Source organism: Chironomus tepperi, unplaced genomic scaffold (genome assembly GCF_022539635.2).
Source record: "Chironomus tepperi strain 1889 unplaced genomic scaffold, CSIRO-AGI_Ctep_v1 contig_401, whole genome shotgun sequence".
Lineage (NCBI taxonomy): Eukaryota > Metazoa > Arthropoda > Insecta > Diptera > Chironomidae > Chironomus > Chironomus tepperi.
Window position 1 is genome coordinate 187772 of NW_027226523.1, and position 139895 is coordinate 327666.

The window sequence follows — 139895 nt, forward strand, 5'->3', positions numbered from 1 at the left end:
ATTAATAGTTTTGAGGTTTAATTCAATTAAAATTACGGAAAAGTAGCTTTAAAGTACTAAAAAGTTGATTAAAACTACGGACAAGTCCACAATTTAAAGCACAGACAACAAAGCAAGTCAATTTTCATATTATTCATCAATCAAAATCATCAAAATTCGATACTCCAACAAGATCCAGCTAACAAAAAACACATCAATGAGTAAACAAATGAGGAAATAAGGATGTCAAATGAAGAGCTTATGAAAATTGATGCATAAAATGCCACTGCTTAGTGCGAAAAATTGTGAACTCTTGATGAAAATTTGAAAAGACATTAAGTGTACACACGACTTAATGGATTGGAAAAAAGACAACAAAAGCTTAACGTCATAAAATTTCTTCAACCATTAAAGCATACTTTTTTGTGCTGGTTGTATTTTTTTCAACCACGAACATCAGAACGACTGCTGCATCATGTGAAGCCAATCATTCATAAATAAACGATTTGGACTTGAATTTTGATTGTCGACATTGTGAAGTGAAAAGCTGACGCAACCACACAATAAAGCTCAACGTCAATCATCAAGTTTTATAAAAAAATTGTATGAAACTGTTTACATATGACGACAAACCGCAATGCTTTTAATTTAATATGCATGAACTGTACTCACTTGTGATATTTTCCATTTCATTTTTTTTAGCGCAATTTTGGAACTTGATTCAAAATGGGAGCTTAATAATGCACAATGTTCGTTTGACTGACGCTAAATCCAGAGCTCAAAGTCCATTCAATTATTATATGCAGCCGATTCGACTCAAGTCCACTCCAGCTGACATTCCAATACAAAATTTGAGTCTAATTCGAGTTCTGGTTCAAAATCAATAACTTGACATCGTAAAGAGCTCTAGTTTACTTTAACTGCTCAGTTCCATAGGGTTATTGTTTCGCCGACCATTTAAAAGTCTCAAATTTACGCATAAATACTATAGTTAACAATTTTAATATTTTTAAACAAGAACAACATTGTTTTGAAAACATTACAATGTTTTTGCAGTGTTTTTCAGTGGATTTATAGTGTTTTCAATATATTTACAGTGTTTTCAGTGTTTTTCAATGTTTCTACAGTGTGTTTTATTTTTATATCCGGACAGTGAATTAGACCTTACTAGATCTTGTTTTACATCATTTATTAATCAATTACTGATCTCTGTGTCAAAACTGCGCTAAAATTACTCAATAAAGTCTTGTACTTTAGTAATTTTTTGTTCGTGAACTGTCTTTCATACACAATGTTTCATTGCACGCACATAAATTTATGGTGAGTAAAGGAATAAATTTTCATGCAATATAAAGTAAAAAAAATTTTTGTTCACGATGAAAAAAGGGACAATTTTTTTTTTATTTTAATTAATTCCACTTAATTTTCCTTCCTGTTTGCCAAGGCTGCAGACTGTACATCATAATTTTCATGATGAACGGCTGATAAAAAAAAACATTGAGTTGAGTTAAGAAAAAGGAGCACGAAATTAAAATAATCCATTCAATCTCATTCATTCCTTTACCTCACTAATTCGCATTTAATTATGCAAAAGAAGGAACTAAAAGAGTCATTCATTAAAATAAATTAAATTTGTGAGCACGGTAATTAGTGCATAAGAGCTTAAGGAATTTTCATCATCTAACACAATTTTTTTTCTGTTCTTTAATTCATGCATGAATCTTAAAGTAATTACTTCATGAATTATTGCTTCAAAATAGTACCAGGCAAGGTTGCCATTAATTTTTCATGTTCTCATCTTAAGTGTGTACGATGAGTCGTTTGGCATGAATTTCCTTTCTTCTTCTTGTAGATGAGTAGGAACTCAATGAACGAAGAAAATTTAATTTGTTTGAAATATTTCATGAGAAATTTGCCAGAAATTTGCATACAATGATATTTTAGGATGATTTAGAGGAGGTAGAAATTAGGTATAAATTAGAGATTGTTAAGGAACGATAAGGAGCTTTTAAAAAACATCTCTGAAAGTGTATTAGGAACTCTATTTGTGATTCGTTCATCAGGACATTAGCAAGAGTCAGCGTCTTAACGACCGCGTTGTGGTGTTCGGGGTTATTCTGAAAATTTTACGTTATGAGCCTTGGGTGAATCCTTGTCATGTCGACACCACTTTAAGTAGGGATTGCGAAATCGGGAATCAAACCCAAATTTTCGAATTGAATATTGATTTCCGATGTGATGAACAAATGAAGATGGAGATGATTTGTCGTGACGACGGTTTTTGTCGTGATGACTGTTTTTGTCCGTATGGACGTTTTGCTTTCCCCAACTCTGCACGATGCATGACCCAGGGTATATCAATGCAACGTATCTAGCCACAATTTGTGTGTCGCGAATCCCACAAACCGAGTTGGTGTGACTAGAACAGCGAAAAAGCATCCAATTTGACTTTCCCGGAGGTGCCTGTTCAATTTTTTAATCATTTGGCCACAGACATCTTTCTATCGCCTTAGAAAATTTACCTACATATTTAGTAGAGGTCGAACTAATGAATCTAGATCTAAATATAATGATGTTACAATGTTTCATATCCTAGATTCCACTTGACTCTGATTTCACTTTAACCCCACGCTAAATATTCCGTTCATTAACAGAATCAATCGTCCTACTCGAAAAAAATGTCTAGCTATGCATCTGCATACTATATTCATTAACTAGTTTACGAATAAATTGTGATCAATTAAAAATGATTTTTCAGTTGAATCACAAGAGGAGTTGTACGTAAATGACATCACTCAAGATGATTTGAATAAAGCTCTAGCATTTATTGGGTTTATTATAAGTTACACTCAAAACAGTCAAAGTGGCTCTGTGGCGGAATGGTTCAGTACTTCGGTTCACAATTATTGCAACAATCGATCCAGCGATCATGGGTTCGAGACTCGGTATGGTAAATTGTTCACGTGTCCTTTTTCGAATCATATGTAGTGGAAACGCAGCCCACAGCCTCCCTTTGAAGGCTACAGGCAGTAATGTCATCAAAGAAGTGGTTCGGATCCCACTATAAACTGTAGCTTTAGGTTTGTAGCCATGAAACGCAAATAAATGTGCAGCTATGGACCTTAAGGTCTAAACAGCTAATGTTTATTTTATTTTTACACTCTATACCAGATAGTTTGAAGATTTCGATACACAATTCCAATATCCAATAAACATCATTAAAGAATATCCCTAAAATAATCAGATTTTTAATACATAGCATACAATAATTGAAAATCAGCTGACTTTTGCATTTATTTTAATATTTTAATCATCAATTAATATTTTATATAAATCTGTGCCAATTATTTTTTGAACTTGATAATCTGCAATTTTGTTGCGTTGGCTTTAAATCAAAAGTTAAATAAATTTTAAAGTGTGTGCTTATCTGGAAATATTTAATTGCGGTGTAATTTGTAGCATATGCAGATTTAGAGTTAAATTGCAGCTGTGGCGGAGTGGTTAGAGTGTTGGCTAATTGACGATAGCAATCTGGTGTTATTCCTAGGAAATTTCCAATCGGTTTCGAGTGATTTTCACTGTGTGAAGTCAGGAACCATTCGTAAATCACTACTTGCTTACTTCCCTGGCCATTCAGATCAACGGTCATCAATTGATTTGTCTTAGTTGACATCTGAAGCTTGTTATCCCGCTGGCTGCCCTGTTCCAATAACCAATACCAAATGAAGCACTGTCTCTATCAATAGGCTCTTTCCAAGGGTTCTTTGTTCAAGAATCATATTCTGTTGTATCTACAAAAATGGCGGATTAGCAAACGTTGTAATACGCAGCAAAATTGTAAATCCAGTGCAAACTTGTCATGTTTATTCGCGACATACAAAGTGTGGTTAGGTATATTACATTGTAGGGTTCGTCCCAAACTGTAAGCCTGCAGACAAAAAACACAAGCCTGCAACCTTGGACGAATTATTAGGTACAGCCAAAATATGCATGAAATATGCATGACTAGGAATCTAAAATGCAGGAAATGCAGACCTACGGTCGAACATCGTTACTAAATTACAGCAAAATCAGTTCTTCCCCACTCTATATCAATGTCACATAGATTTCTTGATTTCTGATCCAAATGAATTATTTACAAAACATTCTCAAATGTCAATATTGTCCACAATATGACTGACAAGAACAATTTAACCTTTAAAAACATCAACGAGACATTTAAAAAAGGAACTTCCAAATAACAGCCATTCATAGAATTATCCATTAAATTTCCATAAACTTCCCATGAATAAGAGTAGCATTTTGATCGATACGACACCGAGGACATTAAAATTTGATAATTACAAATCGATTGAGATTCATTTGAATGTGTCCGACCACTCAACAATCGCCTAAATGATGCAAAACTTACACTAATAGCACATTCAATTAACTGTCCATAGCATATAATTTTTGTTTTTTTGTTTCTTCCTGTTCATTTCACATATAATGTCAATGTATGTATGCTGTTCACATTAATGATCATTAATAATAATGAGTTTCAGTTGGTTAGCTTTTATCGATACTAAAAAATTGCTCTATTTGTAATTGCCACAACAATACTATTCGCGTATCAGTCAAAAATAGCACAGGAAGTCGAGCCGATACCGCGATGAGTAGCAACGAGGTAGAATGAGTGAAAATTGTTAATAAATTGAATTTTTGCTGAGGACGGAAGTATTCATTATAGAGAAAACCAGTACAGCAAAAGGAAGTGGAGAAATAATTAAATCAAGTTCGGTTCGATCACGATGCTGAATGATAAATAAAAATCATATTGTATGGGACTGTACACTTGTTACGTAACGTGAAAAATTGACTTTTTGTTCCTAAGAGCGTTGACATCCCCTTCCATAGGCCCTAAGTGCATTTACTCCCCTCTGTAGAAATTGCCTCTAAGAGCGTTGACCTTCCTCCCATAGTCCCTAAGAGCGTGGACTCACCCCATTCGTAGCCCCTAAGAGCAGTTGACTCTACTTCCTTCTCCCTAAGAACGTTGAACTCCCTTCCGTAGCTCCTAAAAAAGTGCACTCCCTTCTGCAGCCCTTAAGAGAGTTGACCTCCTGTAGTCCCTAAGAGCGTGGACTTTTCATAGAGCGTGAGCGTGGACTTTCTCCATTCGGTAGCCCCTAGGAGCATTCGACATCCCCTTCTGTACCCATTAGCGTGGAATCATAGTTCTTAACTCCCTAAGAGGGAAATTTTTTGACATCCTTTCCGTAGACCTAAAAGCTTTGACTCTTCCTCCACAGCACCTAAAAGCATTGACTATCCCTTCCATACCCCCTAAGAGCATTGGCCCTCCTCCCTAACAGCATCACCTAATAACCAAACATCTCCTACACTATGCTCGATTTTTAAATATAGCAGCATCTCCTGCTATACACAGAAATGTGATACAAGGAGAAATGAAGAGATAAAAATGATAAATATGTCAATTCAACGTATATCCTTTTAATGAATTCAGCCTGACGAGCAATTCGATTTTTAATTTTGAAATCTTTCGAATCGTAGTCGCATTATGGATGACTTTTTGGTATTATGTTCATTTTGTAGGCGTAAATACGAGGCTGATTGTTGGAAATAAGATTTCTAAGTTAAGCTTCTGTTGAATTGATTGTAGGACTGTAGGTGGGAATGAATTGAATGAATTCTATTGTAGAAGGTTAAGAGACTTAATAAATTAATTTAAATGCAGACTATTTCTAAGAAGCTTCAATACATCCTTGAGCTGATTAAAGTGTGAATGAATCATCAAATGCTATAAGTTACTGCTAATCTTACTTCCTTTTAATTCAGAGTTCATCCAAAAATAGGAGCATTTAAATACCTAATTTTAGAACCAATAAGGACTTGCTGTTCTGGATTCGATAAATATCAGGTGATGGTAGGTGATCCTTTAGGACTGCATCCTTAAAAAACCAGATCCAGGAGGATCCAAGTCACTGGTCTCCAGACTGACGTAGCTCTGACTTTGGTGCCAATTCGTTTGAAACAAGATCCAGTAAGATCCAGCTCACTTCCAGGCGTAATAAACAAGATCCAGTAGGATTCATCCTTATTAGAACTGTGCAACATGTTCACTTGAGCTCTCCTACTTTGCCTTATTACCAGTAAGACGCGTTTATTTAGCAAAAATTCAAAATACTTCCTAATTTGACTCATTGCGGGAGTCAGGCCTCCTGCCTTTAACGCAATCACATAGCAGCCCTACAACGACTACATTGTGCTGCTCGGATAGCAATTTAATTTATATTAATTCTGTATTAATTGAAAAAAAAGGCACAAATTCCTCATCAGCATCCATCAAATCAAACTCAATTAATCAAATTGAATCAATGTATCAACCTGTTGTGACGCCTACGTCATAGAACCTGCCGGTGACTTTTTAACAATTTTTCTTTTCCTTCCTCACGCATATAGTATATATTTTCGATATCGGTGCCACATTTCTCCCTGCCAACAGTGAAACTATAAATGAGTTGTGTTATATTTATAAAATACAGATTATACAAGACCCCGACAGGCATACGACTGTTTTTGCCATTTAATTAATGTATTTTTGCGCAAAAACATTTGTAATTAACAAACATATTTCACAGTTAATAAAAGGCATGAGGAATTATTTTCCTTTTTTTCAATATAAATTTTACATTATTGATTCGGCATATAAAAAAAAAGTACAATTTCACATGACGACTGAATGCTGTCATGCTGATCGAACATCAAAGTTGAATTTTAATTAAATTTTCTATCGGAGAGAAAAGAAGAAAAAAATTATAAAAGTCCACGTGTTATTGATCGAGGGACTTAGGCGCATTTTTGTGTCAGTTCCCCAACCTACAAAACAAGGTCTGGTAGGATCAAGGTCACTTCTAGACCAACAAAACAAGATCCAGGACGATCTAAGTCACTTCCAGATTTACAAAACAAGATCCAGTAAGATCCAGTCAACTTTCAGACCTATAAAACAAGATCCAGAATGATCCAGCTCATTTCCAGGTCTAAAAAACAAGATCCAGAAAAATTCAGTAAACTTCCAGACCTATAAAACAGGATCTAGAATGATCCAGCTCATTTCCATGTCTAAAAAACAAGATCCAGTAAGTTCCAGGTCACTTTCAGATCTACAAAACAAGATCCAGTAATATTCAGGTCACTTCCCATAGTCAAGATCCAGTAGAATCCATATAACTTCTAGACCCACAAAAACAAGATCCAGTAGGAGCCAAATCACTTCCAAACCTACAAAAAAAGACTCAAGATTCAGTAAATTCAATGTCATCATACTAGAAATTTATGAACTACATCATTTAACGGATTTTTGTAATTCAAACCAAATAACGGTTGCGACAAATTCAAACTTTGTTCAGTAAACACTGTTAAAACATCAAAGAACATTGAAAAACACTGTAAAACAATGAAAAAACGTGTTGTTGTTTTTGTTGTTGTTGTTTATGAAAATGAAAATTTGTTAATTATAGTATGTATGCGTTGATTTGAAACTTCTAAATGCTCGATATCTCAATAACTCAATAGAACTTAGCTATTAAAACAAATCAGAGCTCTCTACGATGTCTAGTTATTGAGATATCGCGTTCCAGCCGAAAGACCGACCGAACGACCGAACAAAGTGCCTTATTAAGCTACCTTTTTGCAATCAAGTTCCAAAAATTTTGCTAAAAAATAAATAAAATAACTTTTTATTTTCTCCCTGGAAAGTTCAATCAAATGCGAATCAGTTGGAATTTTTGTCAGCTTCATTTTTCATTACATATAAAAATGGAAGTTACATAACATCGAATGCTGTATAAAATATATATATAAAAAAATATTGACTTAATTTAAATTTTTTATATGAAATTCATTTTAAAAATTATGCTCCCATTTCCTCGGCTTCGCATATTGTATCGGGTAGATCACATCCCAATGTTTCGGGTAGGATGAGTGACAAAAATCCAGCTACGAGTGCAAAAGATCCAAAAACTGTTAATGGCAGAAAACTATAGTAAGTTTTAAGAAGTGGAATAAATGGAGCAAGAAGAGATGTAAGACGTGCTACTGTTGATAATGTACCGACGGCACCACTTCTCATGTTTGTTGGCATCATTTCAGCTATTAGGGATGAACAGACAAAAGTTACATATAAGTTAGTCATTTTACAATTATAATGTTTTGGGATTCATTCATAAATGACGTTCATTAAAAATTAAGATGTTGGAATGACTCCTCAATTTGCCAAATTTTGAAATGTCAAAAAGCTGCACACCTTCTGCCAATGCTGGATATTTAAAGCTTTTAATTCTTCATGACGGTCCATAATTGTCTCAGTTTACTTTCTAAATCACCAAAAGTTTGAAACCAGGATGAGAAACAAGGCGGTATCGGCGGTATTTATATGAATACAGCGGTACTACCGCGGAGTTTCTCAGTCTGGGCTTGAAATTTCAATTGACAAATTTTTAAATTATCCCCAAACTAAGTCAAGGATAGATGCTCATAGCAATAACTATCAACTAGCTACCAATGCCAATGAACCTTTAACTAACATATCGCAAACATTTACTACAAGCAGATCGTTAATGTTAACAACACAGCACATCAAGGCCATTTGACATCTGACGATTTCGTTGTTAAAGCATTCATCAAGGTTAAGGTCTAGACCGAGACTTCGAAGAATTCACTTTTAGACTCGATCTCGAAAATTCATTGAAACCGAGATTATAGAAAACTCTAGTCACGACGTCTTGACACTGGTCTAATAACCGCCATATGATCGACTGACACATCATAACGAAGACTTGGTCATTGGACCGAGGTCAAGACGTTTTGACGAACGTTTTCACATCGTATCGTTTGGGAAGTATGTATTATGATTAAAACCAGAGTGTGGCCGTCTCAAATTCGAATTCTTCGACATTTAATTGTCGAAGAAATCGAACATTTCGAACTCAACTTATTTTAAAATAAAAATTTACGTTACGAAGAAAAGTATAAGAAACGGTCAAAAAAAATTTGAATTTTAGCGACAAAAATATTTTTTTTGAAAAAAATTAACAGTCGTTTTTGAGTAAGCTTCATTCTGATTAAAACCAAGTAACATCCGTCCGTGACCACTAAGTAGCTGCCAGTTTCAGCCTATCGGGTTTGTTTATGTTTATCCACAAGTCTTTGAATTCTGGTTAGAGATGAGTCGGAGTCGGATTCATATTTAATTCAATAATTGTCCAAGAAAAGCATGCTACGTTTAGTAGACCGTATGTCTATATGACAAACTTGACATTTCATGAATTCAATAAATTTTCAAGTTAATAACTCAGACATGCATTCGAATAATTGCAGCCTTTTCCACTTCTCAAGGTTTTATGCCATAACAAGGAGTTCCAATGAACGTAATTTATGAACAACCCCCATTTTTTTTATTAATCCTCACCGGTATAGACAGTTGTGATTGTAAAAGACGTTGAGATTGCCATTTTGCTGATTAAAAATGAAAGAGTTTCAAGCAATATTGCTTCATTATCACTAAAAGCACCCCATATGCATCCCACACCACAGATCAAAAATGAAAATACTAATGGATATCGACGTCCAATTTTGTTCATTGAAATCTATAAAAGAAAAAAATTGACGACGGTCGAGATTAATAATTAGTTGGACATAAAAATCAGAGTGTGGCCGTCTCAAATTTGAGTTTTTCGACATTAGATTCTCGAAAAATTCAAACTCAACTTATTTTGAAATTGAAATTTCCGTTACGAAGAAAAATAAAAGTAACGGTAAAAAAAAATTTGAAAAAATATTTTTTTTTTTTGAAAAAAAAATTAACGGTCGTTTTTGAGAAAGCCACACTCTGATAAAAATGTGTATGACAAATTACCCAAGCGATTGTTGTTCCTGGAATTTCAATCAAACTTCCAAATATAAAGTTGTAGTAAATGTTTCCACTTAAATTAACGGAATTAAGTGATAGACCATAGAACACAAGTGCGTTAGTTCCCCTATAAATAATAAATGTGATTATTAATTCAGTCATTAACATAAATTATAGAGTTTACCATAAGATACATAGTATAAGGATGCGTACCATAAGTATTTTGGATCTAAACATTGCAGCATATGTTGCATTTTCAGGCTTTTCAATCTTTTCTGATTCATCAATTGGAATTTTCCTCTCAATTATGAAATTTCCTTCAAATTGTGACGTCAAACTTATTGACAGTTCCTTATTATTGGCTTTTGCTGCCTTTTTGACTATTTTATATGCATTTGAGTGCAGCTTATTTGATATCAGCCAGCATACAGACTCGGGAATCAGTCGATAAAAGAATATAAATAAAATTGGCGGAAATGATAGCCAGCATATGAGATTCCGCCAATTTCGATCAAAATATGCAGTCAATCCAATAAGAACTCCGCCAAATGAATAAAAGTAATTAAGCAGCACTGCTGACATTTCTCGTTTATTTTTATCGATAATTTCAATTACCAATATAAATGCTGAAAAATAAATTCCAGCTGTTCCAGCAGCATTCAAAAATGTAAAAATTAAAAACATTAAGTACGAGCTCGATACAGCCTGGCCAATTCCACTTAATGACATGAACATTATTGATATAATAAAAATTTTCCGTCTTCCATAATAATCAGCTAGGAATCCAAATATTGCTGATCCAATCATCACGCCGGCAAAATTAGCTGTACCAGCGAAAGCAAGCTTCCATTGATTATCGGTGCATGTTAGTTCAGTAGGCCACTGTCTCGGGAGAGATAATGAATTATGAAATATGATTAATGGATTTTCAGTTCATATGAGCTGTGCGTGTTTGATTGACAATGAAAAATAAACAGAGATGATTCATAAGTTTTTGGCTGTTACTGGATAATAATTGAGTATTTTGAATTTCTAGGAACATTTAATTTTTTCTGCTTTGTATTGCCTAATGCTCAGACAAAAATATTGCCCGAGCAGCAAAACGACATTTTTGGCTTTAAATTGGGTCGGAATCAGCCTAACGTCGGTGTTGTCAGGGGAACTTTGCGTTTTACCGTTAATAGGACGATGTAACGGTGACCTAGAGTGCGAGTTGTGCTGTTCGGGAAGAATTTTGGTAAGAATTGAGGTTCATATGGGGTCAAAATGGACTCCAAACTCCATGTGGCTTCCAAATGGCTACCAATCAAGGAATACATATACATATGGCATCTATATAGCTGGTTAATAGGTCTTAAGGCAGAGCTGACAGTTAGAACTCTGTAATATTGGAATATTTACTCAAACAAGGAGCCTCCAGATGAGGAGTACGGCTGCCAAATAGGGACGATTCGGAAGAAAAATTCATTGTTGGGAATAAAACATCAAGTTTGTTACACTGTGTGATCGGAATCCACGGCAAAGGTGCAAGAGCTCAATAAGCTAGTTCCAAACATTAATTAAGAATGTCAGTTATTAAAGCGGATTGAATTTATAGAAATTATTGACAAGAAACCTGAGTAACAGAGAAAGCCTTTAAATGCAGAACTTACAGTTAGTAAGTGTATATTGGAATGGTATTCCTATTAAGGCCTGTTAACAGTATAACATTGGGAGTCCAGTAGTAAAAAGGATAGAGAAAATCTACAATTTTTAAATGGAATTTTGTTATACAGTCAAACAGCCGCCCATAACTCAATGGTAGGAGCATGCAAACGGATATGGTAAAACGTGGGTTCGAATCCCACACGAGATCCTAGATGTCTCGATTACGATAGATTTGACAATATTGGAGATAGGATAGAAATCTAGACAATTCAGAGTTATCTTAATATCAACCCCGTCTCGAGAATTCTTAGGATTAGCAAAGATCTTAATGTTCGTCATTCAAAATCACAAGGTCACAAAAATACATGTCTAGTGATTGTCTTGATAAATTCATCCACAATCACTTAGATACAGAAATCGAAGTTTTTGTCAAGTCTTAATCACATAATCCTTGGAAACCATCTCTGATTAAAAGTCGCGCGATATATCACGTGATTAGCGAAATTAATAAGGATTAAATCTTATCAGTATGTTTTGTATTAATTGTGAAATTTTTCAAGTCCCACTTAAACTTACTATGTTCTTATCACTTTTATCCACAACAAAAAAATAATCTCTTAATCTTATCAAAATTTATCATATAGCCGACGGTACTTCTACAATGTTTCCATCTGTTATTTTGTGGCGTGATGTTATTTATTTGTAGTCAACAACAAACTCGATAAATTATCGGAATCGACTCGAAAAATTTAAAAACAAACAAAAAAGTCTCTACAGAACATCCAATTCAATCTCATCAAATACACAGCACATATCTCATAAAAGTACGACATAAACTTCTCGTACCAAAACTTACATCATTGACAATCGTCACTTCATCACTAGAAAAAATCCAACTGTTGCACTTTTCTCGTTCTAAACCAAATAAATCAGCAAAGCAAGTGTTATTCCTTGTTAATTCCGTATCGTTGATGTTTTGTATGATATTGTATTTGTAACATCCTTCAGGTAAAAACTTTCCATTTGACAATGAACCTGGTAATGCATTTTGCATCCAATCTTGACTATATTTTGTACTTTCGAATTGTTCACATTCAGAAACAAAGCATCTATGGATGTAGATATAAATATTGTTATTGGTTTGTTATTCTTGGCACTGTTATAGTAATTGAATCAGTGGTTGGCAACAGAGTTGCAAAACAGGCACAGGTGACAGACAAAAACCGTACAAATTCTTGATAATTTGTATGGTTTTTCTTACAAAACGGCTTTTGCATTTCACAAATTATCAAGATTTTTGTACGGTTACAAATTATCAAGGTGTCAGTTTTTTTTTTTTTTACAAAACCATACAAATTATCAAAAATTTGTACAGTTTTTGCAAAACCATACAAATTATCAAGAATTTGTACAGTTTTTGTCTGATTTTTTTACAAATCATACAAATTATCTAGAATTTTTACAGATTTTGCCTGGTTTTTCTTACAAAACCATACAAATTATCAAGAAATTGTACAGTTTTTGCCTGTCACAAATGCCTGCTTTCCATCTCTATTTGACAACTTGTGTGTCGCAGCACACTAGAGTACCGCCAAAATTGTATAGAAATGCCGTTTGCAGCTTTGATCGATGCTTCCAATCAAAGTATGCCACGAAAAACTCAAAGTTGCCAACCACTGAACTAAATATTTGTATTTCCTTACCTGTAAGGTGGTTTTCGAGCTGTAAATATATATGAAAGTGAATTGGCTGCACCATATAGAACAGGAAGGCAGACAAGCATCAAAATTTTAATTTGAAACTTTCCAAATCCTCCAATTTCATCCAATATTGTGTCGTAATCCATGACTGAGTTTGTTTTTTGTGACTTTACTTTGTTTTGACACTTTTGTTGACTTACTGCATTAACACATAGTCTTTTAATGTGAAAACAATGATTAATGCTCTTATGATTGCTAATTTACTTAATTATTGATGAATTCTGTATGTTAAAATTGACAAAAAATCCTTGAGACTGTAGACCACTCAAACTTTAATACAAGACTTAATTTAAGGAATATTTTTAGTGCTTTATCACTTTGTGCTGACTATAAATTGTTATCACAGTTTGTTTCAATTGTTTGACTTTCCATAAAGAGTTATTACTGCTTCTTATGGATTTATTTACTTTCGGTACTTTATTAAGTTTTATGATTAACTACACTTTATTATTCAAATGAATTTTAATTCTAGTACTTTTAAACATTGCTTGATATGGTTTATAATTATTGATGCAGCTTATCATCTGTTTTTGCTTTATACTTCCGTAGATTTTTAATAAAAACTCAATTTTTTTCAAATTTAACCTTGAAACTTTGTTTTCATTCTTAATTTTCAAAATTTTCGACTTTTTCAATATTTTATCACTCAATTTTCACTAAATTCAGATTAATCCACTTCCATTCAGTTCTCGGAACTCAAAAATAATCAAAAACTGTCAACACTTCATTAAACTTTTCACGAAAATTTAAATTAAAAATCCTTTTTCAATCTTTTTGCTGAGTTGCGATAATTTTTTACTCATTCCACAACGTGATTCTTAGACAGCTATAGCACGACTACTCTTCGATGATTGATTAAACAAAAGAAGAAAAAAAAAATTCAAAACTGATTAATGACATCATTTAAAAGCTGATAAGATATGGGGTCGTTCGATTGTGATGTGAAGGGATATCAAAATAGTGGATTAAGGGGTTAGGGAAGGTAAGATCCATTATATCCTATGAAAGAGTTATGCAGGTACAAACATCCTCTACTGTAACCGGAAAGGACAACTTGGCATAACGTCTAGTTAATAATTAATCCCCACTGAACCTAAGGTCTATTAGTATTGGTTTTGGAAATTGGCAAGTGGAAGCCAGCGATAGAGGCAGTTTCAGGCGACAACTGTTTAAGTTCATGGAATACAATTGATCTGCACGACCAGCGAAGTATGTCAGTAAAATAAGGTCGAATAATGACAAATTTTTTATGGAACATTCTGGAAAAAATGTCATTAGTCGACCTTAAGTCTAGTTATTAACCAAGTTGTCCACTTGGGGAAGGGTTTTCGAGATCCAGACTTTCAAGTCTCGGTTTCGAGATTTGCCGAGACTAAGACTAACTTGTACACTCGGTCTTGATCTCAGTTTCAGTCTCGGTTTCGGTCTCGTTCTCGATCTCGGTCTCGGTCTCGGTCTCATTCTAAGTCTCAGTCCTGGTCACGAGACTTCGGGAAACCTTTATCTCATCCTTCTAATTAGAGTTTCTCGAAGTCTCTGTTTCGACGAATTTTCGAGACCAAAATCTAAGGACTGAGACTGAGACTGAGTCAACAAGGGAATTTTTCGAAGTTTTGGTCTCGATAAGTTTCGATACCGAGACTAGGCAGCCTTGGAATTCAGTCCCGATATCGAATCTTGGGATCCAGTTCCGGTATCGAGATTAACGACATCGACCAAGCCTTTTAAGTCTCGGCATTGAGATTTGTCAATACCGAGACGACTGTGAAGTCTTGGTCTCGTTCTCAATAACTCTTACTCTCAATGCTCGACATAACATTTGAATGCTCCACAATAAACACAACGTAATATTCAGCTGAGAGAAAATAAGTTCATTAGCCAAGCGTCGCTTTACATTGTAAAGATGATGAGAGCACTTGATTTTTCAATGTGCAACTCTTACTATATGCTTGATATAAAAAAAATTTTGTAAGCTACTTGAAACTGAATGAAATTCTTCAAATATTGTCATATGAATCAAGTGGCTTACTGTGGCTTATCTCTGAGTAAAAAAAAAAGTAAAGCAACAATTAAGATTGCGATAAATATTGAGCATGTTACTCATATTGAGTTAGTCTTAAAGATAATGCCATAAGCTATACAATTATTTGTTAAAAAATTTACTAATTAAGCTTGGTGATTATAAAGTTATTAGGATGATTGTGTTAAATTAAGTGCGTAGACGTGTTTTTTTGACAGTTTTTTGAAGTATCTTTGATGGCTGTTTTTGAAGATTTTTTTGGAAATATAAGAACTAGAAATTTAATTACTGTTAATTGATCAATAATTTTAAGAGGAACAAGATTTATGGGGGGCTAATAAGTATTAGAGGTCGTTCACTTATCAAATCTTAACACTTAGAAGTGATAAAGCAAAGAATTTTCATTATTTTTTGAGTGTCTAATTCATGGATCATCTGTTAAGGTCAGATTAAATATCGTGACGGGATAGCACGACAGGTGTTGAAGTGGTGTTAAAGTTAAAGGCTCTCAGTCGGCGTTAATTTTGGCTTAACCTCAGGTTTCATCGAATTTGACTTCAAGCTAGAATCATGCCGTCTGAGTAAAAAAAATAAAGCAACAATTAAGATTCGACCAAGGCGTCAACATAGCTTAAAGATAATGCCATAATTGCATGCAAACTAATGCGCTTACAGAATTGTGTTCAATAAAAGTGCGTGCTTGAATTTGCATGCATTTGATTTTTCGAAAACGAACTAGAAACTAAATTCTAAATTTTATGTGGAAAAAGACAATCTATCATCTTAACAATGAAGCATTAGCCAACGCTTTAGATTTTTTGATGTCTAATTCATGGATCCGGATTAAGGTCACTATTCACCGTTTACTTTCCGAAGTGTTTCTTTCGGATAGGTTTGTTGCTTAAATTTGGTTTATCCAATGGCAGCTCAAAATCTCTCCTATGGACTCCTCTTAAATTGTCAATTTGCTAAAAGATTTTCAATGCAAAGTATCTTCAAACTTCTTATTTTCAATTGAGTTCTATTCAAGTGCAATGATGTGTCACTAGAGTACCACTACGTTGCGAAGATTGACAACAAAACTTGATTCCGAATGCACCGATGGCTACATAACAGCTGATTTTGACTCATTTTTATGACAAAATTTGAAATTTTAATTCGCAATTTGCTGTTTTCTGGCATGATATCATGATATCCTCAATATTGACACTCGGCGTGAAATGTTGAAATTCGACAAAATGTTTCAAGCTATTACCTCAGATCACAGTCAAGTTGGGTTGTAGCCGTATTTGACAATTTCTACGCCGTGTGCTTTCCGGATTCATGTTTTGATTTCTGTTTGCATCTGTTAAGACAGTCAGTATCTAAATGCATGCTCAAAGTTGTTTTTGACACTGAATTAAGTATTATTTTTGATAAAATACCACCTAAGAATCCATTTTCAATGGACATCACTTACAAACAGCCCAAACTCAATTAACACCCCAAATATTGATGTCAAACGAATTTAAGTGCCTAACAGTCTCAACGAAAATATGTAGTTCAATAGAATATGAAGAATTTTGTTTTAAAATCCTATCAAAACATTTATAAATAATTTCATAATGCCACCTACTCAATGTAAAATACTTTTTGGGTGCTAAAAATAAAATTTTAATCACTGATAATAAAGTCTGTTTATTTATAAACATATAATTTCAAAACAAGGCTTCCTTTATCAAAGCAAAAACCGACACTAACTGTTTTTTTTCTTTGTGCTTAATGACGGAATCAAAACTGTTTTTTTATTTCTTTTATTGTTGGACAAATCAAAATGGAATTAAATTAATTGGTTCAATAAAGCCAATCAATGCGTACAAGAGACATCCAATTGATAAAAGTTTTAAATCAATTTATTTTCGTCAATAAAGATCGTATGATGCATTAGGGTGTGTGTTATTGTTGTGCGGGTATAAATACAGCTTAATAAATAAAAACTCAAGTAGTCATTAGAACAATAAATGATAAATCAATCAGCGTGACATCACGTCCCAATATTTTCAGCCTCTTGAACTGTATCAGGTAAATTTGATCCAAATGTCTCTGGAAGGAGCATTGACATCAGACCTGATGCTAATGAAAATGATCCAAAAACTGTTAACGGCAATGAGTTGTGGAAATTCTTTAACAATGGAATGAATGGTGCAAGAAGTGATGAAAGACGTGCAACTGTTGAAAATGTTCCAACGCAGCCGCTACGCATGTTTGTTGGCATCATTTCGGCTGAAAATACAAGAAAAATGGGAATTAATTGAATGGTTATTTATGAAGAAGCTTGCTTTCTTCAACTAAGCAAATCACAAATACAATGTCTAGAGCTAGATTTCTGCCCTCAACTCAATATCTGCCCATGAGCAGCAGCACATAATGATTGAGAGATCGTTCAATGGTGAGAATCGAACCCACATAATCATAAAAGAGTGATACAGATATCGAGCCTGTAGCCTAACAACACTGCCATTGAGCCCATAATCTCATATTGGCAGATTCTATGCTTTCTCGAAGTTCCGGTCTTTATAAATTTTCGGGATCGAGATCGGGATTGAAATTTTTGGGATTTCCCGGAAAATCCCAATCTCGATAGCGAGAAAGCATAGCATATTCGCCCATACATGACTCGACATCCCAGATTCCAATCTGCTCAGACACAGCGGCATAAATCAATAAGACTCCGTAATGATCGCTCGAAATTGCACAGTTTGATTACCGAATTGAGTTGCCTGTACCCAAACTTTACTTAGATGTAGACAATGTCATAAAATCTACCCGAAAACAATAAATCGGTGAATTGATCTAAAATCTGTCACCAGCTCAGTATGACTCTGACTTGGCACCTGATACGATTTAAATTTGGCTATAGCCAGCTTAGCTTGAAACCATATTTCAAATCAACTAGAGTTCGTAGTCGAATCGAATTTTGTATGAAGTCGAGTCGGTTTTTCCATATAAAATTCGAGTCGACTTCGAGCTCTGAAATCAACTAATCGACATGTGCTATTCGGAATGCTTAATCTCCTAATCAACTAATATTGAGTCAACTCATGAACAGTCTGAACGACAATGCATCAATCTCAACTTACCAGTATAAACAGAAGTGATCGTAAATGATGTTGAAATTGCCATTTTACTGACCAAGAATATTAAAATTTGAAGCCACACAAGATCCTCGCTGATAAATGCTCCAATTATACAGCAAGCTCCACATGATATAAATGACATTATTAATGGACTTTTACGTCCGATTCTGTTCATTGTCAACTGTAAATGAATTTTAAGGAAGTTAGTTAATTCAGCATTAAGGATAATGATTTACAGGAACCTACCCAAGCGATCGTTATTCCAGGAATCTCAGCCAAGCTTACATACATAAAGTTCAAATAAATATTTCCACTTAAGCTGACGGAATAAAGTGAAAGTCCATAAAACACGAGTGAATTAGTTCCCCTGTGAATTAATAAACAAAAAAATTCGTTATTTGCTAATTAAGTCATTGACTCATCAATTAAGACCTTACCATACAAAAAATAAGACAAGACATCGAAGCACTAATTTTCTTGACTTTAATATAGCGACATAATTATTTTTCGAACGGATTTCAGTCTGTGATGATTGGCTTAATGAATCAGATGATATATTGATGTCAATGTTTGTGCCTTTAAATTGGCTAACGATGCTTGCTGAAAGTTCCTTTTTATTGTCTTTGGCTGCTTTTTGAATTATTTTGAATGCTTTTGTATAGAATTTGTTAGCAATTAGCCAGCATGCTGATTCAGGAATGAGCCAATAATCGATTACGAAGATGATCGGTGGTGCTGCTATCCACAATGTCAGATTCCTCCAGTTCCTTTCAAAATAGGCAATAATTCCCACTAAAGCTCCACCAATGGCAAAGAAGTAATTAAGCAGCACTGACGACATCTCGCGCTTACTTTTATGCAGCATCTCGATGATCAGAACAAACACTGAAAAGTATATTCCAGCTGTTCCAGCAGCATTAAGAAGTGTAAATATAAGCAGCATCATGTAGGAACTCGAAACTGCTTGGCCAATACCAGTCAATGACATAAAGGCTAATGAAGCAATAAACATCATCCGTCGTCCATACAAATCAGCGAGAAATCCAAATATTGCGGATCCAATCATCACGCCAGCAAAATTTGCAGTTCCAATTAGCGCAAGCTTCCATTCATTTTCTGGACATGTCATTTCACTTGGCCACTGTAAATGAATAAGTATATTGAATTAATATGTTAAGTATGTAGATGTAGATATGATGGGGAGAGAGAAATTTTGATAGATTGGGGTCATTTCGCAACCCTCCTCCTACTCCTCATCTGACCCTCGTTACAAAATTGGTTATGTGTAGACTTCCCTCTCTTTCCCCTAAAAAGTGAACGTAAAGATTAAAAGAACCGTATACAGATTGATTGCTTTAAGCCAATGGTGGGCACCCTGTGTGCCACGGCACACTAGACATAAATTTTGGAAATGTCATGAACCGTTGATCTTGTGTTATTTCGGTCTATAATTACTAAGGCGTGCCGCGAAAAATAAAAGGCTGCTTTAAGCTTTCAAGTGATGGAGGCCGTAAATGAGTAACCTAATAAGCAAGTGCTGTCTAAACTGAGTGCAGAAATGTTTAAGATGCAATTAACCGCATAACGTGGACGGTTTCATTCGTGGCTTACCACCTCGGTGGGACATACCACAAAAAGCTTGAACAACACTGTAATAAGCATTTAACTGTTGGATAATGTCTTGCTTCAATACAACTTAAATAGCTCTGCAATGAACAGCACTAAGTAAAGAGGATGGTTTAAGTGCAATTTATGCTAAGCTTTTTAACACTCTTTCGAAAGCTCAGTAGGTAAGAGCACTTTGCATATAATCTAAAGGACGTGGATACAAGTCCCATTTTTCTGGAACCCGAACAGCACAATGCATAAAAATGGGTCGACATCATCCGTCACGGTTGCCGTCAAAGCAACTCTTAATGTGACGACGTATGGATGTCCTACCTGTGCTATTCGGGTAGCATTTTCTCTCTAGGAAATCAAGTTCAACATTTCAAAATACTCACATCATTAATCATCGTAACTTCATTTTCATCAAATATCCAGCTAGTGCACTTTTCCCTCTGTTTACCAAACAAATCAGCGACGCATGTATTATTCCCTGTTAATCCTGTACTATTAAAGCTGTATTTGTAACATGAATCAGGTACGAATTGACCACTTGATATAGATCCTGGCACCGCATACTGTAGCCAATCTTGATTATATTTTGCACTTTCAAACTGCTCACATTGATCAACAAAGCATCTAATTCACGTGAATGTGTACAGGATCATTATTCACTTGTTAAATTAACAGATTTATATTTCATTCCACTTACCTATAAGGCGGCGTTCGTGCTATAAAAACATACGATACAGCATTTGCTGCACCATAAAGTACTGGAAGGCATATCCATAATAAAATTTTAATTTGAAACTTTCCAAAACTACCAATTTCATCTAATACTGCATCGTAATCCATAACTTATAAATTTATAGCAATAAAAATTAATTTTGTTACACTCGAGGAATTTATAATCAGCATATAAGCTTTATGAACGAATTCTTTTGCTGTATTAAAAATTAAATGTAAATCACATCGATTTTTATATGCCTTAATAATTGTGCCTTCTTTTTGATCCGACTTTATTTAGTTTAAAAATTATGAGAATCTTGTTAATAAATCACTTAAGTTTCTCACTAAAAACAGCCTTTGTCACTTATAGTATTTCAGTTCAATTAGGCGCTAACAATAGACTAATAAAGTGTAAAATGAAATGAATATTGTTGGCAAAATACAGCAGTAATGCGTAGTGTCGTTTGAGTTTATAAACATTTATCACTTGCGTATCGCTTGCATCTGATTGTTGACAAAAAAAATGTCCGGTAAGTCAAGCTTGATTAAGGGTACTTGAGAAAAAAATTTAGAGCACATAAAGATACAGATTAATTAAAAATTAGTGATTATCATTTGACAGTACAAAGTAATCCGAGTGACACAATGTCGATTAGATAGGAAACCGTTGGAACTAGTTATTAACTGGATCAGTAGTGAGCAGCCTGTGTGCTCAGTAGGTAAGGTCATGTCATACAATTAAGAGTACTTGGGTTCGAATCCCACTTGGGCTATGCTATATGAAAGTGTACTTATTCTCTAGAACAGTGGTGGGCAACCTGTGTGTCACCAAAAATGTTTGGGAATGCCATGAACCGTATACCATGTGCTGTTTCGGACGAACCTAACAGGCAAAGAGACCACTTTTAGGTACCGTAGATGAAAACATACACTTTGCCTATTAGGGCCATCACTGAACTAGACATTAACTTGCCTTTGACTTGTTATATCGTATCATCCGGAAATGCGATCACTCGGGGATGCGACTATCTACTGATTCGGCGTAAAAAATTGGTTGATATTCACAGTTACGGTGCTGTTAAGACAACTTCGCGTCTTACCGTAGAAACAGCGATTAAGTGGTTCCAAAGCAAATCAAAGTGTGCTGTTCGGGTAAATTCTTGTGATAGAATACTTCAATGAATAGTTTATTAAATTGTAGCTTACTACATGATGGACAACTTGTGTGCCGCGGCACAATAATGTGTCATACAAAACGTTTGAAAATGCAATGAACCGTATATTTTGTATGGTTTTATTCAAGGCTAACAACCAAAGAGTGCCGTCAAAAATAAAAGGTTGCCCACCCCTGAACTAGACATCAAATTGTCTAGTTACAAAGTATATTTTGCCACCAGCGAATGCGGCGAGTTGCGTTTTTCCTTCTAAAAATAGAACTTTATTCGCCGTCACAATGTCAAGGCAACTTCACGACTTACCGTTAATACAACAATGTAGCAGAGACCTTACGAACACGATGTGCTGTTCGGGCAAATACTTGTAATAGAACTGAATTCATATTATACTGAATAGTTTATTAAGTTTCAGTTTACTACAGGTTTCACGGTCATATTCAGGGAATTATATCAAACTTCCTGACAATACAAAAATATTTGAGTACAGCACTTACATGCACACACATACTCGGTGTCAAATAGATTAAATATTACTCAATTTTATATTCCTGCTCACATTAAAAATTTATTGTGCATTTTTTGTGCAATTGTTGTGGTTACAAACCTGAATATGTCACACAAAAGCACGTGCTTTATTAAATGATTCATTCAGTAAAAGATGTGCGCTGCCAAGTTGGGGAATTTTCAAATTAAATTAACAAGCTTATTAAAAAAGAAGAAGGTTTGATGCTTATAATAAAATATTTAGACCATTCGTGACTCATTTTCCGATATTTTCAGCTTCACTAAGTGTATCAGGCAAGTTGCAACCTATAGTCTCGGGAAGTAAAAGTGATAGACATCCAGCTGCTAATGGAAACGATCCAAATACTAACAATGGAAGGAAGCTGTAATAATTCTTAAGTAGTGGAACAAACGGTGCAAGAAGAGACGAAAGACGTGATATTGTTGAGAATGCTCCGACGCATCCACTTCTTGTGTTTGTTGGCATCATTTCAGCTGGAAGGGATTTAAGTCAAATTAAATTTTATGTCTTGAATTCTAAATTCATACCAGTATAGACGCAAGTAATGGTAAAAGCTGTTGATATTGCCATTTTGCTGATTAGGAATAGTAATATTTGCAGCCACACGACTTCAGCATCAACAAAAGCTCCAAAAATGCTTCCAATTCCTGAGATTATAAATGATATCACTAACGGATATCGACGACCAATTTTGTTCATTGATATCTATAAATAAATGTGGATTATGCCTTAAAAGCCTTAATTTCAATGATTTAAAGTTACCCAAGCTATTGTTGTTCCTGGAATTTCTATCAGACTTACAAATATGAAGTTGAAGTAGATGTTTCCACTCAAACTGATGGAATAAAGGGAAAGTCCATAAAACACAAGTGTGTTTGTGCTCCTGTGAATATGTTTAGTAAGCTTTACATTTATCTATGAATCCATGGATATAACTTACCATATAAAGCACAATACAAGTATGCGGATCAGAAGCTTCTTAGATTTCAATAGTTCAATATAGCTTAACATTGAGCTCTTTTCAGATTTACTTGATTCTTGAACTTCTGGAGCTTTAGAGCTACTGTGATTTTCAAATTGACTAACAATTCCAGCTGATAGTTCCTTCTTGTTGTCTTTAGCTATTTTTTGAACAATTTTGTATGCTTTGGAATAAGATTTCTTTGAAATGAGCCAGCATAGAGATTCAGGAACAAACCAATATTCCAAAATGAAAATGATTGGTGGAGCTGCTATCCATAAAGTGAGATTTCTCCAGTTACTATCGTAATATACAATCACTCCTGCCATAACTCCACCAGTGGCAAACATGTAATTCAGAAGGACTGACGACAACTCGCGATTCCTTTTGTCCAGCATCTCGATGATCAAAACAAATACCGAATAATAGACTCCAGTTGTTCCAGCTGAATTTAAAAAGTAAATATCATCAACATTGTGTAGGAAGTTGAGAATGCTTGACCAATTCCAGTTAATGACATAAAAACTATTGAGAAAATGAACGTTGACTGTCTTCCGTACATATCTGCAATGAATCCAAATACAGCAGATCCAACCATAACTCCAGCAAAATTCGAGGTTCCAATGAGTGCAAGCTTCCATTCATTTTCAGTGCATGTCATCTCATCAGGCCACTATTGTAAAATAATCTACATAATCAGTAATATAAAGGAGATGAATGAACTTACGTCATTTATCATTGTGACTTCATTTTCATCAAATATCCAGCTATCGCACTTTATTATCTGTTGACCGAATAATTCAGCTACGCAAGTGTTATTGCCTGTTAACCCTGTGTCATTGAAGTTGTACTTGTAGCATGTATCAGGTACGAATTTACCATTTGATATTGATCCTGGCACTGCATTTTGTAGCCAATCTTGATCATATTTTGCACTTCCAAACTCTTCACATTGATCAACAAAACATCTGATTGACATTAAAAACTTACATTTTAGTTCCAATTTGAAGTTAAGTGAATAACCCGAATAGCATAAGTCGGCTAATTGATTCGAAATCTGGCACAAGACTAGCGTGACTCTGGCATGTTGCCAGATCCGATTTTTGATCCATTGACCGATTTATGCTATTCGAATTTGATTCATTTACCTGTAAGGAGGTGCTCGCGCTATGAAAATGTAAGCTACTGTATTGGCAGAAGAATAAATGACTGGAAATATCAAAAATAGCAAAATTTTCACTTGATATTTTCCAAAACCACCAACTTCTTCCAGAATTGCATCATGATCCATGACACTGACTAGTACAGACTATTAGTCTTCCTTAAAATTTCAGAATTTACAGTCACAGACACTTTTAAATTCTTTTTGATTATTACAGCTGAAAATACTTTGACTTTGATTGCGAAAAGTGATTTTGTCGACTGAGTAGATGAAAATTGTGTCGAGTCGTTCATTTATTACGTCCATTAAATTGTTTCAAACCGCAGGTAATTTCTCATTGTTGAAGTATTGCAAAACTCTGAGTTAAGAGCTTGTGCAGGTTGAGTTCGAGATTCATTTCCTTCAAGATTTGAATTTTTACAGGATCTTGCTTCAGACATCCGTCCCTCCTGCTTTCCCCTCCTCCTTACCAAATTTTGAACATCATAAATGCACGATGCACACTCTTACTTACTGCTTAACAATGTTTACAATCAAATAATGATTAAAGTACTTGAATTACTTACGTGATGTTTGTTGCCAAATTTTTATATGCCGAATAATTTTTATTGCTTTAGTTACTTAACAATTGTCTAAGATAATTTTAATTTCGTACTCTAGCCTTCAAATCACTTTGCTAAGAACTGCCTGTTTTAACGTTCATTTGTGATTCAAATTATATTTTTTTTACATACATAGTTGAAAGCCCTTTTTCTTATGAAATTTCAGTCTGTAATTGAACTCCGATGAATAAACAACAGTTTGAATTTATAAATAAGGAAGGAAGTCGTTTTAATTAAGCTTCAACTCTGATTGCAGCTATAGAATTCAATAATTCTGCTGCAAGAACGAAAACACGTGCATTTTTTAGTAGAAAAAATCATAAAATCATTAATTAAAGCATTAAAATATATTTATAAGCTGTTAAACCAATTGATAAACCAGTAACTTGATGATGCAAAGCTAATGCTTCAAATCCAAGCTCTCTAAGATGTCTGGTTACTGCGGAACATCAAATTGAACACTCTTGATTTACCTTTTATTTTATTAGTATAAAATTGCATACAACTAAGCTTTAAAGTAGTGTTATTGTTATTGTTACAAACTAGACAATGTCACAAACGTCACTAATAAGCACGTGCTTTATAAAATGATTCATTTTGCGAAGTTCAAATTGAATTCTCATCGTGATAAATATAGATGAATAAACAATTTGTATTGAGTGACTAATTATTTCCGATATTTTCAGCTTCACTAAGTGTATCAGGCAAGTTGCAACCTATTGTCTCGGGAAGTAAAAGTGATAGACATCCAGCTGCTAATGGAAATGATCCAAATACTAACAATGGAAGGAAGCTGTAATAATTCTTAAGTAGTGGAACAAACGGTGCAAGAAGAGACGAAAGACGTGATATTGTTGAGAATGCTCCGACGCATCCACTTCTTGTGTTTGTTGGCATCATTTCAGCTGGAAGGAATTTAAGTCAAATTAAATTTTATGTTTTGAATTCTAATTCATACCAGTATAGACGCAAGTAATGGTAAAAGCTGTTGATATTGCCATTTTGCTGATCAAGAATGATAAAACTTGTAGCCACACGATTTCAGCATCAACAAAAGCTCCAAAAATACTTCCAATTCCACAGATAATAAGTGATACCACTAATGGATTTCGACGACCAATTTTATTCATCGCTATCTATAAATAAATGCAGATGAAAGCTTATATTCATAAATAACCGCAATTTAATTATTACCCAAGCGATTGTTGTTCCTGGAATTTCTATCAAACATCCAAAAATAAAATTGAAGTAAATGTTTCCACTCAAGCTGACAGAATACAGCGAAAGTCCATAAAACACAAGTGTATTGTTACTCCTGCATATGAATATTCTCAGTAAGCTTTAAATGCATCCATGAATGTATCGATATAACTTACCATATAAAGCACAAAACAAGTATGCGGATCAGAAGTTTCTTAGATTTCAATAGTTCAATATAGCTTAACATTGAGCTCTTCTCAGAGTTTTTAGATTCTTGAACTTCTGGAGCATCTGGAGCTTTGCTATGATTTTCAAATTGGCTTACAATGCTAGCAGGTAGTTCCTTTTTGTTGTCTTTAGCTGCTCTTTGAACTATTTTGTATGCTTTGGCATATGATTTGATTGAGAATAGCCAGCATATGGACTCAGGAATGAACCAATAGTCAACGAAGAAAATGATCGGCGGAGCTGCTATCCATAATGTTAAATGCCTCCAGTGACTGTCAAAATATACAATAATTCCAGCCAAAACACCACCAATCGCCCAAAAGTAATTTAATAGAACTGATGACATTTCGCGTTTTCCTTTATCCAGCATCTCGATGATCAGCACAAACACTGAATAATAAATTCCGATTGATCCTGCTGCATTTAAAAGTGTAAATATCATTAACATTGTGTATGAATTCGAGACAGCCTGTCCAATTCCAGTTAATGACATAAATACGATTGATGATATGAAACTAGTTCGTCGTCCGTATGAATCTGCAATAAATCCAAATACAGCAGATCCAACCATAACTCCAGCAAAATTCGAGGTTCCAATGAGTGCAAGCTTCCATTCATTTTCAGTGCATGTCATCTCGCTAGGCCACTATAATACAATAATCTACATAATCAGCAATATAAAGGAGTTGATTAAACTTACGTCATTTATCATTGTGACTTCATTGTCATCAAATATCCAGCTATCGCACTTTATTATCTGTTGACCAAATAAATTACCGACGCAAGTGTTATTACCATTTAACCCTGTGTCATTGAAGTTGTACTTGTAGCATGGATCAGGTACGAATTTACCATTTGATATTGAGCCTGGCACTGCATGTTGCAGCCAATCTTGATCATAAGTCGCACTTCCAAACTCTTCACATTGATCAACAAAACATCTGATTGGCATTGAAAAGTAATATTTTAGTTCCAATTTAAAGTTATGTAGATAGCCCGAATAGTTGATTAATCGATCCAAAATCTGGCACTAGGCTATCGTGACTCTGGCATGGTGTCGGATTTAACACACAGTCAATGCAGCTTGAAACCGAATTCAAACCAAATTCACTAAATTCAAACCAAATCCACCAGCAAGTCAATGTCAACACAGACTGGAACCAGATTTTTGATCGATTAACCAATTTGAGCTATTCAGACAAGATTCACTCACCTATAAGGAGGTGCTCGAGCTATAAAAATATACGCAACCGTATTAGCTGCAGCAAATAGAACTGGAAAGAATATGAACAGCAAGATTTTCACTTGATATTTTCCAAAACCGAGCTCTTTTAAAACTGCATCATGATCCATTTATTTTTGGTGTCACTTAATGGATGCTATTAATTATTAACACAGATTTAATGATCAAACTTAGACGAGATATAAAATATTACTGAACTACTCTCACAAAATTTCTTCTAAACTGACAAAAATTCTCAAATTGAATGACAATAGAGCGGAAATTTATAAAGCTGAATACTTAAAATGTGACTGTACAAAATAAGTTCGTCGACTAAATAAGCGAAACATCTTTCGTGCTCATTCACTAATATCTCAATACATATTAATCAAATAATAATTAAAAATGTACTGAGTATGTCTACTTCGAGTGTCAATCGTTGCCAATTTTGCAAAATGATGATGATGATGGCTAAGTACAAATAAGGGACCGTTAGCTAGTTATGTGACGTTCTGAAGCAGTAGTGGGCAACCTGTGTGCCGCGGGACACATTGAAAGTTTGATGCAACCGAAACCTCATAGGACATACGGTTCATGGCATTTTCTAAAATATTAAATATCATATGTGCCGCGACACATATGTTGTCCACCACTGCTCTAAGGTGAGGGGAGGAGGGTCGAAACTTAACACAATGAAAATTTTCCTTATCCCCTTCGATTTTCAGCGTTACTTAATAACCGAACGAACCCATACTAATAATAATAAAGATAATAACTGTGAACAAGGTTCATTAACTGTAGATAAATGCAATACTTTTAAGATTTAGTCTACAAGTAGCACTCGTGTATTATTAAGTGTTCGTTTTTCGACTACATTGTTAGGTTTATTGCAAGCAGCCGGTAGAACTAAAATCAATTTTTTAGTAAAATAATGAAATCGCAAAGGATTTAAAGAACTTTACACCTTAATTCTAAGAGAGATAGCAAGTTGTTCAGGATACTTGGAACAGATTAAGAATTGGTAGAAATTTCCTGTCTCCTCGATGTCACGTATGTGAAAATTGTGTTTTATCTACCCATTCCAAGTATAATTTGGTATTGCTAAGGACATCTCTGCCAATAAACAAAATTGACGGCATATTCAGGAGGGATATGGGAGAAAAGAGTATGTTTTAGATCAACCACCTACCTTTTTTTCAAAATTATTCAATTTTCTAAGCTTTTTCAAAAATACAATCTTCAAAATCCTCAATAAATGTTTCAAAGGACTAATGGCCTTGATAAATGCAGTTCAAATTATAATTTCTATGGCATCATTTGTAACGACTTAAGCTTCTTAACGTGCCTGCTTCAATTACCAGAAATCGGCTGTCACCAGTATCATGCTAGCTTGATACTAAAAAATGTAAATTGATAGATTAATATTTTCCACGAAAACAAACAGCTTGTTAGGAGCCGAAAATCTAACTCCAGACTAAATTGTCTCTGATTACCGGATTTCATCGAATCTGGCCTAAAGCCAGAGTGCAGCTGTGCTGAAACTGGATTTTCTTCCTAGTTCTAGTAACTACAGAACCCTTCCATCGACATATTGATGAAAAAATGTGAAAAATCCAAGAAGCGGCCATGATGACACCATAACGACTCTTCCTGGTTCATTGAAACACCGAAAAATTAGATTCGCCCCAACATGCCACTCGAGTCACGAAGTACACATTCGACTCAAATTTCATATGAAGTTAATTTGACTTTAACCAACTTATTCATCCAAAATCTCAACCAGTAATGTGGTATCCTCTCTACTGTTGCATGCAACTGACAATTTTCCGAAATACAACTGCACAAAGACAGCAACATAAACCCAATGGAACTGAATTTACAAAAGGCTCAACTTAAAATAAATCCCAATTTCAATCGAAGCCAAAAATCTTCAAAGGAAATACAATGTTGAATCCCTCATCGACCTAAAAATTTTCATTTGAAGTTTTTCAATTTTCCAGTTAGAAAACTCTATAATCTCTTCGGTCAACTAGATATATAGAAATAGAGAAATCCCAAAAAAATGAATGCATAAGCCATAAAAGGAGAAATTGTAGAATTTTTCTATGTAATTCTTTACAGATTTTTTGAAAAAAGTCTATTGGCTTCCTTACTACCGTATAACATGATAGACATTTTCTATATTGAATTCATGAAAAATTGAATAGAAAATAATCGAAGGACTTTATCGGATTGAAGGGAAAAAGGGTATAAAATTGAAAACTTTTTATGTTCAATTTTTAGTGCATCTTTTGCAAGAATTTAGGTTGTAACTTCACTTTGATCGGGTGGCTTGGCTGACTGGCTGACTGGTTGACTGACTGACTAACTGGCTGGTTGGCTTACAGGCTAACTGACTGGCTTAAAACGACACTTTGATCAGCTGGCTTAATGACTGGGTGAGGCTCGAAATCTCAGCAACCAGACGTCGTAGAGAGCTCTGGTTTGAAGCATTAGCTCTGTATCACCGAGTTATTAGGTTATACATTAATTTGGTAGCATAGAATCAAGGTTATATGCTTTAATCAATGATTTTTCAATTTTTTTATGCAAAAAACACGTGTTTTTAGTCAATTGAAAATTTGAATTTTTTTCCACCGTTAATTTTCAAAATAATTTTAATCGTTATTTTTCGTACAATTTTTAGCTCATTTTCCAAAACGAGTGTACAAAGCTACGTAAGAACTAGTCATCAACTGGTCATTAACTTGCCATCAGCTAGTTGTAACGTATGTTTGTCCACTCGGGTAATGCTTGTCTACTTGTGCTTTCTATTAATCCAATTCTGACCACTGAGCAAAAATGCGCTTAAATCCCCTCCAACCAATACCACGAGGACTTTCAACATATATTTTTAAAACTGACAATCCTTTTTCGAATCTCGAGTCAGGGTAAAATGGAAACTTTCTTTCTCATACTAAATATTTCATTATACCATCACAAGCTATCCACTATCGTCTCACTCCAAATCGACATAAATTCTTTACTATCATCCTTCGTTTCCTTAATGAAAACTTGTCTGTCCAAATGCTTCTTCTTCTTCTTTTTTTTATCGACTTAAAGCATTTTCCATGACAATCCTGTCATCAAATCCCTAAAGTAATTACCAACGTCAATCACTATTAAGTGCTTTATTGGGAGGAAGAAATATTGAAAAATTATCTTTTTATTTTCTTTCTTTTTTTTATTTTCTTCTGATTCGATTCCTTGTTTATTTATTTTTAGCGTATTTCTCATGCAATGTGAGTTTTGGTTTGTGGTGGTTTGTCTGGAAATCATTGGATTTATTCTACATCTATCCAACACTCACGTTTGTTTCAAGTAAGCTTTCAGCCAATTAAGATTTCTAATATAAAGCTTGTTAAAGTGGCTCAGTGACATAATGGTTTAGGACTTCGTTACCTAATAATTACAACACCGACCCTGTTATCATGGGTTCAATACTCGACAGGAATAATATTTCAGTTGTCCTTTTACGAATTATATGTAACTGTCGTATTCAATCGATTTGCTTGAAACGTTTCATATCTAAGTAGTAGTAAGCTATAGTAGATGCTTCTATTGTACATGCTGGCTTACTTCACTGGCAATACAGATTGGTTTTCATTCGCTACTTCCCAAAGGTATCTCCTGATATTGCCGGTTTTCATTTGCTAACTTCCTATGCCACGAGCAACAATATTTCTCTCAACAGTTTCTTTCCTAGTGTTCTTAGGCGGCCTACGTGATTTTTGTCATCTTAAAATGATCAGATCTGACATCTGGAGACCTTACTTAATGGAGCTTTCACAGGTGTCTGACCTGGTATCTGACATAATAAAATGTCCAGTAAATCGAAGCTTTTTCAGTTTAATTCGCTTTGCAATCTCATCCCCAAAGAACTGATATATTTCCACAATGGTCCTGCACCTAAATTCATTCCTTTTTGGTTGTTTAGGAAGTAAAATCCGAACAAAGTAAAATAGATCTTTTGATACCAACTTTGTCTGTAAGATGATTTTTCATTGAGCCTATTGATTGTTGTCATTGATATCATGTCCTTTGATTTGCCTTTAATTCCTCTGTCACGAAAAAACTGCGCCATATTTATCCCCAACTAAGAGATAGTAATCCTCTTATTATTTTCATCATAATTGACGCGCAAATAAAATATAAAATAAAAAAATTGGAAACGAACGATTTCTCCTTATTGAAAGGAATTATTAATAATGAGATAGAAAATATTTTTTAATTAACACACAGTCGAGAAATTGCTGTCATAGAAATTTATACTTTACGTTCTTCATTAAATGAAATAATTGAAGTAGAGAGAGAGAGTGAGGAATGGATGGAAAAACTAATAAAAAGCAGTTCTTCTTATTATTTCGAGTTCTTGTTGTTTCTCAAACGATGAACAAGTGTTTCAACACTCACTGATTTATCACTTCCTTTAATCCTCTTAATCTTCCATTCATCCATTCATTGAGTTGAGCAAAGTAAGTAGCAAAAAAAAAGAAGTTTTCAAAGCGCCAACTATGAAAGAAAGGAAATTTCCACTTTCCGTTCCGAAACATAAGAATGAAAAGGAAGTGATATAAATTATATTTTTGTGTGTTGCTGGTTGGTGCTTATGATGAAAGCAATGTGAAATGAAATGAACAAAAGCAGCCAATAGGTAAAATCAATTTTTCATCAAGTGATGAGAAACTTTTTTTCTATTCAATCGTGTCTTTTGAATGCGACCGTACTGATGAAGTTTTACTTGAAGAGGAAACAAAAAATAATTTTTCTATAATTGTGATGTTGGAAGCAGTGTTGGTTTCAGTTGGTTTGGTCATGTTATGGCAAAATGCTCAAATAACCAGACAGAATTGAAACTTGATCGAAACTAATTCCTAAGTGGAACAGGCTGCGATTGCTCGACCCAATTTCAAACAACGAACTTGACTCTTAATGACAGATTCCTCCAATTAACTTGACTTTTCATGGCAAGCTCGTCAAATGTCAAGCTTTAACTAGACATAAGGTTGATTCATTGAAGCTTGTTCCACTTGTAATTGTGCTTGTACTTTATCTGAACAATTGGGCTATATATCGAATGCAAATTGTTGATTAATAAATTTTTATCAACAGTCATGTATCAAGGTTAAGAATGCGAAGTGTACCCTAACAGTCAAAAAGCATGCTCTCGAGAGCTTGCTCACCTCAAATGCACTAGATGATCATGCTCTTGAGCATTGCTTTTAGTCTCAGCTTATTCTGCTCTTGAGAGTAAGCTCTTTAACTGCTAGGGGTGTGACTGTGAGTTAATAACAAAAAAGGAAGTAAAATTCTATGTAGACATACACAAAATCGTCTAAGGTTCCCAAATTTTTGAATCAAATTCGGTAACAGCCTATCCTATAAGTCACACGGTTTTAAAAATTCGTAAAATTGTGTTTCCAATTTGGCGTAAATTTAACTAAGAGTCGTATTCGACTGACTTCGTACATGGGCATGCAAGAGCAGCGCTAACTTGACACTATTTTCTGTCTTTTTCACGACGTGTGCCTTTCGCAAAAATTTATCTGAACCCAGAGAAAGAGATTGCTTTAGCACCGGCTAAAAAATGTATTTAGTTCGAGTAATAGCGGTAAATAGCGGGGTCTGCTCTCGGCAATTAAATTTAATCAGAACAGTTAAAGACATTTGAGCAAACAACACTGGCTTAAAACATTATACAAAAGGTACCTAATGAACAACAAGGTGGATGAAAAATAAAACACCCTCAAGCAAAACATTTAAAAAATTCTCTTTTACAGTGCCTCAAATGAATGTATATACATCTCCCCTTCCCCATTCCATCCAATTTCACAAATAAAAGTACACAACGTGCGAAAAATATTTCAAATTTTTCCATTCTTTTTCTCTCATTTCGAAGCATTTACGGAAAAAGAAAGTACCTTTTATGTTCTACCCTCCTGCTCTTAATTTACCAACTCACACTCTTTCGTCTTTGTTACCTATCATATCCACAAAATTTTAACAGATCACGTGCCAAGAGTGCTATTGTCAAATTCAATCTGCTCGACGTTCTGATGAAAATTACAAAAAAAATTATGATATTTAGTGAACGTGAATGTAATTAAAGCTTTTTTTGTAGGAATAAACATTCAGTATTTCATTTCATACATCCATCTAGCTATCTCATTCCACTGCTATTTGTACTTCCCTTATTTTATTCATTCTGTTACTAATGTACAGGTATTTACTCAAAAATTGTGATTTATGTAGTAACTTTGACTTGAGGTAATTGATTCAGTCTTATTGTGTCATTTGATATTTCATCAATGTGGATAGGAATTGACAAGACAAAGGAGTATCTGTTTACTTAAAGACAAGTTTTTGAGGGTAGACTAGATTGAGGAATTAGATTTCAATCAATTGGCTTTGTTGGGCAATTTCAACGAACTTTTAAAATTTGAAATTTTGCATCTTTTTTGCTTTACTAAATTGCAGAAGATTTCAAGCTACTTCAGAGCAAATCCATGAGTGAAAAAATGCTATAAAAAGGAGTCCATATTAAAACAACGATTTTCAGAAATTCGAAACCTCATTTTTACGAAATCTTCATTTTACGACATGCTCATTTTTGCGAATGACTCATTTTTTCGAAAAATTTCTCTTCATACAAATTCAATATAAATTTCAAATTTAGAAAAACCGTTAGGTCCAAAACGCATTCTGATTGATAAAAAAAATATCAAAAATAAGTTTTTATTACATTTAATACATCTAGCTATTGTGAGAATTCATACTAGTTCATTTTTGAACTTTTTTACTGCGAAATTTATCAAAAAAATGTGTTGGTAAATTAACGGTTTTTCAAAATTTGAAATTTATTCAAAATTTAGATGAATGAAGAACAAAATTTTTCGTAAAAATGAGTCCAATATATATATATGTGGTCATACGGAAAAATGACGGTTATTTTTTTGAAAAGACACTAACACAATGACAAAATTTACAGTACGTAAAAAAATTGAATTTCAAATGAAGGTTATGAAATTTTTATTTTCGTACATTGATTGCGACGAATATCTTGAAGAATTCTGGGAGTTACGTTAAAGAAACGTCGACTGTTCTTTAAATCGACTTTGCAAAAACTTGTTTGTTAACATTTTTCGTAACCGTTATTTGAAATTCAAATTTATCTTTTGTCAATGTATTAGTTTTGTTTGGGGCGATTTTGGGGCGATTTTTTTCCGTATGACCACATATATATATATATATATTGAATGAGTCATTCGCAAAAATGAGTACTTCGTAAAAATGAGGTTTCGAATTTCTGAAAATCGTTATTTTAATATGGACTCTATAAAAAGATTTTGATTTGCAATATTTCTTTAAATACGTCCCAATTCTTAATTTTTTTAAACTAAAGATGTATAAAAAATCTTTCCTTTTAAAAAAGTGTAGAATAAATGGCTATTAAGAGAGAATTGTCAAAAAACATCCGTAACTTTACGAAATTTTTTTTTACAACATTTAAAATATTTCATTAATTGCTCAACTTTGCATTGCAAATATAGTCTAAAGTCTTTCTAATACTTGATGCATTCTTTTTTAAGATTTAAAACACTTAGTTAAGCTTAAAATTGCAAAAAATGCGTCACTCGGTTAACATTTTTACGTACGTAAAAACGTAAGAAAAAACGTAACATTTCAAATTTATTAATTTAATTAATTTTGGATTTTAAGAGCATCTAAATATAAATGCTTAAAGTTCGCGACAAGTTGAGAAATCGAAATTTTTCAGTTCCGTTTTCATTTTGCTTCATTGAAATTAAGCTCATTGCTAAGTTTTAAACAGCTTTAAAATTTTAAAAATTTGCATCTTCGTTTGCATCACTAATTTCATAAATTAAATCAATTTAATTCGTTGAATTATTTTAACGAACTTTTAAATTTTGAAATGTTGCATCTTTTTTTGCTTTACTAAAGTGATCATTTCAAAATTTAAAAAATCTGTGTAAATCTTATTTCAACTTGAGTACTTACCTTCTTCGTTGGCGAGGGTTCAGACTATGCTCCTGACTGGCTCTAGCTTCAAGCCACTCCTATCAGTGTCTAATGTTCATCATTGTGATATCGATGCTTAAACAGCTATTTCTTCAATTCAAAGCAGTGTTGTCAAAACTTTTTTGAGTCACAAGACATTTTGATTGAAGAAAATTTTCGCGACACACCTGAGCATTTTCTACAGCACACAGTTGGGATAGCACTGGTTCAAAAAGCCTAACTTCCCTCAAAAACATGCGTCCTATGACCCAAAACGTCATATCAACATGAAATAACTTGAAAAATTTTTAAAAACAATTTCTGTTTTTAATTCAAATCTTGAGTTGAGAGGACTTTTTTTATGGTTCACAAGACTTGACTGACTAAAAAGCAATTTTCATTTCCAAAATGATGAAAAAGGAAAAAGAAAAATAAAATAACATTCCAGACATACAAAATTTTTTTAGACAAAAAAGGTATGAGAATTGAATGAATGAATGAAAAGTTGTGGATGGACGATTCATTCGGTATTTAAGACATGAAATATTTATACATATACAGCATATGAACAGCATGAAAATCAAAATAGTTTGTATATTAACATTATTCCTTTCTTTAATTAATAGCAATCCCTTTGAGTTCATTAAAATACAGCCAATGCAACACAAAAAGGATGGAATTCATAGTGATGCAAAATTAATTAGTCGAATGTTTATTAAATTAAATTCATCACCTCCCCTAGACATATCCCCCTCCCGAAACCTCTTTGTTTATGTTCATCCCCAACTCACTTTTTTTATACTTTTGTGCTTATTTTGCCATTTTTAATTATCATAATAAATTCTCCCTCATTCATGATACTTTTAATATCCTGACGAGATCCTGACATAATAATGAAAAATCTAGAATAAAGAAAAATCTCTACCTTTTGTTTTTCCGGTTTTTCCGTCTCTTATTGTTTTCAATTTTCAAACGAAAGTTTTCAATTTTTATGTTTCTTCATGCTGTGTTGCTTAAATTAAATAAGTTGTTGGGTGCAAATTTCTTAGTGATAGACTACAAAGAAGCAGTTGATGAGGTTTTGATTTCGGTTAAAGTTGAAAAGTAGCATTTAACCTCAAAATTTTATAAACGAAGAAAAACTGAAAATTTTAATGATTCTCAACAACTTTTAAATTTTGCAAAGCTTGCTAATGATTTAAGAGTTAAAGATCATAAAGAAGCATGCAGAATAATTGGTTTGGATTAAGTAGAATTTGGAGAAAAACCAGGTTGAAGAAAATTTCAAGAACAAAAACAAGAAAACAACATAAAAAGATATAGAAGCTGACTAAAAATACAAAAACATTGAAAAAGTCAAACCAAAAGACAGAATTTGGTAAATTTCGAAACAAATTATCTAGAAAAACCAAAAATTTTCAAATTTTTTGACAAAAACTTAGTAATCTATGATATTTCACATCAGAAATAGCAATAAAAACAAAGTTAGAAGTTTAAATCGATTTCAAAAGAATTTTTTATTGCTGCTTTTGTCTAATTTGTGTCGTTCGCCCTAGAAGGCAAGGATTGTACTCTCAAGAGCAGAATAAGCCAGAGCAACGCTCACGAGCATGCTTATCTAGTATATTTAAGGTGAACAAGTTATCGAGAACATGCTCTTTGCCTGTTAGGATCGGCTAACATTCCTAAATTCCTCTCAACCTGTTTGAATTCAATAAAATTGCCTTAACAAACGAGTAACAAAAGTTTTTATGAACATATACTCGAAAATCAATCATCCGTAATATGTATTTACACATCCAGTACTTGTTTGCACTTCTACAATAGCTCTTAACTTCCTTACACTCAATTACTCACTTAGGTACTCTATTCGTTATCTAAGCAAATTAAAATTTCATATAACTTTATAGCAAATGCTTAAACTTTTCAATTTTTAATTAAAATTGTCATGTAGACATCAAGTCTACCTATTAAGTCAGAATGAAATCAAAAAGCAAAGCATAGCGATAAATTAAGCTAAAAAAGAGGAAAGAAAGAGAAAAACGAGATGAAATTGTTTTATTTCAAATTGACACACAGTGTCGTGGTTGATGCTGAAGTTCAAGTCTTATTGTTTAATACTCATTGAAAATTATTCTTCCATCTCCATGATAATCATCTGTTATGTAATTCTCGTGAAATGAACTACACAGCATCCATTATTAAGAATCAAGCAAAAATTCTCATTTGTGTCTATATTTTTTTGTTTTGTGTGGCATAAACTTGTTGTGTGCATTCAAGAAAGACCTTTATTGTTCTTTATACCATTAAAGAGATTGAAAATAATGAATCGCAAGAGACTAATGGGACTTGATAACAAATAATGTCTTTAAAAAAATTTATTGAGAAAGAATTGGGAGCTGGGTGACATTTATCATTGCAGTGACACTGAGACAGTGATATTAATACAGTACTAAACTCATTGTAATCATATAGCTTTTTCTGTAAAGCTTTATATGTGTAAATAAGTCATTTGACAATATAAAAGATGTTTATTGTTTGACGATTGAAAACAGACTAAATATTGCAAAAAGGGGTTTACAACAATGAAAGGGGAAATCAACCAACTGAAGTTGCTAACAAAAATTTCAAATATTAAACGACCGTTGATCAATTCTTGTCTAACACACAACTGGAGCAGTTTGAGAGCATTTTTCAACTGTCTTTTTTTTACACAGCCTGAAATAGCGTCAAATAAGTGATTTGAATACATGGTGTAGGACGTTAATGAAGGAATGTCAGTTAGATGTCAACACTGAGAATTTGTACAAGCTTTAGCCAGCAATACAGTCAGATAAAAAGCATTTTGTAGCAAGACAGGAACGAGAGCATCGTTCCTGTAAGTAAGTAAGCAAGTGATTTGAATCCCATTTTTGACTAGTGTTCTAGGTCTTTAAGCCCATTGTCTTAATTAACTTGGGGATGCCGAAGTCTGATTCCGAAACTGCCCAAATGTCAAAATTAGACTTACTTGTGGTCTTCTCTGATATCGATGAACATATCAATGGCGACCGAGCTATGTGCCGGGATAACTACATTAAAGAACAGAGTAAAAGCTTATCCAAAGGACCGTACCAGAAAGAAGGCAGACCCACAATCAGGCTAGAGGATGGTAAGGCTTACAACCGACCATTTCCGAAATCAACTTGTACAAAGAAGGCAACTTAAGATAAACAGCCCATTGTCTTGATCGAACCCAATTCATCTTATAACCTCAAATCTCATCCTATCCTTCAATCATTAGACAACATAAATGAACTAACCCCTTTCAGTTTTACGATACTTTTTCAAGTTCCTTTCATAATGACACAAAAAAAAGTATCATAAATGATGAAATAAGAAAAGTTCCCTCGCATAAAACTGAACTTAAAAGCTTCACATTATGAGAGACAAAATTAATGAAATTTATCCCTAAATGACTTTTTATCAGGAAGAAGAAGAAGTAATGTCACTTATTTCCCTTTTATCTCTTACGTAGAAATTAACGCTAATTGCCTTAAGAATTTAATAAAGTTTTCTTTCCTCTGACATGTTCATGTGCTCTCTGCCTTGCATGATTCTTAAAGACACAGCATAAGCAGCACATGCGTAGCGCCAAAAAAAGCGATAAAGCTAAATTAAAAAAATTTAATTGCAATTTTTTTCGTACAATTAAGAAAAAAAAAGATTCTAGGTTGTTAGGAACAAGAAGAAGATAAAGTATTAATCTCTATAAGCAGAGTAGGAGTGAAAGAATTAATTAAATACTTAAAAATGCTTCAATGTATGTGAACAGATGAAATTTAATTAAAAAAATAAATTTCGTAATAAAAGTTTGAAGATTGAAATAAGATTTTTATTAAATCGATCCGATTTTTATACCTTAACACCTTTTTTTGGATGGAGGTGGTGTGATTGAAGAGGAGTTGATGATCTCTTGATGTCGGAATGTCTTATTTACGGTAAGTTGAGATACTACAAAATTAATTCTTGGGAATTGTTCTCAATGTAACAAGATTTGACCAAATTACATACAGAGGCAAGCCCTAATAACAATAACTTTATATTTTACCTGCTGAAAGCTAGTTGCAATTAAATTTCGATTTGATATCACTAATCTATATACATCTCTTCTTCATTTCCCGTATAGATCAATTGTAATCTATGGCCACAGATCTACATACCAAAACAAAAATAATTACCCTAAAGGACTACATTGGAAACGAATTTTCCTTCCTACATTCGTCATACTTGCTTATGTACTTACTTTGCTGGCCGTACAGATACGCAGTGATCCATGGCGTCTCTCAGTTGACGTCTAAAACTGGATCTATCGATGGTTACCCTTTGCCAATAGCCGATACCAAATGCTTCATTCTTCCTGCATCTTTAAATTTGGAATAAAACAAAACAAAGTAAAATTAGATCATGTCTACCTGAATTCAAAATCCTGCCGGATTCCATGAAATCCGATTTCAGATCAGACTAGGTTGACTCTGGTCAGAGGCTGAATTTCATGGAATCTGACTTAGGACCAAAGTCAAGCATGCTTGGAGTTGGATTTTCGACCAATTCTATCCAGAGTTGCAAAACAGGTGCCTGTGACATGCAAAAACCATACAAATTCTTGATCATTTGTATGATTTTGGAGGAAAAATCATACAAATTATCAATAATTTGTACGGTTTTTGACTGTCGCAGACACCAATTCTAAATTTCCCCCGTGTGCCTTACGTGATGTTAACTCATGAAAACGCTCATTTAGGTGAGTATGCTAAATGTCTATTGAACATACGTAACTTCTGAACGACCCCTAAAAGTAAACAATGCCATATGTATGGTAATAAAATCTGAAGCTCAAAGGCGCTATTGATCATCATACCAAATTCAAACTTATGCATTAAAAACTTTTCATTGCCTCTAAAATTCGTCTATAAAATTTTAAAGATACCTTTTCATAAAAATTTATCGTTAAATAATCAAATGACTTCAGGCTACAAAATCTATATAACATTCCATAGAACGAAAGGAATTAAGTGATCTGAAATTGATTTTTATTGATATCTGCCCTCGAAGAATACTCATTTTGAAGACCGTAAAATTTTTGCTCATTTTCAACCTTTATTTAATTAAACAATAAAAAAAAGAGCTGGGAGAGTTTATGCAATGAATGTTAAGCAGGTCATGCAAAACGAGGGAAAAATTAAGCATCAGAGAGAGAAGGATTCGAAAATGTTTATCCATTAAAATTTTATAAATTTTACTCCGAGGACTAATTTGGCAATGAACAAGCATTGCCTCTCTAAACGGCAATAGGATCAAAATGGATCAAATTAAAGATATAGGCGATAGGAGTCAATTTATATATAATTTTAATAAAATTTCATGATTTTCAAGCTTGCTGTGTTTATGAAAATAATAATATTTTTTTGGACATAGACAGCTATGACCTGATGAAAAAAATAGTTTAGGATGAAAAATGTGAAACCAGAGGAAAAACTTTAGACTTTTATGTACACACAGAGAGAGAAGCAATTTTTTTGTTAGAATAAAAAAAGGGGATTCTATAGAAATTTATGAAAAAAGTTCATTTACGGAATGCTATTCATCAGCACACAACAGAGGAAAGTACTCGACTATTTTTGAAAACATATAAAATCTGGTTGAACTAATAGCTTCAACATGTTGAAAAATATCTTTTTGTGCATATCTGTTGAGTGCTTTGTGCTATCGTGTGCTTTTTGTCTATGAGATCTGTCAATTTGTTGCTTTATGTAAAAGTTTGAAAAATAACGGAAATTCGGAATTCAAAATTTTTGCTTCATTTGATGCAAAAATTTGAATTTTAATTAGCCGTTATTTAGGTGATCCAAAATTATTGAACTAGAATTTAGCAACTTGCAGGACACAAAGCTTGCCTCTTCAAAATTCAATACTTAGGCACTCGGCACTGAACCGCAGATCTACACGACGCGCAAGCCTGCAGGTTTTGGCTGTACCTTATTGAGGGTTGCAGACCTACATTTCTGGATTAAGCGCTTTAATTACTTCATCCCTAAATTGCACTCCCTGCACGTTTTGTCTCTATTCATTTGAAGTAAAAATATTCTATTGTTTCATGATAACAATGATATGTAATAAAAAGAGCTGCAACAGCATTCATGATGATGAAAATTTGTGAGAGAGAAGTAAACCCTTTTTATGATATTGTACATGATTACATTCATATCTACATATGCATATCACAAAAATCATTAAGGACTGGAATTTCTTAATTTTCGGTAGCTATGGCCGTCTATCTTTTTTGAATGTTCTGTTCTTATTGGCAACTGACTGTAACTCATGTGGCTGTTATTATTCCCATCATAATTTATCTCGTCTCCCTGGCTGTCACACTCATGAATACAGCATTTATGTCCATCGTAAAAAAATATCAATTAAATCGTAATTAATGTAATATTTTTGAGCCTGTTTGTGTACATTTGTTCATTGTAATTTATTGAGTTTTTATATCAATACGAGAATTATTGTAAATCGTTATACATGACTATGCACGTGAAAATATCCTGTACGTAAGCTTAAATGCTTTAAGGAACAACAAAAAAAAAATAAAGAGAGGGATAATAAAGTGAAAATTAATATAATTAAGGACGCAAAGGCTTAATTATCTTCAGGACGATTATTTTCATAAAGATTCAAGAAGCTGAAGAACTCGGAGTTGTTGCTTTGATTTTCCTTTTTAATGCTCAAATCAACTGGTGTAGGCAATTCTTCTTCATCGTCTTTAACGCGACTCTTTTTTGGCGATGGCTCCTCGGATGTGCGAGTATGAATAGCCATATGAATGTTTAGGTACGACTTCTTCTTGAATCGCTTTCCGCACTCTGAAATAATAAGTAATGTACAAATGGCTCTACTAAAATCAATACTTATTATACCTGCACATCCATGAGGACTACACTTCATTTCCTTAAGATGACGCGTATAATTTCCATCTCCTTTTCGAAACACTTGATTACAGTCAGTACAATGAATAACGACTGGATTTTCATCATTCAACTTGCGTTTTCGACGTGGCTTAACTATTTCGTCACTTTGAGGCGATTGATGTTCATTAGAAGTCGATGGACTTGGATGATCTTTAATATCATCAGATGAAGTTCCAGCTTTCGGTTCGTCTTGATTGTTTTCAACATTGTCAGTCATTTGAATGTCATTTTGCCGGATTTTAGCTGTAGATTCCTCTGATGTTTGACCATTAGAAGATCCAGCGTCTTTGTCATTACTTTTCATCATGTTTTGAACAAATTCCCGATTGTCAAATTCTTGATTTACTTGATTAGCATCTGGATGTTGTAGACTAAACATGATTTGACGAATATGAGTCTCATTTTGGATGGAAAATGACATTATTGGAGCCAGTAAGCTGAAAATTCTTGTAAAATTATCTTCCATGTAAGAATATAGTCGAAGATTTTCAATTGCTCGTCTTTCTTGAGATGTTTTCGGTTGTTGTGAATGTTCTTCAACTTGAGACATCTTTAGTTATAGTATAAATGTCAATTTAACACAAAAAAACTTGTAAAATTAAATTTTAATCAATTAACCTCGTTTTAAATACGTGAAACTTATTTTTTCTTCATAGTAAACTGTCATTTTGATTTTAAAAAACATAAACGAAAAAGTGCGCGAAAAAACCTAAACTGCTGTAACTGCTATAAATCAATTTAAAATTCAAGAAATGCGTTAGAACTGCAATAAAAACGTTTAGCAAATCAATTCAAATTCAAGAAATACGTTGAAATTTCACAAAATCTTAAAATTTTATTTCAGACACAATTTTACATTTCTACATTTTGGTCATGAAGTTGAAACTTGGATTTGACTGTAATGAGAAATTGCCTGGTGCTGTTTGATGCTGTTGGGCTTTTTGGAACGACATATTAAGATATCCTAGTTGAGTGTCTTGTGAAAAAGCATTTGGTCCATACTGAATTTTTGCATCCTTATTTCCTGACGTCGATTCCTTTTCCTCAAATACATTTGTTGTATCTCTAAGCATCACTTTCCGAAGCTCAAGATATTTTGTCTTTTGTGTCTCCACCTTAGAATGAGCTTCCTGTAATCTACCAGCTAATGCAATAAAACTTTCATACAATTGCTGTAAGCCTTTCTTTAAATCTTCAGCACTAAAAATTTGTGGATTTGCTAATGACTGAAGATGTTTTTCCGTCAATTCAACTTGTTGCTTCAAGTTCAAAAGATCTGTTTCATATTTCTGAATTAAATCTCTGAAGTAAATTTGTGGCATGACATTTTCAAATTGTAAAGCTACAGGCGTTTCATGCGTTCTTTGAGCCATATCCGCATTTTCGATAACCTTTGCAGTCTCATTCCTTAAATGCCTTAAAGCTGAATTGTTGTTATCGATGTTGTTTGATGCTTCTTGTAATACACAATTCATTCGTTGAATCTCATCCGTGACTGTTTTTAACTTCCTATCAGATGAACGAGAAATTTCGGATGAAATAGTTTTCTGGTTCTTAACATAAGTTTTAAAATCCTCAATTGACTGAACAATTTGACTTGGAACAAGAGTTTCTTTAGCTACTTCCACTTTCCCTTCAGTCAACACTTTTTGTTGCTGTGTGGCACTCATATCGATTCCACCAAGTCCTACAAATGAGTTTGTGGATGGCTGAGTAGTTTGAACTGGAACTGAAGCTGTACTTGCAGTAATTCCACCAAATAAACTAGGCTGCGCATTTGGTACAGCAGATGTGGCCAATGAAAGACTTGGTACGGATGTGGTAGGAGCACTAGAAGTTTGTCCGAAATTGAATGAAGGAGCTCCTGTAGTTGTAGCAGGAGTACCAAATGAAAATTGATTATTTGTGATTGGTGCCACTGCTGAAATTGGTGTTGCACTTGCACCAAGTAAATTAGTAGTCGTTGTGGCGGCTGGTGTAGAAAGCTGGAAACTAGGTGGAGCAGGCGTTGATGTAGTTAATGATGGATTTGTATTTTGCATTGGATTATTAGTTAAAGTTAATGGATTATTTGGATTTGGCATTGGGCTTCCAAAGCCTGTGACTGGTTTTGCCGGTCCTCCGAATGAAAATCCACCGGTTAATCCAGTTCCAGTACTTGCTGCTGGTGTACTTCCAAAAGTTGGTTGAATGGATGCTCTAAAAAACAAAACAAAATTTTATGAAATACAAAAAAATTTAAATTTAAGTAAGTTATTACGTGGTTTGTGGTGTTCCAAATGTTGGAAGTGCTGTATTTGTTGCCGCTTGAGGCGTTTGAGGTGTTCCGAATGAGAAACCCGACATTTTTAACTACTTTTAATTAGATTTTGTGAAATAACTCGAGGAATTTAAACAAATAAGTAGAAATGTGGTTAGAATTGACGCAATTAAAAAGCGCTTCTTAACAGCTGTTTAAATTTAAAAAGATCGTTATTTTCTGAATAAAAGTGGGTATTATTAAAAAAACATTTAAATTTAGAAAAGTCGTTAAAATTTTCAAATTTTATTAAGTCGGTAAATAAATTTTTATCAAAAATTAACATGAAAATTGGCTTTAAAATAGTTCTTGCTATTTGTAGCTCTAGTAAGAGCAAATGGCTTTAATTTTTTGAACTTTTTGAAAATATCCATTAAAGCTTTCAATCCATCACATGTCAAATATCCTGTAGCACAAACTTTTCCATCTGAGTACCTAAAATACGAATTTGAGATGTATCCAATGACCTCTCGAGAGCATTGATGTCTTATGGATGAGGTTTTACTTGGCAACCACAGCTCGCACATTTCCTTAAAATACTTTTCAATTAAATTCTCAGTTTGACTTTTCTGGATCTTGACAAATTTCTCAGAAACTGCTTGAAGCTTCCGTTTGGCTTTTACTCGTCGGTTCCTTAATCTTTTCAACAGCTTCTTGTGATTGAATCTGACATTTTTGCGCATTCCTTCGGTTTCATCATGTCCACTTTCCTCTATTAAAATTGGTTCCTTGATTTTCTTGTAGTCAAGTTCTAGTGACCGCTTGATGTCTCTGCATCTTGGCAAGCAAATTAGTCCAAAATTGCATTCTTTGGACATTCTATATTCACCGTTATTAGTCATGAATATTGGAATTAAGGCATTCGAATCAATCTTTTCGAAATTAAATTCATTGCATTTTAGTATTGCAGTATTTAATTCATTTAAGAGTGACTTGTTCCTTAATATATAAAAATTTTCAGTTCCTTTACTCCATTCATTAATTAGTTCCTTAAATGGAAGTTTGAATGGCGATGAGATCTTGAATTTTCTGTAATTAATGCGCTTATTTGGTGGCTTTTTGAAGTATTTTTCTGTTTCGTCGCTTCCAATACGCTCATATTCCTTAATTCCCATCACTGTATCTGGCTGAAATATGTCAACTTTTATCTCATTCATAATTACACTATTTTCCTCAAAACCAGCAACAACTCGTGCGCCAAACTTGATAAGCGTCAGCCAAGTGCTTAGTCCATAACCAGCAGGAACAATTATATCCCATCCATCACCCAAGTTATTGCTTCTTCTATCATTTAATGATGATAAATGTCCACGTTGTATTAAAATAATGGGAATTGGCTGTAAGGATTTTTCAAATGGTGCTGCAACTGCTGGAAGTAATTGCTTCTCATTTCGTAATTTATTTAATTCACTGTTTGGTAATTTAGTTTTAAATATCTCATCTCGAAGCTCCTTATTCCATAAAGGAGAACATGATGCTGTTTTTGGAATATCCAGAATATAATTACCGCTATTAAATGTGTCATTTTGGGTATGGAAGACTTTTTGTGCAGTTAAGCGGTTTGTTCTGGGATCTGTGACTATCAGACTCAGGACACCATTAGTTTGGTACTCAAATGATGACGTTGTGTTCCTTAAACTATCATAAATAGCCACTTGTTGATCAAAAATTCCTTCAAATGATGGATTTTCATTAATGTAGTTTTTAAGCCAAGTTTCTTGATTCTTATCAGCCATGTTGAATGTTTTAGTGATGACTGTATTCGAGAATGGTCCAGTTAATCGATATCTATTGATTGTATCCTTTAATTCCACAATCTCAATATTCATAAGTGAATTTAAATACTTTGGATTTCTTATTAATGTCTCTTTTAGATTTTGATCACTAACTGCCTCAAAAAGATCAACAAGTTCCTTTAATAATTCAGTATAAGCACTTGGATGAACAAATATCCAGATTGTCTTTCGAGACTCGTCATTTTGCTTCCACATAAATGAGATTGGTGCTATTGCTTTATATGGATAAGAATCTTTTTTAAAAACAGTAACTTGACCTTCTCTAGTTCCATTTAAATAACATTTTGCTGTCAATGTTAATCCACAATCTTTTGATGTGATTTTTGAGAATTTGTCAGTTAGAATTGGCAAATCACCAGTAACTTCTATGCATGAATAGTAACTAATGTCTTGAATTAGACAGTGACTTTTAATTGCTTTATAAGATGCTCTAAATCTCTTGTTTGTGGATGAATATGGAATTTTGTAGCCCCACAGATCCTTCATTTTAAACCGTTTTGCATGCCAAATATGAGTTTCAAGCCATACATTCCTCAACTTTCGTCTATTATATTCCTTCATTAAATTAACTGGTCTACGACGATATTTTCTGGACGGTCTCTTCTTTGGCTTATTCTCTAGTCCAGATTTTTGCATTTGATTGATGTGAGCAGCTCTGTATCTTTTAGGCAGCCTTTTTGGATTGTGTGACATTCCTCTTCGCCTTATGTGATTCGGCAGCAGTTGATGTATTAACATTTCAGACTTCCTTGTATTCACATCATTGTATATTTTCTTCAGTTCCGTTATTCTATCACCTACATGCTTAATTATATTAATCGTTTCAGATTTTCGCTTTTTATCAGCCATGCTTTCACCGTTATTGTTGCTCATCTTTATTGATTTGACTTATCTAAAGGCTGAATGAATAGAATAATAATTAAATAGTTCTCTAAGTTACTTAAATATGTTAATAAACAATGATTTACCTTATAAAATTTAATATTTTGTTAAAGTTTCATGTGTGTTTACGTTTTCGGCTCTTTCAAAAATGCCCACATTTTCAAATTTTAAATAGCCGTTAGTTAATATCCACAAATTTGAAAATAAATTTAACGGATTAAAAATCAAAATCTTTCTCAAAAGGCACAAATTTAATTAATTTATTGATTATAGACATAAAATTAAGCTTCATTTTCATTATCATCATCTGGTATTTGAGAATCTTCAACAGTTTTACTACTCGGCGTGTACAATTTAAAAGAATATTTTGATCGAGGAAATGAACCAGTATTAACAATCATGCAGTCAGAATGTGTTCTCTGGAAGTCTGTGCTGTTATCACCAACAACTATTAAATCAGGCAATGGATATAAACTTAATGCTGAATCAAAATCCCAATATGTAGGCATTACAAGTTGAATAAAAGGTGTGAGACTTGCTTGACACATCAAGGTACGAGCGAACTGGAATTAAAAATTGTCAAAATTAAGTTAACTAAATTTAATTATGATAGATATCTTACATGATCAGCAAGTTGACCAGTATCTGGGAATTTGATCGTATTCCTACACAATTTTCTTAGCAGATCAAGACGGCAAACGACAATTTGTTGTGTACAATATTGAAGTCTACAAGGATTTGTGGCTAAAATGACTCTTTTGTGCTTCTTCATCAAGTCTTGAACAATAGTTTGTGGTAAAGGTGGTCTAGGCAGAATATTTGCGGACGTAGGATCTTCAATGTCAGGTACAAGAACAATATCTGTTTCATTCTTAAGCGTAAATGTCAAGTCAAGGATATCAGCTAGTTGTGAAAATTTGCTTCTTAATAACGCTGGACTTCCTTTATTCTTCAAAAATGGTCCCATTAAAATAATAGCAATTGGCGGTGAGTCATCAAATCCAATAAAAAGTTTTTTAAGTTTGTCCATGACCATTGAGTCATCAAGCCAGCAATCAGACAGGAAAATCAAACTGGCACCAAAATTAAGTCTTTCATAGTCAAGAAGGCGTTTTGAATATTTTAATAAAGTTGGTGAAGGTCCACCCCAATAATTTTGTGTCCCAAAATATGCTCGACTACTTGTTGCTGGTTCCAAAGGAGGAAATCCTAAGCCATTGACCTTTAATACACCGTCATTGTATGATCCTTCAGCAAGCATAAATCCACCTTCTGTGTATAATCCTGAATGAAATTTAGCTTCACTTAAATCAATTGGAATTGCGCCTGTTGGATCTTCTAAGTAGAACTTTCCTTCCTTAAATTTTGACAATAATCCAAGCATGACAACTTCATTAACTGTTGATGCTGACAACAGATTCTCTGCATATTTCAATGAAAACTTTTTGGAATCATTTTCTGACGTTCTTATATTCTCATTGTGATTTGGTGCAAAAAGGTCGTGCCTTAAAATACGCTGTAAGATTGTATTGTATCTATTTCTGATGTATTCTGATCTGGATGTTGCTGGTGCCAGCAGCTTTCGTTGATTCTTTTTGATGATGAATTTCTTACTTTCTTTTATATACTCGTATGATGGAATATCAAATGCATTAATTACACTAAATACCGTCTCACTTTCCTCGTTAAAGTTATCGCGATTTGCTGAATCCTATTATAATTAAATGACTATTAATAAACTTTATTTTAATAAAGCATTAATGCTTACCCTCAAAATCGACTTGACATTATCAATTTCTATCGAATTATTTTCAATATTTTGATTCTGGATGTTAGTTAAAGCAGTTCCAAGAAACTTTTTTCGATCTTCCAGTGAAAATTCTTTTATTTTGTCAACAAGCAGCAAAGCTACTTCGGATCGCATTTGAAATCCTGACATTTTGAAGAATCTTGTAACTTCCAGCTTAATTTTATTCACATCCATTTTAAATCCTTTATTTAATTTATTTCTTGCACAAAACTGTTGATTTCAATTCCAGAGTTGTTTTTCGTAATTTTTAAAACCTTTTCCCGCGTAAATGTATAATCCAAAGTCAGTGAATAGCATATTTTTCTGAATGATGTTTTGTCGACATTTTGTCTGTTTGTCTGCTTAATTAAGGAAAATTATTGATTATAATTTTAAATCTTAATTGACATGTTTGTGTAAGATTAATGGAAGGTAATGTTTAATGTGGATTATTTAGTTTATAAGAGATATTCAATAGATTCAGCTCAGAAAAATGCGCTTTAGTCGATTGTAAGTAATCAAGTCATTGCTACTTAGATTAAAATACATCCAACAAAAAAAAAGGTTTTTATTATTTTTCATAGAATTAAATAAATAACAGTTGAGTTTAATAATTAAGATTAATTTATAGCATACAGATAGCTATGTAAAAAGCATAGAACAAGTAGTGATAAAAGATAATTAAAGGAATCAAGCGAAATTTAAAAAGAGCTTTACACAAAACAGCTGATTTTCTTTGTGTTTTTATTGATTTGCAAAAACTTTTTTTTTAATACCCCAATAAAGAAAAACAAAACTGTTGAAAATCACAAAACTTAATACTTAATTAAACTATTTACATAGAATAACCAAACAATTAAGTGATATAATAAGTAAATTAAGAAAATTTAAAAAATAAGATAAAATTTAAGGTGAAAAAAATATTTAATTAAATTAAGTATGGCAGTGAATGTCGACGAAGGAAATTGTTATGTTAATTTTAATCAGGACTATACGTAAGTAAAAATAAAGAATAATGGAACTAGCTTAACAGACTTTCGTACGTTCCAATCAGTTTTTATCGATTTTATAATTTTTTCTGCAAATCAACAAATATCTTCTGTCTGTTTGTGCCTAATAATCTGCATTTTAATGAGTATCTATTTATAGCATCGTCTAATTCAGTCACATAATATAATAATAGCATACAAATTGTAGTTAATAGACACATATCCTAAGGTGATTTTGATAAGCACTTGGTAATTTGCGTCTTTAATTGAGTCTATGTCGTATTCAGTTTGTTTTTGATTCTATGGCCTTGAAATGTTACGAATAAGTCAGTCATGTTAATGCGAAAAATATACTATACGCTTGTATGCTTACTACTTATTTCCTATACATTAGGTAGATATTCTTCTGCACTATTTTATCGCAAGATCATTAAACTTTCATTTTCAATCCACTGTGACTAATTTGTATAGACGTTGTATGAAACATCGAGATAAGGAATAGATACAGACTGCATAATGAACACAAATACGCGTTAGATTAATTGCACTTCTTTGTGCCATAATGACCATTCTATATGTCTAGAAAACTTGAATCCCTAATAAATGTTAAAAATCAATGAAATTGCCTCCAGACACAATTCTTTAATTAAAAGATTTTTTGAACGACAAAACTGATTGGAAGTTAAAGTAATTAACACAAAATAATTAATTGATTTCTTTTGTATACCAAATAATATTTGTAGATCGCTATCAGTTGGTTACAAGAATGCCTACAGTCTATTTGGATTAAATGATGTGGATCAACAGCTTGAATTGCTTAACTCGAACTTTGGAGATGATATATGTCTTGTTGAGCGTCTATTTAGTAGCTCATTGCTTGCACTTGTGTCAATGAATGCACCAAGGAAGTTAAAAGTATGTCACTTTAAGAAAGGAACAGAAATTTGCAATTACTCATATTCGAATACAATAAAAACTGTGAAATTAAATCGCGCTCGGCTTGTCGTTTGTTTAGAAGAAAGTCTTTATATACACAATATTCGGGATATGAAAGTCGTTCATACAATTCGAGATACTCCAATCAATTCAAATGGTATATGTGCATTAGCTGCCGACTCTGATAACTGTTATTTGGCATATCCTGGATCAGCTGTTACTGGTGAAATACAGATTTTTGATGCTGTTAATCTCAATGCAAAGACAATGATACCAGCACATGATTCTCCATTAGCGGCTATAGCATTCAGTTTAAATGGTGTGGAAATTGCATCGGCAAGTGAAAAAGGAACTGTTATTCGAGTCTTTTCGGTAAATGATGGAACAAAGCTCTACGAATTTCGACGTGGCGTTAAGCGATGCGTATCAATATCTTCCTTATCATTTTCCCTTTGCAATCAATATCTTTGCTGTAGTAGTAATACGGAAACGGTTCACATTTTTAAATTAGAAAAGGTACCGATCGCAGGCGAACGTACAGCATTAACTCAGAATCAAAATAATGTTGTTGGACACAAATCAGATGAAAATTGGATGGGATACTTGAAAAGTACTGTTGCCAGTTATCTTCCATACGCATTACCCACACAAGTTACAGATGTTTTAAATCAAGGACGTGCTTTTGCATCGGCTATGCTCCCCATATCTGGAATCAAACATACATGTGCTATCACGACCATCCAAAAGACGTTGAGGTTTGCATTTTTATACTTTTTGACTGACAATGTCCTGTTATTCATACTTTTAATTATAGATTGTTAGTTGCATCACAAAATGGATACATGTACATCTATTCAATTCCTCTTGACGGCGGCGAATGTCAGTTAATCAAAAAACATGGTAAATACACTTTATATTGACAGCTTTAGCTATATATGCTAATGGACTTTTTTTTACATATTTATTTTTATTTTTCGCATGACAGACTTGAAGAATGTCGATCAGGCATCAAAAGAACAGCCAATCGTCAGACAAGAATCGGCTCCAATAAATATTGCATAAAATTAATAATTGGCTCTTCATGTACTATATATATTTTTTATTCAAGTGAATTTTTTCCAAGAGAGTTTCTTTTGAAATAAGAACCACACCACAATTTATGACAGAAACATGTATTTTTACTTCTTATAAATTGATGATATTTCATGATAGAATTTTATCATGATTAAATTGATTGATGATGGATGATAATTAATAAAAGTTGATCTTTAATTTTAACGAACTTTTTACATTCCAAATGATTATTTTCATTGTTTTATGAATACCTGTGTAATAACTTAATTACAGCTTTTTATTGACATAAATAAATAACGGTTAAAAATTCAAATTGTGTCGTTCAAAAAAATTTATTCCATGAAAAATTGAATAATTCAACGGAAATGATGAACTTTTGATCCCGAGCGACACATCTGTATCTTGTGGCATTCATGTGATAACTATGTTGCAATGTCATACGACAAAAGAATCTTCACTGTCATTTACATTTGTCATGTGACTGTCACACGACAGTTTTATTAAATTTGCAATAATTAGTGTTGTGCAAGATATAACAAGTCAGTCATATCAAGGACAATATCATGTTGTGTCGCTCGGAGATTGTTTTGAAAGAGAAAAATAATTAAAATTTTTAAATGTAATTTTCAATGCAATCTACGTGGATAAATTAGTGGAAAAGCGATGGAAGAGGACAATAATAGTCCAAAATATGCAAAGCTGCTAGCAGAATACTCAAAGGTATCATATTTAATCATTTGTTTTGATTCCTTTATGCTTTTATCACCATTTTTCCGTTCAATTCATGAAAAAATTTAATTTATCATTTTTGTGATTAGCTACGGGCTCAGGCAAAAGTATTGAAGAATGCTGTGGTTGAGGAGAGAAATAAAGTATCCGTACTAGAAGAATCTTTGAGAATTAAAGATCAAAACTTGAGAAGAACTGAATCGGAAATTGATTCCATTAGTTTTAGAAATAAACAACTTGAGCATCGAGTTTCGTCGCTCCAAGATGATCTGCAAAACTTGAATAAGACAAAAGGTGGTGCAAATAAATCCAGTAAATCAAACTCATCAATTGGCATTAATCAAATCGATCCAATAATCTTTGAAGACTTCCAGAAAAAGATTATTGAATGTGCGCAACTATCATCAACGGTATTGTTCCTTATATACATAAAATTGAATTTTATATACCAATATACTTATGCAAGATGCTTTTATAGATTTCAGATAAGAACAATGAAATTGAAATGTATATAAATCGTATTAAAGATCTCGAATTACATGTATCAAAATTGAGTAACAATCATTCAGAAACAGAGAAGAAATTGCGTAGGGAAATTGAGGTGCTATCAAGTAAAAATACAGAGTTAGAAACGAAAATAATAGAAGCTACAAGTCAATTGGGAAGTGAAGGCGATTCAACAAGTTTGAAAAGTGACTCAACAATGCCCATTAGCAATCTTGTGTCGAGTACCAATCATACAGATGATCGAATTGCATTCCTTGAAAAAGAACTGAATCATTATCGTACGCAATATGAGTTACTCAAAATTAATGATGCCTTAAGAATGGACGAGCATCTTGTTTCGCAATCAAATCAGTTGCAAAATTTGAATTGTAATAATAACAGTAATCAGACGACATCAACAACACGAAAAGTACTCTCATCACAATCATCAACATCATCTTCTATGTCCAATAACAATCATTCGACTTTTGTAAATTATCCGACGAGCAGTCAGAGCAGTGGAAGCAAATCATCTCCATGTCAGTCTAAAAGGTATGAATTTGCTTGCAAGTTTTATGTGCAATTTTGCGTACAAGTTTTACATAAAAACTTGCGTAAAAGTTTTACGTAAGGATTTACGTACGTCATTTGACTACGTATTACGTAATCGATTCACATTTAAGATAATCTCTAACGGATTCCCTCATTTCAGCCTTCCAGAAACGAAATGCGACGATGATCATGAAATAGTCTTGAACCGTGACCAAGTTGTGTACGAACATTTTAGCAAACGATTTGAGGAACTATTTCAAGAGAAAAGTAGAGCCGAGTCGAAAGTTATTAATTACATGACAGAGGTAAGCATTTATGAAAAAATGTAAAGCAAATATGACATGACTAAAATTTTACATTTTCATATTTCAGTGTGAGACTTTAAAAAATAACATCGAATTGTTGGCAGATGAAATTGAGGAGAAAGATAAGAGTATTGTTGATATTAAGGCGTTATATGTTCGACTAGAGGAAGACTTCATAACGACGAGAGTGAATTATGAGGAACAGATTTGCGTTTTAACTGATCAAGTGATAAATTTGAGCGACCAACTCGCAACAAGATAAACCATTACTATAACTTTGTTTAAATTCAGACCCGATTTATCTCATATTTTTGCGTTATTAACTGGAAATGCTAGTAATGAGTTATATATTATATATAAATGTATTATTATGAATGATAATAAAAGAAAGTTCTATGTTAATTAAAGTAGGTATTGCGAAGAGTAATTTATTTACAAGGGCATGGGTCAACATATTCAATCTAAACTTTACTGGATGTCTGATTTCATCCAGTTCTACTTAAAATTATTCAGCATTAGTCTATTTTGATATTAAATGAAGCACCACATGAACAGCCGCCGTCAGCCTTAGGATTATTAATTATCCTAAATCCAGATCTAATTAATTCTGTGTGAAAATCTACGGTTGATCCTGAAATATATTCAATTGAGGTTTCGTCTATCACTACTTTAGCATCATCTGGCCCAAATTTTAAGTCATCTGGATTTAATTTGTTATCAATGTCGAGTTTGTACTGAAATCCACTGCATCCACCGCCCTAAAATTACAATCAATTGGATTATTCAATTTATATTCGCTGGATGTTTGTAAAAATTACCTCAACGACAACTCTTAAGAATGATCCATCTTGACAGATTTCTCTTAATCTTTTCACACACGAATCACTTAATTTCAGATCGTGCTTTATCTCATTTTGCTGAGTTTCAGTAGAAAATTTAGATAATCTTCCGAACAAAAATATATTTCGGCGAGAACTGCAAGAACAAACAATGAATTAAGAATCTAATGAAATTAAAACAATATATACTTATTAAGCAGTTGCTTGATAATATTTGCCATTGAAATCACACTGTATTTGATAAGAAAATTTAATTTTTTTGAATTTTGTTTGTGGAAACAAATGAAATGAAAACAAATTTTTTGACAGTTTCTCTGACAGCAAACAGCTGATTGTATTGAGAGCTTTTTATACAGTGAGAAAATGTGAGAATAAAATAGTTAAGCACTATACAGGAATTAAGTAACATATTAAATTCATTAATTTCTTGAATTTTGTTGAAATTTTTAGATTTTAACGATTTAAAAATTTAAATCAAAACGGCCTTGAAAAATTTGAATTAAGTCTAAAATTTGAAAGCAATCAAAAATCACATTGATTTGTCCAAAAAAGTTATTTTAATTAGTTAAAACATTTCTAGCCATTGTTATAAGTTATAAAATGCATAACAATGACAGTCCATAACTGGTGATTCATCCCACAGTAGCTGTGAGAGAAAATCTCCTCTCTTTCCTCAGTTCATTCACAAAATCGTTCATGAACGGACGAAAAAAGCAGCTTTTCTGCTTAATTTTACTTTAATTTGCATAACTCGACAAATTTGCTTGAATGGGTAAGTTCCAAACCTTTTAACTTAATTAAATATACAATAATCTTGTGAAATCAAGTGCCTTAAGTGAATTAACGTGTATTGTTGACAAAATATCTCGAATCATATGGGAAGTTTAGTGATAAATCTTCAGTGTGAACCTTAAAAAAGCATTAAAATCATCTAAAATTAGATTTTTCTGCAAGCAAGAAACTTGTTACATCTAAAAATAAATCGGAAACAACATAAAATTTATTTTTAATGCTTTCTAATTGTTATATTTATATTAATTAGACGACGACAAAGAGAAGCTGGATAATGATTGGTACATCGCAGCTAGAAACCAAAGTCTATTAAAGAATGAATCGGCAGGAGATCGACGCCAGCTATTAGACGATAACAATGCAAAAATTAAAACAAAGTCATTTCTAGGGAATGAAATAAGTGAACTAAATGCAATGTCCAAACTTAGTCTTCTGGATGGAGATGATGAGAAATTGAAAATGGATGATAAGTAAGTATTAGTGATCTTTTTTACCACGAAATTTACACAAATGATTCACGTTTATTCGATCAAAAATAATACAAGACAAGACAAGAAAAAACAGTGAATTCCCTATCATAAAATGTAAAGTGATAATATATAATATTACGTCTAGTGTCTCTGTTCGGTCATCGTTACTAGCCAAAGATGAGTTATTGAATGATTTATATGGAAATAGAAGATTTTTGTAAGTTCAAAGGTATTTGTTCTTGTGTGTAGAGAGTTACTTTTGGTTTTATTTGGTATGGTTTGGTTTATTTTGAATGCCGCTTGCTGAAATTGTGCGTGTATATTCGATTTATTCTTACTTACAATCGACCTTCATACAGATTGTCAGCATACTGTTTTATTTTCCATTCATTTCCGGTTTTGCTCTTAATTTTGTTTGCTGTGGATTTAAAAATTATATATTCTTTAAGTAGGAATTTTTAATGACGATGCTTGTGACGTAGCTTAACAAGTTCTGCAATAATATTAATTTCATTATTTCTCGTAATTTTCAGAGCGTCAAAGGAAGAAAGTCCAACTAATACATCAGTTCGCTCATCTATGAAGTTCGATGAACCAAATGAAGATGAGAGTGATCAAGATTTTGAAGTAATTTCTAAGACACAATCTGATTTATTTATTCACGTAAATGGAAATGAAAATGGATATGATGAGACAGATTTTCCAGAAAATCCCTTTGGCGACAGAGAGGGGATTACAAACCCTTCGCTATTTTTTAATGACGGAAGTCGTTCAGTTGATTACGTGCTAGTATGGAAGACAGCTTTATCACCAGATGGAACTGATGAAACAGATGCATTAAGGGATAAATTAGAGAAAATTAAGAAGGAAGAAGAAGCTAAAGCTGCAAGACGTGAAGTTTTTGAGGAGAATCTAAAAATTGAGGGACTTCAGCTTGAGAATTTTGTTGTCGATGATGAGATTCATTTTGTAAAGATTCATGCACCATTGGAAGTTCTGAGAAGATATGCAGAAATCTTGAAATTACGTATGCCAATGAAAGAGGTAAGTGTCAAGAATCTAAAAAGTTATATCAAGTTATGTTCTCATTCAAGAAACAATATTCTATTCGCATGCAAACTCAATTAGAAATAGATTACACTTAAAAACTCAAAGAACCGTTTCAGACCCAAAATACTACATAAACACTAGACTATGCGCATTAGACTTCATCTGTTTGTTATAATTGTTTTAACAGCTTTCAATATAGAATTTTAGACATTTTAATAATGCCTGGAAAGTTTAATTCAATTTCAGGACGTTCAACACTTTTTTAAAGTCAAAACGGTTCGCGTACGTATTTTTCAATGTAGGTCTTACGTTTACATAGTGCGCATTCTTGTATATAATGCGCATGCTTTTACGTTATCCATTGATATGCGTAAATCCTTCCGTAAGAATATTTTACGTATACGTAACAGAATTAACATTTTTCGTAAAAAACTAACTTCTACGTATACGTAATTCCCATTTTCGTGATTTTCAAACATTTATCGACCCTTCCCTTTTTAAGTTCATTGTGTCCTTTATGCAAATATACTGAATTAATTTGTTGTTTGAGAACATAAATATATCCTTTTGGAAACAAAAAAACAAAACAACATCGCATGAACGAACTCATAATCTTCGTATATTTTAATTAAATGTGAAAAGTGCCATTAATATGCGTGAAATTGTCTTTTGGGAGATAAAAACATAGCACAAGTTTTTTTTTACATATGCACAAAAGGAACAACACGAAACAAACGAGTTTCAACATAAATTATGTATATACCCAAAAACAAAAAAGTTACAAATCTAATTATATATCATACTAAATTTAATTTAAACTATTACAGTCTTTATGTATGCAAAAGGCCTATAATCTTCAAAGACGGGCAACATTTATTGACAAGGTGGAGACAAAATTTTTTTGATGATTTCTTTTTTATTCAAATTTATATATTGAGGTTTTTTGGTAAAGCTTAGCTCTTATTAATCCCAACTTTTTCCTATGAATGTATTTGTAATGCGTTAACAAAATTAACACGAACTTGCGATTTCCCACTAACATCAAATAAGTGTAGTGAAAAGTTTTTTACAAATTAATCTTAATTAACTCTAACAAATGACCAAATTTTGAACGATTTTAAGGAATTTTGCATGGGGCAATGAGTTGGAGATGATGTGTAAAAGAAGGTTGCTTTGATTTAAATTATGTATATTTTCGACACTTGTATGCACTTTTATGCAAGTATTTCATACAAGTGCGCATATCGCATACAATGTGCGCGCAGTTTACGTTACATAAATTTTAAATAATTTTCAACCGTTAATTTTGAAATATATTTTGATCGTTATTTTAAATGTTCGATTAATTTCAATTAAAGCAACACTTAACACAAAATTTTCAATTTGTTCTCCTTTGGCATTTCTTCAACACTATATTAATGACACTAATCTTATTTTGCAGATTCCTGGATTGACGACTGTTAGTGAACGTACAAAATCAACATTTAATCAATTTATGAAAGGTTTTATGAGAAAAATTTTTATTGATGAGAAGCACTTTCCGCCGATCTCACATCGTTTTACAGCTATATATTCTCGTGATAAAGAATATCTATTCGATTTACAACAGCCAAATTTTTTCACAACATGGGTTCGTGCGCGAGTCGTTCAATTCATTTTAGATCGCCAAAGATTCTCGAAAGAACAAGCACATGATTTTAGTTTTGGAATCGAGAGATTAGTTGAGGATGAGACTTATATTGCTGCTTATGCACTTCATGACGGTGAACTTTCTACGAGAGGTAGCAGACGTCATTTACTTTACACAAAATGGGCAAGTGTGAGCAAAATATACAAATGTCAACCTCTCGATTATATAAAGAATTACTTTGGTGTTAAAATTGGAATCTATTTTGCATGGCTTGGGTGAGTAAAAGTTAGAGTACGACAATTCCATGCAAGTAGGCGTATACTGTTTGCAAGTCTTGCATACAAGTGTTAAAATTTACATGATATTCTTCTTGACTGGCAAACAGTATCCTCTACTTGCATGTCTGTCGAACGCTAGAAAAAGTGTCAATGAGTCACTGTTAATTTCTGTGTAATTTTCGTGATTGTAGATATTATACGTATATGTTGATTCTAGCATCAATCGCTGGAATAATTAGCTTTTTCTACTCGATCAAATTGATGAATCAGAATCCGATCACCGAGCAAGTATGTCAAGAAAATAAGACATATGTGATGTGTCCACTGTGTGACAATTTATGTGACTATTGGAACCTCAATGAAACGTGCCTACAATCTCAGATAACGTCACTTTTTGACAATCATGTAACGGTCATTTTTGCCATTTTCATGTCCTTCTGGGCTGCTTTATTTCTTGAAAATTGGAAACGTTATAGTGCAGAAATTACTCATCGATGGGATTTAACTGGTTTTGATGTGCATGAAGAACATCCAAGGCCTCAATGTAAGTTAAATTATTAACGATTTTGTTCCAATTGAAATTTAATTAAATATTCAACAGACCTAGCCCGACTAAAATCAATCAAAAGAGAGAAAAAGGATTATGTGACAAATGTATCGGAACCAAATGTCCCTTTTTGGAGAATGAAACTTCCTGCAACTCTTCTGTCCATTTCGGTTGTGTTACTTTTAATTGCATGTGCCGTTGCAACTGTTCTTGGTGTTGTTTTATATCGCATGTCTGTTTTAGCATCACTGAGTTTTTATCGGGACTTATCCACTTCCTTTACAATTTTATTTACAACCACAACTGCGGCTATCATCAACTTGATTCTCATTGTAAGTCAATTTAATGCCAATTTTTGTATACACATGAAAATTAATTTCGTATATTTTATATTCCCAGGTTATAATGAATTATGCTTATGAATCTCTTGCTGAGTGGCTAACGGAACTCGAATTGCTAAGAACTCAGACTGAATTCGATGACAGCTTAACGCTTAAAATTTATCTTCTACAATTTGTTAACTACTATGCGAGTATATTCTATATAGCTTTTTTCAAAGGCAAGTTCATCGGATCACCAAAGGTAATCCCCAAACTATTTATATACATTTTCTCATTGAGAAAAAATGCTCTGATTCGTATTTTGTCAAGCTATGTTCCTTACCTAGCTCAATTTAAATTACGGATTACATTTTAAATTTGAAGGGCCTAAAACTATGTTATTTACAATTTTGAAAAATCCGTTATATTTTAAATATTTTTTATCCGTTATTTTGGTTGCAATAATTTTTGTCAACTTAAAATATATGCGGGCATTTTACGAAGAAAAAGCGTTATCATCAAGTCCGATGACTACATCAACTTAATCAATTGACTGCAATTAAGTAAATAATCCTTGACCTGAATTTTCTTTATTTCCTTTGTTTTATTTACAGAGTTACAATAGATTTTTCGATTTTCGTCAAGAAGAATGCGGTATCGGTGGATGTCTTATGGAGTTGTTTATTCAATTGGCTATTATTATGATAGGTTAATAGACTTAATTTAGTAACAAAGAGAATTTAATGAACTCATCTTTCACTCTATGCTTTTAGGTAAACAAACAATGAATGCAGGTGTTGAAATGCTTTGGCCAGTACTCAAGAAATATTACAATCGATTGAGTTTAAGAACTGGAAAAAATCGTGATGGATCATTAAAGAAAGATAAGAGATACGTAAATGATTTGAAATTGATTGAATTTGGATCGAGAGGACTATTTCCTGAATATTTGGAAATGATTCTTCAATATGGATTTATTACGATTTTCGTAGTGGCATTTCCTCTAGCACCATTTTTTGCCTTAATTAATAACATCTTTGAGATGAGATTTGATGCCAAAAAATTACTCCAGCATTATCGACGCCCAATTTTTGCAAGAGTCAGAAGCATTGGAATTTGGTATCGAATATTAGACTGTATTAGTAAACTTAGTGTCATTACGAATGGCTTCATCATTGCATTTACAAGTGACTTTATACCTCGTCTCGTATATGTCTTATATTACTCAGAGCATGGTAATCTCACAGGATATGTTGATTGGACATTGGCCAAATTTGATGTTTTAGAGTTTAAGAATGGAACTCAACCATTAAGGACAGATTTTAAGAATATTACAGAATGTCGTTATCAAGATTTCCGATATCCACCAAATCATCCAAATGAATATGCCAGGACAGCTGAATTTTGGAATGTTATGGCTGCTCGACTGATATTTGTAGTGATTTTCGAGAATACTGTTGCTGTAGTTATGCTGCTCGTTAGATGGCTTATACCAGATGTGTCGGCAGAACTAAGAGATCAGATTCGTAGAGAAGCTTACATCACAAATGAAATTATTATTAAGAAAGAAGCAGAAATAGCATCAGCTAGAAGTAGAACTAAAAATTATATTCAAAGTGCATCAAAATGGAATCGATTATTGGCAAATGATTTAACTGGATCGCAGCTTGATCTATTCATACACAATGAAGATGAGTCACGAGCAAGAGCACGATCAAGAAAGAGTAATAAAGTACAGAATTTTATTGACAATGAAGTTCAAAGAGAGGAAAATCATAAAAATAACAATAATCGGGAAGAAACGAATGTTTAAAAAAATTATTTGACTTATTTACATTAAATTATCTCATTGTGACTTATTAATCGTTAATTTTAGAATCTTCCCAGTTATGCCAAAATGACCAAAAACAAAATGTTATAAAGAACTGATTTATAAGAAAGATATTGTACGCATGGTGCCATTGACTGCCATGTTATTTATACTACTGCTGCTGCTTTAAGCGTGATTTTTATATAGGTTGCTATATTTTTAGAGTCAATAATACTCGAATTGTTACCCAGAAGGATCTGATTAGACCAGATTAAGCTTTTTTAAATGAAACTTTTAATTTGATTAACCACATTTTGTGATAATTGTGTTGTGTCTTATAAAAATAGAAAGCTTATAGCTTATAAAAATGCACAATTGTACTAATTTTAATGTCCTTGAACTAGCATTTATTATGAATAAATGTCGTAAATTGAAAACATCGAAAGAAAGTTGTTTAATTTATTATTTTTCAGCAATCTAGGATGTCATGCTGTGTGAGTCTTTAACGGTTTTGCAAAAAATTATTGAAAATTTTCGTAACGGTCAAAATATTTTTGAAAACAGTAATCTTCGTTAAGTAAAGGGGGCAATTCATAGGAAAAGAATAAGGGGCGGTTTGTTACGAGATTTTTTTCAGTTTAAAATTGTATTGCATAGAGATAAGACGTAATTTTCTAATTGTGTGAAAAGAAAAAAATTTAATTCAACAAAAACCAACATGTCTGAACGCGAAAATAATGTATATAAGGCTAAGTTAGCTGAGCAAGCCGAGCGCTACGATGGTAAGTAGAAATATAAGCTGGATTAAGTGTAATTTCATGTGAAAAGTAAGCGTCGTCTTTTTTTCATCAATGGCTTCCATGCTTCTTATGAAAAGATTCGATATGCCGTTAAAATTGTGAAAAATATAATTAAATGGACTTGTAATCACTCAAAATGTGATGAAAAATTTAAAATGAACTGATGAAATGTGAATAATTGTGATACATAATAGTTTAACTTTGTGAAAATTAAATTACATGAACTTTTTAATGGAAAAAAAATCGGCAATTTGAAATTTCGCATGTTCTTATGCGTCATCATTAGTGTGTGTTTCTTCCCAATGTATATCTATTGCTAATCATAGGATAGTCAAATATCAAATTATAGTTTCAAGTGTATCTTATGCTAGTAAAAAAATTTAACAATTGAGTAGCGGTTTTAGACAAAAAAATTGCATTTTAACTCAACTATTCAGCAGTTTCATTCACCCCCTCAACATCATCATCTATAGACATCCATACATACATATATAACTTCTTATTATACCTACAAATACATTCAATCAGTTTGCCCACGAAAGAAGCTTTATAGTTAGTTTTTTTCTTCTCTCTCTCCTCATCTCTTTATACCAAAAATCTCCAAGAAATAACTTTTTTTTTCTCGTTCCTTTTCTTTCCATCATGTTCGTTCAGGAGATATAAAAAGAAGACACTGAAAAAAACATGTTAAAGCTTTATATGTATATGTGTGTATGTGAGTTTTCTACGTAAAGTGTAAACGACGAGAGTAAAAGAGATGGGTAGAAAATCAATAACTTCTATGGAACCATATTTTTTTCTCTAGTTAGAGTCGTTTCTTTTTTTTTGCACAAAGAAATATCCATGCTTCATAACCTTTCACAGTAGCATGCTCATTGATTCCATACACAAACTTATTTTTGTTCGTCATTTAATTTATTTAAAGATTTAAAGGAACTGATAAATTTAAGCTCTTTTCTCCATTTCCCACCCTCTACTCGACTCTCCTCTCCATTTCTCTCTCTCACTCACTCATCCTCGATATACATAAACTCACGTCTAAAAAAAGTTGTCAGTTGGGAAAAGAAGGAAATTTTTTTTGGAAGGAGACATGAAATTTTCATTACTTTAAAAATGAGACTCGTTTGTCGTTGATACAAAGAAGAATACTTTAGCACACGAGCATAATAGAGCACTAAGTACTCTTAATCATTTAATAGTCTCTTCCACTGACGAAAATAATTAATTATAACAACTTAATTCAAACCATCATTTTAATCGTCATTCACACTCATTCCATGATTCTCGACTTGTGTGTGGCAAGTATAGATCGTATATATATTTTCGATGGATGTCCGATGCGCTCCTCTTATGCGGGATAAATTTTATGATTAGATACATGAAGTTTTTTCTTTTTTCGGTGTCATGTGATTTATGGCTTTTGCGATATTTTCGCGAAGCAGACACGAGAGAAAATTTTCTGGAAAATTGCTACAAATTGTTTTTTTGGAACTTGGAACATGCTAAGTGCTGTCTTGAGATATGGGAGAGCAAATCAAGATTCTAATTTATTAATTTGAAGCTGACATGAATGTCTAAACTTTTTCACCCTGACTTCTGATAAGACGTTTAACTGTCAATTTAGTCGAGAATTCTTCCATTAACTTTGATGTGACTCAGGTTTCAATTAAAGCTCAAACTTTGTTTCAATATTAATTTTTCGAGTGAAACTTGAGTAAAAATTGTCATATTTCTGTGCCAAAGTGTAAGCATGCTCACTGGCAAATTTTGCGGTTCCTATAAATAAATATCTGTCTTGTTATTTGAAAAGAAATGAGCGAGACGAAAAATAAAAAGTTTTTATATCGTATTTTTTTGAAAATTGAGAAACATTTTAGAATAAATTGCAATGATACCACATTGAGACGACTGGATATATGAGAAATTTCAATGACATTTGAAGGACTTTCGAATGCAAAAAAAAACGTTTATATGTAAAAATTGTGCTATATATACTTGAAATTATTCACATTTAATCTAATGAGTCTTTTCCCGCTCAAAATAAGTTTTACACACACACTACACACAACTTAGTCACTTTTTATCAGTCGCTCATCACATGTAAAGTTTTTTCCGTTGTTATACACCAAAAAAAGCATTTTTAATAGAAAGTCATGTCTTTATTAAATAACAGCGCAGAAAAATAAAAAAAATCCCCATAATCATTTAGCCGGATCAAAAAGAGATTGGACAACATAGAGCACAAATTAACTATTATCAATTCAAACTATTCCAACAATTCAGTTATTGAATCAACATTCTATTTTTCAATTTCCGTTCTTTCTCAATGTTGCACCTTAATTTTAATTCTATTTTTTTTTGTGTAACTGGAATCAGTTACAGTTGCTATTTGGACAAGCCATCAATATGTGTGTGCATATACTCTTTTTACATTTTATTTTATTTTTAAAATGAAATCATTCGACGCGTATCAAAAAATATATATATGAAAAGATTCTGAAAATGTCAATGGAACTCGTTCCAGAAAAAAAAAATTGACCATCGAGTGACAAACAGATTGAACAGAGAGAAATACTTAAGTACAGGTGTCGCTGGTTAACCGAAAAAGAACTTATTGAAAAAATAAAGCAAGTAAAATTTAAACCTGTTTAAAGTCTTGAATGATTTTTCTTCTCTTTCATTTCACTTCACCTATCATTCGTTCGTTACGATGCCGGGATTTTTTTTTTAATTCTTTTTTTCAAAAAACACACGCGGACAAACTATAAAAAAAGCTGGCAACATTGCGCTTTACAAATTGAATTTCTAGTTGCCGGTTTCATTCATACATTTATAATGAAAAAAATAAATTTTTGCATCACCTCACTTCTTTTCAAATAGCATGATGACAAAATCGAGAGAAAGATGAACGAACGAACACATACATGAGTCATAAGATGATTAAAGAAAGAATCGTCATAAAAAATGTAATATAATAGGCAATGAGTGGTAGGAAATAAAAAATTGTGAAATTTCTGGCCATATTTTCTGCACATACGAAATGAGCTTGGATCGTTTAACTGATTTAATAGTTGGTTGACTGATTGAATGGAATTTCAGCCTCTCTTGAAAAAGTTTTAATAAGTGCGCTTCTCTCATATCTCACAACGGTTTTTCCTAGTATTAGTTTTTTGAGGCTTTTTTTTTTGTCATCGACTAAATGACTCTTCAGATGATGATGATAAAGGGGTTGTTTGATAATGACGTATATCCTACTCATGAGTTTGGGAATTCTAGAATAGTCTCGAGATCCATCAATGTCTAAAGAATGACGCATGTCTTCATAAATTCTCCGAAAATATATATCGGTCGTCATTAACTGAATAATCCACTAATAAAAGAAGTGTAGATCTGGAAAAGAATATTCGAAAGGAAATGAGAACTGCTATAGAATAAAGATTAGGTATTCTGTTATTTCAAGTAGCTCACATGTTGAAATCAAATTTTATTCTAGCAATAATTAGCATCAGTTTTTATATATTTTTCGTAATCAACTAGCCTTCATCTCGTTCACGATAAAGTAATTTCATTCAATTTATTCCTCTCTGCTTTACTTCTCTTTGCATGCTAATTTCTATTATCACTTCATTTGCAAAAAAAATGAAATGAAATGATTTTTTTTTCTTCACACATACGAAATAGCGACTTATGATCCGTTAAATTACTGTTTTTCATTTGCACTGATTTCAATACGTTTTTGTAATTGTGTACCAATAAATAGCCATCTCAATATCGATTCTCAAATATTTGAGATAATAAATCATTTAGCAAAAATTTACTTTCGGACGGATGAAATTATCATACACATGCTATACATATTTCACATGTGAAAATTAAATTTCCTTTAAATTCGTGTCGCACACAGAAAAATTGATGGAATAAGTTTTAATGGTAAAAATTTCTGTTGAGCTGTATAATGTCTATTACACTTCCTTGTCATGAATGATAAAAATATGAATTATGCATACAAATTCACTACATCAATTATTTGCCTCTCTTGTCTTACTGTACAAATATTTGCTTCAATTTTCGTAAAAAATTAAAACTTGTCTCAAGTTTGCTCTAGGTTTTTCCACAAATTAACAGAAACGAATTAAAGTCAATGAATTTCGCAAGAGTGAACAACTATTAGTCACTATGCTAATTTTAAAGCATTCCAAGAATTCGATTTAATTGGTCAACCACCGAATTGAGTGACTCAATCAATTTAATATTACTTAAGATCATTTCAAATCTCAGATTCGAGGTTATTTTCATTGATTGCAAGCTTTATAGCTCAGTCTATTTGTATTTACAACCCTTGCTATGATTACCTTTGTAATTGCTTCATTTAATACTGTTAATGATCTCTATGAGAATGAAGTAACTTCAATATAATTAAAGACGTAATAAGAGACCTTTCTGATAATAACAAAATACGTAACATATCATATGAAGAGACACAAATGACATTAGCTGATGCGATAAACGTGAGGAAAAAGTAACTTTAAAATTATTCTCACTTTTTTGTGATAAATAACAGTTGTTAAGTTGATGACAGTATCAGTGCTTTACATGAATAGAATCAGTCATTTCTGTATGTGAATAAAATATAAATTATCACACTTTGTCGTGAGCCATTTGAAGCATTAAGACTCGTGTGTGATTGCTCACTTCTCTAAGTAGATTTAAGGATATCCTTTTTCACTTAAGAGAATCAAAGAATAAACTTCATTTAATGTAAAAAGAAAAGTTTTGTGAATCTCATTCATTCTAAATCATGCATAAGTAAATATCCTTACTTCTGATGAGATTGTTGTGCCTGCCTGCCTGCCTTTTCCCTTCAATCCGACAACAACAATAAGAAAATTTATTTATCTCTTTTTTCCTGTCTTATAAAAAATGCAAACGAGCCTAAAAGAACCAATGATTTTGCTGATTTTGCTTGTTTGCATTATAAAACCACATGTTGTAAATGTAATAAAATACATAATATTAAACAGATATGAATAGATTCACATGTGTACGTAATATTTTGTTTACCTTCTAATCCATATGACAGCAAAAGCAATCATGTTTCAAAATTGATACATCGATATATCAATTTTTGCATTTAAACTTTTCTCTTCTTTCTACAAGAATCCTTCAAAATTATTCATTTTTTGTATGATAAAAATAAAATATGACAAAAAAGTTGATTGTCAGGCAGGTTGAGTTGCTTGAGCGTAATGTATGTCATTAGGTAAATTTTGTAGAGTCGATTGCTATAGGAGAAATTCGATATAAAGTTTTCTGGAATCTTCAGGAAAATAGTTGATTTTTCAATTCATAATTGCTAGTTTTAAGCTAGAAATTTGACAAATCACTAAAACTAAGTCTAGCTGTAAATCAGAGCAGGTTTTTAAATATTAGTATTGAATAATGACACCATTCATATGTCGAAAATAATTAGTCACATACAGGAAATTTCACAAAAAGAATGCCAAAATGCACTCCATGTCAATTTTATGGTGAAACAAGCTAAACATTTATGCAAATCAATGACTTCATTGTCATTTCTTTTTTTACATACACAAACAAAAAAAAAATGGAAGATTCAACATCCATCCAATGAAAGTACACAAGAGAGTTATAAAGCTCTTTCCATAAAATGAAATAATAAGAAGAATATCCATTAATTTATATATTTTGCAGCGTGAAATTCCAATGAATTTGTTCGCTGTAGACAGAAAGCGAGATTTTTTTTTGCTGCTGCTGCTTCATACGACCAAAGCCGTTAATGAATCATCGTCTATACTTGCCTCATGTATAAATTTATATATTTTCATATAACACATATTCATAATGATTTTGCAGTTATACTGCATGGAAATCTAAGTTTTATCCATGATTCACATATTAGAATTTGAAAAAACTTTTAACGTTTCATGATCGTTTTCCTTGGAAATAAAAGTAAAGAAATTAAGGTCGCTATTGCAATAGAAAAATAAAAGTAGAAAAAATATGAATTATATGTAATTTATCGATTCCTGTCACGAGACTTCCGAAAGTATAGTTCATTGGACTGAAATTCTTTTTTGGCGCCCGCTTAAACATAAAATTTCATGTGCAGTTCTTTCCTTCTCTCTTATTTTTATTCTTCTCTTAAAAAGAACGTATAAGTGTGTACACATGTGTGAAGAGAGGAATTAATATGAGGACATCCATCATAACGGTCATTATAAATGCCAATGTATTTAGCGATTCTAGACCGAATAATTTCGTCAAAATTATTCACATTTATTGCATCATTTAAGACGTCAAAATGACAATTTTGTGAATGTAGTAAAAGTTTTCAGTCACATGATTCCCACGAGGGTCATAAAACTTGTTCGGAATACTTTTCATTTTTCTTCGAAATTGCAATGAATAATTTATTGTGAGCTTTAAAGAAATAAGCCCTGTATATATGCACAAAAGTGTCATTAAGCACGTACTTGACGTGAAAACTCTTTTCATCACCTCTGTTTGTTGTCTTCATGACGGCATTGCAGATGTCATTCTTTAGACTAGTCACATGTGACCAACTTCTATGTGCTATATTTGTAGTAATGAATTCAACGGCCAATTAAAAATTGAAATGAAAATCGCTAAAATTTTAGATAAAGACCAGCATAAAATTCAAATCAGAGATTTTCAACCGAGAAATGTGGCTTAGATTGTTCGTTACAGATTCTAAACATGCTGGTTGCAAGATGTGGACATTTTTCGCTTCGATAATCGCGAAAAAAGTTTAAATGCGATAATGCGTAAAATCCACAAAACTCTCCCGCAAAGGACACCAAAAAGCCAACACTTGTTAATGATTGTCATTTGTTGCCATTAGATTATGAAACACCAGAAGCTACATTATGCGGTGTGAAAATGTCATTTCAGCGAAGCAAAAATTAAATTTTCACAACAGCCAATGATTATTATTATTTGTTATGACGTATATATAAAGTGTGTATTATACACGCAAATATTCTTGTCTATAGAATGATGATGATGTAGCAATTGACGATAAATGAAAAGACATTAGCGTGAAAGGAAGACATGATCATAAAAAAAACTCAATGAATGAAAATTAATTTAAAAAATTTAAATAAATATTGAAAAATGCGAAACAAAAAAAAAATGATAAAAATTGCGGGAAAGAACTCTGAATAAATTCAAGTTTAATAAAAATTCATGAAAATAAGACGATTTCAACTTCTTTTTCGATACACATAGAACCTAGCACATAGCACATCGTTGTTCTCGCTAGCGAGTGAGTGAGAAAGAGCAAAATAAAGTTGTATGTCTGTAATTTAAATTTTTGTACGTGTTAGAATATGGTGGTTGAGTTGGAACTTGCGCATTTCCAACAAGAAATCTCGCGCACAAGCATTTTCCATTCAGCCACCCTAAAAAATTATTTTTTCTACCCTTCTCACACTCTCTTTTCATGTTAGAACTTTCTTCATGAAAACCTCGTCGACTTTTTTTTTATTTCCTTCTTTTATTAACTCATTCGTTTCATTTTCAATGTTAAATACATCCAAGGAACAATAGGAACCCTCATTTTTTTATATGTATCACAATACCTTAATTGTTCATTTCTGAGCAATCGAAAATTGTATGTATTTTGGCAATAAATGACAAGTATTATGAAATGTTGACTGAATTTTTTGTCTAGGTCGATTTATAAGAATCCTGAGCAATGAACATTGAAGAACCATGTTTACACGATTCTTCAAATATGTACATTGTTCCTTGATGTTTTATTATGCCTTAAATTTTTTGTCTGATCCCTTTTTACGCAAGTAATGTTCACTCTAGCTTAAAAATATGAAAATATATGTACACGAACACGACTATATACATATATATGTTAAAAAAGGATGACATAGGTATGAAATATATTATTCATAACTACGTATGTAAAAGCTTATGTCAAGAAATTGTATTTCTACACGAGTATCTTCAATCCTATCAAGATGATAATATGAAATTTATATTGACAGAAAAAATTCACGTGGATCATTCGTGAGAATTGACTATGTTCTCTATAAATAATGTTTACAATCATTAGCATAAGCAAGGCTTGGTTGTTTTTTGACTTTCTGTCTGTCTGTCAAGTGCTTGTGCAAATTTTCAATCTTAATGATTAAAAAGCTTCCTTATATGCTCATAAAATTGCGATTTTTTGTTACTCTTAAGTCACCAAAATTTATACGAATTATGACTGTGTCTACTTGAGCGTATATCATTAGCACTAGTTCTATTTATAAATTTACTGTTTACCTAGAACATTATCGGTTTATGACGATTGAGTTCAAAAAATTTTTCATGACTTCCTCAGCGAGACGATGAAATTTGTTCGGATGTATTAGAAGACATGCTGTCTACATCCAAGTGAGAAAAAAAGCTCAATTTTCTTTTTCGGGGTTAGATTAAGAAGAACTAGATTCATTTCTATGGATACTCACAAATTTTGAATGAAGAAAAATGCTGCTTAATGAGTTGTATCATCAAATTAATCACACTATGTTGAATCATAGTATTTTAGGATATTAATCATTGTTTCTAGTATAAAACTTACAAATTTCCTGATAAATTTTTCTCATTTTTTACTCCAAAACGTGCACACACAAGCACAATAAGTGGAATTTCCGACTTATTGAACAGGATTTTTCAATGACATAGTCGTTATCGAGATTGCAAAGCGGATCTATAAGATTATAGATTGTTTTGGAATCCCACACAACAACAACAATAAATAGCACCGTAGATCATTTTCCATTCCATTAAAGTCTGCAGACCTTTTTATTTTTTTGAACGTTAATATTTCGTCTAGCTTATGATTTAATGCCAGAAAAAGTCTGCATCAAGCAGACATCACGCAAAATTAAATTGCACACAGTTCAATAGAAAATTTGAACCGAGAAAAAAAATTGATTTATTCATGCTTCTTACTACAACTTTATTACGTTAACTTATGGAAATAGTTGAGTGCTTCTTATCAGTTTACGGCTGTAATATAACTCTTGTTATTATTATGACTCATTTGCATACAACAAAAACTATGCAAATAGAATAAAGAATTTTTCATCCTTGATTTTGTTCAATAATTTATAATAAATGACCCTCAAAAGTATTTTGAGTCGTTCAGACATTATAAGATTGATGAGATAATATCCATCGCCTTTCCTATATCCTGCAATAATATTTTGATATGAAACCTTTTTTTATTCGTTTGGGTTTGATGAAGATTAAACATATTTAAAATTTGATTAAGGTAGAGTGTTGATCAGCTTTTAAAGCGCATTTTACGCTTAGGTATCTAATAGCAATTAAGAGATTCTGACCTCTGACAGACAAACTGCCATAAATATCAATTTTGAAATTTAAATTCTGATCTTATTACTACAATTTATTTTCAAGCAAAAAGGCTTGCTTGTTTCACATTTTCATGTTTTAATTAAAAATTGGGTTAAATACGATTTAGAAATTATTTTTTTTTTTTATTTTGGGAATCTAATTTTAAAACCCAAATCAGGAATGAATAATAAACAAGAAATTATTTTATGTCAAGGGTGTGGCAAAATTTTTTTTACAAGAATTGCTTTCCCTTTATAAGAAAGAAAATAATGTCACGAATTATTTTCGAAGACAATAACCTTCTCTCCAGCTATTCGCATTTGTCAAAAGCAATAAAACATGATGGACACGCTGTCCTATGAGATTGTTTTTTGTCAGATTTTTTTTTGTTTTGTATTTTCTTTCATTGAGATTGTCTTCGTAAAGTTCATTTAGACTTATTTTTGGATTTAATGCGATCAAAAAAAAAGTTTGTTTCTGGGAACAATACAAAAAGTTATAAATGTCTTTCAAGGATATACGCGAGTAATGGAAATTCAATGATTATCGGCGCTCACGGTTCCTTTATCTTTTTCGTCAAAGAAATGCGACGAGCTTTAAAAGCCTTTTTCCTTACTTTCATCACGCAATATCACGAGTCTTGTTATTTAAAGCGTATAAAAGTATGTAAACTGTGAGCACTATTCTCGTCATTACTTTCAATGTCCTTGTTATAAATTATTCTATCCAAAAACATAAAGAAAATTTATATGATGTGAAAAAAATCAATGCAATTGTATTGTGGATGTGATAAAAATAGTTTTTTTTTGTTCATTTAAACGCTAATAGCACGAGCACCTGATTGATATTAATGGAACTATATCTTGTTTTTATTATATTATATCTTATCAATATGTTGGATTTGCGGATTTATTTATCATGGCATATCGAATCATCCAAACATTTTCATTTGCTGATAAGCTTTTTATTATGGAACTCCAATAATAACTAAAATAGATTACATAACATGTTTATGGATGTTAGTTTCTAATAAGAATGACGATTTACCCGCAAGAATTGAGGTTTATTGTCTTGAAAGTTGGCTGGCAATTTGCAAATTAGTTGAGCAAACAAAAGCAGCAGCACAATTTCCACCTCATTTCTCATCTTTTCACGCAGAGCGAGAACTTTATGAGAACAAATCCATTAATCATTTTTCCTTTTTATTTCTTTTTTTATTCCTGTAGAAATGGTTGATGCCATGAAAAAAGTAGCATCAACAGATGTGGAATTAACAGTTGAAGAACGTAATTTACTCTCAGTCGCCTACAAAAATGTCATCGGTGCAAGACGTGCATCTTGGCGAATCATTTCATCAATTGAACAGAAAGAAGAAAATAAGGGTGTAGAGGAGAAATTGGAAATGATTAAAAATTACCGTGCACAAGTAGAGAAAGAGCTTCGAGACATTTGTTCTGATATTTTAGATGTTTTGGATAAGCATCTCATACCCTGCGCAACAACTGGCGAATCTAAAGTATTCTACTATAAAATGAAAGGCGATTATCATCGTTATTTGGCTGAATTCGCAACCGGCAATGATCGCAAAGAAGCAGCAGAGAATTCACTAGTGGCTTACAAAGCTGCCAGTGACATTGCTATGACCGACTTACCACCCACACATCCAATCCGATTGGGTCTCGCATTGAACTTTTCTGTAAGTATAATAAGCTCTTATTTATAGCGCATTATCTGAAATTTATAATAAATTTTATTACAATTTTTTACAGGTATTTTACTATGAAATTTTGAATGCACCTGGTAAGTCTTTTACACCTTTTTTATACATTAACATTTGAAATTTTATTTCATTTATCCTGAAAGTAAATGGATTGAAGAAAAATAATTTTTACACCACTTTTTCTTAATAATTTTAGATCGCGCATGTAGGCTTGCAAAGGCCGCGTTCGATGATGCCATCGCAGAATTGGACACACTCAGTGAAGAAAGCTATAAGGATTCCACACTTATTATGCAATTATTAAGAGATAACTTGACTCTTTGGACATCAGACATGCAAGGAGATGGTAAGAAATAGATAAATTATTTAATCAATAACAAGTTATTAATGTAATCAATTAAATTTTAGGTGAAGGAGAGCAGAAAGAGCCCATTCAAGACGTTGAAGATCAGGATGTGTCGTAATTGCACCATGGATAAACAAAATACCACACTCCACCAACTCTTAATTTTTTTCTATCTACAACAACTTGTTCCCTCTTCTATTTTATAATTTAAAAAACACACAGGATGAACATACAACAAAAAAAAACATATTTCTTTCTTCAATATTAAGTTCTCTGATTTATACAAATAAAACAATGTATGGAAAACGATTAACGAGCATGGAATGCAGGCAATAGTTTCGACACAAGAATCCCTGTGATTAAACAAAATCACATTAACCAAAATTTGTTTTTTTAAAACTCTTTAAAATCTTCTTCATCAAAATAAGATAAACAAAAAATCTGAATCATCAATCACATAACAGAAACAAAAAAAAAAGAATAAAGATTATGTAAAGTATGAAAACGATTTCCATAAAGTTAAGTGAGCAAATCCAAAATTTAATGAAAAAAATCAAGTCTTTACAATTTAATGATAGCATTTTTCATACGAGATAAGCATATAAGAAAAAAAAAATATGAAAATTATAAGCAAAACCCTCCCCCGAAATAATCAGATGTGTGTGTAAAATTATTGAAAAATTAATAATAATTGAAACCTCTTGTAACTCAAATATATATTATGTTCGGTTTTCCCATCACATGATTGATATAGGAGAAAGATTGACATCTTGTGACGGCAGTGCTTGAACTATTGTTTACAAATTTGTCAACATTAGTTCTAGCACTGCTAAATATGAGATGTACATAACAAGTGCTAAGAATTTTTTTCTACTATACAATACATTTAAAGCAAAAAGTCCAGGGGAAGCAAATATTCAGCATCATTATTCTTGAGTTTTTTAGTGAACATAATTTAAAATAATGATAAAAAAAACAAGGATAATTAATTAAGCATTATTTACTATTGTAAGGTATTGAAAAAAAGGAACAAAGAACTCTTCTTTTTAATAAATCGAACTAGAAAAATTTTCTCCCTTGAATTGTGGATTAACATCGGTCATCGGGCTCGAAAGTGATTGAAAACTTTTCTTATTTCGTTAGAAAATTACGTCAAAGATCTGCAAATAAAATTCCATCTTTTTATCAAATATTTCGAATAGTTTATTAATTTTAATCACATAATACGTGCGCAGCAAATTAGTATTATCTTAATATACGTAATATGCGCATTATATGATCATTTTACGTACATAATGCGTGTGTATTATGTGAATAAATATTGTATTTAAGTTAATCTAAAACTCGAAATATTTAAAAATCATTCAAATAAATGCGATAAGAAATTTTAATCTTGAATATCCAAGAAAAAATTCCATTCAATCAATCATTTTTGTGTCCCAATACAGATGAGAAATTTTTTCTTCGCTTACCTTTTTTTTTGTATCTCAAAAGGCAAGAAAATTTACATTCTTTATCAGTCAAGGGAAAAGATGCAAAGAAAAAAAAAATATCGATAAATTTATATTATAATCATGATTATACACACAATTTCTCTCATCGTCGCGTCTTGAAAAAAAAAAGCTTTATAGGAGGAGTTTATAAGTTGAACGATTCATTTCTAAGAAGAAAATAAAAAATTGTATAATTTGCTTATCGATTATGTTTCAGCTTCGCTTTTTATATGAATTCAACATAGATGAAGAACAGAAAAAAAAGGATTTCAAATCACAAAAAAAAATCTTATGCAAAAATGAATTTAAAAGAAAGAAATGAAGATACAAAAATGTATTATTACTATTTTCTAACTTTTTTTTTAAATATCAAAGAATAGAAAGAATACATGCGAAAGTTAAAAGCTTTTTTTTTGACCGGCCACACACATTTATTCTCATTATTTTTATGTTTTTTTATTTTCATTTCAGATATTTTTGATTATTTTTTATTATGTTGAGAAAGTTTTTTTTGCGGTATTAAAAAATTTCTTTCATTTTTATACATTTCCGCTCATTACGTTGATGAAATAAAGGAAAATAAGACGTTCTTATTTAAAATTTATCATTTTATGTTTTTATTTTATTTATTATTATTATTTATCTATTGCAGCACAATGTTGTATTCGGGGTTGAACAAAAAAAAAAATGTGGCTAAAATTATCCTTAGTCATCGAACTTAAATTAATAGCTAGTCCGGACTTATAGCGACCCTAATTGACCTGATTTTTTTGTATCAAAATTTCTTTGCAGTTTAATATTCACGACACATGCATAATATTAAAGAAAAAACATAGATAAAAGAAATAAATAACTAAAAACGATGTTCAGGAGGGCGTAAATAATCGCTATAAATTAGGTTGAAAGCAATTAAATCATAAATCGAGAATTAAATTAATTGTGGTTAATTGGTATAAATTAAATTAAATAAAAATGGCAAAACTAACAGTTTCCTTCCCCCCCAAAAAATATTCTCTCTTATTCTGCAGAGTTGGTTGCTTGTTGAAATTGACGGTCGTACTGAAAAGTTTATCACACATATACAAACTTATGGAATTGCTCCTTAATGAATTTATAAAGAAAAAGGTGAAATTTTACGTAACGATTGACGTAAGTTTGATATTTTACGTATCAAAAAACATACGTCTAAGTTATACGTAATTAGAAAACGTACGTCAAAAATTTACGTAATTAAAAAAACGTACGACAAAATTTTACGTAACGAAAAAACGTACGTAAATGAAAATTACGTACAATAAACACATAAAAGTGTTACGTACAAGAAATGCATACAAGTAAATTGTTCAATTAGAAAATTACGTCTCCTTAAAAATGCAATGTCACGTACGTGCTGCCTGAATGTAACAAAGTGTTAACGCATATAAAGACCCTTAAAAAAATGACCAAACATGAACCACAAGTCAACCAACTCTGCAACCATATATCACTGCTTATTTAAAAAATTATGCGAAAAAAAAGTTTTATGTTAAACTAATTTCATGTCACAATTAATGATTATTGAGGAATATAAATGAAAATAACTTTAATTAAACTTAAAGTTACACAAAAAAAAAAATTATTAACAAGAATAAATTGAGATATTGCCCAAGGAAAAAAAAGACAGCATAAGTACTTAATTATACTAAATTAATAATGTGAATGTATTTAAACTAAAAAAAAGGAATGAAAAAAAAATTATTATAATTAAATAGTAGTCATTTGCCGTTTATTCTATTCTTCTAACTTCTTCTATTCTAATTCGCGAAACAGTTTAAGGAACAAAAAAAAACATGACATTTTTCATATCCAACAGACCCAAAACAAAAAAAGATAAAAAAATCTGAAACAAAGAAGGACACAGCAAATGCCGCAAATTAAATAATTTATGAGTATTAACAGCCAATGTGAGGAATTTAAAATAATTTCTACCTACTTATAGGTTTAAGTTTCTTTTTTAACTGTCACTAATTAAATAAATTTTTGCATAATCACACACCATCACACCAGCATTATTAATTCATTTTTATTATTATATTATCAGATCTTTTTCTGTAATTTTGTTCAAATTTGCAATTTAATAAACATTCTAGTTTTAAAAACAATAAAAAAATGTCCTTTTTTTATTTTTTGCATGCTTTATTATTTCATGTGGATAACAAGTTCTTAATCCGAGTGGCACAAAAGCTTTGGAAATTGCCCATCTCTTAATCAAAGCTCGAAGTCGACTCAACTTCATACAAAATTCGAGCTGACTTCAAGCTGTGCTCTTAACAGATCAATTTCCATGACTCATGTGACACTCAGATTTTATGTATGCAGTTCATACGTATAGCAGGTATCTGCTATTAATAGAAAAAAATATACATTTTTAATTTAACAATATTTTAAATGCCAATACAACCAAAATACATCAGTTAAATAATACAAATTTCTGTCGATTTTAAGCATTTCAGGAGATTTTTTTCCAGCATATTTTGTCAATAGATGCAGTTAAATTGCAGCAGTTAATTGTGGTTTGTAGTTTTAAGTCTTAGAAGTTGTGGCCACCTTTATTTTCCAAGGTACACCTTGGTGTTAAATCACATCTAACGAAACCGCACGCGGTATACGGCTCATGGTATTTTCAAAAGTTTTTATATTAAATCTGGCCGTCTCGACATTAAAGAAGATAGTTGTGTGGTCACTGGTGTGTCACGGCATAGGTTGCCCACTATCACTCTTGGTATTAAAAAATTCTTTGAGACTTTGATTTGTAAAAGGATCTATTCTGCTGAAATATTCAGCCACTAGGACAAAAGTCACGTCATTGACTGATGAGTCAATGATGACCAAATCAAAATAGTCCACAAGAGTCAGTCATGACCAAATAAATCACAATAGTCCAAATCAAAACTAACCATGATTCTACAAATCGTTCAAAATGTGATGGAATGTAAAAAAATGTTGAATGACAAATTGGAATTTCCGATATCAAAAGGAAAACCAAACAATCAGGAAAGGATATTTATGCTTAACATCATTCGTACCCTCTTAGTCATTCACAAAAGGGAATTTTCCGAATCGATTTTCTTTACTGAATTTTCAAGCCTACAATAAGTATTCTGCATAAAAGTACACAACATCTATTGACTTTAAGGTGAGGCATAAGAAGGGAAAATAGTATCTGGTAATAAATATGTAGTTGCTATGTAGAAAAATCTCATTATAAAAATCCTCTTGAAAATATTAAGAATCATTTCAATAATAATTTGTGAATTGTACAGGACAAAATCTCATAATTTCTTTTCTATTCGATTTAACAGTTCATCGAATCGTTGACAATAGTTACGATTTCTTAATGTGCCTCTCACCGCTTTCATATGCCGAAATATTTTATGATGAATTTTACCATCCATCAATTGATGACGATTTTTGATCGATAAATTCCATAAATTTACAGCCAGTGTAAACATTTTATCATCACATAAATCAGATTTCATTGCCACACGTTCAAATAAATCAAGGGCTAGTTGACATTGCTGCTTTGGCCTCTCGCTCATCCGCTGTAATTCTTGCAGTAAATCACTCAGCAATCCTGTTGATATCTCATTTATTTCATTTATAAACTTTACATCCGCACCGTAAAGTTGGTCATTTGAAATGACATTTTGTAAATGATATGGATATGTATCCTGTGCACAATAACATAACATGTCGAGAATGTTCATCTCAATTATGGACTTTGTTGTTAGGTGCTGAGTTGAATCAAATTCAATTTCATTCAACTTATCGATAAGTAATCGCAGGAGATACAGCACACCCTTTTCTGGTGAATCCTTTTGAATTGGATGAGACAAGTTAGATTTAAATGTTATTTAAAGCGCAGAATTATTGTTATGGAAAACTTACCGGCACCAAAATAAGAAGCGATAAAAATTTGAGAATATAACTTTGTAAATAAGTTTCAGAACTCCTCTGTCGTCCTTCAATTTCAAAAAATTTCGGCAATTCCGATAATAAATTTATGGCAGCTTCAAAGCTAGCGTCTGATTGTCCTAAACATAAATTTGCTAAAGCAATTTTCCCCGACTCTAAATATAAATCCAATCTCTGCGTTATTGAGATGATTGATGGGATTGTTATAAAACAATATGCAGCACAAGCTTTAACAAAAGCTGACGTTTTTCTTGTGTGATTTCCTTTTACAATTCGTCTCGTATCGATAGACAATTTATTTACACAATTTACGAGGGCGTGCAGAACAATATCGAGATTTGCAAACGAGCCGCGAGCATCAACATAAAATGTCAACTGTTGCTCAAAATCTCGTCCGAAATTAACTCGAAGGATGAAAAAGCTTATTAAATTTCCAATATGACGTCTTTCATCATCACTCGTTAAAGCACTGTTAAAATATTTATGTCAATCGTTAAGCTTAATTGCCTTAATATTATTCTACTTACTTAACACCATCATTAAGAGCTTTCGACACACACATAAAAGCGTTGATTGTTACAGGATCATTTATTACTAAGCTAAAATTATTCTCGTCATTTGAACAAAATAGCTTGTATTTTTCAAGAATGTTCTTGCACACTTCAAACTTGATGGATTCTTTTTGAAATAAATCGAGCATTGGGAGGAAATTATCCTAAATAAATAGAAATTAAATATTGTATTGATTTATGTAATAATATTGAATTTAATAATTGAAAGCATTGTCGTCATGATTATTTATGAAATCCTACATATATGTTCAGAATTATAGATAAATACTGAAGATTATGTAACCGCAGCGTTCAAAACAATTCACGTATATTATGCGCATACGTATTGATATTATATTTGCAATTTACGTAATAACATCAATCTACGTAATAAAGTTGTAATTTCACATTGATTATACGCTTACAATACGATTTCTCATAGATAGTGCGCACTAATTTGAAGTAATCATCAACATGCTTAAAAATCATTTTGAAAATGCTTTCAGATTAAAAACGAAATATGTAATGATACTTAACACATACCATGCTCAACAGTCCATGAAAATCGGTAACATTCGATACGACTTTATCCATTAAACCTTGAAGTTCATTATAATATCTCTCAAATGCTCGCTTCTGCACAATACGACTAAGAATATCACCAAAGAATGTATTGAGTGTTACAATATCGAAATTACTTGCTATATATTGAGACCACAATTCAACACAAGACATGTAATCGCCAACATTTGTGATTGTACTAATGGTTTTCCATGCTTCATTAAATAACAATACTCTTTGTTCGACAGGTGGTGGAAATAGACTCACAATGTTACCCAATTGACGAAATAAAGAGCCCTTCGTGATACCTTCATTATTTGTATCGGCTAGAATTGAAACCATTTCAATGGATCTTGACGATATGAATTCGGGACGAAATGAATGTAAAATTGTAAGCAATAACAATGAGCTGTTTTTCTTGTCTTTACATTGCGTTAGAAATTCCTCTAATTGAACATCAGTAGCACTTGCTGCATAATTTTGAACAATAAAATCTAAAGCTGGTGCGTAAAGTGAGAAATAGACACTTAATTCGATATTTTGCTTTAATATTTCCGCTCTGATGCCGGTGTTGAAAATCTGTAATTAAATTTACATTAGACTCTATTATTGAGACCTAATTTCCGTGACTTACAGTGTGATAGACATTGAGAAAATCAGCAAAGCATTCTTTCAAATATTCATTGCTTTTACTAGTCATGACACCAATTCTAACTAAATAACATCTAGCATAAGCACCGACAAGTGGATCTCCAATTCCTCTAATCATTCTGGATATTCTCAAAAGGGATGCGTCAATTTCTCTGTAAGATTAATTAGTCTATCATTAGTTATCAGGATGTATATGGATCAAAATGTGAATATTACTTAGGATTTATAAAATTATAGCACCGAACTAGGCACATTTCAACATAAAGTCTAGGTAAAAGCTCTCGTATAGATGATATCTTGTAGAACCAATTTAGGCATGTCTCTTTAGCTGACTCTGGTATTTGTTCTGGTGTGAATTTATCAGGCAAACTTTTTCTACAAAATAAATTTCAGTTTTACACAAAAAATTACTATAATTAATGAACAGCACTTACTCATTTTCAGACTTTGATTTGAGTCGTTCGTAAACTAGTTTTCCAAAAATGTCAAGGATATCAGTGACTAAGACGAACTTTGAGGGATAAAATTGCATTACGGATGTTGCATCCGACAGTAATTTTGAACATTGTATGGCGATTTTTAATGATTTCACTCGTTGATCAGTCTTCCAAGCCTCAATTAATTCAGCATTTAATTGATTAATTTTCCCGATATATTCCTGTTGAGTCAGATTTTGCATGTAGTGGATATCCTGAAAGTCATCAATTTGTTCAAGTCGATGCTTTACTTTTTCCACAGTCGTTTGACTTCTGACTACATTTTCTATGCCTAAGAAACTTGTTGCTATTGACAGTTTCTCAGATGTTGTGTATTTATTGAGAATTATGGCCTTTCTTGAATTCCATGACTGAACTGATAATGTTGTGTCAATTTCAGCATTTTTCTTTTTGGAAACCTTATTATTTAAATCATTCTCTGCAGCCATTTGAGATAATGGATCAAGCTCTTCTCGAGCGAATTGACTTAACGGGTCATCGAACCCGTCAAAAAGATCCAATGTTGATGACTTTGATGATACAGAAGACGACAATCTATTTTTGGTTCCTTTACTGTCAAATACCTAAAATATAATTGTTTTAATTAATTAATTGATTTAGAATTGCGAAATATGCTTAATCACTTACAATAGTCTTTTCTTCTCTTAGTGGATGTGATAAACTAGAATTAACAAAATTGAAAAATTTTCGACTTTCATTTCTGTCGAGTTTTACGCATTTCCTAAAAGAAAACAGCACCGGTGAGTAATTTGAATTATTGTGTGGTATTAAAAATATTTGTCTTACCATTTATAATCCATTATAAGGCTAATTAATTAAAGAAACAAGAAAATTAAATTTTTATCAATATAGGGGGATGTCAACTAATGAAGACAAGATTTTGAATTCCATAAGGTCGTTAATGAGATGAATAAAATGTCTTTAATTAGGCTGCTGCATTAAATTTTTTGAGCATGTTCATGATAGGGATGATCATAATTTTAGGAATAAATTGGAACATATAACGAAAATGCAATGAATATCCTTGAAAATGCAAAAAAAGATAAGCAAAAATTAACGGTTGGACAACATTCAAATTGGGTTAGTGCACTTTTCGGTGGAAGTCAACTAATTCAGACTTTATTTCAAATGTTGAGCGACCGTTATTTATATTATTGATTATTGTTTAATTAAGTGACTAGTTTCATAGAAAAGAGCTGTTTTGTGTTGTAAATTAATATAAATTTCAGGAATCAATCTCATTCACATTACAAAATATTAAAAAGGTTACTAAAAGTGAAAAAACAAATTGATAAAAATTAACGGCCAAAAAATATATTAAAAATTTTGTTGCATGCCCCTTTGTGAAAAGTGTAAAGCTGAGAAATTGTGAATAGACTCTCTCTTTTGATTCAGATTTCGAACAAATAACACGCAAAAAAGTAAGTTCTCCAAAAATATTACAATAATTTTTAAGTTTAATTAAGTATAAAGTGCTTAAAAATGCTTACAACATTACAACAAAGTAAATTAAAATTAACTAAAGCATTAAATTCATCAATTTTTGAGTTAAAATTGATGAAATAAATGTTGAGGTTATGTTGTAAGCATTTTTCTTTTTTTCTTTAATGATGAAGCAAAGTTAATTCTTTTGCGGTTTCCACCAGAGAGCTATTTATTTAGCTTAAAGATGGCTTGAATTGTCTGATTACAAATTAATTTAAAAAGCATTTTTCCAAATTTAAAGGTTTGAAAAAAGAAGCATTTTACTAATAATTTTTTAATTGTTTCAACAGAATGGCGGACGCAGCTCCAGCCCAACGTGGTGGCTTTAAACAAGGATTCGGTGGACGTGGTCGTGGTCGCGGTAGAGGCCGTGGCGGACGTGGTGGTAGAGGTCGTGGACGTGGAGACAAAGAAGGAAACCAAAAAGAATGGGTTCCAGTCACCAAATTAGGACGTTTAGTCCGTGATGGAAAAATCCGTTCATTGGAAGAAATTTACTTGTACTCATTGCCAATCAAAGAGTTTGAAATCATTGATTTCTTCTTGGGACGCTCATTACGCGATGAGGTATTGAAAATTATGCCTGTCCAGAAACAAACACGTGCCGGTCAACGTACACGCTTTAAGGCATTCGTCGCCATTGGTGACAGCAATGGACATATTGGCTTGGGAGTTAAGTGCAGCAAGGAAGTTGCTACAGCTATCCGTGGTGCTATTATCTTGGCTAAATTGTCAGTTGTTCCAGTCCGTAGAGGATACTGGGGTAACAAGATCGGTAAACCACATACAGTACCTTGCAAGGTAAGCTTTCCATCCATTTTTACTTATTTTTGAGTTATATTAGAATGATGAAATTAGTTTAAATTCTTTTGCGGTTTCCACGGAGGATCCTTGTGATTCTAAGATGGCCTAAGAATGTCTGACTTCATATCTAATACACATTTTCATACTTTTTATGAGTACATTTAACTAATCCGAGTTTTTACAATTTACAGGTTACCGGAAAATGCGGTTCCGTCAGCGTTAAGTTGATTCCTGGCCCAAGAGGAACTGGTATCGTTTCAGCTCCAGTCCCCAAGAAGCTTTTACAAATGGCTGGTATTGAAGATTGTTACACACAATGTCGTGGATCAACCACAACTTTGGGTAACTTCGCCAAGGCCACATACTCTGCTATCATGCAAACATACGCATTCTTGACACCAGATTTATGGAAGGAAATGCCATTGACCAAGACTCCATATGAAACCTATGCTGATTTCTTGTCAAAGCCTGCAGCAAAAACTAGCGGCGCAATCCGCAATCAAGAATTTTAATTCAAAAGTGTTGAATTTTCACTTTAAGAAATAATAAACTGGACATCCTTTAAAAAGTGAAAGCATGTAAATTTTTGTTAATTTTGTTGTATATTGTATTAATTTTCAGAAGCATAATTGTATGTTTAGTATTAATCTGACATTTTTCTTTATAAGGCTGTGTCTTGCAGTAAAATATTTCGTTTTTATAAGCCTGTGTCACAAAATTTAAAACATTTGTCTTTATAAGCCTGCTTCATTCTAACGGTCTGCGAAATATGTTAAAAATTTCAAATTCATGAAACTCAACCGGCTTTCTTTTATGTTGCTGACTTAACGAACTTTTTAATTATTTTACATAAATTGACCAATTGAACACCTAAGGAATTGCAGCCATGCATGAAAAAAATTCAAATTTTTCAAAACCGTTAAACTAAAAGTTTCATCAGCAACAGTTTGTTTCCAAAAAGCTTCACGTTTCAAGAAAAGTTTAACAGCTTTTGAACGAAGAATAAATTATTTGGGCTTAATGCTCATATTCAGTTACATAATCATCACTGCTGATCGGTGTTGTTGAATCGTTAAAATATTTTCGTGTGACATTATAAGCAGGAACAACAAATTTATTCATTCGTTATTTCAACGTGAATAACTAGAAATTTTTATTCAAATTAAATTATTTAATTTAGTCTTAAGGTTGATTAAAAATGGTGACTACATGTGAAATTAAGTTTGATAATAATCCAAATGGCACATATTTATCAGGACAGATGATAACAGGCAAAGTTATCTTAAATTTGTCAGAAAAGAAAAAAGTTCGATGTAAGTTGATGGAAATGCTGAACAAAAGAGTAGTTTGGTAGCATCTTCAAGGTTTAATTTGATTGTTTAATTGCTAGACATACAGATTAATTAAGCATAAGCAAGAAATGCAAGCGAATTTCATCATTGGATGAATGATGCAGAAATGTAAACTTTTTGATGATTCATGGAAGTGAAACTTTTTTAATCTACATGAACAAACTTTTTTTTTGTGCTCAGTTCTTGACCTAACGCAATGTTTTATGTAAACTCAACCTTACTTATAATATAATTATTTTTATTCTTTAACAGCGGTGTATTTGAAAATTGAGGGCTATGCAAAATGTAGCTGGACTGTGACAAAAGGTAAATATCATTTATATCAACATTACTTGCATTAACTGACTGTTTGCTTTACATTTTAACAACTTTAGGTCGTGGAAATGGTCGACGTTCAATTACATATAAAGGTCGTGAAGATTATTTGAATCAAGTGACATATTTATTAGGAACTGAATCGGGACCGAATTTGGATCTGGCTGCTGGAATTACAACATATTCATTTGCATGTATGCTACCGGAAAGCTTACCATCGTCATTTGAAGGCAAATATGGACATATCAGATATAGTTGTAAAGCCGTACTAGATCGTCCGTTAAAAACTGATAAGGAATTTAGGCTTCCATTTAGTGTCATTAAATCAGAAGATTTAAATGCTATTCCGTCCCTAACCATTCCAACAAAAAGTGAAATTGTCCGTCATTTTTACTGCTGTTGTTTTAAATCAAAGCCATTTTACATGTCGGCAGCTATTCCATTTTCTGGATATGTACCTGGACAGAAAGTAGATCTGACAATATTTATGAATAATCAATCAAATGTGGGTGTTGAAGGAACTAAAGTGACATTAGAGAGAAGTACACAGTACATAAGTCAAAATCCAAGGAAGAAAATTAGAAGTGAATTGCTGGCAGTTAAGGAAGTTTATGGACCTGGAATGATTAAATCTGGATCAGGTGAAGTTAAAGTTTCACTCGAAATTCCACCATTGGCACCAACAAATGTTAATTATAGTCGTGTCATTACAACATGCTATCAACTTCGAGTAGTCGCAAAAGTTAGCGGTGCTCACAAGAATCCATATTTAAACATTCCAATCAAAATTGGAACTAATCCACTTTTAGCATCACTACCAACACCACACTATAATACACTATTTGATGCTTCATTTAGTTCACAACCATCAGCACCGCCAATTCAAGATTTACCTCCACCATCATACGAAGAGGCCATGCAAATTGTACCGGAAATGGCTGGCGATGACGCGAATATCAGTGTTTTTAATCCACGTTATCCCGTCTGGAATTTCTCATCACCAATGCCCACTGCTCCGATATCTCCAGCCAATTCGCCAATTAAAGTGCCACTCAATTAAGTATTCTTAAATATAATAAAAAATTGTAAGGAATGGTATCTAATGATGATGTTGTTAAGCGCATTTCATGGATATAAAAAGAATTTATTGAGTGTTTTAAAATATAGCGCTGCTGCAGTGGATTAGGTACTTTAATTTGAATATTTAGTCAAGACACAATTTATAGACGCAAAAATTTAACGGACGAATTTTAAAAATTTTAACGGCTTAAATTCAAATTTTTTATTGATGCAAAAATTTTGAATTTTCGCTTCAATTCTTTATTGATGCAGAAGTTTAACGAACAAAAATTTAAAAATGTCGCTTCATTTTTTATTAATGCAGAAGTATAACGGTCAAAATTTAAATTCTCTATGGATGCAAAATTCAAAAGAAAATTTAACGGTTTAAATCTTAATTTTTGCTTCATCTTTTTATTGATGCAGACGTTTAACGGTCAAAATCAATTTTTTTATGGATTCAAAATTCAAATTTTAATGATGCAAAAAATTTAACGGTTCAAATTCCAATTCTTATTCAAATTTTTGGTAAGATGCAAGAACTTAACGGTCATAATTCAAATTTTCGCATCATTTTTCAAACTTTACAGTTTATTTCTAAAATAAATTATTAATTAATTTGAGACATTTATTAGTTAAACAAAATGTGTAATAACATGCTTGATCATTTAATGAATTTGATTATTTATTCAATTTCCTTTGAATATTACTATAAACATCCAGTAGTCAATCAAAAATTTGACCAGACAGCAAAAGAGATGACTCTTATACACTCTTACTACAAGAAATGCGCTTAAAAGAAATTGAAGAAGCATTTAAATTTCATAAATATTTACATTTAAAAATAACTGAACGTAAATAATACGTCCTATGTACTCGTATTGATAGTATATATATACACACTCTGTAGAGGTATTAATATTTTTATACTTTTTGTACAATTCCCAATTTTTTTTATTATTGCAATGCATTTAATGCTTATGATAAAAGCTAATAAATACATTATCTTGTGAAAGCAATTAAGTCGCGTGACGTCTTTCATCGAATTTTATAGTAAAAATACTCTTATAAGATAAAAAGTAGTTTGTCTAAAGATGTATAGACATTAAGTAAATTTTCAGATAATGCATGAATGGTGAGTAATGTTTTGTTTATATGAAAACACGCGCAGAATGTTTCCGTAAAGTAAGTTTTTCCTTCTTTCAACCGCCAAAAAAAAAAAAACTTTTTTTTCTTTCTCATTTCGCTGTTTAGTTTAATTTTTATTTTCGTGTCGATAAAACATCATTTTTTGGGTTCTCTCGCGCTGTAGGAGAAAAAAATATAAAAGAAAAAAATTCGTATAAGATATAAAAGAAATAGAAGGAACCGATCATAAAAAAGAAACTTAATTTTCCAAATTAATATTAGACACAAATAAAAAAATGGGTAAAAATAACACATTATCGATTACTCTCGATAATACATCTGCGGTCTACTATCCGTGTCAAGTTGTCAGCGGTAATACTAAACATCTATGGATTATAAACTTCCTTATTAATAAATCAAATCTAAAGCATTTTGTTGATACAAGGAGTTAGTTATTAAAATATTGAAAATTATTCTACTCTAGGTGCTGTCAATTTGAAAATTTTCGAAACAATCAAGAAGGCACGAGGTGAGAAGCTTCAATGAATGTATAGAATGCAAGTCGAATTTATTTTTTTTAAATTGCTGTTTAGCAACATGTGGTGGACATGATTGTGTATTTAGTGCGCATTTCTTTGTGATTTGTCCTTCCTTGATCGGCGCATATTGAGGTGTATTCTTAGGAACAATTGGTAGCGACTTAGTGAAAACAATCAGAGTTGCCCGAGCGACACAAAAGTAGAAGACTCCGTCACAGAGCTTTTAAGGCTCCGTTAAACCTCTTTTACTAATACCAAATGGAAGCCGACTCCATTTGTGTCGCTCGGGTTGTCACTAGATTGTAAGCATAGTGCCGCTTCATCGTCCTAGTGACACCATTTCCATGTGTGCCGATCAGATTTATTTCCAAATCAAGGCACGATTTATTAGATTTTAAATTAGTAATATAATAAAGTAAAAGTAATTAGATGAGCTGAATGCACTGTGATCGTCGACAGAATTGTGTTTGCAAATTAGTTACAATGTTTTAAATGAGTACAGATTTTATTACAAGGCATTAAAGTGGAAAGAACGTTTAAAAACGCTTTTGCGTATTTTCCGAACGTTGCCTTAGTAATTTATATTCTGAGGGATATTTATGAACTAATTTGAAGATCAAAAGATCACATAAATATTGTCAATGTGATAGACGTACTTAGCATTAAACTACCGTGGAACATATTTGTCAAATCATGGATCCATTAAGATGCTGTAAGACAGTCGTGCAATGGTGCACTTGTCAAAGTTTTTTGAAAATCCCATGAACCATATGCCGTGTGCAGTTTCGGTCGAAGCGTACTATCAAGATGTTCCACGGAAATTTAAAGGTTGCCCAAAACGGCTGTAAGAGTTTGGAGACTCTTCATTTATTACGTAACATATCACTGACGTATTTGATCCTTTTCTTATTTCTATTGAAAAATCTCAGACAAATCTTTCCACTAAAAGTCGACAAAATGATCGAATGGCTCCATGCTTGAGCAGTAGACTAAAAAGTACCTTAGGTAGTTCTGTACTTTAAAAATTACAACATTTACTCAGGATTCGTGAATTCGATGCTCAGTAATACAACTTAATAAATTATTCTGTTATGTTTACTGGAGTCGTAGGTAATCTCAGAGACACACGGAGTTTGTTCCATGTGGGTAAATTTGTCAATGGTAAACAGATGCCCGTGATTTTTCCTACAAAGCCATACAAATTATCAAGAATTTGTACGGTTTTCGCCTTTACAGGCACCTGTTTTGCAACTCTGATTTAAAACAAGGCATTGACACTTAAAATTATTTCATCTTATTCAGAATAATAGAACTCAAAATAAATATCATCCTAATGAAATTCAGTGTCAATGACTCGATTTAAAGACCCAAGATTCTAAATCTTATCGATTTAGAGATTCGTATAGCATAAGTTGACGCTCAATTATCATCCTAATCTTATTATGTTCCTATAAGACTATTCTATTAGTTGAGCGTGTCTTAGGACATTTAAGACCTTTTCATGCCGTATAACTTTAAGATAACATCTACAGGACACCCGACCAATTCCTATCACGTTCCTATAGAACTGTATTAGGCATAACAGTATCTATGGGTATCAATATCAGTATCAACATCACTTCATGATCAGAGCAAGCCAAACTTTGTATATTGCCAAGATCAACAAGATTTTGATCAAAAGAATTTCCATCAAAAGCCAAAGCGAGCAATCACTCATCGCCATCCATAGAAAATAAAGGCTAAACTATTTTACACTCAATTTATTCGAATATAAAATGGAAATTATTCAGATTTTTCTGCAGAAAAAAAAAACAGTAATTTCCATATTTTCCCGTTCATCGTTCTCCTTGTCCCAATTTATAAAAACAGTCAGTAAATTTTATCAAGTCATTTAATATCAAATAAATGTCGCCAGATAGACGTATATACGTGATATAAAATTCCTAGTTCAAGGCCAATTCATTTCTATAAAATACACAATCTTCTTGCCTATATACACATCATCTTTAAGCTTTTTCATTCATATGAAAAATTGAAAAGAAAAGAAAAGAAAAATCACAAAAAGAAAATGATTTTTCCTCAAACACATGTGAAAAATCAGTTTTAAAAATAATATGTTGGCGTGAGATGTACTCCTTATTCAAAATATAAATAAAATTGTGTATTCTATTTTGTTTCTAGGCCTTCGATTGACGGTGGAAGGTAAAAGTGAATCAGAATGGACGGAATCAGTGGGCAAAACAACAAGAACATTTCAGGGTGAACAAAAGCATTTGGATGTTGTGACATATTTATTTGGTGGTGAGGATGGTGAATCAACGGAAGTTCCCGCCGGAATACATACATACAAGTTTAGCTGTCGATTACCAGCAAATCTTCCATATTCAGTTGATGGCGAACATGGACATATACGATATAAAGTTGATGCATGTCTAGATATTCCATGGACAATATGTGATTTACATACGAAACTACCATTTACAGTTGCCCGCCGTGAGGATCTCAACTTGTTTCCGGAATTGAGAATGGCACAAGAAGTTGAGGAAATTAAGAAATTTTGTTGGGGAATTTGTGACAAAAATCCATTACAAATTAAGATACGTTTGCCAAAATCTGGTTATGCATTGGGCGAGAATGTGCACATTACAATAGAGTATAATAATATGAGCAGTCATTGTGTCGATCGAACAGAAATTGCCTTATGGCGTAAAGAGAAGTTTGTGTGTAGTGATCCTGTGAAAAAAGATCGTGTAAATAAAACTAAAATAACTGAAACAACAGCAGATGGAGTGAGCAAGAATTCCGAGGCAAAAATTTATCACGTCCTACAAATTCCGCAAATCTTGACGATCACAAATCGTCTTTATACTCAGGTATTTCAAATATCATATGAACTGAAGATAAATGTATTTACAGACGGTTGTTCCTCATCGCCGTCACTTAAAATTCCAATAACAATTGGAAGTATCCCGATACGGGATGTACCATCGATATCAATTAATCAGTAAAAAGTCTATTTGAGTGTCCTAAAATTGTGTGCCTTGTCCGAACACATCATAAAGTCCCGTAATTAATGAGAACAATTAAAAGTGTTGAAAAGAACTTGTGCAAAACTTCTATAAAATCTATCATCATCTGCAAACATGTGTTCCTTATTTACAACCTTTTCTATAATTTTTTTTTTCTCTCTTTTTTTATGTAATATTAATGTTGTTTATAAAGTAATAAACTTCACTCAATGTTGAATGTGAAAAAATCTCGCAATGTTTCATTGTTTCAAGTGTCAATGTTTTTCTAATGAAAATGATGTTTTTTCACTCTTTGTAGTGGAATGTTTAGGGTAGATGAACTGATCGATCTTGTTTTCTTGTAAACATTTTCTTAAAGATGCAGCATGCATGAGAGACTAGATGGACTTCAGGTGTTTTTTTTTGTTTATTTACTTACATTTTTATTATGATGTCTCAAGGTGGATACACAAAGATTGAATGATGTCTAGCAGAGCTACGGTGTGGCCTAGTAATCCTTTGTTTTGAGTTTTTGTTTATGGATTGATTCATAATTTGTTGTGGACTTGGACTTGAATTGACATTGGAGGTTTATAATGAAAAATTCTTGAAATTCCAAAATTTTCTTTATCAATGCTGACTAAGTTTTCTTTTTGACATTTTAATTCGAATTTTTGGAAAACAAACAATTAAAATTCTAGTTTATCTTAAATGCGCTGCTTAGAGTATTAATCTATCCAAACCTAGATTTGACTCACGCCAACTTCAACTATTACTACTCAATGAACCGATTAATCACCAATCAATCAATCCGAGCTACACAAAAAATATTTTATCAAAACAAAAAGTAATCTAAGTAATCTCTGATTCATCAAAGATTTCAGTTCTGCTTTACGTAACATACAAACAAGTTCTATTCTTTGAGTTAATAATACAGATACAGTCCATAATACCAAAAAATTCTTATTGATTTACGAAATAAGATGAACCTTTGTGTTGGATTGCAATCAACAGCTTCTATTTGAAATTAATCTCGATCAACACAGATTGCAATGTTGCCAAGGCGACATTATACTTAGGAACGAGAAGAAGAACAAGAACGACGATTTTGATCGTTTTCTCCGTGTTGGCAACATTTCAATAATTGCCGATCAGAAATATAGAAAGCAAATGAAGCAGAGACTTAATATCGATTTTGTTCGGATTTTATAAGAACACTGCTCTACTTTGTGTCGATCAAGAAGTAAGTACTTACGCAAATGTGGATGAGGAGACAATTTCTTAGAGATCAAATTCAAATGACGTCTATATACATAGAGATGAATTTTCTGACTCCAGGATATACTAATAGGCAAAGAGTATGCTTTCATATTCCAGATATACCACTGGTGCCACATAAAGTCCAGTCTGTGAATGGTCCTGTGACAGGCAATGGATTGCCTGAAAATGGTAAGTATTTCATATTAGGATCCTGAGAATGAACACCATTCTCCAGATACCATAATCCTCTGTCCCTAAACTTGCCGTACCTATTCAACTACACCACCTCAAATTATACACACCATAAAAGAACGTCTCCTTCTGCTATCCAATATCAATTAAACACATTTAATGCTCATAATTTCTTCTTTTTTTATTTTTAGATCATTTATATCCGATAACTTCCTATATTTATAGTATCGCTGAGATTAAACGAGAGAGATTCATGTGAAAAAGTAAACCACTTAGTAACCAAGAAGCTTCAATTTCAGCACCTTTTAATGAGTTAATGGGCGCTGTAGAGAATTTATGGCATCAACAATCGGTGCTTTATCGGTTGTAAATTTTTTTCCTTTGTGCATCGATTTCTTATTGGCTTGCTTAATTACTTTTACTTTCATTCTGGATCTTTTTTATTAGTATCAGTTATATTCATTAATTTTATTGATCTTAATAGTTTGAGGAAGCTATTAAGGTGATATTGAATATAAAATGTATATTTATGGTGTGGATTGAAAGATTCTTGGATTTTTTGGAGGATGGACTATGAGGAAGCATTCGGAAATTCCGTAAATAGACATTTTTTAGACTTTCGATGGGGAACGTAACGCTTAGTATTCAAATTTGAGCACTGTACCAAAATCATGGATCCCAAAACATCTCATCCTTAAACGTTAAGTAATTTCCGAACCATCCCTAACTGAGGATCTTTAAACACTCATTTCTGATGGCTGTCTAATGCGGATGACTTCTTACCATGACAACCATCATTGCATGGCTGCATAATGACAGATAGATAACTATTTTTATCATAATATGCCACCAGGGATACATTATATAAAGTCAGTAACTCATCCAATAGCTCATCATTCCTATAAAGCTCACAAAACGTCACAAAATAATTGAAAACTAAGACTTTAAACTTAATCCAGTCTTCAAAGACATTCAGTTCCATTTTTTTTTCATATCAGACATGTGTGGATAAGGATATTAAGATTGATTATTATTCTCATTGTATGACATCCTCATTATTGAATGTATCGATTTCTGCTCCTAGTGTGCAATGAAAACCAAAATCAGCATGAAGTTTCGGAGATAATTTCAAACCTCTTCCTTTATTTGGTTTTCTGGTATTAGTAAATATATATATTTTGATGAACGCATGCTGTGCGTGTGATTTGACACATTCTAGTGACATGGATAGAGATAGAAATGTATTCAGGTAGTTGATTAGCTAAACATTTTTGAAATTATATTAAAATTTAACGTATTTTTTAGATTTGAAAATTTATTGGCCATAGTTTCTAGCCCCCTCACTTTTTTGACACGGGGTGTTCAATTACAACGTATTGCTCTTAAGAGAGAAGATAAAGAAAACTTCAAATAAACAAGCTTCAATAATTTTCTTCCCATTAAAAGCTCAACATCATCCACGAAACCTTTAAAAAGCTCTCAATCATTTAACCTCATTTTTGAAATTTGAATTCCAATTTTGTCACCCATTAAAAAAATCACAGGAAGATAATAAAAGTAATGCTAAAAAAATCAGATAATGATGTCGTAATATGTATGTAAAGGAGGCAGACTGTTGAAATATATGATAACAGCTTACATGCTGTACATCTCGTTCGTTTTTAATGGAATGTAATAATAATAAAATAAAAATTAACTCTTTACATTCTAATTTTTTTACGCAGTGTGAAGAATTATTGGATGTTCTAAATTTTTTAATGGTGGGTGCTGAGCTTCTGTGAATTGTCTTGAAGGTTTTTGACATTTTGGCTCCGTGACTTATTTTGAGTGCATTTTCATAAAGCAGAAAATTCATCAAAAAACTCATCCGTCAATGTTTATGTGGCCAAGACGAACGAACTAAGTAACCAAGTAGCAGCCATTGACGAAAATTCCGGATCATGGAACTTTGGCTTAGCTACACAAGGAGCTTACTGGATTGGTCGCTATTGTGAAACAGGAGTTATCAGATAGAATCGACTATTAACTTTCAAAATTCTTAAATTGGTCTAAACATTATTAAGCATCATTTCAAAAAGCATGAATCGTTTTCATTTGAGCAAAAGAGGAAATCATCAAGATTTGAGAATTACTGGCAAAAAACTTGATAAAATTTGCAAATTTCCTGACAAAGCATCACAATTGTTGAAGACAACAAGCCGACTTTGACGAGCTTTGGGAAGCAAAAATTGCCGATCAACAGGAACCCATGCAAAATTTACTTCAAGTCAATATTCCATGTGACTTCTAAATGACTGTCAATATGGAAATTTAACTAAATATGAGGTTTGTAGATATAATTTCTGTCAAAACTTCCAAAATTCCTTGAAAGCATTCTTAATTCCCCAATATCCAACACTTCTTAAAAGGATGAATCTTCCTCTCATACCCTCATTTCTTCACAATATTCATATCTATTACAAACCTCATTAAATTAAATGATACCGCCGCCTATCTTTCCTATAACGATACAATTAAGTAGTATTGCTTCAATAAAAATTAATGCAAAAGAGTTGAAATGAGAATTGCCTAATTTAAAGCAACTTGTTCCTGTATATCGCATATAAATAGAATGTGACAGCATCATTCAAATGAATCAATAAGAAAAGAAGACATTGAAAGGAGCAAAATTTTGCTTTATAGCTTAATTCAAATATCCATCCTTATGACATGAATCTGTGTTTGTGTTTGCTTTCAAAACCTTTTCAAGAAAGAGAAAATTTCAATCAGCATAATGCACTTTGAGATATCCTATTCATTTTATGCTTATAAAGTGCTAATTACTCATGCATGATATGAATATAGGAATTATACGATTATCGCTTGCATAAAAGGAAATTTCTAATTATAATTCCTCCTCCTTATTTCGTATCCAAATGACCCACATATCTCATTTTAATTAAAATCTTTTATGGGATCATTCACTTGTGATGCCAATTCCCAATACCAAGTGTAATCCCGAATGGAAATAAAAATACGTTAGAATCGGGGACGTGGCCATAATTTAGTGGGGTGTTGTGACTTTTTCCCAGAAAACTAAAAAATTGAAGTGAGGGAGGGATGGCAGGTCTTCAAATTACGTCCCTGATTGGAACTAGACACGAACTTAACGATGAGAAGAGAGACATCAGTGGCCTAAATGGTAGAGCATTGGCCTTATGTGCGAAAGGTTCTGGGTTCAATCCCTAGTCATGTCCAATTTAAAAACTCATTTCCATTTCCGCCATTCCTGCTACGAAGCTCTGTTGGTATGTTGAGAATAGTTTTGATGTATTTGGGTCACATATCCTTTGCTAGGTATATCCAAGGAAACATAGAGTACATCAGGACATATGACATACTCATTCAGCTTGCAATTGACTCAGATCAGATCTCACAAGAATCTGTAGGTCTAAAGGATCAGGTACAATAAATCATATATCGTAGTGCCTCCAAGTTATAAGACTGGTTCATTCAAACATTATGTGTATAAAAGGCCATCAACTGGACATTAATTTCTCTAAAACTAGTTATACCGTACTTATGCTCTCTCGGGAATGCATTGAATCTAAAGCATCAAAAGCTTACTTATTCAAATCATCAGACTAACAAGCATACACGACAACATTAGACAACACTAATCACATCATATTCAAATAATCCCCATTCATTCTCCAATAAGCACGAAAATGCATCACAATTATCATCAACATCAACATCATGATTATGGCAAATTTAATTAGAGGATGTGTCATTTGTCTTTCGAAAATATTTTCAATTATTTTGATGTGATAATATCCCCATTCATGATTCTATGCTGTGTTGTCTCGTCATTAATGAAGTAAACACAATTAGGTAAATGTAATCCCCTCTCGAAATTGTTTTGGTTTAATTTCATTGCCTCCATAAAGGATAATGGAAATTTGTCACTTTAACGGTGGATCATTTGAGAAGAAATTGACCAAAGACTTGTGCATTCCTTTAAGCTTAATTGATCTGTATTGTTGTGAGGATTGTGGGAATTGTTGTTGTATTGACAGCACTGTATGTCAGCGTTGCCTCAACTGTGTGTCGCGGCACACTAGTGTCATCCTCTAGCAGGCAAAGGGCGTGCTGTCAAGAGTTCAAGAGCAGAGGAAGCTGAGAGCACCGCTCACTAGTATACTTATTTAGCATATTTAAGATGAGGAAGTTCTTGAGAGCATGCTCTTTGTCTGTTAGGGATCGATCCATATAACAACACTGCTGTTGGACAACACTTTCTTACTTACTTCCTTCTTTTGTTGCGGCGCACGGGGCTCATTGCCGCGTTTAAAGAACGTCTGTAGGCTTTCGATAACATCTGCCAATTCGGGATATAGTGAACTATAGTTGGACAACACAGCTCTATATAACGATTGAGAGATCGGTCACTGATGGGAATCGAACCCTCGTCCTCATTATAGAGTAGGTATAGATATCCCAAAGATATCCGACATGTTGCCTAACCACTTGGCCACAGATGCCATACTATCGCACTGGCAGATTCGCAAATATATGGCTCGATACCAAAGATTCCACTCTGTTCAAACATCTCATGACCTTATCATAACATCATGACTCAAAGATTCGCTCATTCGAATATTTAAGTCTAAATATCACATGACATCCCCTTTGAAGACCTTAATAAAAATTTCAATCGGATATTCCACCATCAAAAAAGTTTTAAAAATCGTGTTCAAGTATCACTTCCAAAAAAATATCCAGAACATCCAACTCAGACAACATCAAGCATAAAAATCGTTTCCGACAAGCTGAATAAAAATTATTTAAACTTCAAACTCTTGACACAAGCTTCCACTTACCCTCCATATCCTTTATAACATGTCCTTCTGCTCTCTCTGCCTCAATTTTTAATGAAAATCCCCAGAAAATTCTTTTCGTTATCTCTCATACTCAATATCCCAATTTCATGTTCTCTTTTCCATTTCATTTGATTTTGTTCCTTAAAAAATAATAATATTTTTTTTTTTCTGTTTGCTGTTCATATGTTTGGAGTTCTATCTTATAAGCAATTCATTTTCATGTGAGCAAGCATGCAAGTGTGGATAAGTATAAGAAACAAATATGCTGTAGAAGAGACAATAAATTAGAAAAAAAAAGTTGAGAATGAAAATGAAATGAAATCGGATTTAAAGGAAATTAGGAATGACAAGTAGCAATGACATTGAAATTTCGATTGCAGGGTTAGCAATTGGGTGACGGCAATCGATTTAAGTCCGCCGAATATCAACTATCATTGTCAGCCAACAGCGATTGGTCTCTTACAGGTTACAAGTGTCCATTGCAAGTACCACCGGTTCAATGATAAACGGATCGATCGCCGATGACACCTGCCAACGGGAGTTTGTCGGGATACCTGCAATCAGCGAAGACCAGCCGCCATTGGCTTCCGATGTTAAGAGACAATAAATGGTAGAAAATAGCTGATTACCAACTGTGTTTTAATTTGATCCGTACCATGAGAGCACAGTCTTCATGAGTATTACTCAACTGAGCATGTTCAAGAAAGTACGTTACACGAAAATATGAAGCATACTCAGTAGTATGCTCAGTTTTGTAACTACACTCTTTTTACATTTAATAATTCACCACATCGAAAAACCTTCAATAAAATTTACAAAAATAAGACTCACTTCAAAGTTGCGATTTAACCTTGAAAAGATATAAATAAATATTCGAATTTTAAAAAGTTAAAGACTTGTCTCTTATCATAAGAGCTAAAAGTCAAATAAAATTTTGTACGAAATTGTCTTCATATTATTGACTTAATCAATTTCTATCTTATCAGCAACGTGTTGGCACGTGTCTTCAATATTCACCAAATGTCATAACCTAGCCTGTACTTGGTCTGTACTTACTTACATCGATCAACTGTTATCCATGGCCTCTCTAAGTTTGAATATGAAGATGGCTCTATCGCTGACTACCATTTGCCAATAACCGATGTCAAGTGCGTAACTATCTCTATCGACAGCATCTTTCCATGAGTTCTTGGGGCGCCCGCTTGTCTTCTTTAAAATCGATTTTCATTAGTTGGAGCTTCAACAGGTCTTCGAACAACAATTACAGCTCAACGGAGTCTGTTGTTATTGATTCTTCGAAGAATATCAGCTTACATCAGGTTTATCGAACGGTACTATGTATTTTCTAGGACACTGATACGTCCCCCGTATTAACTGCAAAATTGGCCTAATAATGATACTGTGACAACTGATATTGACCCATTTTCAACTCAAATTGTGCTGTTTAGATTATAAGTATGTATCTACATTCTAAAGGACTGAGTCATATTTTGTCCAATTGAGTATGATAACAATATTATCAAGGATCTTGTCAAAACTTTCCATGAGGTCTTGTTTATCCATAAATTGAATTTCAAGTGGATTTTGAGTCGTTCAGTTGTTACGTTACGCGAAACCAAGGAATGGTTAGACCCCGCCCTTTACCCCCTCTCCATCAATTTAAAATGTCCATACAAAAAATCTAGGCCAGCCAACCCTTCTCCTTTCCTCCCTAAAACTAAACTTAATAAGTAGATGACCTATTTACAAACTTTCCTTAAGTACTTTATAATAGGTTTTCATCAAAAGTACTCTAAATAATTGATAATGAGAGCTATTTTCAAGTTTTTGATAAATTTTTAATTGAAGTATTTTGATTAGCTGAGTATTAAAACAGCTTGTCCAAAAATTTCCAATTTAGTTTATTCATAACATCGTAAGAAGTAGAAAGCTTGTTTAGTCTGTTGTTGGTTTAACATTATTTAATAAAAAATGTCCACAAACAAGGAATGGAATTTAGTGGCATCAGAATTAGCAAAGAAATCTGAAAATTCAATTCGGAGTATCTGGGAGGATTCAAAAAATGGACCAAATCCTTTATTGAAAGTTATTACTTTACAAATTGGTAAAATAAGTGAATTTAGATCTAGAATAAGTGAATAAGGTCATTAATTTTTACTCTTAGGTGATCCAACTGTCTTTGGAAGTAAGTAATCAGTTCAAAATCCTCAAAAAGTGAAAATCTGTTACCGGGCAGTTCACTTATTACGCAACAATGCATAACATCGACTTTCGACCCTCATTGACTCCCTTCTATGGAAAAAGCTCATTTTTGGCAAGTAAGCACCCTAAGGAGCGTTACGTAATAAGTGACCAGCCCCCAAACATTTCAATGTATAATTATGTAATTTAACTTCCCTTTAGATTTCAAAGTAGCACCAGAAACCAGAGAAGCACTGAGAAATGCATTGGAAACAGACACATTCTCATACATGTCTTGTGAGGGACCGGAGTCATCTAGAGAACCTGTAGCACAATATGTCAATACAAATAATGATAAGGTGTCATCATCATTAGATGTTCCTCGTGTAACTAGTAAAGATATTATTTTAACAAGTGGTTGCTCTATGGCATTGGAAATGTGCTTTCGAGTCTTTGCTTTGCCTGGTGAAAATATCTTATTGCCGCGTCCATGTTGGGGATATTCTACATGGATTTTGGGATATGGAATTGAGGCTAGATATTTTGATTTGGATCCGATGAAAGAGTGGCAAGTTGATATTAAGCATCTTGAGTCGATGATCAATGATAAAACAAAAGCAATTTTGATTAACAATCCGGGAAATCCATGGTAAGGTTTATCGATCAATTAAATAGTTTGTTGACATATTTAGAGCATTAATCTCTAATTTTTGATTTCTGAAGTGGTAATGTATACAGCAAAGAGCATTTGATTGACATACTGGATGTTGCCGAACGTCATAAACTGCCCATCATCGCCGATGAAATTTATGAATTTTTTACATTCCCAGGAGTTCAGTTTTATCCATTAGCGACGTTATCGAAGACTGTGCCTATATTGAGTAAGTTATCCGGAAGGAATATGTCGTGAAAAAGTCAGAAAATAATGTTGCGAGCAAAACTCAAACTTGAAACCAAATTTGGCTAAATTCGACTCGAATCCAGAGCTGAGGCGTATTCAGGAGGGAACGGTCTCAAATCCCCTCTTTTAGGCTACATCCTTGACCTAGAGTAACACTGACCTAGGGACACTAATTTTCGACTTTTCCTCGTCATGTGTTTCTCGGGATTGATCCAAAATTTTACAATCCTGATTCATTACAGCATGTTCCGGCTTAACAAAGAGATTCATGATGCCTGCTGCTCGTATGGGCTGGATTGTCATTAACGACAGAAATAATGTCCTCAGTGATATTAAGGAAGGTTTATTGAGCCTAGCAGGACGAAATTTCATACCAAACAGCACTTTGGTGAAAGCACTTCCAGGCATTTTACAGAACACACCACAACAATTTTTCGATGACAATTCAAAAACCTTATCAGTAAGTACTTGAAAGTTCCCAAACGTATTGTTTTCATTTTTTGTTGGAATCGGATGTTATTATTGATAAACTACAACAATTGTTTTTATTTATTTATAGATTCATTCCTTATCAGCATTTAATATTTTGAAGACATGTCCAGGAATTGTTCCGATAATGCCAAAAGGTGCAATGTATTTGATGGCCAAAATTGAGTTGGACAAATTTCCAGAAATTGACACTTGTCTGGCATTTACAAAGAAACTGCTGCATGAACAGAGTGTTGGAGTTTTGCCTGGATTTCCTTGCTTTAATTTTCCAGGCTTCTTTAGGATTGTTTTGACTGTGCCTGAGGACTTGATTATTGAAGCTTGTGAAAGAATTAAGAGATTTTGTGAGAAGTATTACAAAGCTGATGCTCAATCTTTAGAAGCATAAGAAGCATAAGTGAACAGTTCCAAAGATACTCAATAAAATTTTAATATCTAGACGTCTGTCAAGTAGTTTTATTAATTTTTAACTTCATAGAACTACTCATTAATGTCTAGGGTTGGGCAAATCAAGGAAGAACTAAGCAGTTCCGCTTTGAACTTCCAACATACTTTTTTCTGATAAATCAACTAAAATGCTTCCAAATTTTGTTCAATTCGTTAATTTTTTTGCAGTTATTTACTTCACTGCAGATATGCCTTTTTCATCCAGAATCTCTCAATTGATAATGAGAGCTATTTTCAAGGTTCTGATAAAATTTCGAATTGAAGTATTTTGATTAACTGAGTAGTAACACGGTTTGTTCAAAATTTCCAATTTAGTTGATTCATAGCTTCGTATGAAGTAAAAAGTTGTTTGTCTAGGCATCATTATTTAATAAAAATGTCCACAAACAAAGAATGGAATTTAGTGGCATCAGAACTATCGAAAAAATCTGAAAATTCAATTCGGACTATCTGGGAGGATTCAAAAAATTGCCCAAACCCTTTATTGAAGGTGATTCCTTTACAACTTGGTAATATTAATCAAATTAAGGCAAGAATGGATGAATATTAATGGATTTTTTGTGATTTTTAGGTGATCCAACTGTCTTTGGAAGTAAGTAATCAATTGAAACTATCAATAAATGAAGAATGTTATAGAGCCGTTCACATATTACGAAACGCGAAACATCAACTTGTTGGCCTTTATCCCTTTAACCTTCATAAGCCACTTTCCTTCTCCTCCCTCGACTCCTCTAAGAGCGTTACCGCTAACAGGCAAAGAGCATGCTTTCATGGTACAGAAATACCACTTCAGTACCTAAAAGCAGCCTCTTTGCTTGCTAAGGTAAGCAATAACTGATAAATTAACTTATTTTTAGATTTTAAAGTAGCACCAGAAACCCGAGAAGCACTGAGAAATGCATTGGAAACAGACACATTTTCATACATGTCCTGTGAAGGATTAGAGTCATCCAGAGAAGCTGTAGCACAATATGTTAATACAAATAATGATAAAGTATCATCTTCATTGGATGTTCCTCGTGTAAGCCATAAAGATATTATTTTAACAAGTGGCTGCGCTTTGGCATTGGAAATGAGTTTTCGAGTGTTTGCTATGCCTGGTGAAAATATCTTGTTGCCACGTCCATGTTATTTATATTCAATATGGATTCACGGATATGGAATTGAAGCTAGATATTATGATTTGGATCCAACGAATGAATGGCAGGTTGATATTAAGCATCTTGAGTCGATGATCAATGATAAAACGAAGGCAATTTTGATTAACAATCCTGGAAATCCATGGTAAGATTTATCGATCAATGCTGACAATTTTAGAGCACTAATGTCTATTTTTTGGTTCCTGAAGTGGCAATGTATACAGCAAAGAGCATTTGCTAGAGATTTTGGAAGTCGCCGAACGTCATAAACTTCCCATTATATCCGATGAAGTTTATGAATTCTTCACATTCCCAGGAGTTCAGTTTTATCCATTAGCGACGTTATCTAAGACTGTGCCTATATTGAGTGAGTTATAAGTTATTCGAAAGCCATACGTCGTCAAAAAGTCAGAAAATATTGTTGCCAGGCAAGAGAGACTCAAGCGTGGAACCGGATTTAGCCGAATTCGACTCGAAGCCAGAGCTTAGGTGTATTCAGGAGGAAAGGGTCTCGAATCTGCTCATTTTAGCTATGCCCCGGACTTAGAGTCACCTAGGAACACTAATTTCCGACTTTTTCACGTCATGTGCATCTCGGGATCAGTCTTAAACTTTACAAAATCTAATTCATTACAGCATGTTCTGGATTAACAAAGAGATTCATAATGCCTGCTGCTCGTATGGGCTGGATAGTAATCAATGACAGAAACAATGTACTCAGTGATATTAAGGAAGGCTTACTTAACATAGCTGGACGAAATTTCATTCCAAACAGCACTTTGGTGAAAGCACTTCCAGGCATTTTAGAGAACACACCACAACAGTTTTTTGATGACAATTCAAAAACCGTATCAGTAAGTACTTGAAAGTTCCAAAATTTATTGCATTCATGCACACATGTTATTAGTGATAAACTTAAGATTAACAGCTGTTTCTCTTTATCAATAGATTCACGCCTTATCAGTATTTAATATTTTGAAGACATGTCCAGGAATCGTTCCGATAATGCCAAAAGGTGCAATGTATTTGATGGCCAAAATTGAGTTGGACAAATTTCCAGAAATTGACACTTGTCTGGCATTTACACAGAGACTGTTTCATGAACAAAGTGTTGGAGTTTTTCCTGGATTTCCGTGCTTTAATTTTCCTGGTTTCTTTAGGATTGTTTTGACTGTGCCTGAGGACTTGATTATTGAGGCTTGTGAAAGAATTAAGACATTTTGTGAGAAGTATTACAAAGCTGATGGACAATCTTTAGAAGCATGAACATTATGTACCGTAGTCCTAAACCATTCCACTACCAACCCACTCACGACTCTTAAAGCCAAAAAGTGTACTTAATTAATGTTAAGCAATGCCATAACACATTAAATCTATTGAATTCATTATTTACTCCAAAAAATACAGTTCGTCTTCTTCTTAATAGCAACAAAATTTTTGCGTAAATTCACACATCCGTAAAATGTCAAAGCATATTAATGTGCATGTCATAATGAATTCCATACATATTCGAGTACCATTCAATCTTATATTAATCTGAACATATTAATGTTGTGTTTTCCATCCATTTTTATTTCTTCATGAGTGATGAATAGCGATGGAATTGAATTAAGTCTAAATCAGTGGTGGGCAACCTGTGTGACGCGGCACACTAGAGTTGATCCAAACATTTTTGGAACCCAATGTCGTATGAGATTTGAATCTTAAGGCTTATCACAATGATGGACCGCGAAAAATAAAAGGTTGCCCACCACTGGTCTAAATGGAACCAAAAATAAGTAAATAATAAGTTGTCAATAATCTAATTTGAATGACTTAAGCGGATTTTTTGTCGAAAATAATTTGAATGTCTTGCATTAATTACGAAAATGTAATTTAATGTGTTTATGTCTGTAGGTTGGTGATGTATTTCATTATGTCATGACTATCATTGAATGTGTTCTTAATGGTTGTAAGAGTTATTTTTGTATCTTAGATTTGAAGTCTTCAAAATTAATTAATTTCTGAGTTATTTTAGGTTAGGATGCATGTGTGGATGTGTCTTTGTGTGTATGTATGACGTTTAATGTTATTCTGGCTGTACGTTAATTATAACAGGCTCAAAAAATACGCTTTATATCAGGACTGTCCAAGCTTTGGTGATAAGCTCGACCTAAATCGCTCATGGCATGCTGTACTTACCATTTTCAAAAACTGTCGACACCACACTAGTGCATTGTGGCACACAATTTGGCATTAATGCTTAATATGAAGAAATTAACGGTTATTTGAAAATTTGAATTTTTGGAAGTCTCAAAAAACCGTTAATTTTTGAAATCTACAAAAGTTTAAAGTTCAAATTTTGAACTTCATGAACAAAAGTAAGCAAACAATAAAATGTAGGAATATTAACATTTTCAGCTTTATTTGTTAGAAATGTAGCATTGAGATACATTTCCTGAGTGTCGCAAATGAAGAAGGCTCCGCCATAAGGCTCCTCTAAGGCTCCTTTAAACATAAGTCGCCTGAATTGACAGCCATATGAAAATTTGGAAGTCGAGTTTGTATCATGTATCCCGATCGGCTCATATTGATATGTTACCACCACCGCGACAAAGCGACAGTATACTTAGTATAGTCACTTGGCAAATCCGGTACCGATCGGTTATGCCACTGATGGATTAATTTAGAATTGCTAATATCTGTTTAAGCAACAAGATCCAGATCAAAAATCAAATTTTACAGAGTTACAACTTGGAAAATTCAGTCCCAAAATTCATAGCCCTCAAAAACATCCAAAAACAACAAAACTAAACCCATCAAAATTTGTTACAAACGAAAATTTAAGCAATTCTAAAAGCTTATTTTGTACTTCTTTTCATTCCTCACAAATTTCCATCATCCATTTCAGCAGGAGGTTTCCTTTTGTGATTGTATCCACAAAAAGCAAGGCCAAATGAAAGCGAAAAGGTCTTAGAAGTTTCATTTTTTTGATGGTTGACTGCGACGAGAAATGAAAGAACTGGAAAAAAGTTTTGGTTCATAAATTTTCGCTTCCTTCATTGCCATGTAGTAAGTGCTTCTTTATATTTGATTCTTATTTCATTCAATAGGAAAGAAATTATTCTCTTTAATTGACATCAAGCGGATGTTCTGCAAATTAAAGGAAAGCTTTTGATTGCAATTTTGTTTCTAAGATTTATTTGCTTTGGTGGGCGTGGACATCAATTGTGATTTATGACGTCATATAAGGAAATTAATATAATTGTCATCAAAAGCAGCTTTAAGGTTATGTTTAACAGGAAATGAATTTGAGCTGAATTTTAGGAATTGCCAATTATAGATCTAGATATTTGTGGATTATAAGGTGATTGGGTCCAGATTAATTGAAATTGGATATTTTGGAATCAGAGCTTCCTTCGAAACTTGACCTACTTACTTGAACATTATAGATTGATTATGTTGGATTTTGTGTCTCTTGGTCTAATACAGTGTTGTCCAAACGGTGTACCGTGACACACTAATGTGCTGTTAAAATGTTTTGGAAATGCCATGAACGGCATAGCGTGTGCTGGTTCAGTCGTAGCTTACCATAAAAAGGTTTGGACAACACTGCTCTAATACAGTGATAAGAACTGTGTAATGAGCCCTACCAGACAAAAAGCATGCTCTCAAAAGTACTCGTGAGCATTGCTCTCAGCTTACTTTACTCTTGAGAGCATGCACTTTAATAATCACCCTGCTAGAGTGATTATTTTATAGATAAAGAAGGTTTAAGAGAGAACTGTGTCACACTACCTAAGAACCTCCGGTAGCTCAGTAGGTAAGAGTACTTGACATATAATTCCTTCATGTAATGAAGACGACGTCGGTTCGAATCCTGTTTATGTTTTCTCGAAATCCCGGTCCCGATAAATTTCCCGGGAAATCCCGGGATCCCGAAAATGGCTGTAATTTATCACTGTAAGGAGGCTTTTCGAACATTTTTATATCCGGGGAAATACCGATTCCGATCCTGATAGCGAGAAAGCATAATCCTATTCAGACCATACTTTGGGGAAGTGAACTACTTTTCTCTAAATCTGAATTCGATCAGTCTTTCCCTGATATCGACTCCGGTCAGTTGGTTGACATTCTAATCACTACGCCACTGCTGCTTTTTCGATGCTCTCGGTTCCCTGAACAGCATTTACAATAATTCCAAGAAATATGTTGGAATGAAATTAAATATTTATGGAACATCCCCAAGATCCCTTAAACGTGCTTTTACGCACAATTTAATAAGAATTTTAAAGGTCAAAGCATTCCTAAAAAGTTAGCTAAATAAAGAATTCCTGCAGTGCCTTTATTCCATAAATTGTCGAATTTCCTTTAACAATGTCTAATAATATCTCTATGACTGATTTCATCGATTACAATAATCGCATGAGCTGATCACATTCTATTAATTTATAACGCTAATCATATGGAATCGATTATCATAAGTCAAGTGTGAACTGAATCATCCGTTCACGTGAATTATTGAAGCATTTAATGTTGAATTATTGGAAAATTATGGCAAGTATAAATCAGTGATTATTGAGAGAAAATCAGAATGCTGTGAATATATTAATTTGACATTTGGAATTGATGACATGATAAATGTCAAATTAATGTATTCCGTGTGGTGATTAAAAAGCTTTAATTTTAGAGATTTTGTGAATTTTAATGAGGTGTAGATTAGGGGTTGTTGGGTGATTATTAGGTAGTTGCTAATTACCAGAGCTTGAAGTCGACTCAAATTTTGTATGAAAAATTGAACATGAGTAGAATTGGCATCGAACTCTTGTAATAGAATGTCCATATAGAATGAGAAAGTTTTGTAGAATCCAGGTCAATAAGACATTTTCAAGGAAATCCAAGATGAAGAAGTACGGCTGGGTCAGACATACACTTTGTAAGAATAATTTTAGAGATAATGACATTGCCGGGACAGTAACACAAGTTTGTTATGATGAATTTGATTAAAATCAGTACGAAAATTCATCCAGGAGCATCAAAAGCTCCTTGACTGTACAATAATGATAAAAGAATGTCAACTCAATGTGGTGAGAAAGCCAGCTACAGAGTCAGATCGATGTATGACCCGATCGGCTCACATTGTAATGCTTCCGCTGTGGCGATGAAGTACGAGGTACGAGTATACTTAGAACCAAGTGACAGCCAACTGACAAATTGGTTGTTTTTGCCAAGTAGCCGTCATGACGCCAAAATTTCAATATGTGTCGATCGGGTGAGTTCTACATAGAAACATAGAAACAGGGATATACATAGCTAGAAGCTTTTTGATCTGAATATCGGGTGTGGAGACGGAAGGTTGCCCTAATCACCATAAAACTAGAAAACCAGAAAAGAGAAATTCAATCTCAAAACCTCCTTTGGATATCAGGATATCGAGGATATCAGAGATATTGCACGACAAGAACTGTTTTGGAACGTTAAAGGCAAAAGGAGTGTTGGCAAAAGGAAAATTACTTGGCGTACAACAGTAATGAAGGAGGCAGAACAACAACAAAAGAAGTTAACAGAAGTAGCCGTTATAGCCCGGAACAGAGATCTGTTCAATCGCTTTATTAATGCCCTACGATTCACAGTGGATCAATATGAACCAATCATCATCATCATCATCATATCAGGAATGATTCTTGACCTTCTTGGATGACTCCTTACTTAGACATCATCTACATAAAGACTTCAATCATCTGAATAGGGTGAATGACTCATTACTTGATTCCATTTCAAATCAGCAATCATTTGACTGCACTCAGTCTGCTCTAAAAACTCTTAAAATTATGAAAATTTCAAATTTAAATTGCTCATCCAGCACACAGAGAATCCTTATCAAAATTTTCCCATTCTATGCCTTTCTCTTCCTCATTATTAATATATATATTTCTTTCCAAGCACAAATGCTCATTTTCTTCATTGTTGTTGCTTTACACACTCCACATTTCATACTAATTTCAATTGTTCTGCCTCATTCCTCGTCTTTAATTTTTTTGCGGCACATCTTGCAGTTGCTGGAATAACAGAAAAATATTTTCTTTAAAAAAGATATAAAAAAATTTTTTTATTTCCACTTCGTGATTTAATTAAAAGCGAGTAAAGCTGAATAAAAAAAAAAGTTGGAATGAAGACGAAATAAAAAAAAATTTCCCAACTGCGCTATTGTCTATTTAAAAGGTTTTGCTGTTGAAATATTTGCAGTCAGTCGTAAGGAAAGTTTTAATCAGTGGAAGTTGAAAAGTGACACATTAGAGCAAGCAGCAAAAAAAAAAGGAGGAAGAACAAAGCACACAGCGGTGCCAGTGGTTCCAACAACAAAAAGGAAAAGGACAAATATTAGACGATGAAAATTTTTATGACATTTTCAGCGCTAATTTTATGCTTCGTCATTCATGGTGTGCTTACAGGGCGCCTAATACCCACGACTCGAATCGTTTTGGACGAATGTTTCCAAAACTTTTATTCAAGCAACTGTTCGGATGGTTTTGAGAAGGTCATATCGACTGTGTAAGTTGATCTGTATTGTTTTAAGTTTTGATTTTAGGTAATTTTTGTACAAATTAGAGCTTTATAATGCACTTTGTTTGGCTTTGGGTGGCTGAAAAAGGCGTGAAATTTTGACATCCAAACATCCCTAAGAGCTCTGATTTGATGCAATAGCTCTGTGCCATCGAGTTATTCCAGTGTTGATTGATTTGGAAGCATTAAAAAATCTCTAAATTCTCGTATTAATGATTTTTAGTGCACTTTTGTAAAAATTCAAGCTTATTAACACTTAGTGTAGTTGGATTGCTAAATTATACGAGAATTCTCAATAACCAGACATTGCTGAGCACTCTAGTTTGAAGCAGCGGCTCTGTGATATCGATTTACTCCAGTATCGGTTAGATTTCAATCATCTTACACTTTCTAAACACTTTAATTAATGATTATTATGTTCCTAAGCAAAAACACGTGGTTTTTAAGTTAAAAATTTTTATCGTTAAAAGTTTGAAATTAAAAAAGTCGTTAAATCGTTTAAATTAAGGATTCAGAACTGATCAGTTTGACACCTTTGCGGGGGTTGAGTTATTCTGGAAGTTGGGTAAAATACTTCGCTGGTCGCACAGATCAATTGAGATCTAAAATCTCCGATTCACATGACCTGAAGAATAGTGGCAATATCAGCATCTTGGAAAAGCTTATGAAGTTCATAAGCGTGAGTTGAGTTTCCAGGTTCAAACCAGGTTAATATGAGTACACAAGGCTCATAGAAATTGCCAGAGTTAATGCAAGATGAGAAAGGATAGTTGGTTTCCCTAACAGACAGTGAGCATACTCACCTTATACTCATGATCATGCTTCTTGTCTGCTCGTATTTTTGAATAATTCAGGTGGAATTTTGGAATTAGTTTTTCTCGAGTATCTAGGACAATTTGTAGAAAGTATTAAATTGAGGAAAATACCTTGAACTCATTTCTCTTTGACCTAATTTTACACAATTTCTATTAAGCTCCTGTTACAGTTTTGAAAAGAAGTAATTTAGGTATTATTTTACACGTGCCTATTACATACAACACATGTTTCATCTTCATCTATAATAATACTAATCAATAAAATCTAGATAAATTCCAAGAATAATTTATTTCCGTAAAAGTACCAATAATCCTCATTAAATAGAAAATTGTAGATCAGTGGTGGACAACCTTTTGTTTTTCGAGACACACCTTGATGGCAAGCCTCTACCGAAACCGTACATGACGTACGGTTCATGGAATTTGAAACAATAATTGCGACGCATTAGTGTGTCGCGACTTACAGGTTGCCTGCAACTGTTGTAGATCATCAAAAAAATCTCCTGCCAGCAACTTAGCCCACTGGCCATAAACAGTTGCCAAGTAACTGAAATTTATGAAAAAAATAAAATTCGTCCAAAAACTGCGCCATTTTTATTATTATTAAATTTATCTTTCATACCACATTTCCATCATACTTCTTTTATCCCACAATTTACCTCAATTTGCATCTCGTTTCTCTTTTTTCTATATAATTTAGGAGCAACAAGTGGTGCTGCATAAAATTCATTTATAATGAGAAAAATGACGATGAAGCATTACAGTATAATGTCATGACATCAAGTGGTAACGGTAATGAAAAATATGACGACAAATATTATGATTAGTCGTGAAGCATATGATGATAGCTTAACAACAGATGATGTCTTTACAGATATAAAACTTGACAACGTTGAAAAATATCAAAAATCAATGTTGGATGAAACAGATTCAATTAATATGAATGAAGCTATTGATGACTCATCATTATTGCTCATTGATTCTAAATTGAATGGTGCAACTGATGATAAGGATGATGATGCAGATTTTGAACAGAAAGCGGGAAAAATTTTTGAGAATATTGAAAGTAATTTGAATGCAAATGAGATAGAAAATGAGCTTAGTGACACACGAGTGGAGAATCGAGACGATTTTGAGTCATTAATAGATAATGAGGACTTAAATGTTGCAGCGATTGAGGACTTAGTTGGTCCTAAGGAGGATGTAGATGATGATTTGATCATCGCCGTGCCTGTTGATGGCCGACTTCGTGAAGATTACTTAGATGAAATTGACGAAATTCGTAAAATTGACCAAGATGTGGAACGAATTCCTCAATATATCATTGATCAGAATAGACTTCAGGCTAATAAAGCCAAAGATAACGATGATCCGGATGATGATACAGGAATCGACATTTCAAATGAGAATTCCGAAGAAATTGAAGCAGACGAGAACTTGATTAACGTGGAAACTGAATCTACAGAGTCAATAGATTATCCAAATCCAGAATCTATAGATCCAGAATATCCAGATCCAGAATCTATAGATCCAGAATCTCCAGATCCAGAATCTATAGATCCAGAATATCCAGATCCAGAAACTATAGATCCAGTAAATCCAGATCCAGAATCCTCAGATCCAAATTATCCAGATCCAGAACAACCAATTGAACCAAATGCAAACGAAGATTTCGTCCAGAATGACTCAAATGACCAAGATTCATCTTCCTTAATTGAAATATCAGAGGAAAATAATGAAAATTTAGAAGAATTCAGCACAACTTTAGAAAGTGATCAAGATATAAATAATCAATTTGATGTAATCAGTGAATCTACAGTCGATGACGATTCTGCTGAGCTGAGCAATAATTTCAATTCAGCTGATTCCAATCAAGAAAGTGAAAGCTTTGAAAATGCAGACTCGGTGGATGAAAATCTAATATCAAATGACGATATTCAAGAGTCCAATGATGAAAATTCCATCCAAAATGAAATTGGAAGTGATGATGATTCTAATGTAGATGCAAATTCTAATTTAGAAATACCAAACTCAAATGTTGAAGATGAGAGCAATGACGAGTTCCAAGAAAATACTTCACAAAATCCAGATTCGGTTCTAAATGTCGATGTAGAATCAGAAAATGTAGAAAAATCTCAAAGAGTACTTGATGAATTGCCATCGATTTTAGAAGATACAACCAAATCCAGCATCCAACCAGCATCAAAAAGACGCTCAAAGTTGAGTGTGCTAAATAAATTTAAATCCAATCAGCAATCACGTATTAATAAATCTCCACAAAGATCCTTCAAAAAGCAACTCACAAGCAAATTCACACAGCGTGGACAACGACTTAGTTCCAGGAAAAAGCAATCAAATGATGATCTATCCAAACTTAGATCAAAAGGACTTTTCTCTGACATAAATTCAGGCCAATTACTTGAAATTAATGAAAAATCTCTTACATCATCAAATGATGATGACTTTCCACAGCAGCATGACATTGCGGAATTAAAAAGACATAAGGATACAATGAATGCCAATTCTGACGCAATCAACCGTAATGATGTTGAAGATGAAAACTCTTTAAACAATCCAAAAAGCCTTACAATTGAGTCAGACATAAATAATGAAAATTTCTATCCGGACATAAACATAAAAGATGAAAACATCAATGTCATAAAGTCACGTCAACAACAAATTTCTAAATTGTCTAAACAATCACCAGCATCAGACTCTAATGACTCACCACAGTCTGATAATTTAGATGAAAATGAGAGCAATCAAGTGGATGACTCGATGACTGTAAAGGTGAAAAATGACAATAATGAATTACAATTTGTGAATTCTATCGATGGGAGACGACAGCATGAAGATGAAAATTTACAGCATGACAACAATCAAGTTGATGATAATGATCGTGAATATGAAAATGATGAATTGAAAAATAATCAAATTGGAGATGAAAACGATGGCAATGGTGGTATGGTGGGTGAAAAAGCGGAACTGACGAGGGACATGATTGGTGAGGAACGAAGGCCAGCTTTAATCAATAAATTTGGTATGAGAGTCAATCGACAGGATCTGGATGACACGAGGAAATCAAATGACGATGAGACAATCGATAGTCAAGATGAAAATGCCACAACTTAATTATTGAGGATGCTTATTGTTGCCACAATTAGACGCTCTGCAAACTGATTTTATGGGAACTACAATAATAATTTAAGCATGAACTATTTATGAATAGAATAATAAAATGAAGTTTACTTAAGTTTTTGATATGAATAGCATATAGCTTGTTTTAATTGGAATTTTGGACAGTTCAGGCACAGAAAGGTTTTGGACAGTTTGAAGTATGTAGGGAAGGCACAGAAAAGTTTTGGGAGGGTTCAGGGATAGGCGTCTTGTAGGGACGCATAATGCGCACAATGCACATAATGCGCATAATGCTTATAATGCGCATAATGCGTATAACGCACACAATCCGCATAATGCATGTAATGCACACAATGCGCATAATGCATGTAATGAACACAATGCGCATAAATCACATAATGCGTATAATGCGCTAATTTCCTTCAAATTAGTCATTTAGCAGTTAGTAACAGCTATAAAGCATCTAATTTCTCATTAAAAAGTCCTCAAAAAGAAGACAGTCAGTCAGTCGAACAAATAACAAGATAAACATCCTTCTTTTTCAGTTCTGCCTTAATTTTTCTTCTTGTAAAGTTAATTTATTTTTATGTAACAAATTTCATCCATTCTTCTTTGGCTTCCTCGCTTTAACTTTTGTTTCTTAAATGAAATTCCCTTTGCCTTCTTCATGCTGAACATTTGACTATGTCGTTTTATCTTTTCGTCGTTTCCACGCACATTAATTCTATCGTGTCCAACCACAGTTCTTCTTATTTATCATTTTTTACATCTTGCATCTTTACTTATTCACTGAATTACTTCCATTGCCAAATTTAGACATTAAATAATCATAAAGAAGTCAAAAAGAAGTTAAGGATGAATATTTTTGTTGTTGTTATTGATGATGTTTCTAGCGCCTTTTTTTTCTTGGGGTTGTTTATTTGGAAAATTGATGGAATTACAAATTTGATTTTATTTTTTTGGGTCTAAATTTCTAGTCCATTTACATCTTATAAAAATGTATCCATTATTTATTTGCAAATAAAAAAAATAATCATTTTGGATATTGGACTTTATGCAGCTTTTATAAATCAATTTGAATTGGATTCTTTGAGGAAATAATCATTGGGTAAAATTGCTTGTTGGGCTGCTTGTTTGGTAAATCGATCGATAAATATTTTTTTCGTTAATTTTTAAATAATTTTGGGGTTTTTGTGGATGTTTTGAGATAAATTTCTTGGTATATGACTGTGCAAGTTTTGAGACTTTACTAGCAAGAACTGGAATGGAATGGAAGTCGACCTTGAATCTTATCCGATCGGTACATATTGAAATGTTGACACTCCTGCGGCGATGAAACAGCAACGTACTTAGAACCAAGTAACTGCTAATTAACAAATTTTGTTGCTTTCGCCATGAAATTGCTAGTTACCCGAACAGCATAATGTGTCGAACCAAATTTTCGCTGCAAAAATGAATAGAAATCAGTCGATTTGGTGCCGTTAAGGCAACTTCGCATCATGACTTTAATATGCCGATGTAACGGCGCCCTAGCGAATAAGTTGTGCTGTTCGGGTTAGTTCTGAGTATACTGCTTTGATGACAAGATTTTAATATGTACCAATCTGGTTAAGGAGTACTAACAAGCTGCTCAAATGATGACTCTGATCAAAAAAGGGAAAACTTCGGATTTTACATTACAAATGTCATGATTCGAAACATTTTTGACCTGACGGATCTTCAATCTAGGACTTTAAAGTAAATTTTACATTTATCAAAGTAATGCATCCCAGCCTGATGAGAGGTCTGCATACTTTGAAATTTGCCACCACGGTTACTCTATCTTTAAGGCAGTAGTATACTTCGGTTTAAGTGCCACCTATTTAACTTATAATATGCAGGAACTCAAAAGTACACTCCAAATGGCTAACATTCGTCAGGACGGTCCAATGAAGGATTAGCCAGGAGTTAATGTCAAAACTGGAAGAACAAGGTAAGTAAGTATTCCTCCAGTTTGAATAGTCAACCGTTAACAATTTCAACATGACATATTCTTAACACTGCAATATCAATCTATTCATCATCTCAACTGAATAAGAGACAATTTAATATAATATCTAAAAGAAGTAAGAACTCATTAGATATGAAATTCATGACTTGATATAAATCAAAGTTGATTTTTAATTCTGTCAAAGAAATGGAAAAGTGAAAGCTTAGTAATAAAAATTCTCATTTCAAACCAAAAGTCTGTTTCTTTAGGGAATATCAAGGGAATATAATAAGCTTCTTTATAACGTCTTTGTGTCTTCATATCACACAAAAAAGGAAGGAATAAAGTAATGAGAAGAAGTAAAAGTAAATCACGAAGAAATGAAAACCTTTATCTTCATTTTCAGTTCATCTTTATAACAAAAATTATGTGAGCATAAGCAGCACATAGAGATTAAATATTATAATCTCCTGTTCATTTATACTCTACTACACATGCTCACACATATGTTGGAGACGACAAACATACACGATTTTTTTTTACATTAAAATACCCCTTCTACGTTATGGCACCGAGTGGTATACAAACAGCTTCCAGCAGCCTATGTGAGAACATGCTTAACTGCTGTTACTTACTGCTCGGGTGCTGTTTCTTCTTTTTTCTACATTTATTTACCAATACATTTTATACATGAATGGCAATGATTATGGAAAATGTTTTTGGAGCAACCACATATTAAATGTCACTGTAAGCTTGTCATCAAACGTATTATATTACGCTTGTCATATTTTACAAGGGCTTATATACTTTAAGATTCTACTTTCTTCATGTTATATTCCCGGGTGACACAATGCGGGGAAGTTGCATTTATTGCCGTACAAGTCAGGAGCCGATTTTTGCGATGGTGGAAAGCTACGGTGTAGGTGCACTACTGATAAGGTACAGTAATTATGCATCTAGCATAGTAAAGTACTATACTAGGCCAATGATACATAGTGCTTTGCCATACCTAACCATGCTATGCCATACTGCACAGTGCTATGTCATACTGCACCATGCAATGCCATACCACACCATGCTATGCCATACCACACCATGCTATGCCATACTACACCGTGCCATGCCATACCTTGCCGTGCCATACCTTGCCATGCCATACCTTGCTATGCCATACCGTGCCATGCCATACTGCACCATGTTATGCCATACTGCACCATGCTAAGTCATACCGCAGCATACCATGTACCGTACCGTACTATGCCGTATCGTAACGTGCCATGCCGTCCTGTCGCCGAAGACGACCTATGTTCGCCCCGGTTGGCTAAAATCCTATGAAAATTTGCATAATTTTTTCTGCTGGCTCTTGTGAAGTATAAAATTTCATACAAATTTCAATCGATTCTTAGCGAGATGGTGAGAACTCAATTTGGCTTCGACCTCTAATCATGGTGTGCTCATAGAAATTTCGCGTCCTAAAACGGTATGGTATGGGTGCCCTAGCGAACACTATGTGCTGCTCAGGATTAGACCGTTGAACTCATTTTTAACATGAAGATGAAGAATTTTACATTAAGCCAAAGAAAAAGTTTCATAACTTAAATTTCCTGTTTGTTATAATGAGAACACGAGCACCGGATTTCTAATCAAAATTATACAGCTTGAGAGTGAGTTTCAATGAACATCGGAATCTCAACATTGCAGTCAATACAACATAGTCATTCACATTGCACATTGTACACATTCCAAAATGTATTGAGAGTAGTAATTTCCATTCTAATTATCTCCAGTCACATAATTAAGTAGTAAATCAATTCCTCACAATCCTGTAATAGACTAATTGTACAGCTGTAACAGGTAGATTTAAACATCCACAATATTTAATTACTGCAATAATCCAAACTATACAAATAATTCAAATTGTAATGAAAGGTAAAAAGGGATCAAAGTGGATAGGATAAAATGTTTGGTATGTGAAATGCTGGAATGTGATTTTGTATAATGTTCTGTACTATTTACTGTACTAATTTGGTATGTTGTAATTTGCAGGTTGTGATTATGTTCAACATTTTGGAATTTTTCATCAAATGAAGGCTAGTCGATGCTACATCAAGTGCCATTAATTGGAATATTTTGGAAGCAACTAAATTAATTGATTTACATCAAGGTCAGCTTTGTTTTTGGAACCTCATCTTGTGAAAGAAGGTCGGCTAGGCAACATTGCTGACGTGTTCAATATAATTAGATCCATGCAGCTTTTGCACTAACAGGCAAAGAGACCGCTTTTAGTTACCGTAGTCCCGATCGGCACTCTTTGAAATGTTGGCAGGCACTTGGCAAATCCGGTTGTTTTCGCCAAGTGGCTGCCACTTGGTTCCTAGTATACTACTATCTCGTCGCCGTGGTGGCAACATTTCAAAGAGTGCCGATCGGGAGTGGTTTTTCTGATATATGAAAGCATAGTCTTTGCCTGTCAGGATTGGCAGTAGCCTGCAAGGAGCATCCAAGTGACTACTAAATTCAACGTGTGCTGATCGGGAAGAACCTTTAATTTCCAGACAAGCTCCTAAATCCTTCGTTAAATTGACAACTCAAGTCGATGTGGACATTGTCCGATTACAGACTCGTAAGCTTGGAATCGAACAGTCTCTCGTTGACACATTCAATTATACAGTAAGGAAGTTTCAAGATCTGCATAATTACACTCATTGTTCGGAATCAAGAGTCATTTTTTGGAATGAAGATTGGTAAAAATGACAATTTTCACAGTTTTTGTGTGAATAAATGTCAAAAATTACAATTACTTGACATTAGTGTCCAAGGAACTGTTCAATTATTGCGATACAGAATATGTCAACGGCTATTTTGAATTCAAATATACGCAACTACAATTTGTTGATTTCTCCCTTTTCATGGTTGTTAGTCCCCTCAATTATAAATGTTCAGTTTGTTTTTGATCTTCAAACATTGAAGAACGCGTATCTTGAGCGACACAAATGAAGAAGCTCCACCAAGTAGCTTTTAGCAGCAAACTTCATTTGGAACACATGGAACTCCGTAGAGGAACTTTCTTCATTTGTGTCACCCGGGTATTGATATAAACAAATTCATCAAGTTCCTATTTCCTTTTCGGAAACTATAAGTTCCTGCATTTACAAGTTACAGAAGTGATTCCAATAGACATTGTACCCAGAATACCAAAACAACCTCGACATTCTTTAAAATACCCTCGAAAATGAGTGAAAATATTGTCAGTAATGAAATCATGAGCAACAACAAGAAGAACCCAACTAAACGAGGAAAAGAAGGAAAGACATGAAGAAGAGGATGTAGCAGGCAATCCAAGAAATGAGAAATCACTTTCGAGAGATGATGAAGGAGTAAGAAGAAGAAGAAGCATGAAGAGCACAAAAAAAGGGAAATAAATCCTTTATTATGAAGAAAAAAAGACAGCAACAGAAATGTCGTACGGCATCTATCTAATTAAAGATTGCGAATAAAAAAGACTGAAGCATGAAGAAGGCTTATAGACTCTTATAAAGATATTTGTGGAGGAATTAATACTTTCATTATTACAAAATATGTTTTCGTTGCCTTCGAGGCCCTCGAATGTGTTTTTTTGCGTACGTGTGCACATGTATGATACAACATCATGTTGATGATGATTATGATGATACAGCTATGATATGAAAGTTCTTCCGATGGGAAATGGAAAAGTTTATATACAATTTTTGGTTCTTTTTTTACTCGTTGTGCCTCATCGTTGTCACACTCTGTAAATTTTTGGTTGGGGAAAAAAATTTTAGTTTATTCATGCGATAAAATAGAATTAAGCCACCCAATGAGAAATAATGCGATGAGACAATTAGCCGGTTTTTATGGTGATGTAAAATTTATTAGTTTTGGGGTTTATTAGCTGATGAATAAAAATTTATGGCTTAGTGATATTAGAGGAAATAAGACGCAAATTAAACGGATGATAGTTTTGGTGGTTTTAAGGAATGGTACAGTACGTGCTGTGGTTTGGTGCTCATGATGTCGACTCGCTCATGATGTCGACTCGCTCATGATGTCGACTCGCTCATGATGTCGACTCGCTCATGATGTCGACTCGCTCATGATGCCGACTCGCTCATGATGTCGACTCGCTCATGATGTCGACTCGCTCATGATGTCGACTCGCTCATGATGTCGACTCGCTCATGATGTCGACTCGCTCATGATGTCGACTCGCTCATGATGTTGACTCGCTCATGCTATCGACTCGCTCATGATGTCGACTCGCTCATGATGTCGACTCGCTCATGATGTCGACTCGCTCATGATGTCGACTCGCTCATGATGTCGACTCGCTCATGATGTCGACTCGCTCATGATGTCGACTCGCTCATGATGTCGACTCGCTCATGATGTCGACTCGCTCATGATGTCGACTCGCTCATGATGTCGACTCGCTCGATGCTCATTATGTCGACTCGCTCATTATGTCGACTCTCGCTCATGATGTCGACTCGCTCATGATGTCGACTCGCTCATGATGTCGACTCGCTCATGATGTCGACTCGCTCATGATGTCGACTCGCTCATTATGTCGACTCGCTCATTATGTCGACTCGCTCATTATGTCGACTCGCTCATTATGTCGACTCGCTCATTATGTCGACTCGCTCATTATGTCGACTCGCTCATGATATCGACTCATGATGCCTCCTCTGTCAATACCCAATTTCCAACGCCTTCATTAAACTCACCCCAAGGATTAACCTACATAAATTCTTGCAAAAATCACTTTTCCTCCTTCTTATGTCTCAAATTTCATCGTCATAAGTCTGTCTCACGTTTAAATCCTCAAATGACAAAGTTCATGATCTTTACAATAATGACAGATAACTCTTTAAGTCATTCACATTCCCTCCAAAACTCTATCCTCTTAATTATTGACAAATGTTCGTCATTTGTTCAATTAAAACTTTTCTTTTCTGCTTCTGCTCATCCTTCGCATGCTTTTAGTCGTTTACAATTACAATGAACGTGTATACTTTATGCTGCTTTTTCTCACTTTACCCATAGGAATCAGGAACAAAAACGATAGAAAAGTTTGATCCTTTTTTTGTCACTCTTTTTATTGCCGCTGGTTGTGAAAATGAAAATAAGAAAAATCCATCGTCATTGTTGCTGCCGCTGTTGATTCATTTTGATGGTCCTTTGTGGCAAAATTTCTTATGTATGGTACGGATTTGCTTGCATCTTGAAGACATGATTGAGTTTCTTGTGAGAATTTTAGACATGATTTATTTTTGTGAGTTGGTTTCAGTAGGCTGTGATCAAAGTTGTCATTGTTTATAGACTGCAACTGTTTGGGTTGTTGTTACGACTTGGTTGCTGACATGATGACTTGATATTTTGTTACCAAAAGTCTAATTTTGGTGTATTTTTATGAAAAAGGTTGAAGATGGTTGAATATCATTAAAGGACATTTGAATGTTCTAAAAGATTCCATACATAGCTTGAAGGAGCATTTAGCAAGGGTTCAATTGAAACGGACTTGCTTTTTAGACTGTCTGGTAATTGCCATTGCAATCAGAATTAATAAGAATCTAAATTAGAGACGTTTCAATTTGTGGACTTTCGGAGTTTATAAGAACATTTTTAAAAGCTGGTCCCGCGGGACCAATCCCGGAAGATTTTTCGGGACGGGACCGGGACGGGACAGTGATTTCCCGGTCCCGGTCCCGGATCGGGAAAGCATTTTGGACTTTAAAAGACATTTGAACGTTCTAAAAGATTACTTGCTCTTTGATGGCAATATGAGATATCAATAATAAGAATCTTTTAGAGACTAGAGTTCTACTGTTAAGACGATGACTTGACGTTATTCTTTCGGTGAGTGGTATTATCCGTTCCAAAAGAGTAAAAATACATTAGAAATGGACATCTTGTTCGAAACCTTTATACAACTAAAGTTCTAGAGAAAAAAGTACACTTTTCCACAACATCATCCGAGTGGAACTCGAACCCAAATTCTTATAATTCCAAGTTACGAGCTCTTATCCTAGTGAGCTATCAGGGGTTGTTAAAGAGCCTGACAGAAAGCTAACATCAATTGTGTTTCTCTTTACAATAATCATTGTTCCTGTCGTACTATTGGACCAAGTCACAAAGTCCAATACATCTACTGGACATTAACTTGCCATAAACTAGTTCAGTGGTGGGTATCATGTGTGTCGTGACCTGCTAGTGTGTCACCAAAAATGTTTAAAATTGCCATGAACTGTATATCGTGTGCGGTTTCGATCGAGGCTTTCCATTAAGATGTGCCGCAAAAAATAAAAAGTTGCAGATCACTGTAACAGTTATCAATTGTTTTCGTCCACTCGGACTTTGGAATAAATTCAATTTTGCAGTTTAAACTCATTTTTCAGACTTAGCCTGCCTCAAAAGCATCTGTCCCCATTAACTTGATTCCTGTTACAGCTTAAAAGCACTCAATTGTCTAAAGTTCATTATAAAAACTTTATGCACTCATTGATTTTTTCTAACAAAAAGGCACAATACTCTTTTATGTCTACAACAGCATTTAGTTCCATCCAACAATGACTTTAGCATGAACGTCTCCGGTAAGCATCAAGTCAAGCCATTATGGTTCAAACATTTAAACAATTTTATAAACTTTTTTATCTGCAAATCCCTAAAAGTTCCGTATTTAAAAGAGAATTTAAAAGCTTACAGTTGCACACATACACGAAGTACGTCCCATACATTGCATGCAATCCATTATTACGTACAGGAATAATAGAGTGAGTGAATATAATGGAAAAGTAAAGTTTATTTTTCTTCTTTTAACTTTTCCTTTCTTGCATTTTTCTTCTTTTATGTTTAACGTTGATAGTTCCAGTTCTCCTTACTAATTCCGTTTGTATAACGGACTATTTTACTACTACTACAACTACTGCTTCTGCTAATGATGGCATAGAAAATTGCTCGCACTCCAAATGAATTTTAAATGACTTTGCCATTGCCATCCACGATAAAAATGGCTGAAAGCATGTACCAGAAGGAATGAGAATGTCGATGGCACAGAAGACAAACAAGTTTGTGTGTAAGTGAGATGGAGAGTGTATGTACATTGAATGGTAAAAGTGAATGGAGTTAGAATTGAGGTTATGGTAAATTTTACAGTTAATTGATGGACTGAGCGCTTAGAGTGCAGTAAATTGTCGTAATTTGGTGACAATTTGATGGAGTTTATACTAATCAGAGGCTGTAGTTACGGATATTACATACTAAATGTCATTCAACGGTATATCATTTGGAGAGCAATTGTAAGGAAGATACAGAAAATGTATAATTTATATATGACACTTTGCAATACTGTCGAATAACGCCCAATAGCTCAGTGGTTGAGCATGCGATCGTAAATCGCAGGACATTGGTTCGAATCCCAACTTGGATCCGTTATCCGAAATTACACTTTTAAGATCAACATTTAAGAACTCAATTATGGAAGAGAACAAGCCTAAAAATTATGTTTTGAACCAGATACTCAAGCAGTCAAACAGCATGCTTTCAAGAGCAGGAGTAAGCTTGAAAGCACGTTCATTAGCATGTGCAACTAGTATTTTAAGTAGAGCAAGATCTTGAAAGAATACTCAATACTTTTTAGGGTTAGATGCATTTGACTTAACTCTCAAGATAACATAGTATCTGTTGCTTATGTGTCTAGGCATCATCTAGACCTACACAGGTGTAGCCAAGACTGTTATTTCACTGATCTTTTAACATGTTAACCTGGCAACAACTCAGATAGGCAACCGAAATCTGTCGGTAAAGTAATCTTTCATCAATTTCAGGTGAGGTACTGCCTATGCTAATCCAATTCTTAAGTCTAAGCTTGCCATGGAAAATATCATGAACTGTATAAAGTATGCGGTTTCGCACCTACTCTTTCCAAAGAGAATCAGCAGATGACAACTTTTTTTCAACATTCCCTCATGGCCATTAATTTGACTAAAAAGTCAATCATCAATTTATTTAAATTCTTAAGGTTGTGTCTCTCAACCACCCTTCTAGTCATTACTCTTGAACTCATCTGCACCAATCTTCTTTTAAGTCCAATGCACACATGCATTAAGTAAAGTTCCATGAACCTCCTCAAATACAGAATAGACAAATTGTCCTCAAAAACCATAATTTTTACTTAAAAAACTTTTCATTCCCTTATATTAGAAAAGAAAAGATAGTAATTGTGTGTCATATCATATGATGGCAACATGGGAGAGAGTAAAAAGTATGGTCCATTAAGTTCCCATCTCGCATTCACGCCATATAACAAGCGCCAAAAGCCGTCCATAGATGTGATTTTTACGATGCGGTTGCCTTTTTTTTTTCACTCAACTCCCAAATGGATCGACGTTGTTCGCTTATTGTTGTGTCTTTTTATGTATGTTTCACAAAAAATTTGTTTTTGGATGCTAACCGACCATCAACAGACACACACATATAGATACACTAACGGGTAATCATAAATTATCATTCATACCATTCTCTATGACCGCACTGTTATCGTCATTTCGTTTGATGCTTCATTTTATGCTTCTGGTTCTATTGGCATCGTTAGTTCTAACGGTTATGATGTGTGCATAATCATAAAAATTGTGTAAAAAGAGAAATGGATCGAAAATTGGAAATGAAAATGTAGGTAATAAAGTAGGTACATTAGGGAATTCAATTTTGCTAATTTTTGGAAGTCTGACGGGAGGAATTGGAAGTTATGAGTCGATGCTGTGCCTTAGTCATGAATATTCGCAATGCTAGTCATGTGCTATTCATTGTCTTCATAACTAACCAAAAACATGTGGTTTTTATTCATCCTCGCCATCAATACTAAGGTGACATAATCAAGCCTCAAGACCACAGCAATTCACATGTCATTGACAATACTCGTAACATTACTTTCTATTCAATTCATGCCTAAATTATCTAAATTTGTATCCCCAAAATGTCCACATAAAAAAATATATAAAGTTAACGGACACAAAAGGATCTCAAATGACTGAGCATGACAGAAAAAGAACTGGAAATATTTATTTCAATTTAAAAGTCATTTCCCAAAACAAGAAAAAAAAAATTTCTTTACGATCGTTCACGATATGCTTTGTGAATCATGTCCAATGGTTTAACCGCTTTGGCATGTTTTTGTGGTAAAATTTTAGGAGATTGAAAAGTTTTGAGTCGTTTTGTCATTTTGTTAGGTTTGTTGGATGTCAGAAGCTCGACATTGGGGTTTTTTAAATGTGATGTCCATAACCAGCAGGTGAATGAATGTGTTGATCATTGGATGTGTTGATGCGCAAAAATTGAGAGGATGACCGTTACTTACTGAACTTACGATTCGATGGCCGTGACAGATCAACTGTGATCCATGGTCTCCCTCAGATGTCGCTTAAAGCTGATCCAGTCGGCCTCCGCTTGCACATTGCCAATACCAAATGATCATGATAGGGACGCAAGAGTTCTCAATATCCCAAACTGGCAGAAGTTATTGAAAGATAGAGCTGTCTACAGACGTTCTTTAAACGTGGCAATGGGCCTTCTTGCATTCCAGCCAAGGAAGTAAAGTAAGTAAGAATTTTAAGTTGAATTGGATTTTGCAAGTTGAAGCGAAAAAACAGCAGTGGCGTAGTGGTTAGAGTATCGGATTATCGAACCTAATGACCCGTGTTCAATCCCAGGGAAAATTCTAGTTGAATTTGGATGCTTTTTCGCTGTTCTAGTTTTGGTAAGTCGGTTTATGTATTCGGGACACTTAAATTGTGGTTAAGGTATATTGCATCGATATACTCTGGAAGGTACACGGCGTAAAATTATACTAAAATTTGAATCCTGACTGAGATCAAGAGTCCTGCTGCCCAGGGGATGGATTATCTGCTATTTCTACCACATGGACTTCCGGAACTTTCTTGTTTGATCCATGGTCTCCCTTAGTTGGCACTTGAAGCTGGCTCTATTGCTGGCTCCAATCATGATACTATCTCTATCGACAGTTTCTTTCCGTAAGTTCTTTGTCCTACCGCGTGATCTCTTGGTACTTCCAGAAACATCACAAAACATTTGACATCACCCACAAACGCCCTCAAAAGCTTCCAAATCCCCATAAACTTTCATATAAAAAATGCAATCAGAATGTATCCCCTAAGCATCAACCACTTAAAAGTCCAACAAAATGCGTCATCAAGCAGCAACCCACACTTAAAATAACTCATATTTGTGTCTTTTTGTCCTGATATTGTATGAAGCTTAGATAACATTGACGAATGAAAATCCCCATAAGGATGTTCTCGCTCCTTTTTATATATATTTTCATTTTTTTAATGCAGACTTGATGCTCCGAGAGTGAAATTTTCTGTGACAACAAAAAAAAAAAACTGTGCCTTTTATGTTGCGAGATAAATCCTAATTGACAAGGCCACAAAGCACAGCGACATGGAAAAAAAATTTTTGGTGCGGTTTTTTAGACAAATCTTTTTTTATCGTCTGCCTTTTTGTCTTGTTTCTTGTGGATGTGAAATAGATTGTCGGTATTGGTGGAATGAATAATGATAGATTGTTCCTATTATCATTTTCAACTTAAATGCCATGCCATGGATTGTCATAGAAACTATAAACATTCAGTAGCAATATCATCCTAGTGATGATACTTTTAAGCAAGCACTTTATGTCATGAATATGGTTGATGGAATGAAGAATGCGAGCATGAAAGATTATGTGGGTTTTCTTGTATTTTCTTGGTTTTTCTACTCAAGTATGTCATATGTAGAAGGTAATTTTTGGTATCGTTAAGGTTGTGATTTGATGAATTCATTGATTTTTATGACGAAAAAGGACTTGAGAGGAGGTGATGAAGCTTATTCTGAGTTCTTTGAATTCTTAGATTTCAGACAGTACACTTTTTTCATCAAATGAAGGATTAACTGAGTTTATGTGATTGCTTGCTTGATAGGCCTATGGTTGGAATCAAATCCACATTCTTACAATGACGTTATTTGCATTAGACTCTTCGAAATTAAAGCAGCTATTTGAATAAAGACAGCTTCTGTCGCAACTAAGCGAAATTTTTCTTTGGGACGCTTCAATATTCAGTCACACAGTCGAGCAGCTCCAAATGTCTGCCAAATTAAGAATTATTCTAGCTGTTTTACTTTTGTTGCTTAACGGCTCAGCCACATAAGTAAGTTTTGTACTGTCAGATTTGCCTACATTCGTCTCGATACCCGAGAATCAACTCTACTACGACACCATACGATGGATTATAATTAATTTCTTTTACTGCCTCACAATTATTAAATTTGTTTCAGAAGCTATCCTATTTGAGGATCCCGAGTAGTGTACTTCTCAATTTGGCAGCCATTAGGAAACTTCACGATTGTGTTATTGTATATTGTAGTGTCCTCAAAGAAAGAGAGAATGCGTTTAGTTGCATTAGAAGCTGTCTGTATTCAAATAGGTTCTTTTAGGTACCCTTAGGTGCGAAGAGCTTAATGCGAGTGGCATACGAATAGTTCTATGCTACACATACTAACCGAGACCTAAGTCGATCCCTAACCGAGACCTTACACATCAATTGTGATCCATGGCCTCCCTTAGTTGGCGCTTGAAGCTGATGTGTGTAAAGTTTACGAGTATCCTTCCAAAATAATCAAATTTCATACAAACCCAGAGTCAAGTTGATCTGGGACCGGATTTTCAATCCATTAACCGATTTGTGCTATTAGGCTGTGACTACCATGAATCTATGTTTATATAAAGTTGGATAGGTCAAATAAACCTTGATGTCGACTAGACTCAAGTCGATTTTCCCATTCAATATCCAATTCGACTTTGAGCTCTTCAAGTTTCATGACGTCAATATGAAATTCATTTTATACTTCTCGGAGATGCTGATAATTATGTAATGAGGCTGTAGGCGAGTATCTTCGATTCACATTATGATAATGATGTATATTTGACATTCAATAATAATAATTTAATTAATTTAATATTTGCTTCCAGCATTCACACTTTGTGGATTAATTTTCACCCTCACTAAATATCTTGTGCCACAAAAAAACTGTCTTCAAATTTAATTTACTCATTTAATCCTCAAAAAGCACAAAATAATCAAAAAAATTTTTGTGTCCAATAAAATACAGCAAAAATCACTGAGGAAGTTTTGTACCTCAATTTCTCTTGTTATCCACAAAAAGGAAAAGTTGAAATTGCAAAAATCTGAAAAAAAGAGGCAAAAAAAATTAATTAAATTTTTTGTTTTGTGCCTTAAGGCATCAAAATACAATTTTTGGGTTAGCATTTTTTTCATCATATAAATTCATAAGGGAGAGAGACCGGAGAGACAACTAAATGAGAAGAAGGAGGACGTAAAGTTTTTCTTAGTGCATTAAAACTCATTCTTTGAATTTGAAAGTAGTAGTGGAGTTGGAACTATGGTTCTTTTGTAAATGATGTCTAAAACATTTTGTGTATGGCTGTGTCACACTGCCATCCCGACTGACAATCTAATACCTAAACGACACACTGCGGCAAATTTCACTTCTTCTTGCTGTAAATATGAGTCAAAAACAGACGCTATGGTGCTACTAGATCATCATTGCGTCCTGTCGTCAACGCAAATTTGGAGGTATATCCAGTCAACAGAAACCAAAAAGAGCCTTGAATATGCCTCATAGAGCCTCTAAAATGTGAAATTGCCCTAACGGCACCGTGAAAAATTTAAGCAGCAACTTTGACGTAGTGGTGAAGCAATGCTTGATCTGGGCAATTTGACGTGGATGACATTCTATTTTTAGGTGGTTCTTGGATTTAGTGTAATAGCAACACTACTTTGACTTTTTGAACCGTACATCCCAAGCAGCACAATATCGTCATTAAGGTGCCAATGCATCTGTTCATTGACTGCATGACGTGAGAGTGCCAACGTTGGTTATTTGATGGCTTGATTTTGAGTCAATTTTATGACGAAAATTTGAATTTGTTTAAATCGACGCTGAATTACCATATTGACAAGGTATTACATATTTGGCAAGGCACTTAACTAATACATTAAGATGCCTTTGTTGGTTTGTAGAGTCTGGATTCTCCCTAAGTAATGCCAAATCTAGTTTAAACTTCTTTATCGTTAATGCAAAACTAAGTGCACTCCAAACTCTGCAGTAAATTTCACTATCAAGAGCCATGTCCTCTACAAAACGTGAATAGTTCCTCTTCAAAATTCTCTGACAATCACATGAATTTAATGAAATTATAAACTTTTTCTAAGCACAAAAGGTGAAGTACAAAGAGAATTTTATTTACTTATTGTTGAAAAGTCAACAACAAAGTTTATTACTAAGGAACACAAGATTGAATGTTTAAGAGAGTCTAGTTACGAAATATTTGCTATTCCTTTTTTTGTTAGGTATTATGAATTTTTATTCACATTTTCTATTTTCGAGAAATAAATATTACAAAAGTTAGTTCACAAAAGTTGATCTTGTTACAATGTTTACAGCTGCTGGAAGGGATTTTTCTTTTTTCTATTTTATTTGTCATTTTAAGGTAAATAAAAAGCATGAAGAGAATGAATGTTGCATGCAGAATGTGTGTGTAAATATTTGCATAATATGAACTAGAATTTTATTTTAAATTAATAAAGTCATCAAAGCACTTACTTGATGATGTTTTGTGATGTGGAAAATATTTATGTGTTTTGTATATTTAGAAGTGAATTTCAAGGATGCTTGGATGTAAAGCTAGGGCATTGTTCGAAAATGACTAATGGCATTACTTCTAGTTTCATGACAATGGATTGGTTCTAGAACAGGAGCTTGAACAACACAACTTGTTCAATAGGACACCACTACGTTGCTGTACTTACTTACTTAAAACGCGAAGTTGTCCTGATGACATCGTAACGGCAGATTTTAGCAATACACAATCCAGCAAGAAATCCAACTCACCGTATTGTGCCATGTCGTTTATTTGATAAACAAATCCGACATCATGCCGTTTTTGTTAGGTTGTCAAACCAGATACCAAGTCAGTTTAATTGAACCAACTGGTAACAGATTCATACCGAGCTAGAGTAGTCATCCTTTGCTACAGTGCCATTCGAAAATGCCGGATTTTCAAGAAAAGACCTTAAATTAAGACTTAAAAACCCGAACAACTCAATGCGGTGAATCGGATTTTTCGCCATAAATCTTGATAGAAGTGAGCTTTCATGATACGGTACTAGGAGAGTAGGGTATGCTCAGTAGACATACATTTATTGGAGTCGAAGAGCGGAGGGGCTTACCAATATTTTGATGAATTTTGGGATATTAACCGAATTGTGCTATAGGATTCTAAACAAGAATTTGAAGTTTGGCTGCCAAGTGGGATGTCTTAACTGCCAAACTCAGTTTCAGATCAGCTCCATCAGCTTCAAGATCTGGACATTGAGCATATAAACTAGAAAGAGCTACAGTAGGTCAAATACAAAGAGTTATCAAAAGTGAACGACCTTGTGAAGCATATCATTGATATCTAAAATAGGCTGAAATATGAAATTTTGTGTCTTAATGTATGAGAAGTTAACTCCATCCCTGCTTGCTACGTCACTGAATCACAATTATGACGCAAAAAACAGGTTCCATTATTGATTTTTCCATCAATTTTCATATCTATTTCACAAAAATTATGTTCACACACCATCGATTAAGCGATAATCTTGTCAATTTCATGACTGCCTACTCAAAAATCATGCCCTAGTATCACAGAGAATATATAGCAAACAATTACTTTTAAGTATTCTTTTTCTTGAAACTTTTCCAATATTCTATATCCAACAGATAAAGCTATTGCTATACTCTAAATGACAGACATCACCATTGTTAAGTTATACGAGATTATTTTGATGATTGTGAAAAGACTAATCGAAGATTACAGGAGATTACCGAGCAAAAATTTTTTTTATGTCATTTGCTTCTTTGGGGAACAAGTCATGAAAATTCTTATGGACTTATGAATGGAAATTGTTATGTTACAGCAATTTTTTTGGTTCCAATGACAGTAAAAATTATGCTGCAGGATATTTTTTTTTCATTCCTTGAATTCAGTTTAATCCCCAATTGGAGTTCATAAAATTCTTGGCTAAGTCCTTATTTCTATTTTTACAACTTCCCAAATGTTATCTTTAAGAATGTCATGGAACTTGAAGTGATTCCCGTCTGGCATGATAAGATAGACATTTTTGAATTGCTAGTGAGTTTTAAGGTTAATGATTTGCAAGTTTTAAGGATAAAAATGTAGGTTTGCAGGATAAAACTCGGTATTTAGTTCTAGTTGTAGCAGCGTCCACTCACAAAATGATAACTTGAGTAGCTAGCTCAAGTTAAGTCATGGAATGAACAAAAAGGCGGTAATTTAGTTAATTATCAGCCTGGACACTGGTTAAGGTCTAGTTGTAACTTATTCTCGTCCACTTTGGGTAGTTACCTTCAGTGCATGTAGGACTCGAAGGGATCTATGCTACACACATTATAGGCAAATACACTAATGCAAAGCTAATCCATAAACTCCGTTCAGACTTCTCCTAAAGCTGGTGTAGCAAAGGTAGTCGTCTAAGACGTATGCAAACAAGGGGCTTAGGCACTACTGCTACACTTGCTCTATCGCAGGTTTCCGTCTGCCAATTACCGATACCAATTGTAATGCTATTTCTATCAACAGCTTCTGACAATGATTTATAAAAAGATTATCAAGACTACAAGTCGTATTTAAATCGAATCCGGTCAAAGTCACGCTGAGATGAGACTGGATCCTGGACTGGATTATTGATCGATTGACTGATTGACGCAATATTCAGGAAAGCTTTGTCAAGCTGACAATGTGATCAGTCTAAATATTAGGCTTATTCACTGACTAAATCAGTGTTGTCCAAACTTGCCACGGGAAACCTTTGTGGTAAGTCACTACGGAAACCGCACTCGGTATGCAGTTCATAGCATTTCCAAAAACATCAGCTTAGATACTGACTAAATAGAATATTCATAAAAAGATCAAATCAGTTAATACACCAAAGCTCCCCATTTACCCTCCCCCGACTCTATTCCACAAGCTGACAGACAAATTCACATGACCACATCTCCACATTTATATTAGATTCTATGAACATTGAAATTTTCTTCCTTTCCATATCATCGGTAACTGTCTATGTGACTTGGCAAGGAAATAGAAATTTTTGTTGGTATGTGACTATGCACAGAAGTCACAAAAGAGCACAAAGGGAAGGAAGGAATTTTTTGTTATTTTAAATTCTCGAGGGTGAATTTTCTTATGAATATGTTCGTGCTGGACAGGAAAAAATAGAGTGAAAAAATCATGAAAATGTTCATATTTTATCATCAATTTTTAATGCAGTAGAAGCTTGGTTTTGGATGTTAGTAAATAAGGTGACAGAAAATCTCATTTGGGAACTGCTTCTGTTGAGTATAGTTGATGCAGAAGTGATTGGAATGGGTCAATTTTGTGTTTATTTTGAATATTGTAGCTTACCGAGTGACATATGATAAGGGAGGGACTTCATATGGAATCAAGCCCGAACAGCACAGCATGCACGCTTGGACACCGCTTCGTCGTCGGTTAATCTTCGACACCGCTTCGTCGGTTAATGGCATGCGAAGTTGCTATAACGTCACTTTGAGGTATAATTCGATCCATTTCTGAAGTTTACTGTGCTTCTCTGGTATACCTAGTTCTTATGGACTTTGAACTACGAGTGGCTTCCAAACGGCTCGTAACTGAATTCTTGTGTGGCTTCCAAATGGCTGCTAAATGGATCCTTGTGTAGCTTCCAAATGGCTGCTAAATGGATCCTTGTGTTGCTTGCAAATGGCTGCTAAATGGATCCTTTGTGTGGCTTCCAAATGGCTGCTAAATGGATCCTTTGTGGCTTCCAAATGGTTACTCAATGGACCCTTGTGTGGCTTCCAAATGGCTGCTAAATAAATCCTTTTGTGGCTTCCAAATGGCTGCTAAATGGATCCTTTGTGTGGCTTCCAAATGGCTGCTAAATGGATCCTTTGTGTGACTTCTAAATGGCTGCTAAAAGGATTCTTGAGCAGCTCGGGCTTACTTACTTACGTACATAAGGACTGGACTTACTGATCAATTGTGTTCCAAGGCCTTTCTCAGTAGACGTCTAAAACGTGCTCTATCACTGGCTGTCCTTTACCAATTGCCAGTGCCAGTTGCCACATTGTCTCTTTCAACAGCCTCCTTCCAAGAAGGGGCCGCTCGGGCTTAAAACCCAAAAACATCAAAACATCCACATAAACCACGCTCAAATTGACATAAATCCAACCATATCCCCCTCATCTTCCAGCAACTACTTTATGAGATCTGATCAAACAAGCTTCATTTTCAAATTCAGACATTCTTTCCATTTTCGATTTCCAATATCTATCCCAATAACATTAAGAATGATTACATAGGATGGTAGAAAATTTGATTTTCAAAAAGCATTATCAGCATCAGTTCAACAGCATAAAGCTCTTATTTGTCTCATGCTTCAAATACACATCTGTACATGTATATACGTCGAGAACGGCAATTTGTATCAGAGTGGTCAATTTTGTAATTTGTTTGAATGTCACAATTTGGTATTTTATTACGAGACACTTCTGGTCGTCAAAGCTTTTTTTTATATATTTTGGTCCTTAATGCTATTGCTGATGATGCTTCTGTTTCTATGACATTTCTATCAGCAACAGCAACAGAAAAAAAAAATCATTAATGCTAACGCATTTCTAAACGAAAGTGAATGAATTTGAGGAAGTGATTCAGAAAATTGAATGAAGCAGTACGCGATGGTATAGAATGATAAAGATGGGTAGCATATATAGCAAGTTGAAAAAAGTCTCAACTGTGGGTGGATAAAGTTGGAGTTCATTAGGTAAATTGAATCAACATATAATTAATTTCAGTTGTCGATAAGTAGAGGAACTAAAAATGTTTGGGTATGGTAAGATTTTGTGATCTGATGCTGGATATGTGTAAATTGAGGTGTTGAATTGTGGATTGTAGCTGTTGGTTAGTTCAGCACTTTTAAGTGGGGGTTCTTGATAATTAGACCAAGTCATCTTGGTCCAAGACATCTTAATCCAAGACATCTTGGTCTCAGTCTTGGTCTTAGTCTTGGTCTTAGTCTTGGTCTTTAGAAATATCACTTCGAGAATTTGTCTTTTAAAGTATCGATTCCTGTCTCGGTCTCAAAAGTTGGTCGAAACCGAGACTTCAGAAAGCTCTGATCGTGAGGTTCCCCATAGGTCTGTTCCTCATAGGTCTGTTTGGAATTAAATCCTCTTCAATGTTGTGGACACTAATGGAAATCCTTGTTGGAATTTAACAATTCTCTTTGTAATGATTGATGAATCAGCCTATGACTAGATCCGTTGTATCGTCGTTTATAGTCCAGTCCATTTTGCCATTCTGTTGCTTTCTTTGTCCATGCAAGGCTGGGAAATTGTAGATAGTAAGCCATACCATTCCTATCATTCATGGAGGTTGCCAACATTCTGACAGGGCTTTTTGAAGAAGGAGGAGGATCAATCCATTCAATTACATATCCCGGCATAGAGCTTGATGGCCAACGGTGCATTAAGTGCTAACTTCATCAACATATCACAAGAAGCTCAAGGAAATCCGAGAAATTTTTCAACTGACTTGTCAATTGGAAAGCTTCGGAATCGGACTTCGGCTTACCCAATTTTCCAGTCAAACTTTTGACTCCCCAATTCCTCAGCTAGCGTTTGGTGACCCTAATTCCTCTAGCAAGATGCTTCAGATAATATTAAGTGGGAATAGAACCTAAATTCTCATAAAAATGAGAGTAAACAATTTTCAGTTTATGTCATTCTGCCACAGTGGTCTTACTTTTGCACTGACAGATTCGTCTATATATTGCTCGATACTTTGGATTCCATGGAAGAGATTTAAATAAAGACGAGGCCGAAGAACTTTAAACAAAAATTCTCAGAAAGCTCAATAACTCAAGGTTCGAATTGGGTTCGTTCCACTGCCAATGATCTCCAATAAATATTACTTACAATTCATATTACATAGATTTAGTCCGACAAAGTGCTGAGTAAAGGTCACATCCTTTTTTTTCATCCAAATCCTCACTCAGAAAAAAAGGCACGTTTGGCAACATCGAAGTAGCTAAAAAAGAAGAAAATTGGATGATTCTGGAAAAGAAACAAAAAGATAACAAATGTTTGATGTTTTCAATGCGTCCGCTGTTGTGTATGAGGACTGTATCTTCATTCATGAGAAGGAAGGAACCTTTTTTTTCTTATTCCATCTATTTTCATGTAAACAACACTCAAAGGCAAAATTTCTCTTTTTTTCTCATACAAAATAAGGAGAAAAATGTATAAAAAATGTAAATGATGAAGTATCCACTTTCTATCCTCAATCCCCCATTCCCCCAATAATTGAATAATGTAAATTCAGTAATGTTGAAAGTGATAAGAAAAAAATTAAAAAAGAATTGCTTTTATTGAGTGAATTAAGCGCATTTTTTGTCTCAAATCACTTCCTACACCTAAAAAACAAGATCCAAGTCACTTTTCAGACCTAAAAGCAAGATCCAGGAAGGTTTTGGTCACTTCCCCAAATCGCCAACCTAAAACAAGATCCAGTAAAGTCCAAGTCACTTTCCCTGATTTAAAAACAAGATCCAGTAAGGTTTAAGTCACTTACCTGACCTAAAAACAAGATCCAGTTAGATCCAAGTCACATTTCAGACCTAAAAAGCAAGATCCAGTAAGATTCAAGTCACTTTTTGATCTAAAAATAAGATCCAGTAAAGTCCATGTCATTTCCCCAACTTAAAAACAAGATCCAGTAATTCCAAGTCACTTTCCGACTTAAAAACAAGATCCAGTTAAATCCGAGTCACTTCCCCGACCTAATATCAAGATCCAGTAAAGACAAAGTGCTTCATTAAGCTGCAACTTTTTCTCAAAAATCCGCTAAAAAAGGGACGATGGGCATTGGTTTTACTGGGATAAATATTCAAATTAATTGCCATTTCCAAATAAAAAAGGCTTGTTCATGCCTTCTCAAAAAAAAAAAAACTTCCAGAATTTGTGCTTAAAAAGGGCTTATTCATTCGAATAAATGTACATGTGTGGGTGTGAGAAGAGAGGAAAAAAAAGGTGCAATGTGAAACTTTTCCGCATTCTTCAATTATTAATTCCATTTCTATAGAAGCAAAATAGCCGTTATGGTACGCCATAAGCTTCCTGTTGAAAGTCAATTGCTACAAATTTTTTTTCCCTTGCATTAATTTTTCAGTAGAATTTGAAATTTTAATTTGACTTATGATTCGTGATTGTTATGAGCTTGTTGCTTTCAGTTATTGAGGGTTGTTTTGTTTTTAGTTGATTGGTTCTGTTTAGGGTTTCCTGAAGTCTCGGTACCGGGGAATTTTGGAGATCGAGATCGTGACAGGTTAGATGCCTTGGTTTCGATATATTTCATCGAACTGATGGCATGACGTGGGATTACCCTGAAGCCTTTATGACTGATTTTGTTTGACTTTATGGCTGATTTTGGCTTACCTTCACTTAATAAAACCAAAAAGTAGGAAAAAATTGAAAAGTGCAGCTTGTCACGTCATGGTGTTCCTTATGAGCTTTTCAATGCATTTTGATCGACTCTGATTCACTTTGATGAGCTGACAGGTTGACTTTGTGGATAAACTGCAATATTTCAGCAATCAGGCATCGTAAAGAGCTTGGATTTGAAGCATTAACTCCGTACCATTGAGTTACTAGCTTAGCAATTGGTTTTAAAGCATAAAACCTTAGATAAATGCTGTAATTAATGATTTCTAAACTTTACATAGGAAAGCACTTACCATTTACTCCTCGAACATTTTGAAATTTTTGGAACCGTTAAGTTTCAAATTAATTTTGACCGATAAATTTCAAATCAATTTTTACATTATAAATTTTGACCTTAAATTTCACATAAATTTTAACCTTCAAATTTCAAATCAATTTTGACCTTAAATTTCAAATTAATGTTGATCGTTAATTTTAAAATCAATTTTGAGCGGTAAATTCAAAATAATTTTAACCGTTATTTTCATTCACTTTTCAGCTCATTTTCAATTGCATTTTGATTATCAAATTTAGATCATAGTAAACCAAGCAACTCGATCCAATACAAGTACTTTAAACATATTTTTCACACGTTTTTCAACAAAATTAATACAAACAAACTACAAATTCCTAAATATAAAACAAAAATCAACAATATTATTCAAGACCATTTATTGTAAAGGCTTGATTAACAAAAAATCCACAATTCATCCATTAATTTATATTCCAATAAAGTAAAAATTTCAAAAGAAAAATCATTCGAAAATAAGAAAATTCAATTGTAAAAAAGTGAGCATCAAGAATTGGATTCGATGAACATAACCGCAATGAGTAGCTGTTGGCAAAAATATGAAAATAAGAAATAAAATTTGAACATTTATTGAATACTTATTGAATCGAGTACACAACAAAAAAGGAAAAAAAAAACTAGTATAGGCGTGATCAGTCGTGACTGACGGAAGCGCATTTTTCGAAAAAGTGCAAGAAAATGTTGAAAAATTTGAGATTTGAACTCGTGACAGGAGAGAACTTCAAAAAGTCATCTTTTAAAGGGTTACGTAAGAGTATGGCCGTCTCAAAATCGAGTTCTTCGACATTAGATTGTCGAAAAAATTCGAACATTTCAAACTCAACTTATTTTAAAATACAAATTTCCGTTACGAAGAAAAATAAAAGTAACGGTCAAAAAAATTTTGAATATTAACGACAAAAATTATTATTTTGGAAAAAATTAACGGTCGTTTTTGAGAAAACCACACTCTGGGTTACGTAAAAATACGTACGTAAAACGTAAGGGACAGACGGACATACAGACAAAAATTTCATTTATTATCTTAAAAATGCGCTAAAAATGAGCAGAAAAAGAACTCTAGAGAAGAATCTTATTAACAATGCAGAAGGCATAAACCACATAAACCGAAAAAAGAACTTGCTCAACCCCCAATAACAGCATAACAATACGTCTTTCACTTTTTTTTATTTATATATTTTTCAATTAAATTTCCATAAATATGAAAAACAAGTCGAAGAGGCACTACTCTCTCTTTCTCTCTCTCTTATAGCTTCAAGGGCTTTTTTTGTTGATGTATTTTTCATTTTTTTTGTAGATTGCTCAACAGCAATAACAACTAAGTACATCCACAGAAAATAATAAATAAATTAAATTTCCTTCATTCGTCCAAGACTTTTTGGTGTTTTATATATGCATTCATGGTAGCATGGATGAGTTGTTTGTGTTTGTTGTGCATCCATGAGACATACAAATGAGAAAAATTCTGACTCGACTTTGGCGAGGTTCCATCACGGACACATTTGGGTAGGAAGTAGTATGACTGTGAAGTATACCGAAGAAGGCATAATTATGAACTGTATCAGCTTTTCCAGGATGCTGATATTGTCACTATTATTTGAGTGAATCGCTTTTGATGAGCAGGTCATGTGAACAGACGACAGTATGCCCCAATATATAGAATAACTTTTGCAGACTTTGAGGACGACAAAAGATCGAGAGGAAGACCGAAAATTTCCTGGATTGGAAGTGTTGATAAGGACGAGTGAGTTCTCAATATCATGAGCTGACAGAAGCTATCGAAAGATAGAGCTCACTGTTCTCTGAACGAGGCAATGGGACGGACCCTGTTGCGCTCCTGCCAAGATAGAAGAAGAAGAAGAAGAAGAAGAAGTATGTCTGAATTGGTCAAACTTAAATAGAAATGAAATAGAAAGAGATGGGAGGAAAATTACTACAGATTCCCAACTCTACATATTGCATGACTCAGGATAGTATATCAATACAATGATTCTGTGCCGCGAATCAAACAAACCGAGTTGACGTGACTAGAACAGCGAAAAAGCACTCAAATTCAACTAGAATTCCCTGGTATCGAACCCGGGTCTTTAGAATCGGTTGGCCGACACTTTAACCACTACGCCATTGCTACATTTTGGCTGCTTAAGATTTGGATCGCATTTGGCGTAAATATACTTGTCAGAGCCTATTTCATCTGTAATGCTCGGAATTACATTCCTGAATTGATCCTCCGCAAGCCCAAAAGAAGTGATACAAATATCAAGTCTGTTGCCTAATACCGTCTCCCCTATGCTTTCCAGAAATCTACATCCAGGAAGGTTTGCGGGACTCGGGTCGGGATTTACCTCGATTTTTCCGGTCTCGGTCCTGACATCGAGAAAGCCTAACAACCACAAAGACTACGAATTCCATTTTGTCTTGAGCAGACAAATTCTCAGAATACAACAATGTCCATGGACATGGACGTTCATACACATATGACATTTTAAATTGCACACAGCAATCAATGCATCGTCATGCAATTCAAGATGACAATTAAATTGATACAATTAGTTTTAATTGTCACTGACAAGTTCTGTCGCAATTCCTTAATTCCATTCCTCAATATTTGCTTTAGTTGACCATTAGCTTTCATTCATTACAGACTTGATAATCAGAAGACAATACAATGAAAGGACTTTTTAAGTTTGAGGACTTTTTTGAAGTCGACATAGTCTTCAACTGCTTTGGCATGTCACTGACACAAAATAAGACCAACAAGTATGGCTTGATATTTTTCTGGGTATCATTTGGTGAGCTATGCTTGATGCTTGTCTCATTAGG

At 33.4% G+C, this 139895-nt stretch overlaps 20 protein-coding genes across 23 annotated transcripts; 10 read left to right on the top strand and 10 right to left on the bottom strand.

Annotated features, from left to right (window-relative positions):
* Positions 1–7696: 7696 nt before the first annotated feature.
* Positions 7697–14300, bottom strand: LOC139096757 (organic cation/carnitine transporter 2-like). Its single transcript, XM_070648507.1, has 6 exons — positions 13243–14300; positions 12396–12648; positions 10077–10774; positions 9899–10019; positions 9452–9629; positions 7697–8133 (listed from the first exon to the last, which is right to left on the bottom strand). Exons 1-6 carry the CDS (start codon positions 13383–13385, stop codon positions 7895–7897), a joined length of 1632 nt encoding a protein of 543 aa, XP_070504608.1. The 5' UTR covers positions 13386–14300; the 3' UTR covers positions 7697–7894.
* Positions 14301–17184: 2884 nt separating this feature from the next.
* LOC139096758 (organic cation transporter protein-like) lies at positions 17185–21264 on the bottom strand. Its single transcript, XM_070648508.1, has 6 exons — positions 20753–21264; positions 20439–20679; positions 18873–19576; positions 18682–18802; positions 18439–18616; positions 17185–17581 (listed from the first exon to the last, which is right to left on the bottom strand). The coding sequence occupies exons 1-6, from the start codon at positions 20893–20895 to the stop codon at positions 17343–17345; spliced, it is 1626 nt and encodes a 541-aa protein (XP_070504609.1). The 5' UTR covers positions 20896–21264; the 3' UTR covers positions 17185–17342.
* Positions 21265–22469: 1205 nt separating this feature from the next.
* Positions 22470–23884, bottom strand: LOC139096759 (organic cation transporter protein-like). The gene is made up of 4 exons (XM_070648509.1): positions 23411–23884; positions 23233–23353; positions 22998–23175; positions 22470–22943 (listed from the first exon to the last, which is right to left on the bottom strand). The coding sequence occupies exons 1-4, from the start codon at positions 23827–23829 to the stop codon at positions 22705–22707; spliced, it is 957 nt and encodes a 318-aa protein (XP_070504610.1). The 5' UTR covers positions 23830–23884; the 3' UTR covers positions 22470–22704.
* LOC139096760 (solute carrier family 22 member 4-like) lies at positions 23883–24878 on the bottom strand. Its single transcript, XM_070648510.1, has 3 exons — positions 24580–24878; positions 24159–24399; positions 23883–24104 (listed from the first exon to the last, which is right to left on the bottom strand). Exons 1-3 carry the CDS (start codon positions 24720–24722, stop codon positions 23883–23885), a joined length of 606 nt encoding a protein of 201 aa, XP_070504611.1. The 5' UTR covers positions 24723–24878.
* A 781-nt stretch (positions 24879–25659) lies between these two features.
* Positions 25660–27976, bottom strand: LOC139096763 (organic cation transporter protein-like). The gene is made up of 6 exons (XM_070648514.1): positions 27837–27976; positions 27324–27564; positions 26572–27269; positions 26390–26510; positions 26154–26331; positions 25660–26100 (listed from the first exon to the last, which is right to left on the bottom strand). Exons 1-6 carry the CDS (start codon positions 27974–27976, stop codon positions 25859–25861), a joined length of 1620 nt encoding a protein of 539 aa, XP_070504615.1. The 3' UTR covers positions 25660–25858.
* Positions 27977–42401: 14425 nt separating this feature from the next.
* Positions 42402–43543, bottom strand: LOC139096756 (zinc finger protein 449-like). The gene is made up of 2 exons (XM_070648506.1): positions 42860–43543; positions 42402–42805 (listed from the first exon to the last, which is right to left on the bottom strand). The coding sequence occupies exons 1-2, from the start codon at positions 43458–43460 to the stop codon at positions 42582–42584; spliced, it is 825 nt and encodes a 274-aa protein (XP_070504607.1). The 5' UTR covers positions 43461–43543; the 3' UTR covers positions 42402–42581.
* A 172-nt stretch (positions 43544–43715) lies between these two features.
* On the bottom strand, positions 43716–45346 carry Nup58 (nuclear pore complex protein Nup58). Its single transcript, XM_070648488.1, has 2 exons — positions 45171–45346; positions 43716–45109 (listed from the first exon to the last, which is right to left on the bottom strand). The coding sequence occupies exons 1-2, from the start codon at positions 45254–45256 to the stop codon at positions 43771–43773; spliced, it is 1425 nt and encodes a 474-aa protein (XP_070504589.1). The 5' UTR covers positions 45257–45346; the 3' UTR covers positions 43716–43770.
* A 123-nt stretch (positions 45347–45469) lies between these two features.
* Pop1 (POP1 ribonuclease P/MRP subunit) lies at positions 45470–48071 on the bottom strand. The gene is made up of 2 exons (XM_070648497.1): positions 47974–48071; positions 45470–47904 (listed from the first exon to the last, which is right to left on the bottom strand). Exon 2 carries the CDS (start codon positions 47876–47878, stop codon positions 45482–45484), a length of 2397 nt encoding a protein of 798 aa, XP_070504598.1. The 5' UTR covers positions 47879–47904; positions 47974–48071; the 3' UTR covers positions 45470–45481.
* A 64-nt stretch (positions 48072–48135) lies between these two features.
* On the bottom strand, positions 48136–49957 carry PolE2 (DNA polymerase epsilon subunit 2). Its single transcript, XM_070648496.1, has 3 exons — positions 49656–49957; positions 48510–49598; positions 48136–48450 (listed from the first exon to the last, which is right to left on the bottom strand). The coding sequence occupies exons 1-3, from the start codon at positions 49869–49871 to the stop codon at positions 48169–48171; spliced, it is 1587 nt and encodes a 528-aa protein (XP_070504597.1). The 5' UTR covers positions 49872–49957; the 3' UTR covers positions 48136–48168.
* Positions 49958–50218: 261 nt separating this feature from the next.
* Atg18a (Autophagy-related 18a) lies at positions 50219–52883 on the top strand. The gene is made up of 4 exons (XM_070648489.1): positions 50219–50671; positions 51409–52356; positions 52416–52501; positions 52587–52883. The coding sequence occupies exons 1-4, from the start codon at positions 50616–50618 to the stop codon at positions 52661–52663; spliced, it is 1167 nt and encodes a 388-aa protein (XP_070504590.1). The 5' UTR covers positions 50219–50615; the 3' UTR covers positions 52664–52883.
* A 350-nt stretch (positions 52884–53233) lies between these two features.
* On the top strand, positions 53234–55157 carry LOC139096742 (protein phosphatase 1 regulatory subunit 21). Its single transcript, XM_070648490.1, has 5 exons — positions 53234–53395; positions 53494–53814; positions 53883–54442; positions 54603–54747; positions 54815–55157. Exons 1-5 carry the CDS (start codon positions 53339–53341, stop codon positions 55007–55009), a joined length of 1278 nt encoding a protein of 425 aa, XP_070504591.1. The 5' UTR covers positions 53234–53338; the 3' UTR covers positions 55010–55157.
* Positions 55158–56199: 1042 nt separating this feature from the next.
* subdued (anoctamin 1) lies at positions 56200–62924 on the top strand. 3 transcript variants are annotated; one of them, XM_070648492.1, is made up of 11 exons: positions 56200–56358; positions 56629–56848; positions 56994–57065; positions 57382–57892; positions 58726–58782; positions 59340–59803; positions 59998–60350; positions 60408–60685; positions 60753–60935; positions 61288–61381; positions 61447–62924. In XM_070648492.1, the coding sequence occupies exons 1-11, from the start codon at positions 56355–56357 to the stop codon at positions 62484–62486; spliced, it is 3276 nt and encodes a 1091-aa protein (XP_070504593.1). In that variant the 5' UTR covers positions 56200–56354; the 3' UTR covers positions 62487–62924. The 3 variants fall into 3 exon arrangements, with proteins under 3 accessions (XP_070504593.1, XP_070504594.1, XP_070504595.1); XM_070648493.1 differs by lacking the exon at positions 58726–58782; XM_070648494.1 differs by lacking the exon at positions 56994–57065 and having other exon boundaries at positions 61447–62923.
* A 181-nt stretch (positions 62925–63105) lies between these two features.
* Positions 63106–76845, top strand: 14-3-3epsilon (tyrosine 3-monooxygenase/tryptophan 5-monooxygenase activation protein epsilon). Its single transcript, XM_070648480.1, has 5 exons — positions 63106–63265; positions 73909–74378; positions 74452–74482; positions 74599–74748; positions 74811–76845. The coding sequence occupies exons 1-5, from the start codon at positions 63202–63204 to the stop codon at positions 74864–74866; spliced, it is 771 nt and encodes a 256-aa protein (XP_070504581.1). The 5' UTR covers positions 63106–63201; the 3' UTR covers positions 74867–76845.
* A 2231-nt stretch (positions 76846–79076) lies between these two features.
* On the bottom strand, positions 79077–83319 carry LOC139096743 (VPS35 endosomal protein sorting factor-like). The gene is made up of 9 exons (XM_070648491.1): positions 83242–83319; positions 83083–83176; positions 82393–83018; positions 82175–82333; positions 81942–82110; positions 81290–81886; positions 80723–80910; positions 80169–80664; positions 79077–80095 (listed from the first exon to the last, which is right to left on the bottom strand). Exons 1-9 carry the CDS (start codon positions 83253–83255, stop codon positions 79553–79555), a joined length of 2886 nt encoding a protein of 961 aa, XP_070504592.1. The 5' UTR covers positions 83256–83319; the 3' UTR covers positions 79077–79552.
* A 471-nt stretch (positions 83320–83790) lies between these two features.
* On the top strand, positions 83791–85318 carry RpS2 (ribosomal protein S2). Its single transcript, XM_070648502.1, has 3 exons — positions 83791–83876; positions 84231–84741; positions 84936–85318. Exons 2-3 carry the CDS (start codon positions 84232–84234, stop codon positions 85254–85256), a joined length of 831 nt encoding a protein of 276 aa, XP_070504603.1. The 5' UTR covers positions 83791–83876; position 84231; the 3' UTR covers positions 85257–85318.
* A 534-nt stretch (positions 85319–85852) lies between these two features.
* On the top strand, positions 85853–87919 carry LOC139096746 (arrestin domain-containing protein 2-like). Its single transcript, XM_070648495.1, has 3 exons — positions 85853–86057; positions 86349–86402; positions 86471–87919. The coding sequence occupies exons 1-3, from the start codon at positions 85943–85945 to the stop codon at positions 87469–87471; spliced, it is 1170 nt and encodes a 389-aa protein (XP_070504596.1). The 5' UTR covers positions 85853–85942; the 3' UTR covers positions 87472–87919.
* Positions 87920–88745: 826 nt separating this feature from the next.
* On the top strand, positions 88746–92393 carry LOC139096749 (arrestin domain-containing protein 2-like). The gene is made up of 3 exons (XM_070648498.1): positions 88746–88970; positions 89083–89127; positions 91319–92393. Exons 1-3 carry the CDS (start codon positions 88895–88897, stop codon positions 92143–92145), a joined length of 948 nt encoding a protein of 315 aa, XP_070504599.1. The 5' UTR covers positions 88746–88894; the 3' UTR covers positions 92146–92393.
* A 7962-nt stretch (positions 92394–100355) lies between these two features.
* On the top strand, positions 100356–105020 carry LOC139096750 (tyrosine aminotransferase-like). 2 transcript variants are annotated; one of them, XM_070648500.1, is made up of 6 exons: positions 100356–100563; positions 100624–100644; positions 100863–101289; positions 103826–103983; positions 104253–104470; positions 104565–105020. In XM_070648500.1, exons 1-6 carry the CDS (start codon positions 100431–100433, stop codon positions 104880–104882), a joined length of 1275 nt encoding a protein of 424 aa, XP_070504601.1. In that variant the 5' UTR covers positions 100356–100430; the 3' UTR covers positions 104883–105020. The 2 variants fall into 2 exon arrangements, with proteins under 2 accessions (XP_070504601.1, XP_070504600.1); XM_070648499.1 differs by lacking the exons at positions 100356–100563; positions 100624–100644; positions 100863–101289 and adding exons at positions 102785–102986; positions 103049–103069; positions 103335–103761.
* LOC139096752 (tyrosine aminotransferase-like) lies at positions 101328–102474 on the top strand. Its single transcript, XM_070648501.1, has 3 exons — positions 101328–101521; positions 101784–102001; positions 102101–102474. The coding sequence occupies exons 2-3, from the start codon at positions 101810–101812 to the stop codon at positions 102416–102418; spliced, it is 510 nt and encodes a 169-aa protein (XP_070504602.1). The 5' UTR covers positions 101328–101521; positions 101784–101809; the 3' UTR covers positions 102419–102474.
* A 6758-nt stretch (positions 105021–111778) lies between the features above and the next one.
* On the top strand, positions 111779–114106 carry LOC139096764 (germ cell nuclear acidic protein-like). Its single transcript, XM_070648515.1, has one exon. It carries the CDS (start codon positions 111779–111781, stop codon positions 114104–114106), a length of 2328 nt encoding a protein of 775 aa, XP_070504616.1.
* Positions 114107–139895: the final 25789 nt, after the last annotated feature.

What these genes read in the sequence shown, in the direction of transcription:
- LOC139096758 (XM_070648508.1), bottom strand. Translation starts at nt 20,895, where the DNA reads ATGGATTACGATGCAGTATTAGATGAAATTGGTAGTTTTGGAAAGTTT. An exon ending in AAGTTACGATGATTAATGAT is followed by an intron (nt 19,577 to 20,438) that starts GTGAGTATTTTG and finishes ATTCATTTACAG; the next exon opens with TGGCCAAGTGAAATGACATG. An exon ending in CTTGTCTTATTTTTTGTATG is followed by an intron (nt 18,803 to 18,872) that starts GTAAGGTCTTAA and finishes ATTAATTCACAG; the next exon opens with GGGAACTAATTCACTCGTGT.
- LOC139096757 (XM_070648507.1), bottom strand. Translation starts at nt 13,385, where the DNA reads ATGGATTACGACACAATATTGGATGAAATTGGAGGATTTGGAAAGTTT. An exon ending in CAGGAACAACAATCGCTTGG is followed by an intron (nt 9,630 to 9,898) that starts GTAATTTGTCAT and finishes TTTCTTTTATAG; the next exon opens with ATTTCAATGAACAAAATTGG. An exon ending in AATCACAACTGTCTATACCG is followed by an intron (nt 8,134 to 9,451) that starts GTGAGGATTAAT and finishes CATCCCTAATAG; the next exon opens with CTGAAATGATGCCAACAAAC.
- LOC139096750 (XM_070648500.1), top strand. Translation starts at nt 100,431, where the DNA reads ATGTCCACAAACAAGGAATGGAATTTAGTGGCATCAGAATTAGCAAAG. An exon ending in AACAATCCGGGAAATCCATG is followed by an intron (nt 101,290 to 103,825) that starts GTAAGGTTTATC and finishes TGGTTCCTGAAG; the next exon opens with TGGCAATGTATACAGCAAAG. An exon ending in ACAATTCAAAAACCGTATCA is followed by an intron (nt 104,471 to 104,564) that starts GTAAGTACTTGA and finishes CTTTATCAATAG; the next exon opens with ATTCACGCCTTATCAGTATT.
- LOC139096756 (XM_070648506.1), bottom strand. Translation starts at nt 43,460, where the DNA reads ATGTCTCAAGTTGAAGAACATTCACAACAACCGAAAACATCTCAAGAA. An exon ending in TAGTCCTCATGGATGTGCAG is followed by an intron (nt 42,806 to 42,859) that starts GTATAATAAGTA and finishes TTATTATTTCAG; the next exon opens with AGTGCGGAAAGCGATTCAAG.
- LOC139096759 (XM_070648509.1), bottom strand. Translation starts at nt 23,829, where the DNA reads ATGCTGGACAAAAGGAATCGCGAGTTGTCGTCAGTCCTTCTGAATTAC. An exon ending in CAGGAACAACAATAGCTTGG is followed by an intron (nt 23,176 to 23,232) that starts GTAACTTTAAAT and finishes ATTTATTTATAG; the next exon opens with ATATCAATGAACAAAATTGG. An exon ending in CATTACTTGCGTCTATACTG is followed by an intron (nt 22,944 to 22,997) that starts GTATGAATTTAG and finishes AATCCCTTCCAG; the next exon opens with CTGAAATGATGCCAACAAAC.
- RpS2 (XM_070648502.1), top strand. Translation starts at nt 84,232, where the DNA reads ATGGCGGACGCAGCTCCAGCCCAACGTGGTGGCTTTAAACAAGGATTC. An exon ending in CACATACAGTACCTTGCAAG is followed by an intron (nt 84,742 to 84,935) that starts GTAAGCTTTCCA and finishes TACAATTTACAG; the next exon opens with GTTACCGGAAAATGCGGTTC.
- LOC139096743 (XM_070648491.1), bottom strand. An exon ending in TTCATGGACTGTTGAGCATG is followed by an intron (nt 80,911 to 81,289) that starts GTATGTGTTAAG and finishes CTATTTATTTAG; the next exon opens with GATAATTTCCTCCCAATGCT. An exon ending in GCTCTTAATGATGGTGTTAA is followed by an intron (nt 80,665 to 80,722) that starts GTAAGTAGAATA and finishes ATATTTTAACAG; the next exon opens with TGCTTTAACGAGTGATGATG.
- LOC139096746 (XM_070648495.1), top strand. Translation starts at nt 85,943, where the DNA reads ATGGTGACTACATGTGAAATTAAGTTTGATAATAATCCAAATGGCACA. An exon ending in AGAAAAGAAAAAAGTTCGAT is followed by an intron (nt 86,058 to 86,348) that starts GTAAGTTGATGG and finishes ATTCTTTAACAG; the next exon opens with CGGTGTATTTGAAAATTGAG. An exon ending in TAGCTGGACTGTGACAAAAG is followed by an intron (nt 86,403 to 86,470) that starts GTAAATATCATT and finishes TAACAACTTTAG; the next exon opens with GTCGTGGAAATGGTCGACGT.
- LOC139096752 (XM_070648501.1), top strand. Translation starts at nt 101,810, where the DNA reads ATGATGCCTGCTGCTCGTATGGGCTGGATTGTCATTAACGACAGAAAT. An exon ending in ACAATTCAAAAACCTTATCA is followed by an intron (nt 102,002 to 102,100) that starts GTAAGTACTTGA and finishes ATTTATTTATAG; the next exon opens with ATTCATTCCTTATCAGCATT.
- Pop1 (XM_070648497.1), bottom strand. Translation starts at nt 47,878, where the DNA reads ATGAGCAACAATAACGGTGAAAGCATGGCTGATAAAAAGCGAAAATCT.
- LOC139096764 (XM_070648515.1), top strand. Translation starts at nt 111,779, where the DNA reads ATGACGACAAATATTATGATTAGTCGTGAAGCATATGATGATAGCTTA.
- Atg18a (XM_070648489.1), top strand. Translation starts at nt 50,616, where the DNA reads ATGGCAGTGAATGTCGACGAAGGAAATTGTTATGTTAATTTTAATCAG. An exon ending in AATTTTAATCAGGACTATAC is followed by an intron (nt 50,672 to 51,408) that starts GTAAGTAAAAAT and finishes TAATATTTGTAG; the next exon opens with ATCGCTATCAGTTGGTTACA. An exon ending in TCAGTTAATCAAAAAACATG is followed by an intron (nt 52,502 to 52,586) that starts GTAAATACACTT and finishes TTCGCATGACAG; the next exon opens with ACTTGAAGAATGTCGATCAG.
- LOC139096763 (XM_070648514.1), bottom strand. Translation starts at nt 27,976, where the DNA reads ATGGATCATGATGCAGTTTTAAAAGAGCTCGGTTTTGGAAAATATCAA. An exon ending in AAGTCACAATGATAAATGAC is followed by an intron (nt 27,270 to 27,323) that starts GTAAGTTTAATC and finishes ATTGTATTATAG; the next exon opens with TGGCCTAGCGAGATGACATG. An exon ending in CTTGTTTTGTGCTTTATATG is followed by an intron (nt 26,511 to 26,571) that starts GTAAGTTATATC and finishes ATTCATATGCAG; the next exon opens with GAGTAACAATACACTTGTGT.
- LOC139096742 (XM_070648490.1), top strand. Translation starts at nt 53,339, where the DNA reads ATGGAAGAGGACAATAATAGTCCAAAATATGCAAAGCTGCTAGCAGAA. An exon ending in TGCTAGCAGAATACTCAAAG is followed by an intron (nt 53,396 to 53,493) that starts GTATCATATTTA and finishes TTTTGTGATTAG; the next exon opens with CTACGGGCTCAGGCAAAAGT. An exon ending in TTATTAATTACATGACAGAG is followed by an intron (nt 54,748 to 54,814) that starts GTAAGCATTTAT and finishes TTCATATTTCAG; the next exon opens with TGTGAGACTTTAAAAAATAA.
- Nup58 (XM_070648488.1), bottom strand. Translation starts at nt 45,256, where the DNA reads ATGTCGGGTTTCTCATTCGGAACACCTCAAACGCCTCAAGCGGCAACA. An exon ending in TTTGGAACACCACAAACCAC is followed by an intron (nt 45,110 to 45,170) that starts GTAATAACTTAC and finishes TTTGTTTTTTAG; the next exon opens with AGCATCCATTCAACCAACTT.
- LOC139096760 (XM_070648510.1), bottom strand. Translation starts at nt 24,722, where the DNA reads ATGGATCATGATGCAATTCTGGAAGAAGTTGGTGGTTTTGGAAAATAT. An exon ending in GCGCGAGCACCTCCTTACAG is followed by an intron (nt 24,400 to 24,579) that starts GTAAATGAATCA and finishes AATGTCAATCAG; the next exon opens with ATGTTTTGTTGATCAATGTG. An exon ending in AAGTCACAATGATAAATGAC is followed by an intron (nt 24,105 to 24,158) that starts GTAAGTTCATTC and finishes ATTTTACAATAG; the next exon opens with TGGCCTGATGAGATGACATG.
- 14-3-3epsilon (XM_070648480.1), top strand. Translation starts at nt 63,202, where the DNA reads ATGTCTGAACGCGAAAATAATGTATATAAGGCTAAGTTAGCTGAGCAA. An exon ending in GCAAGCCGAGCGCTACGATG is followed by an intron (nt 63,266 to 73,908) that starts GTAAGTAGAAAT and finishes TTATTCCTGTAG; the next exon opens with AAATGGTTGATGCCATGAAA. An exon ending in TGAAATTTTGAATGCACCTG is followed by an intron (nt 74,483 to 74,598) that starts GTAAGTCTTTTA and finishes TAATAATTTTAG; the next exon opens with ATCGCGCATGTAGGCTTGCA.
- PolE2 (XM_070648496.1), bottom strand. Translation starts at nt 49,871, where the DNA reads ATGGATGTGAATAAAATTAAGCTGGAAGTTACAAGATTCTTCAAAATG. An exon ending in ATGTCAAGTCGATTTTGAGG is followed by an intron (nt 49,599 to 49,655) that starts GTAAGCATTAAT and finishes TAATTATAATAG; the next exon opens with GATTCAGCAAATCGCGATAA. An exon ending in CTGGTCAACTTGCTGATCAT is followed by an intron (nt 48,451 to 48,509) that starts GTAAGATATCTA and finishes TTTTAATTCCAG; the next exon opens with TTCGCTCGTACCTTGATGTG.
- LOC139096749 (XM_070648498.1), top strand. Translation starts at nt 88,895, where the DNA reads ATGGGTAAAAATAACACATTATCGATTACTCTCGATAATACATCTGCG. An exon ending in TCCGTGTCAAGTTGTCAGCG is followed by an intron (nt 88,971 to 89,082) that starts GTAATACTAAAC and finishes ATTCTACTCTAG; the next exon opens with GTGCTGTCAATTTGAAAATT. An exon ending in AACAATCAAGAAGGCACGAG is followed by an intron (nt 89,128 to 91,318) that starts GTGAGAAGCTTC and finishes TTTTGTTTCTAG; the next exon opens with GCCTTCGATTGACGGTGGAA.
- subdued (XM_070648492.1), top strand. An exon ending in AAATTGAAAATGGATGATAA is followed by an intron (nt 56,849 to 56,993) that starts GTAAGTATTAGT and finishes TATTACGTCTAG; the next exon opens with TGTCTCTGTTCGGTCATCGT. An exon ending in GGGCAACATTTATTGACAAG is followed by an intron (nt 58,783 to 59,339) that starts GTGGAGACAAAA and finishes CTTATTTTGCAG; the next exon opens with ATTCCTGGATTGACGACTGT.